Source organism: Aquarana catesbeiana, linkage group LG04 (genome assembly GCF_042186555.1).
Source record: "Aquarana catesbeiana isolate 2022-GZ linkage group LG04, ASM4218655v1, whole genome shotgun sequence".
Classification (NCBI taxonomy): domain Eukaryota; kingdom Metazoa; phylum Chordata; class Amphibia; order Anura; family Ranidae; genus Aquarana; species Aquarana catesbeiana.
The window spans coordinates 3,076,016-3,220,194 of record NC_133327.1 but is presented as its reverse complement, the minus strand read 5'-3'; the positions used below and the strand labels follow the sequence as shown (position 1 = coordinate 3,220,194).

Genomic DNA, 144,179 nt, shown 5'->3' with positions numbered 1-144,179 from the left:
TACTTTAAAAAGGAGCAGACATTTATTAAAGTATATCTATATCTACAGCTTTGTTCTTTCATTGCAATATAGTCTATAAGCAGGCACACAAAATAGACTGTGTAGGTCTACATTTTATGAAACTACATTGTGATAATGTTTATAATTAACCACCTGCCGACCGCCGCACGCCGATATACGTCGGCAGAATGGCAGCGGTGGACATACCTGTACAATGGCCGTACCTGTACATCCCCTATAAGAGTCGGGGATAGCAGGTGTGCGCGCACGTGCCCCCCAGTACAGCATGACCGTGCCCGCAGGACCGGTGGACTCGATGTCAGTCTCCCGGCGATTGTGTCACGGAGCCTCAGAACGGGGAAGTGCCTATGTAAACAAGGCATTTCCCCGTTCTGTCTTGTGATATGACAGAGATCATTGCTCGGTGTCATCGGGAGTGTTGATCACTGTCATGTGACTAGTAGCCCATCCCCCCCACACTTAGAATCACTCCCTAGGACACACTTAGCCCCTTCATCGCCCCCCAGTGGTTAACCCCTTCCCTTCCAGTGGTCATTTACACAGTAAGCAGTGCATTTTTATAGCACCAATCGCTGTATAAATGACAATGCTCCCAAAATAGTGTCAAAAGTGTCCGATGTGTCCACTAAAATGTTGCAGCCCCGATAAAAAAAGCAGATGGCCGCCATTACTAATAAAAAAAAATTAAAAATAAAAATGCCATAAAACTATCCCCTATTTTGTATACGCTATAACTTTTGCGCAAATCAATATATGCTTATTGCGATTTTTTTTACCAAAAATATGTAGAAGAATACATATCGGCCTAAACTGAGGAAAAAAACAGTTATATTATATATTTTTGGGGGATATTTATTATAGCAAAAAGTAAAAAATAATGTGTTTTTTTTTCAAAATTGTCACTCTTCTTTTGTTTACAGCGCAAAAAATAAAAACCGCAAAAGGTGATCAAATACCACCAAAAGAAAGCTCTATTTGTGGGAAAAAAGGACATCAATTTTGTTTGGGTGCAAAGTCGCACGACCGCGCAATTGTCATTTAAAGCGACGCAGTGGCGAATCGCAAAAATTGCTCTGGTCAGGAAGGGGGTAAAATCTTCCGGGGCTGAAGTGGTTAAAAAGAAATCAAATTACATTACACGGTCACTTGCACAGTCTGTTCAGTGTGAAGAGGTTAAGAAAATGTGCATTACTATGTCCCTACTTATCTAGAAGAAGACAATAAACCTGATAACATTAATCAGTGTTATTATCAATGATGAAACAATGCCTAGATCAATGAGCGAAAGAAAGCTTCACATTTTTATATGACACAGTTTTCTGCTTCAATAAAACTTTCTAAATTTAAGATTAAAACTTATATGTCCTTTACAGGGGCCATACAGTAAATAGAATGCCATTACAGTTTATTTAACCACTTCCCGCCCGCCCACATCATATGACGTCCTGGGCTTTGGGCGGGTATATCTGAATGATGCCTGTAGTTACAGACATCATTCAGATATTGCCGGTATCAGCCGGCGAATCTCTACACCATAGGAATGATCATAGCGGCCGTTCCGCCGCTTGATCGTTCCTATGGGAGGCGAGAGGGGACGTCCCCCCCTCCCGCCGCCCTCCGGTGCTTGCTCCGACTCACCGTTACGATCGGTGAGGCGGAGAGCGGATCCGCCGGCGGCGGATGTAGATCATAGAGATTTCCGGCGGACCAGATGGTCGCCGGAGTCTCTATGATCGTCGGTGGCCGGGCGCGATGTTATGACGTCACGCCCGGCCTCTCCATTCAAAAAAACGACGCCGCTTCGGCTGGGAAGCGGCGATCGTTTTATTTTTTTTTTTTATTTCAGGCTTCCCAGCCTAGTGGTGAGATATGGGATCTTATTGACCCCATATCTCACTATTAAGAGCACCTGACATGTCATATTGCTATTACAAGGGATGTTCACATTCCTTGTAATAGGAATAAAAGTGATCATTTTTTTTTTTTTCAAAAAAGTGTCAAAATAAAAAAAATAAAATATAATTAACAATAAAAAAAATAAATACATTTTAAAGCGCCGCTGTCCCCGTGTGCTCGCATGCAGAAGCGAACGCATACGTAAGTCCCGCCCTCATATGAAAACGGTGTTCAAACCATACATGTGAGGTATCGCCGCGAACGTTGGAGCGAGAGCAATCATTTTGGCCCTAGACCTCCTCTGTAACTCAAAACATGTAACCAGTAAAAAAATTCCAAGCGTCGCCTATGGGGATTTTTAAGTACCGAACATTGGCGCCATTCCACGAGCGTGTGCAATTTTGAAGCGTGACATGTTAGGTATCTATTTACTCGGCGTAACTTCATCTTTCACAAAATGCAAAAACATTAGGCTAACTTTACTGTTTTGTTTTTTTTTTTAAACACAAAACTGTTTTTTTCCCCAAAAAAAGCGTTCGAAAAATTCCTGCGCAAATACTGTGTGAGATAAAAAGTTGCAACAACCGCCATTGTATTCTCTAGGGTCTTTGCTAAAAAAAACATATATCATATTTGGGGGTTCTATGTAAATTTCTAGCAAAAAAATGATGATTTTTACATGCAGGAGAGAAATGTCAGAATTGGCCTGGTAGGGAAGTGGTTAATTACATTTGACACATTAGCACATTGCTAATAGCTAATTTTTTCCCACATCAATAAATGTAAGACTTATAAATGGTGACCAAAAACAAGCCATATATCTGGGATAAGGCTAACCCAATATTTAATAAAGTAACAAAACCATAGATTGATCCCGCACTACATATATACACATACTCCTTGTACAATAAAGTATTATACTTAACTGATTGGTTGCAGATTTACATTGCTTGCTATTACTGTGTATGATCCCCAAAAATCCCAATTTGAATATAATGTTATTCAGGAGAGCCCCTCCTAAAATATGTCTCATGTATATTGCACCCATAGCTTCCAGGTCTTTCAAAATGTTATTAGTTAACTAGAGTTTCCTTAAGAATAATTACATACACATTTTATTGTTAATTAGATCCTATTAATGCAGAGTGACCCTAATCCAAAAACTAACTTTGCCACCTGTAGTAGCATAACTAGGAACTTGAATAATAAAAAATCAAAAGCAGTGAAATTTTACAAAGTATAACTTTACATATGAAAACGTGCTGGCTGCTCCAGGAATAAAGAAACACATTATTACTTTAGTCTACCTAATAACTTGCCTGATGATTACTAAATATTGTAATGAGGCAGGACAAAATAAGTTATAGCCAATACCAATAAGGGACTTTGCTCACCAGAGCTTACAAGCTAATATTAAAAATGAAGACTCTAATTATCTAACTCACCCCCCCTGTATGTGCTACATATAGTACATATAATAGGATGGTAGCACTGTTTTTACCATGCATCACTCTTCACTATTCTTTTTAGAGAATAAGAAACAAATATAAATTTGGAGTTCCCTTTTACCAAATAAATAAACCCCATTGCTATCTTTGTTAATACTACTAAGTAGGCAAATATACAAAGATGACAGTATACATAATTCTGTAAAATAAGAAAGGGACATGACAAAATAAACAACAAAAGGGAGAATAAGCACCCACCCTACAAGAGTGATACACTAAATATAAAATGCACCTTTCACTACTACAGTCCATAATATAAAAGACAGAATACCTATTATAATCTATAATTTATATTCTAATAAAATGGAGACCTGTTCCCATGATAGACGTTTTCCTTTTTAGAAGTATAAAAAATAAAAATTAACAAATGTTTAAGAATAAGAAAGTATTTTGAGATTTTCTGCTCAGCTCATCAAGTTTCTGTCTAAATTCACCAGACATAACTCCCTAAACATGCCCCTTACAGAGTACTAAGATGAACTGTCACAAAAGTGATTTAATGTTGTTTTTGCACATACGTGCAGACAGCTATTTCTAAAATGGTGGCTATACCTTCTACTCTCCTACACACATACTGAAAGAAATACATTATCTTGTCTAACATGTAAAACTTACAACTTTAAAAATCTTTTTTAAGCATACAATTAATTACATTAGCAGCATTGAATTTATCTACAGATTCAAGCTATGCTGGGACTTGTGGTTCCACAACAGATAGTACTCAGAGAGCAGATACAACAATGAGATATATACACAAATTGTATCTAAGCATCCATTCAGGGGAGAGATCATTACAGTCATCTGCACTATCAAAATGTCTAATATTATTATGACTATAAACTTCAGTATTATTTATGTCACATTGAACCCTGTGCCTATTGCAGTATTTCAGTAAGAAAAAGGGGCTAATGACAATAAAACAAAACAAACCCTCTTTTCAGTTTAAGATGCTATGATTACCTACATACATTTCCTTCCAGAAGCAGTATGCTAGATACAGAATAAAATATGGGTGAACTTTGTGTCGTAAATTACCTAAAACGAACAACTTTCTTTTTTTTTACACTTTAACCGCTTCCCGACCAATCGCCGCAGTTATACTGCAGCAGGTTGGCTCCCCTGCGCGAGCCATCATAGATATACGTCGGCTCGCGGGGCCGGGATAGCAGGCACGCGCGCCACTGGAGGTTTATTAACAGCTGGGAACATACAGGTTTATGTTCAATGTATTACAAGATCCAGGTCTAATTTATACAGTTTCTTACAATGCAAGCATATTAGGTACAACATGATTGGTTGCTAAGATCTACGTCGATGTAACTAACCATAAATCTGACACTTGTCATACAAGACAAACTTTTTCATTCCCAGAATTGTTACATGTTTATTAAAATTTTTTATAACTGTTTTTGTCTATGGCTTTACCCATTAAAATACTTGTATAGAGACAATATGGCACCCACTCATGTTAAATCAAGCCCTCCTTGTCCTGTTAAGACTTCACCAACTCAAGGATAACAGATTTACGACTTTGGGAAAATAAACTTGCAATAACAACACCTTATGTGTTATATGTGTTTTTAACTATACAATCCTATATGTATGTATTCATATATTGGTTTCACAAAAAGGTACTACCGTATATACTCGAGTATAAGTCGAGATTTTCAGCCCTTTTTTTTAGTCTGAAAGTGCCCCCCTCGACTTATACTCAAGTCACCGCCGTCTGCCTACATGATCAGCGTGTCATGCAGACAGACGGCGCCAGCGTGTGAAACATTACATTCGGCGGCCATTCCACTATTCAAAAGCCGCGCCTCCTCCTCATCTGTGATAGGCAGAACACTTAATTTCCCAGCAGTCAGTGTACAGCCTATCACGGACATTCTCTCATCCTCGTCCATGGCATTGGGACGAGAGAATGTTCGTGATAGGCTGACCGCTGACTGCTGGGAAATGGAGTCTTCAGCCTATCACAGACGAGGAGGAGGCGCGGCTTTTGAATAGTAGAATGGCTGCCGAATGTTATTTTTGACACGCTGATCAGTGGATGCAGAGCGGCACATGGAGGATGGATATCGCCATACGGAGGCTGCAGATCGGCACATGGAGGCATGCACAGGACACAGGGACACATGCACAGGGACACATGCACAGGACACAGGGACACATGCACAGGGCACAGGTAGGCTGCACAGGACACATGCACAGGACACAGGGACACATGCACAGGACACAGTTAGGCTGCACAGGACACATGCACAGGACACAGGGACACATGCACAGGACACAGGTAGGCTGTACAGGACACATGCACAGGACACAGGGACACATGCACAGGATACAGGTAGGCTGCACAGGATACATGCACAGGACACATGCAGGCTACACAGGACACAGGGAAGCATGCACAGGACACAGAGAGGCATGCAGCTGCAGATGGGCATTGTTGACCCTCTTTTTCCACTTACAGTATCTGCTGCATTTCTCACCCTCGGCTTATACTCGGGTCAATACGTTTTTCCCAGTTTTTTGTGGTAAATTAGGGGCCTTGGCTTATATTCGGAACGACCTATACTCGAGTATATACTGTATATTATTTACAAATTATATTACATATATATATATATACACATATCTACACATACAAAGCTAACTGCTTTATTCAATATTGTCTAATTATTAATATATACATACATACAAACACATCAGTGTTCTCTTATTCAATTGTATTGTATATGTATTTTAACAGTTTTAATGAGGACACAAGCAGACCTTTTTGACCCTGTCAAACTAAATTAATATACATAACTTTCCCATATTCCACAAAATTACTTTTTAAACCACCAGTATAATAAGTTTTATCACTTATTCTTGACGATGTTTATTTTTTACCTTTTAAGGAATGTTATCTTATCAGACTATAGTTCAACTGCTGTCAAAGTGTTTCTCTTCTAAGCAGCTGACTTAAAAACTTACAATGAACTATTCTATATTATAAATATTATTGTATTAACTCCTATAAATTAATAATTTTTCTTAATATTGAACTAATAATAATATTGATGATATTTCCACTACTACTACACTAATAATAATTTGAATAATAATCATATGAATAATAATAATATTATCAATAAAACATATGTAAATTAACATGAATAATATGTAATACATTGGCTAATATAAAATTCTACTACAGCATCCTTAAAATAAGTCATCTGGCTCCAATGGACCCTGTGGGCATGCGCCCACGTGTGCGTGCATTCCTGCGCATATGCACGTGCCTGGATACCATTTAATGGGCAATACCATGCTCACATCTGTGGTGCCAGACGTGTCACAGCAGCTTCCTGACACACATCCCTGAAACTAAAAGTGCCCATGCCAACGCACATTGCTCAGGTATGGTCCACTGTTGTCCCAATCGGGAATTCATTCAAGAGCAATGATGTGTATGTAAACAGAAAGTAGCAGAAACAGGCTGGAGGAGATCAGTAGTACTGAGCTAGAAGAAAAGGATGAAAGAAGGATTTTATTGACAAAATGTAAATTTTGTATGATACCCAGAGCACAGAGTAAATTCAGTTTTATTCAGTTAGAGTATGGATCTACATTAAAGCCAAATATTCATGCAGGGCAGTTTTAAGAAATTGGCGGGCTCAGGGCAAACATCTCATGGTTATCGTTCCCCTTACAGACAAAGTGTGATTTTAATATCTAGTATTAGGTATTCAGATACTTCTATATATTCCATGACCTTAATAAAAATAGAACTCTCACAGGCAAATGATAATATTAAATATATATATAGCCCAGAGAATGGGCGAGGCCCCCTGATTGCGGGCCATCGATGATGTACGTACCGGGGTCATTGACCATGGCATCAACTGGTAGACCACCAGAGGAAAACCAGCAAGCGATTTGCTTTTGAAGATAGGTAGTGAACTGAAAAACTATGTATCTTTCCCCCCCTAAGGCCAATGAGATAATGAGCAGTGTCTAACATTGCAGATGTAAAGGGGTGATAAACACTTGGTACTGCCAAAGATGGGATTAGACCATGGGGAGGAAGTAGATGAGATGTCTACTGACAATATTCATTCTGAATATTCACAGATCTGTCACAAGAGTTACTAAATGCTTTATTTTATGTTCCTCAAGATCTCACTACCATTATGAATGTACTGGACAATGGACATGCAGCCTCAAATAGACATTTAGCTTTTGGCTTCATGCACAGAAGAGTTAAAAAACACCCCTGTTGCAAAGTCCCGGGGCCCCTGAAGCCCAATGGTGACCTCCAGAGTTAAGGACAGCTGACATCCTTCTATGTAGAGTGGGTTGCAAGGCATGGCGGGTGTAATGCAAGATGAAAGGGTGGACGCCATACACTTTTAGAATGCAAAAAGAGATTTATTGTCTCTTGAACAAAACTGTGGGAGAAAGGGTTAGGGCCAGGACACCCTTAGGTAGATGTAATGTTAATTAGCAGACCCCAAGACTTCTATAGGCAGACAGCTATACAGGTGAAGGCCTCCAGCCGGACACCACTTCTGTATAGGTAGGACGCTGTTTCTCCAAGACAACTATCGCCTGGCAACTAAATTTAATAGAAGCCCTGCCTAAAAATCAGGGTGCTACATCCTCCCCCGCCTAGAAAAAAAACATCTTGGAGCTTGCAGAAAAAAGTTTGAGCTCACAAGCCTGAGAGCGAATTTCCTGGCAAAAACTGGGATGTGTGGGGGAACAGGAAAGGAATAATAATAACAATAATAATGCATGTGGAGTACCACATGAAGTAGATATGCACAACATATACATATACATGAGCAGGTGGCAGTTCACACAGGGCAGATAATCAGTAGACATTATATACAATTTTATGTGTGGCATACCACTCAAATAGTTAAGGGAAAATATAAACAGTAGCCTTATATCCTAACTATCTACCTAATAAATACAATAATGAGAACATAAAAGGTCAGCATTATTATCCATGTCGGGTCACTGTCACTTCTTGTCCAAGGAAGATGCAATGGGTGCAGGAACACCTGAAAGAAAAAAGCAGACAGCAAAGAAATGCATCCTATGATAACAGTGCAATATGTACATAAGTGAATTTTGAGTAAATATTGACTTCCCTCAGCAGAGAGCAGCAAAGCAGTGTAATTGCACCCTATAATATACCTGAACTTCAATAATCTCTATCTCTAAACATACATATAAGTGAAATTGAGCCCCATCCTCATCCGAGAATGCCACCCCTTTCCACAGCTATTTTACAGAAACTTTCTTAACATTTCCTATCAAATAGTGCATAATGTGAACAAGGGCTCATTCAGGTTGACACGACTCACGGCACCTGGTGGCCAGCATATGAAAAGACAATCCTGGTACACTTAAAGGGGTTGTAAAGGTTTGTGTTTTTTCACCTTAATGCATCCTATATATTAAGGTGAAAAAACACCTGGCAGTGACCGACCCCCCAGCCCCCCCCCCCCCCCCGTTTTACTTACCTGAGCCCTAGAACTTGACCCACGGGGCACGCTGTCTCTTTGCCCGGGGTTCTTGGCTCCTGATTGGATAGATTGATAGCAGCGCAGCCATTGGCTCCCGCTGCTGATGTGGGGAGGAGCTGCAAGAGCTGCCGAGGGACCCCAGAAGAGCAGGTTTGGGGCCACTCTGTGAAAAATGAGCTCCACAGTGGAGGTAAGTATGATATGTTTATTTTATTTTATTCAAAACGAACCCTTACAATCACTTTAATAGTCCATCAGTCAATCTGTAAGGTGAGAACTTGCCCCTTTGCCACAGCTTATTCTACCTAACTAGCTGAACACCCCAGTGTCCTTAAAGCCCCAAAGACCATCAGGTTACTGGGCCATACGTAACGATAATAACCCTTTCAATGAACACTTTAGGCGACACTGCATTGACAACTCTGTTAGCAGTAACAATACTTTTCTTCTCTTAACATTAAGGGGGGATAAACAGTATTATTCTGACATTTTGCTATTCAGTACGTCCAACAGCTTTATGCAACAGTCACTCTACTCACCCCCTGCATCTTCTACTCCCCCTTGGCTTACCTGCTTCAGACACCACAGGGGCTGAACACGTGATCGGCCACTCTTCTTTGTACAAGATGAATGGACGCACTGAGCCAGACGAGTGAGAATCGGAGCAGAGGCAGCTCTCTAATTAGGCAAATTAGGCGGTCGCCTAAGGCCTTGCACTCACAGGGGCCTCGCGGCTGCCTAATTTGCCTGTTCTCAATCACTGAAGTTGATGCCGGCGGCTCCGCCTACCCCCACTGGGACTCTGTGGCTTAGGAGCTGACGGGCAAATCAGATACTGCCCGCAGCCTGAGGAATCACGGAGCGTCCCAGTCCGTGGAGCCTCATGTGTAAGTTTTGCCTAAGGCCTCACAAAGCCTAGAGCCGCCTCTGAATCGGAGTGCTACAATCCTCAGCAGTGGTGACTCCCAGGGGGCAGCTGAGACAGACACTTGAATATCCTTCAGAGGAAAGCAAGGTGCTGGTACCACTTGCTCCAGACTAGCAGTTGCTGCAGAAACCTCAGAGCGAAATGGTGGCAGCGGGAACTGACACTTCCACTGCGGTCTCTGTAGGATCACCAGACAGATAAGTTCCGATAGAGAAGAATCTGCCTAGGCAGGGATAGGCCTACCAGAGTCAGCAGCAGCAGTGCTGGAAGTGGGTCCTTCCACGGTGGTGTACCCGCGGCCCCAATCCGCCTTCATCACCTGCGATGGTAGTGGCGGTCTAGCAGCAACCAGTAGCAGTTCTCCACAGGGGTGACACGCGCTTCAAGGGTGCAAGAATGCAGCAAAACCAGAAAACATCGTCGGCAAACAATCCCCATGGCTGCAGAGCTTTGAGAGATATACAAGACTATCTCTAATCTAGGCACCATCCGAATACCCATATCAGTAATCGTCTCTCCAGAGGCAAAGAAACTGGCAATTTCCCATGGGTCAAATCCAGCCGGTACAGGATGAGGGGCCTCAAACCTAGGAGCTCCCAGATGCGCCATATTTCTCTTGAGGCCACAAGGTTTCAACATAAGGACTCAAGATGGCGACACAAGCAGCAATGAATCCTCCTCTGCAGAGCAGGTGCTCCTCCCCCTGCCAATGGATTGGTGCAGATACTTTCTGGAAACCTCAGCGCCCACTTTTTTTCTTTTGTGGTGTGCCAAAACTTTAAAAGAGTCCATTTTAACCCCTGCAGCACTGGTGTAAAGTGTCAAAAGACCAGGCTGACACCTTCCCATGGGCTATGAGACATGCTGGTTCTTCCCCACATTGCTGGAATGCACAAAAACACAGTCTATATAAAGTAAAGATGTTACTTGCCACTTTCCCACAGAGCCAGACGAAATCCCGATGTAGCTGTAGCCGGTTGCTATGGGCGACTGCTGAAGGAATAATGCCTTTGCCCCATGTTGGGCACCAAATATAGCAAAGTCCCGGGGCCCCTGAAGCCCAATGGTGACCTCCAGAGTTAGGGACAGCTGACATCCTTCTATGTAGAGTGGGTTGCAAGACATGTTGGGTGGAATGCGAGATGAAAGGGTGGGCGCCCGACACTTTTAGAATGCAAACAGAGATTTATTGTCTCTTGAACAGAACTGTGGGAGAAAAGGTTAGGGCCAGGACACCCTTAGGTAGATGCAATGTTAATTGGCAGACTCCGAGACTTCTATAGGCAGACAACTATACAGGTGAAGGCCCCCAGCTGGACACCACTTCTGTATAGGTAGAACGCTGTCTCCTATGGCAACAGTCTTATAAAAGTTAATAACTGTAATTGTTTTCAACTATTTGCAACTTGAACAGTTCTCTGCTTACCCCACTTGCTGAAGTTTTCCCACTTCTTCACTGTCCCCGGCTGGTGAGAAGTCTGCTCTGGTACTGGCCTCAGCTTACTCACAGTAGTCTCTGGTAACAAGGTGTATGGTCCCTTAGTGGTGACAACTTGCCCTCTACCTCCGACCACAACTGGTTCCCCGGCCGGCGGAACCGTTAATTCTGGTTGGACTACAAGCCCGCAATCCCAACCCTACGCTGCTCTCCTGATTCTGGATAGGCCTCTGACAGCCTAGCAGCCAGATGTCCCTGGGATTGGCCTAAGGCTTACGGCCTAGCAGCCCGGGGCAAGATAACACATGTCCACCCAGACAGCCGTCCAGGTGGCACAGAACCCTGTTCACCTGACTCCTCCCAAATAAATAAGCGCTCCCAGCAGCCCAAGGGACCCAAGAAAATCCCTGTCCATTGGCTAAGATACCCCATTCATTCATAATCTGTCCTTGCTATGCCCTTGTCTTATCCAATGTCACCAGCTACCAGGCCTTCTAGTGACAGAAGAGAGACATGCAGCAATTCCAGAATAAGGGGGAAATCAATTGATCTCCTAATAATTGGCCAAGGCAACTATCGCCTGGCAACTAAATTTAATAGCAGCCCTGCCTAAACATCAGGGTGCTACACCCCTTACAAAGCATTTGATGTTTTTTTTCTACCTCTATACTCCCCTTTTATGTCAGCCTATGTGTCAATGCACACATAGGTGTTCACAGGCTTTTAGAGGCAGGAGCATTTAGAAGCAGGAAAAAAAAAATTGTGTGTTCCGAAGTGGGCTGTTTGGATAGACAAAACAGAAAACATGTATAAACACGCTAGATACGTTTAGGCGCATTTGCGTTCTTGTGTGTTCATGCATTTTGAAGCCCAGGATAGAATTCATTAATGCCAAATGTGCATAAATGCACATAAACGCTGTCAGGAAGAACATACCAGCAGACAAGATGGGTCCCTCAGGCAGATTCCTGTTCATGGCTTTTCATGCTCACCTACCAGGACAAACGCGCATGAATGTGCATGCAAAATGTGGCTTTAAGTGGGTTTTTTGAGCTGCGTTTTACTTCCCTAGAGCAAAGGCATCCAGGGGAGGAAAATAAAGCCCTGTGTGCATGAGGCCTACATAAACCTTTAGTAAAATAAAAATGAAAAAGATTAAACCCAGTTAACACTTGTTAAGCAGGTACAGAACCGATTTGTTTTCTATCAAAAAAAAAAAATTCAAGCCATATGAATAGAAACTGACCATTGTAAGCCCCGCACCACCCTTTGGCAGTTGTTAAATGGTTCCTCCCAACACCTGCAACTGTCACTTTTGTTGAACAGCTTGGCCTGTGACAGGAAGTGGAAAAACAGGCAGAATCAACTGTTAGGCAGCACTGATGGGCATTGATAGGCGCACTGATAGGTGACATTGATGAGGAGGCACAGATTGGCACTGATGAGGCAGCACTGGTGGGCACTGATGAGGAGGCACAGATGAGGTGGCACTAATAGGTGGCAGTGATGGACACTGATAGGCAGCACTGAAAGGTGACATTGATGAGGAGGCACTGATGGGCACAGATTGGCCTCACTGGTGGGCACTGTTGGGACTGCACTGATAATCAGGACACTGATAATCAGTGCCCTGATTATCATTGCCAATGTCCCTTTAACAGAAGCTGGTTATAGGCTCTCTTCTTCTCCCTCACGCTGTCAGGAAAGGAAAGCCAATAACCCGCTTACGTTTACAACTCTGATCAGCTGTCATTGGACACAGCTGATCACGTAGTAAAGGGCCGCTGTGATTGGCCCTTTTCCTCGACCTATGATCAGCGATCAAAGAGCGTGCCGCCAGCGCCGCAGGGGCACATGGGCAGCGCAATCACGAGAGGATATTCATGTATACCCTTCCAGCAAAGTAAGCACATGCTGTAGCCATCTTTTGGCTATAGCGCGGGCAGGAAGTGTTGGGTCCATCTGCCTGCACTGTTCTCTTTACAGCTAAAAATAGCTCCCAAAATACCTAGCTGTGACCTGGAGCATTCCCCGAACAGGCTCCAATTCCCCTCTATGCCCGGTCAGATGTACCAGCTAAGGGACCAGATGTGTGATAGACAGACCTGCTGTTTGGTGGCTCAGGTAGAGGCAGTCAATGTCTTGCGTGACATCATTGACCATATATGGTCATGCAAAGCACCGTAATATCAACTGGTGTGGAAAATGCTGGTCCAAGCTTCTTCAGTGTCATTATGTAACTAGAAACCTAGGTCTTCAGTCACATGATCCATATTGCAGGGTAGGGCTGAGCACTGATTCTTCCCTTTAACTATGATCATATGAGCAAGTTTCTAGGCATTTGGTCACCACACGGGGCCCAGAAGAGAGCAGATTAAAAATATTTTGATGCTCTTTGGTTACTTCATATCTGCACCAGTAAGATTGTTAAAGCTGAATTAAAGTAAAAAACAGGCTTTGGGTCAATTTGCCCGCACTGCAATTCTTACATCTAAAAAAAACTGCCAAATAACTTACCTGTGACCTGCAATGGTGGCTGGATAGGCTCCAGTAATGTACCCAATATGTGATAGACAGACATACTGCTTGGTGGCTCAGGCAGAGGCAATCAATAAATGGTTCTCATATTTCCCATCCATTGGCCATGTCATTAGGTGGGAAGCAAAAGGAATATTTGGCCAGTCTGGCCAAGAAGTGAATCCTTAAAGGCCAAGTGAGTATTTTTAGCTCTTAAAAATCAGCTCACCTGAAGCAGTTTTCTAACTTTAGACATTAATGTATGTTAATATTCAGGAGCTGAGAAGACAATTACAATAATTCCTGCTGCTGCCAAAGACCCTGATACAAGAAAACCAAGAAAGGAAGAAATTACACAAGCATAAATATATAATGGCACATTTTGTTTCTTGGCTTGGGGAAAGAAATGTATTATGAAAAGAGCAAAACACATTGATATATTGGACCATTGTTCACATGTCCTCAAACTTAAAAAGCCTATTGTTAAATTTAGAACAATGCCTAAGAAATAAATAACTTGTGTCAGGTCCTCGTGCCCAATCCTCTCCAGGAACATAAGAGAAAACATACTCCTCCAGAAGTCAATATGAAGGCCACAGTAGCCACTTTCACTATTCTCCTGGGGATGGTCCTACTTTCAGATGTGAATGAAGTGTCCAACAATGTAAACCCTCTTAAATCACAATAACCCACCATCCACGATGACCCCCCATGATAACTCCTGTCACTAAATGACAGATCCCTGGCTGCTGGAATGTAAACAGACAGCAGGGGATGCTGTGTGACATCATTGACCATATATAGTCTTGCAAAGCACTATAATATCAGCAGGTATGAAAATTAGTGGCTCAAGATCCCTTCGTTATAGCTCCCAAAATGCTTACCTGTGACTTGGAGTGGACCTTGGACAAGCCTAATTTCCCTGTTAGTTCCCCTCTAATGCCCAACAAAGGACAACAAATGTACTGCCTGGTGGCTCAGACAGAGACAGCCAATATATGGCTCCTACATTTCCCATCCCTTGGCCATGACACTAGGTAGGAAGCAAGAGGGGAACTGTGGCCAGTCTGGCTGAGAGGTAGCATCTTGTAGGTCACAGGTCAGTCTCTTAAGCTTTTATATATACTGTAAACTAATATGAAATCATTTTCTGACTTTAGACATTCATATATGTAGCGCACCCCCGCAGGAGCCGCTGGCTTTGAATGGTCCCATTTCCCCAGTGCACACAAAGCCCGGCACACAGGATTTTCTGCTCTCTCACCAGCTCAATAAACAGTCTGAGGGTATCTTTTGTATTTTTTCAATTGCAGAGTATAACTTGGATAGGTGTGGCAGAGGCAAGGAACTGAAGTAACTGAGGACTTATCTCTCCTTACTTTCTTGGTAAGGAACTTTCACAGAGTTACCACTTGCTAGAAAAATGCTAAAGATGTGCTTCTTTATAGAACAAAATATCTGTATACAGCCTCTAAGGCACAGGGCGTTGGTCAGTACTCACAAGGTCTTAAGATCATCAACTGCCACCTTGTGATCCCCTGAGTGCTTCTTAGTGATGGATATGCAAACTCACAATACCACCAGCCACTGGACCCTTTTCTATCCAGTCTCTACATGGTATCCTGCAGAGTGCTTCTCCAGATCAGAAAAAAGAAACCCCAGACTTTAATAGGCTCCCCAGCCTAAACTATGGCTAGGACCTCAGTGACCTCCAAGCAACATCTCCAGCAGACTGCCCAGAGGGGAAGAGGCCCTCAGACAGGGGACTCCTCTGATAGGGCTCACTCAGGATTCAAATAGATCCCTTGCTCTAGGTTCCAGGCTATTTATGGGAGAAACCACCTTCTGGGCTCACCCCTCAAGGGATTGACTGGGTTCCCAAAAATATTCAAATTGCTCTCCCATCCTTCCTCCCATTGTAATTCTAGAATATTTTAGAATGCAGGAGAAGGCAATCAGACCAGTTGCCTCTGTAACAGGTTAGAACAATCAACTCTGCTCCACTGATTAAAGAGGAACTACACTAAAGATACCTAGGAGGGTGCTACACTTACCCCCTGCTAAATGGGCCGAGGTACAAAAATAGCTTTTGAACCAAAAGCAAGGGTATCTCATGATAGTAAGGTGGGAGGAAAAGGTAATGAACAGAGTAACAAAACGTGACATTCCACATGGTAAGCGGAAACAGTATAAATTTGGATAGAACTTTGAATGAAATTTTAACCACTTCAGCCCCGGAGGATTTTACCCCCTTCCTGACCAGAGCACTTTTTGTGATTTGGCACTGCGCTGCTTTAATTGACAATTGCATGGTCGTGCGATGTTGTACCCAAACAAAATTGACGTCCTTTTTTCCCACAAATAGAGCTTTCTTTTGGTGGTATTTGATCGCCTCTGCGGTTTTTATTTTTTGCGCTGGTAAAAAATCACAATAAGCGTATATTGATTGGTTTGCACAAAATGTATAGCGTCTTCAAAATAGGGGATAGTTTTATGGCATTTTTGTTTTTAATTTTTTTTTTTGGTAGTAATGGCAGCGATCTGCGATTTTTATCGGGACTGCGACATTATGGCGGACACATCGGACATTTTTTACACTATTTTGGGACCATTATCATTTATACAGCAATCAATGCTATACAAATGCACTGATTACTGTGTAAATGACACTGGCAATGAAGGGGTTAACCACTAGGGGGCAGTGAAGGGGTTAAGTGTGTCCTAGGGAGTGAGTCTAACTGTTAGGGGCTGGGCTTTAACACACAGGACAGTGATCACTGCTCGATGACAGAGAGCTGTGATCACTGTCCTGTCACTAGGCAGAATGGGGAAATGCTTTGTTTACAAAAGCATCTCCCCGTTCTTCCTCTCCGTGACATGATCGCGGGCACCCGGCGGACATCGAGTCTGGGGAACCCGCAGTCACGGTCATGGAGACGTACCTGTATGCCCTTTTGCCTACCAGCGCCATTCTGCTGACATAAATCGGCGTGCGCTGGTCGGCAAGCGGTTAAACCCTAAGGTGAATAACTGGCACCAAGTCATATCAGGACTTGCCCAGACATCTGGAGTATCGTAACATATTTACACAAATCCTAACAAAATAAAAATCCATTTGCTAACTATATACAAGTGGTTAGTGCATTATAAATGTCACAGTACAAATCTTCAGGTGGTTCTCATGAAAGGAAACAGAGTTACGGTAATAGCATTTTGGCAATAAATTATAAGGTTGGAGCATCATCTCCGCAAAGACAATCCTCCCAGGAACTCAGTAGTTTGACGCATTTTCTTTTCAAATACCTCAAGCATAATGCTCTAGAAATTATAAACCTAATGCTTACAATTGTATGACCATCTAGTGGCCAGGTTACTAAGATGTCCAAATGGTACTGCAAGATCTAATTAGACAAACTGTATAGATGCAACTGATTTTAACACGTCGTCATTTTCTAGGTCCCTGAAACAAATCAGAAAGAAGCTTCCTAACTACTCTTCAAACTATATACAATATTAACAAATCCTTCACAACAGTAATACAAAGTTGGAATGGGTGTTGGCTCTGCATAACAGAATGTTAAGAATAACACTTTTTTTCCTGGGATAACAAGTTCGGTCACGCTCACCCTCCCAACTTTATCACCAATTCAACTTCTTCTAACCAGTGGCTGAGCAAAAAAACAAAAATGTAAAAAAAAAAAAAAATTGAAACAAATTATAAAGAAAAGTATAAAAAGGTATAAAAAATTAAAAAAAAATAAAAGACTGTAAAAATAATTATCTGGCCCTGATATCAGACCAGCAGTCTATGTAATATTAAGCAGGCTAGAACCATTAACCCCTGCTCCACTAATTACAAAGGAGCTACACTAAATTTACCTAGAAACCTTTACTAGCTAGGAGGGTGCTACATATACTCACCGACCACTTTATTAGGTACACCTTGCTAGTAGCAGGTTGGACCCCCTTTTGCCTTCAGAACTGCCTTAATTCTTTGTGGCATAGATTCAACAAGGTGTTGGAAACATTCCATATTGACATGATAGAATCATGCAGTTCCACCACATTCCAAAGATGCTCTAATGGATGAGATCTGGTGACCGTGGAGGCCATTGGAGTACAGTGACCTCATTGTCATGTTCAAGAAACCAGTGGTGAGAGGATTTGAGCTTTGTGACATGGTGCATTATCCTGCTGGAAGGAGCCATCAGAAGATGGGTATACTGTAGTGAAAAAGGGATGGACGTGGTCAGCAATAATATTCAGGTAGCCCATGGCATTTAAACAATGCTCAATTGGTACTAAGAGGCCCAAAGTGTGCCAAAAAATTATCTTCCACACCATTACACCACCACCACCAGCCTAAACCGTTGATACAAGGCAGGATGGATCCATGCTTTCATGTTGTTTATGCCAAATTCTGACCCTACCATCTGAATGTCTCAGCTAAAATTGAGACTCCTCAGACCAGGCAACATTTTTTCAATCTCCTATTGTCCAATTTTGATGCGCCTGTGCAAATTGTAGCCTCAGTTTCCTGTTCTTAGCTGACGGGAGTGGCACCTGGTGTGGTCTTCTGCTGCTGTAACCCATCTGCTTCAAGGTTCGATGTGTTGTGCATTCAGAAATGGTACTTTGCATACCTTGGTTTTAACGAGTGGTTATTTGAGTTACTGTTGCCTTTCTATCATCTGGAACCAGTCTACCCATTCTCCTCTGACCTCTGACATCAAAAAGGCATTTTCCCCCACACAACTGCAGCTCACTGGATATTTTCTCTTTTTCGGACCATTCTCTGTAAACCCGAGAGATGGTTGTGTGTGAAAATCCCAGTAGATCAACAGTTTTTGAAATACTCAGACCAGCCCATCTGGCACCAACAACCATGCCATGTTCAAAGTCACTTAAATCCTCTTTCCTCCCCATTCTGATGCTTGATTTGAACTTCAGCGAGTCGTCTTCACCACTTCTAGATGCCTAAGTGCATTGAGTTGCTGCCATGTGATTGGCTGATTAGCAATTAGTGTTACCAAGCAATTGAACAGGTTTACCTAATAAAGTGGCCAGTGAGTGTATATGGTAACTTTTGAGAGCTAAGAGACAGACACAGAATTCTTACCTACAGAGACCCTCACAGATATAAGAACGGCAAAAATAATTATATTTAAGCACAAAAAAAAATTATATACTGTATATATATATATATATATATATATATATATATATATATATATACAGTATCTCAAAAAAGTGAGTACACCCCTCACATTTTTGTAAATGTAAGGAGTTAGAGTACTGCTTTAAGACATTGTAATATGATATATATATATATATATATATATATATATATATATATATATATATATATATATATATATAAAGAATGTAGGCTGCAAAGATTATTTGCAAGGATTCAAGGATGTGAGCTGATACAGGAAGTACATGTGGTTAGTTCGACATTTAATATTAGACAAAGTTATAACAAGTTAGAAGTTGGGTGTCTGAAACATTGGCAAATTGCCTAATATACGCAGCTTCATATATATTTATATTTAAACATAGCCTGAGAGATGTCTCCAGGCAGAATATGCAGTTTGTGACGTTTATGCTTACTTTTTTTATAATGTTTATGCTTCAATCTTATTGGCTGATACGAGGGAGGGAAGTTTTTCTCTCTACATGTGTATAATAATTATGCAAATCCAATAAACCATCGTAATCTTGATTCACCATCCCTGTGTGTATGGAGTCTTGATTACCCTAACGATCAGAGAGTTCTATCCATACACCCATAAGTCCAACCCGGGTTACCAGGAAAAGAAGCGACCCTACAGTAAATATTTTATTATATCTTTTCATGTGACAACACTGAAGAAATGACACTTTGCTACAATGTAAAGTAGTGAGTGTACAGCTTGTATAACAGTGTAAATGTGCTGTCCCCTCAAAATAACGCAACACACAGCCATTCATTTCTAAACCACTGGCAACAAAAGGGAGTACACCGCTAGGTGAAAATGTCCAAATTGGGCCCAATTAGTAATTTTTCCTCCCTGGTGTCATGTAACTCGTTAGTGTTACAAGGTCTCGGGTGTGAATGGGGAGCAGGTGTGTTAAATTTGGTGTTATCGCTCTCACTCTCTAATACTGGTCACTGGAAGTTCAACATGGCACCTCATGGCAAAGAACTCTCTGAGGATCTGAAATAAAAGAATTGTTGCTCTACATAAAGATGGCCTAGGCTATAAGAATATTGGCAAGACCCTGAAACTGAGCTGCAGCACGGTGGTCAAGACCATACAGTGGTTTGACAGGACAGGTTCCACTCAGAACAGATCTCACCATGGTGGTTCAAAGAAGTTGAGTGCACATGCTCAGCGTCCTATCCAGAGGTTGTCTTTGGGAAATAGACGTATGAGTCCTGCCAGCATTGCTGCAGAGGTTGAAGGGGTGGGCGGTCAGCCTGTCAGTGCTCTGACTATACGCCGCACTCTGCATCAAATTGGTCTGCATGGCTGTCATCCCAGAAGGATGCCTCTTCTAAAGATGATGCACAAGAAAGCCTGCAAACAGTTTGCTGAAGACTAAAGACATGGATTACTGGAACCATGTCCTGTGGTCTGATGAGACCAAGATAAACTTAATTGGTTCAGATGGTGTCAAGCATGTGTGGCGGCAACCAGGCGAGGAGTACAAAGACAAGTGTGTTTTGTGGGAGTGTCATGGTCTGGGGCTGCATGAGTGCTGCTGGCACTGGGGAGCTACAGTTCATTGAGGGAACCATGAATGCCAACATGTACTGTGACATACTGAAGCAGAGCATGATACCCTTCCTTCGGAGACTGGGCTGCAGGACAGTATTCCAACATGATAACGACCCCAAACACACCTCCAAGTCGACCACTGCCTTGCTAAAGAAGCTGAGGGTAAATGTGATGGACTGGCCATGCATGTCTCCAGACCTAAACCCTATTGAGCATCTGTGGGGCACCCGCAAACGGAAGGTGGAGGAGCGCAAGGTCTCCAACATCCACCAGCTCCGTGATGTTGTAATGGAGGAGTGGAAGAGGACTCCAGTGACCCAGTGGCAACCTATGAAGCTCTGGTGAACTCCATGCCCAAGAGGGTTACGGCAGTGCTGGAAAATAATGGTGGCCATACAAAATAGACACTTTGGGCCCAATTTGGACATTTTCACTTAGGGGTGTACTCACTTTTGTTGCCAGGGGTTTAGACATTAATGGCTGTGTGTTGAGTTATTTTGAGGGGACAGCAAATTTACACTGTTATACAAGCTGTACACTCACTACTTTACATTGTAGCAAAGTGTCATTTCTTCAGTGCTGTCACATGAAAAGATATAATAAAATATTTACAAAAATGTGAGCGGTGTATTCACTTTGTGAGATATTGTATATATATATATATATATATATATATATATATATATATATATATATATATATATATGTAGCAATAACTCACAGTGGAGCTGCTGGTTTAAGCGGGTCTGTTACCTTCACTCTGCTTCCCTCTGTTTCACCGGCACCGGGTCTAGGGTTCCATTGAGTTTACTGATGGACGATACACGCACCAACACTGGAGTACGTTTTCAATGCTTTATTATACAAACGACTTAGGAAATAGCAGGAAAGAGACGGAAAGGAGACTTGCAGAAGAAACTCAAATATTGTCTGGTAGGGTTCTCTTGACAAATGTCCTGGTAGAATTCAAATACTATTTGTAATGCGCTCCTCTCGTGGGACACACTCCTTGCTCGTCTGGATAGGCCTCTCTCACCGGTCTAGCAGCCAGCACGCAGCACGAATCAAAGTCTCTGCCACAGACTTGTTTGGGAACAGAATCCGTACGATCCTCTGCCACAGGATGTATAGATTTTCTGTAGTGAAATGTCAGTCACAGTGCTTGAACCTTTAAGCCGAACCGGCAACACTATGCTGTATAGTTACTTTCGGATACATCCTCCAACGAGTCACCAGGCCCCTCTATAGACCAGCACGCTGCGTGATCTCTCCAAGACGGGTCCTCCCCTGGGATCTCCTCGGTTGTCCAGCTTTGTCACACAGGACCGACAGCTCAGGACCATTCCTCGGCTGCGGTGGTAGGCCCCAGACAAGCCTTCGGACCCACCCCTGTGCCGCAGCATCGTGCAGGACCACGAGGTAGCTCCTTAATGCATACCTGTCGGTCAGGAGGGCCAGCAGGTGGCTGTAAAACGAACCCCAAAATATGGCATCTGTCCCATAAATACCCTCGCCCAGAATGCAACTCGGAGGACCACCTACACCTAGCTTGCCTAGGGGACAGAGGAGCATCCATACGCTTTAACACGTTGCCTTTCCAACCCCGACCAGTGGCAACAGCGACACCCACCGGTCAGCACGGAAACACATACCATGGCAGCCAAGCTGGAACAGAGGCAAACTTAACCTTCCTAACGCACAAATTACTAAATTTACCTAACATGCGGTAGATTGCAAATCTACCAGCGCTAGATATATATATATATATATATATATATATATATATATATATATGTGTGTATATATATATATATATATATATATATATATATATACTGTGTATATATATATATATATATATATATATATATATATATATATATATATATATATATATATATATATATATACACACACACACACACAATGCCTTGAAGTATTCATACCCCTTGAGATTTTCCACATTTTGTCATGTTACAACCAGAAACATTTTATTGGGATTTTATGTGATAGACCAACACAAAATGGCACATAATTGTGAAGTGGAAGGAAAATGATAAATTAAAAACATTTTTTACAGATAAATATGTGAAAAGTGTGGCGTGCATTTGCATTCAGCCCCTGAGTCAATACTTTGTAGAACCTCCTTTCGCTGCAATTACAGCTGTAAGTCTTTTTGGGGATGTCTCTACCAGCTTTGCACATCTAGAGAGCGTAATTTTTCCTATTGTTCTTTGAAAAATAGCTCAAGCTCTGTCCGATTGGATGGAGAGCATCTGTAAACAGCAATTTTCAAGTCTTGTCACAGATTCTCTATTGGATTTAGGTCTGAACTTTCACTGGTCCATTCTAACACATGAATACGCTTTGATCTAAACCATTCCATTGTAGCTCTAGCTGTATGTTTAGGGTCGTCCTGCTGGAAGGTAAACCTCTGCCCCAGTCTCAAGTCTTTTGCAGACTCTAATGCCGCGTACACACCATCGGACTTTCCGACAACAAAACCATGGAATTTTGATCGAAGGGTGTTAGCTACAACTTGTCTTGCATACACACAGTCATACAAATGTTGGCCAACAATTACGAACATGGTGACGTACAAGACGTACGGCGAGCCGATAAAAAGGAAGTTCAATAGTCGTACACCACCCTTTGGGCTCCTTCTGCTAATCTCGTGTTTAGTAGAAGTTTGGTGAGTGACGATTCGCACTTTTCAGCCTCGTGCTTTTAAGTTAGTTTCTACTTTTCAGGTTGTGCTTGTCGGTTGGTATCTGTTTTTCAGTGCGTGCTTGTCAGGTCGTTGCTATTTTTCAGTGTGTTCTATTTATAGTTCGCTTCTGATTTTCAGTGCGTGCTTGTCCGATCGTTTCTGATTTTCAGGTCGTGCTAGTCAGGTCCTTTCTGATTTTCAGTGCGTTCCACCAGCTTGTTCTGAGCAGCTGTTTGTTTACTAGCCATGTTGCGTTCTCGTCGGAGAGATCGTGCTGTTGTTGGGCTTGGTGTTATTGCTTTGACCCAAGTCCAGTCCATGAACAGCGAGAGGAGGAGTTCTTGGACCAAGAATTGGTTGCTTAATCGTGACCAATTCTGTCATACGCCTTTGCTGCGGGAGCTCCAGGAGAATAATCCTGATGATTTCAGGAATTATCTCCGGATGACGGACCCCGTCATTCACTATCTATTGGCTTTGCTGTCCCCCTATATTGCGAACCAGGACACCTCCATGCGGCAAGCCATCTCTCCGGAGCAAAGGCTCGTTGCCACCTTGTGGTACTTGGCGATGGGGAGAAGTCTCCAGGACTTGAAGTTCATGACTGGGATCTCCCCCCAGGTTCTGGGAATCATTATTCCAGAGACTTGTTCTGCCATAATTCAAGTCCTGCAAAAGGACTATATTAGGGTAAGTTTTATCCTTTAAAATCACATTCTATGTATTTAATGTTTGCTAATGTATTGTATTCATTTCTTCATTCCATAATTACCATGATTGTAATATGCTGTGAATGTCCTCTTTGTCCTCATGCATGCTGTAAGCTTTTAATGCTCCTTTTTTGTCCTTCATGCATATTTGCCTTCACTAACCTCCCCAGCATGCTACCCTGGGCCCATATACACCTAGCCTACTAACTTAACAATGTATTTTTTTAAATCTTTATTTAAGGTATGCAGGTTACACAAAGTGGCATAATATCACACACATCGACCATCCACATCAAATGATCGGCCACGATAGCAGCCCGTCAAATTAAAAAAAAAAAAAAATGCAAAGTACATTAATGGTATTACAGTCAAGGTTCCAGTACAGTTTCATGATAATTCAGAAAACTGTGTTCTATATGCTCCACAACATATATAACCTATGCATTAATCTGGGTGGGAACCACCTAACTGTAGAGAGGGTCAATGCTATTAAATGTGTATACCATTGAATAAGAACAAAAAGGAGTGGGAAAGACGCCCTGAGGGGCATAACACCCGTATACCTGGCTAACAGGTACTATGCCATTGTACTCCAGGGGACTAAAACTAAGCATTGTACCTGATATAGAGTGTAACCCTTACTCCTGGATTTGCAGAAGCAACACTAGTGGAACACTAGGAGAGAGTTTCCTCTTTTTTAAGGAAGGGAAGTGGATGACACCAGAGGTGTCAATGGGGGGAAGAAAGATAAGTAAGGCTAGAAGAAGGAACAGTAAGGGAGGGTAAGAGTTTTAACGATGTATTTTGTCAGCTCCATTGTAGTGCTTACCCTAAACACCTCCTAAAATGTGTCCAAATGTTATTGTTGTCCTTAAATGCAGGCAGAATGCAAGAGGCTTTTATTGGGGGGCCCAAACTCATTTGGAACCCTCCCTCCCCCCCAACCGCTAAGTCAACCAATACCAATACTCTATCTGCTGACTTTGCCAAACCCATACACACTATACCTACCTCTTTTGTGGTCATATTTATGGATGAATTCACTAAAGCATGTAGTGCAAGTGCCTGCCTGAATACTTTCAAATGGTACAGTTTAAAGTTTTGTTCTATTATCTTGATAGGTAATTGCAGAATGTAAAAATGTGCTTCAATTTGGACAGTGTGTATTCATATTTTTTGGACTATGACACTTCTTACCTGTCCAGTGGGCTGCCAATAGTGTAAAAAAGGAGGGGTTGGCCAAAGTAACACACATTATTTATGCATTCAGCTCTCAATGAAGTGAAGAGGGTTACCTGTCCAAAACATCTACCCCCCACCATCAAATTTTTTCAATGGGCCACCAATGGGCCACCAGAGGGGGTGAGGAATCTGATAAGTTGACCTTATACTTTTGTATTTAAATAATCATTTCAATAAATGTTATACTTATGTTGGCCAAGAATGTTTGTGTCTAATCTGCTTGCAATGTTATATGCAAAAGTACTAATTATTTTTTTTCTTGTTTGACTCTACAGTTTCCTTCCAACCCACAGGAATAGCAGACTGTGGCTTCCCAGTTTCTCCACCAGTGGTACTTTCCCAATTGTGGTGGTGCTATCGATGGGAAGCACTTCAGGATCGTCCCACCACCCAACTCGGGTCGTACTACTATAATTATAAGGGGTTTAGTAGTATAGTGATGTTGGCGGTGGTGACGGCCAACTATGAATTCATCTACCTGGACGTTGGGAAGAACGGCCGTAACTCTGATGGAGGAGTGATTGCCCAGACGGAGTTTTCACCGGCGTCTACAAAATGGCACCTTGGGGTTGCCACTTCCGGAGGAGAATGTTGAGGGCCTCAATTTCGTGTTTGTGGCGGATGAAGCCTTTACTCTGGGGGAACATCTGATGAGGCCGTTGCCCATGAGGAACATGAACACAGAGCAGAGGGTTTTTAATTACCAGCTGGCACGTGCCAACAGAGTGGTTGAGAATGCCTTTGGCATAATGGCCAGCCCGGTCAGGCTCTTCCTTACGTCCATCAACCTGGCCGAATACAAACTTAATCATGTTGTGTTGAGCTGCTGCTTTCTGCACAACTTCCTTCGAAAGAATGCAGCCAGCTATCTGGCCTCAGTTGCGACTGAGGTAGACTTTTCAGCAGAACCTGCAGCAATGAAGGCGCTCAAAAGTGGGCGTCCTGGCTTGCCCCCCCAAAGCGCCCGTGAAGTCAGGCAAAGCTATATAGATTCCATCCTGGGTAGGCGGGCAACTGATTAGGTATAGTCCAGATGTGTAAACAGCTGCTGAGTGTCCTCCCCTCACACTGAATAAAGTTGTCATTTCATTATAGTTTCAAACACATCTAGACAACAATGTAATAAGCTTATTTTAATCCAAATAGGCCTGAAAAAATGTAGTTAACCTGCATCTGCCAAAAACGACGTATTAGTGGTCGAACAAACAATGTTTAATACGAACGATTCCTGTGTCCACGAACCTCAAACTCAAACTGTACAACAGTAAAGAAAAGCACATGGACCAGCACGAAAGTAATAATAATAATAGGAACACACGACAAATATTTACTTTTTTGCAGCACTTTCCTGATTTTTCTATACTGATCTTGCTCCCTCAATTTCAGGTCTGACCAGCGTTTCCTCAATTAATCCTTGGATTGTCATACCCAAAAATTCCTGCGCAGACTTCTGACAACTTTAGCCATGATTTTGGCCTTTCTCACATTAGGGTTTCTGTACGGGCCATGATTCCCATCATAGTCTGTCCTCTTTAAGATGTCCACCATCTCCACCATCTCTTCAAAGGACACATTTGAGGCCTTATATCTCCTCCTGGATCTGGAACTGCTTTGCTCTGGGCTTTCGTCGTTGTTGCTAACAGCACACACCTGCTGTGTCTCCGCCATGTGCTCTCCCACTGCCTGGAAAGAGAAGAGGCGGGGAATACACTAGAAAGAAGGACAGGGGCGAAGTTTTACGCATGCGCAGTGTATATAACGCATAACACGCAGGAGATGTAATGGGCGTACATACGATCTGTGAGTGGAGGACGGAGGAACGTTATCGCCAATCGTTCAAACGAAGGTACAATTATAACTTGGGCATCAATGGTTAGTGGCCTATACTGCTTGTAGATTGAGGCCTATATTGACAAGATTATGAGAGTTTAGCCTGACATTAAGGTTTGTCTTGTGTTGTGTCTTGCAGATAAAATGGTTAATAAATTTACAGCCCCTGAATTCCTGCCAGACTTTATTGAAAAATACAGGGAGCTGCCATGTCTCTGGCAAGTACAATGCAGGAACTATTCCAAAAGCTAAAGAGGAAGGCAGCGATGGAGAAACTGTTGGAATTAGTGAAGCCTGTGTATCCCACAGCAGACATCACCTATTTGAAGGCCAAAATTGGTAGCCTGAGGAGCACATATAATAGGGAGCGCAAGAAAGTCCAGGATTCCCTGAGATCCGGAGCATCAGCAGATGACGTATATGTCCCCAGGCTGTGGTACTACCACAGCCTGCATTTTTTGTCCGACCAGACGGAACCCAGGTCATCGCTCTCAACGCTTCCTTCAACATCAGCTGAGGCTGCTGAGGTCCAACCTGGGCCTTCCACCCAGGAGGAAGATGTGGAGGAGCCCAGCTTGACCCAGGAATAGCATTGTTGAACATATTTCTTGTCAAAAATTTTATGATGTTAACTAGATGTTATTGATCACAAATTTCTGATTTAACAAAGTGGTTTACATATCAATAGATAGTAGAAGCCAAAAATGTTTGGGACAAGAATGAAAAATGCTGGGGTCAGAATGAAAGTCTTTTCTATTTGTTAATGTTCAATTTGCAACAGTCATGAGCTCAAAATTGTGTGTGATTGATGACTAAAAACCTAAAACTATGTACCATTTTCATACACAGGAAACTCTCAGCCAGGAGGAGGCCGTGGCAAGCAGTCTCACCGAATCGCAGGTTCCTCCCCTCTGCCCTCCAACCAAAAGGACCAGGAAGGCAAGGAACCTGGAGGAGGCCACGGCAGCTTTCCTTCAACATGCTACTGTGGCAATTAGTACGGCCCCTGATGGCCAGGAGGCATTTAAATGCGTCACAGCAAATAAATTAAAACAGATGGAGGAGGCCCAGCGCACTATATGCGAGGAGATAATTCTGCAGGCCCTAAACAAGGGGAGGAGGGGCGAACTCACCCGTCAAACACACCTCTGTGAGTTGGACCATGCTCCTCCACCACCTATACCAACAACACAGCCACCCCACCCACCACAGCAGCATGGAAGGAAGTCTTGAAGAAAGTTTTGAGAGTGATGGCCTGGGTTTGGTGTGGTCTGGCAAAAAACGCAGGCTGTTGTAAGACCACAGCCTCGGACATATATGTCATCTGCTGCTGCTCCCGATCTCTCAGAGTCCTGGACTATATTGTGCTCCCTATTAAATGGACTCCTCAGGTTACCAATTTGGACAGTCAAATAATTGATGTCTGCCCTGGGGTAAAGCAAAAAAGAAGCTCTGGACAGCCGCACTCCAGAATATAGCCTTTATTGTAAAAAAATCCAAGAAATACAAGCCACAGCAGAAAATGGGACAAACCACTGACGCATTTCACACTTAACAGTGCTTAGTCATAGCTACCCTACCACCAAAAACGATGTAATATATATTAGGGCTGGGAAAATTAAAGATTAATTCCTCAATTAATCGTTAATTTTTTGATTGATCAAAATTTTTTTGATCAATCAAAATTCTTTTGATTGGTACTCACCTCTCCGCCGGCTTCCAGGTCTTCAGGGAGTTCCGTCGGAGATCTGGTGACGTCACGGACATCGACGTCACCAGTCTCCTCCCCCCTTTCCCACATGCCTCCGTCTGCTAACGAAGGGAAGGGGGGAGGAGTCCGGTGACGTCGATGTCCGTGAAATCATAAATTGAGGAAGGCAGATCCTAACGATTTGATTGATCTCACTGGTCAAAGTATTCAGATAAACATCTATGTACATCCTGGACTTGGCTATGAAAATCAACATATCTGAGGGCTTTCCTGGCTGTAAATCAGTTTGACGATGAACTGACATTGATTGGTTATCCAGCAATCAAGAAACATTTATGATGAGGGCACTTTTTTTCCAAAGAGCTGACACTTTGCTGTCTCAGCAGGTGATGGATGTCTCTGGCTCTCCATCAGTCCCCCTGATGCACAACGGTGCTATTTAAATAGACTGTAGGGTGGCGCCGTAGCCCAGCCCCGCTGAGGAAGTTCTGAGGAAGTTCTGATTAAACGTAACGCGTACGGGGGAGGTGCTACGCATGACGTCAGCTAAAAGTAGTTGGATCTGTATGTGCGTTATAATTAATCAAAATTAGGGTAAATGGAAAATTGATCCTCTTACGGACTTTAAAGGGGACACCTACTCATGAGTAATAAGGAGTATAAATAGTATAGGTTTGTTGCAATGAATTTAGGTATTTATTAGGGTGTAAATCTGGATAGGTCTAAGGTACAGAGGGTACACGTACATAGGATACAGGATGCATAATACAAACTCAAAAATTGTATAGCAATACAGTATGCAGAGATCCACAATCATAGAACTCCGGTACATATGGAACACACATACGGGGAGTACCCGACGCGTTTCAAGATAAACTCTTCCTCAGGGTTGTCTGATTGGAATCAGCAAACAAAAAGGTATGTCTATAAATCAAAAAGACAGTTATAAACCAATTGTACGGTAATATATATTCAAAATCAGTATAAACATCATAAACATCAAAAGAGGTATAGCTCTTGTGGTACAGATATATAGTATGCATATATGATCAAACTAGAAAAAACAGTGGGGTACTGACCATATAGTATTGCTTGAGGGACATGTATTTGGGAACTGCATCCAATAAAATCATTCGAAAGGAGGGGGGTGGAGGGGATAAAACACCACTGAACTTCAGTATATAGCTCGCTTACAATCCACGTCTAGCAGACCTAGTGTGCCCAGACCCAGCGCGGCGACCAGGGGGGTATTCCCCAACAGAGGGCGTCAGAGAGCCACCAGTAGAGTGGAGTTATCCAAGGTGAGCTCCAATCTGTAAAGGAGCAAAGAGGTAGGGAAAGGGGTGTTAGAGCAAAGCAAGGGGTATGCCTCAAGGGGGGTAGGTTGTGTGAAGGCCTCTGATATGGAACAAGACATGTATGTACATGATGTGTAAAGGGAGTATAGGATGAAATACCTGGATGGTGGCCGTATAGGCCTGTACAGGCAGGAGGCATTAGGTCTGTAAGGAGGATCTAGCCAGACGAACAAGTGCAGTGATCCTGTGTAGCAGAGTATAGTGCCCCGGCTAGGTGACACCCAGTCTCCAAAAAATCTCTCTGGTGCCACAAGAGGGAAGGTGGATAGAAGATTAATTAATCAAAATTAGTCGATTAATCGATTTTAAAAAAAATTGATTAATCGAACACGAAAATTTTAATCAGTAACAGCCCTAATATATATACTAAAATACTTTAGACATTTCAATCCATTTTTATTCATTTGTCTCATTTTATACACAGACTTCACACATTCATTCATTTCCATGCCGTCCAGTACCATGTTTACACGGACGACACCCAGGTTTACCTGAAGATTCCTAGGAACCAGACGGCTGATGCCACCCTTGCCAGTTGTTTGGAGGCCATCAATACATGGATGTCTGCCAACTTCCTGAAACTTAATGGGGGCAAAACTGAGGTGATCATCTTCAGCGATCTGGCCACCCCCCCCAGATATTCCACCTTGTCCTCCCTCATTTGGTCCTGCTCCAGAGGCAGCCCCCCAGGTCTGTGATCTGGGATTTGTCCTAGAATCAGGTTTAACTCTGGCTCCTCAGGTAAAAAAGGTCATCGGTGCATGTCACTGGCAGCTAAAACTCCTGAGGGGGTTGTTTAAATATCTGGATTAGGGATGAGCTTCGAGTTCGAGTCGAACATTGGCCGAACAGCGAACAATTTGGGGTGTTCGCGGCAAATTCGAATGCCGCGGAACACCCTTTAAAAGTCTATGGGAGAAATCAAAAGTGCTAATTTTAAAGGCTAATATGCAAGTTATTGTCATAAAAAGTGTTTGGGGACCCAGGTCCTGCCCCAGGGGACATGGATCAATGCAAAAAAAAAGAGGCGGGAGCCTCCCTCCATACCAGCATGGGTGAGGAGCGGCCCGGAGAAGAAAATGAAGAAGAGAAGAAGAGAAGAAGAGAAGAAGATGAAGAAGAAGAGAAGAGCGGGAGCCTCCCCCCATGCCATGGGTGCGGAGCGGCCCGAGGAGAAGAAGATAGAAGACGCTGCGGAGGAGATGCTGGACGAGAACGCCGGAGGAAGAACCAGAAGAGCCAGAAGAACCAGAAGAACCAGAAGATGAAGGAAGATAGAAGAAAGAAGAAGTATTTAAATAAAGGAATTGTCAAAAACTGTCTCTTGTAATTTTTAACATATTTGACAGTTTTTTAGTGAAATGGTAGGGTACCCCCTTACCATTTCACACAGGGGGGGGGCCGGGATCTGGGGGTCCCCTTGTTAAAGGGGGCTTCCAGATTCCGATAAGCCCCCCGCCCGCAGACCCCCACAACCACCGGCCAGGGTTGTGGGGATGAGGCCCTTGTCCTCATCAACATGGGGACAAGGTGTTTTGGGGGGCTACCCCAAAGCACCCTCCCAATGTTGAGGGCATGTGGCCTGGTACGGTTCAGGAGGGGGGGGCGCACTCTCGCCCCCCCCTCTTTTCCTGCGGCCTGCCAGGTTGCGTGCTCGGATAAGGGTCTGGTATGGATTTTTGGGGGGACCCCACGCCGTTTTTTTTTTTTTTTTTGGCGCGGGGTTCCCCTTAAAATCCATACCAGACCTGAAGGGTCTGGTATGGAATTTAGGGGGAACCCCACGTCATTTTTTTTTTTTTAATTTTGGCCGGGGTTCCCCTTAATATCCATACCAGACCTGAAGGGCCTGGTATGGAATTTAGGGGGACTCCCACGTCATTTTTTTTTTTTAATTTTGGTTCGGGGTTCCCCTTTGGGGAATTCCCATGCCGTTTTTATCAATGAACTTCTATGTGTATTGTCGGCAATGCAAAAGCCGCGGGTAGTTTTAAATGAGTTTTTTCCTTCAAAATGTCATTTTGCTGTCAGACTGTTCTAAACACAGGAAACATGCGCCCCTTTACAGGCATACTATAGACACCCCCCAGGTACGAAATTTAAAGGGATATTACACTTTTATTGTTTGACTTTAAGCATTATTAAAATCACTGCTCCTGAAAAAACGGCCGTTTTTAAAACTTTTTTTTGCATTGATCCATGTCCCCTGGGGCAGGACCCGGGTCCCCAAACACTTTTTATGACAATAACTTGCATATTAGCCTTTAAAATTAGCACTTTTGATTATTCATGTTCGTGTCCCATAGACTTTAACGGTGTTCGCGTGTTCGAACGAACTTTTTTCCTGTTCGCATGTTCTGGTGCGAACCGAACAGGGGGGTGTTCGGCTCATCCCTAATCTGGATATCTCGGACAGAAAAATTGTCATCTGTGCCACGATAGGTAGCTGCCTAGACTACTGCAACTCTCTTTATTTGGGATTGCCAAAGATGCTAGTGCAGAAGCATCAACTTATTCAAAATGCTGCAGCTAGGCTGCTCATGGATGTCCCGTTGAGGGATCATATCACCCCTGTCCTCCGTGCCTTGCATTGGCTGCCGGTCCACTATCGCACCTTATTTGAGGTAGCATGTATTATGTTTAAGATTATGAGAGGCCTGGCCCCAAGCTATCTCTGCTCTCGTTTTCATAAACGAGCTCTTGTCAGATCACTCAGATCTACCGGCAGAGATCTCCTCTACATCTCGGTGCCCAAGAAGATCCGGCGTGGTGGTCGGGCCTTCTTTCACCAGGGTGCCGTACTATGGAATAGCCTCCCTGTCGAGCTCCAGGAGGCCCCCTCTATTCCGGTCTTCCGCGGGTTACTGAAGACTTGGCTTTTCACGCAGGCGTTTCCTGCGTAGTCTTTCTCTTCTACCCTTCTGCCGCTCTGTGCTGCTTCTGGTCCCTGGGCCCTCTCTTTCTAGGTTCTTTGCTATGCGTGTTGGGACCCTTCGGGGTAAGACCGCGCTATATTAAGGTTCCTGTCAAGTCAACTCAACTCATGTGCACTCCCCTAAATCACACATGTTGATCACGTTTGCCAATTAAGTTTTTCTAATTGAGTATCTAATTGGGTAATTGGACTCAATTAATCACACATGGACTCACATGTCTAAAGTATTTTAGTATATATATTACATCGTTTTTGGTGGTAGGGTAGCTATGACTAAGCACTGTTAAGTGTGAAACGCGTCAGCTCGTTTGTCCCATTTTCTTCTGTGGCTTGTATTTCTTGGATTTTTTACAATAAAGACTATATTCCAGAGTGCGGCTGTCCAGAACTTCTGTTTTGCTTTATTTGCTATATGCTTAGCCTGCACCTGGTGTTCCAGTTCTGAGGAGAGTCTTGTATCCACATATCCATCTGGAGCGGTGATCCTTTTCCCTTCCCCTTCTGCCCTGGGGTACAAAGGCTTCACTAATTCCAACTGTTTCTCCATCGTTGCCTTCCTCTTTATTTTGATATGACCGTGTGCTCCATATTAAATCATACATTTTTGTTTTGACAAATACTTGGCTATGTGTTTTACTTCAAAAAGGACAGTTTGTTTGTGAGTAGGCAGGTACATTTCAAAAATACAATGTCAAATTAAGAAGGGACACCAACGTAGTTGTATCTTTGAGGTTAAAAAATACAAGATAAAATTGGTGTTGTGGTAATTTGACACACAAAACTAAAAAAAAAATTATTCTGGAGATCACTAGAAAAAAAAACACCAAAAAAAAAATTATTCTGGAGATCACTAGAAAAAAACACAAAACAAAAATATTATTCTGGAGATCACTAGAAAAAAAAAACACAAAAAAAAATTATTCTGCAGCTCACTAGAAAAAAAACACACAAAAAAAAAAATATTATTCTGGAGATCACTAAAAAAAAAAGAAATACGTTTGTCAGAACTCTGTGAATATAAGCAGCAAAGCAGCTTCATTATTATACTATTATAAAGACGAAGAAAATGCGCTGCATTGAGAGATTTCATAATTTGCGGCGTCACAAATGTGATATCTCTATTATGAATGCTAGTTTTACAAGGCCGAGCGCTTCCGGCTCATCCTTGATTCCGAGCATGCGTGTTTGTACTTTGGACTTTTGTCCGACTGACTTGTGTACACACGATCGGAAAGTCAGACAACAAACATTTGTTAGCGGAAAATTTGAGAACATGCTAGCTAATATTTGTTGGTGGAAAGTTCGACAACAAATGTCCAATGGAGTATACACAAGGTCGGACTTACTGCCAACAAGCTCACATCCAACATTTCCCGTTGGAAAATCCGATCTTGTGTACGCGGCATAACAGGTTTTCTTCTAGAATTGCCCTGCATTTGGCTCCATCCATTTTCCCATAACTCTGACCAGCTTCCCTGTCCCCTGCTGAAGAAAAGCATCCCCATAACATGTTGCTGCCACCACCATGTTTTGCAGTGGGGATGGTGTGTTCAGAGTGATGTCCAGTGTTAATTTTTCACCACACATTGCGTTTTGCTTTTAGGCCAAAAAGTTCCATTTTGTTCCATTCTGACCAGAGCACCTTCTTCCACATGTTTGCTGTGTCCCCCACATGGCTTCTCACAAACTGCAAACAGGACTTCTTATGGCTTTCTTTCAACAATGGCTTTCTTCTTGCCACCCTTTCATAAAGGCCAGATTTGTGGAGTGCAAGACTAATGCCGCAAACACACGATCTGATTTTCCGCCGGAAAATGTTGGATGTGAGCTTGTTGGCGCTAAGTCTGACCGTGTGTATGCTCTATCGGACATTTATTATCCGACTTTCCCCAACAAATGTTGGCTAGTATGTTCTCAAATTTTCTGCCAACAAATGTGTGTTGTCGGACTTTCCGATCCTGTGTACACAAGTCCGTCGGACAAAAGTCCAAAGTACAAATACGCATGCACGGAATCAAAGACGAGCCGGAAGCGCTCGGTCTTGTAAAACTAGCGTTCGTGATGGAGATATCACATCGGCTCGCCATACGTCTTGTATGTTACTATGTTCATAATTGTTGGCCAATATTTGTGTGACCGTGTGTATGCAAGACAAGTTGGAGCCAATACCATTTGAACAAAATTCCACGGTTTTGTAGTTGGAAAGTCCGATCGTGTGTACAGGGCATAATAGTTGTCCTCTGGACAGATTCTCCCACCTGAGCTGTGGATCTCTGCACCTCCTCCAGAGTTATCATGGGCCTCTTGGCTGCTTCTCTGATTAATGCTTTCCTTGCCCCGGCTGTCAGTTTAGGTGGACATCCATGTCTTGGTTAGGGATGAGCCGAACACCCCCTGGTTCGCTTTGCAGCAGAACATGCGAACAGGCAAAAAATTAGTTTGAACGTGCAAATACCGTTAACCATCATACTGCAGCAGGTCGGCACGTTCCCACGAGCCATCGTAGCTGTACGTTTTAAGCAAGGATAGCAGGCGCGCATGCCCGCTGCACTGCGGGGGTGCCAATGCGCGTAGACGGAGGTCTTGATGACTGCTGGCCAAACGCGATCGCGGGAACGAGAGCCAGAACAAGGTGGTGTGTGTGTAAACAACAATCTGTCATCTCCTCTAGTCAGTCCCATCCCCCTACAGTTAGAACACACACGAGGGAACACAGCTAACCCCTTGATCGCCCCTAGTGTTAACCCCTTCCCTGCCAGTGACATTTACGCAGTAATCGGTGCATTTTTATAGCATTGATCGCTGTGTCAGTGGTCCCAAAAATGTGTCAAAAGTGTCCGATCTGTCCACCATAATGTTGCAGTCCTGATAAAAATCGCTGATCACCGCCATTACTAGTAAAATAAAAAATAATAATAAAAATGCCCTAAATCTTTCCCATATTTTGTAGACGCTATAACTTTTGCGCAAACCAATTAATATATGCTTATTGCGATTTTTATTACCAAAAATATGTAGAAGAATACATATCGGCCTAAACTGAGGAAAAAGTTTGGTTTTTGCATATTTATTATAGCAAAAAATACAAGATATTGTGTTTTTTTCTAAATTCTCGCTCTTTTTTTGTTTATAGCGCAAAAAATTAAAACCGCAGAGATGATCAAATACCACCAAAAGAAAGCTCTGTTTGTGGAAAAAAAGGTCGTAAATTTTGTTTGGGTACAGTGTCGCACGACCATGCAATTGTCAGGTAAAGCGACGCAGTGCCGTATCGCAAAGAATGGCCTGGTCATTGAGCAGCCAAATCTTCTGGGGCTGAAGTGGTTAAAGTCTATGGGACACGAATGTGAAAAATCAAACGTCCTAATTTTAAAGGCTGATATGCAAGTTAGTGCCATAAAAAGTGTTTGGGGACCTGGGTCCTGCCCCAGGGAACATGTATCAATGTAAAAAAAAGTTTTAAAAACGCCCTTTTTTTTGGGAGCAGTGATTTTAATAATGCTTAAAGTGAAACAATAAAAAAGAAATATTCCTTTAAATATCGTGCCTTTAGTATGCCTGTAAAGTGGCGCATCTTTCCCATGTTTATAACAGTGCCACAGAAAAATGACATTTCTAAAGGAAAAAACGTCATTTAAAACTGCTCGCGGCTGTAATGTATTGTCAGATCCCAGCAATATAGATAAAAATACCAAAAATACAAAAAAAATGCTGTGGATGTCAACCCTAAAATCCATACCAGGCCCTTCAGGTCTGGTATGCATATTAATCCCTTGCCGACCGGCTTACACCGATATACGTTGGCAGAATGGCACGTACAGGCATATTAATGTACATGTACGTTGCCCTTTAAGACGCGGCATTGTGGGCTCGCGCGCACCCGCCACAAGCTCCGTGAGTATGATCGCGGGTCCCGCGGGGATACCCGCGATCGTTTCACGGAGAGGAAGAACAGGGAACTGCTGATGTAAACAAGCATTTCTCCATTCTTCCTAGTGACAGAACACTGATCACAGCTCTCTGTGATCGGGAGCGGTGATCAGTGTCGTGTCACATGTAGCCCATCCCCCTACAGTTAGAACACATCCCTAGGACACACTTAACCCCTGCAGCGCCCCCTACTGGTTAACCCCTTCACTGCCAGTCACATTTACACAGTAATCAGTGCATTTTTAATCGCACTGATCACTGTATAAATGTGAATGGTCCCAAAATAGCGCCAAAAGTGTCCAATCTGTCCGCCATAATGTTGCAATCACGATAAAAATCGCAGATTGCTGCCATTACTAGTAAAAAAAAAATATTAATAAAAATGCCATAAAACTATCCCCTATTTTGTAGGCGCTATAACTTTTGCGCAAACCAAACAATAGACGCTTATTGCGATTTTTTTAACCAAAAATATGTAGAAGAATACATATGGGCCTAAACTGAGAAAAAAAAGTGTTTTCTTTTATATATTTTTGGGGGATATTTATTATAGCAAAAAGTAAAAAATAATGCGTTTTTTTCAAATTGTCGCTCTTTTTTTGTTTATAGCGCAAAAAATAAAAACTGTAGAGGTGATCAAATACTACCAAAAGAAAGCTTTATTTGTGGGGAAAAAAGCGACGCAGTGCCAAATCGCGAAAAATGCTCTGGTCTTTGGCCAGACAAATGGTCCAGGGCTGAAGTGGTTAAGGGAAACTTCGCACCCAATTTTAAAAAAAAATGGCGTGAGGGTTCTCCAGGCCCCCAGGCACTATATACTATGAACAGCAGTATATATACTATATGGCTGCCCTACATACTCTGCAGAAAATTATGCCTTAGGTGTTGGTGGTACCACAACACTGTGACCCCTCACAGTTACTCTTGTTGGGCACAGGAACGGGCCCTGCTGTGAAATATTAGATCAAAAATTGTAATTACATGCCCCTGTTAAACGGGGCAGAAAAATTGGGCCTTGGGTGGTGGTGGTGCCACAACACTGTAACCCCTCACAGATACTCTTGTGGGGCGCAGGTATGAGCCCTGCTGTGAAATATTAGATCAAATATTGTATTTACATGCCCCTGTTAAACAGGGGCAGAAAAATTGGGCCTTGGGTGGTGGTGGTGGTGCCCTAAACCAAAAATATTGTTGGAAGCTAGCATTATCAAGATTGAAGAGGAATAAGATAGTCATAGGCAGTCATCAAGTGATCCCACATCCATAGCAAATTCAATCAGTTACATCAGCATCATTGATAGCTGCTGATCCAAGACTGATTCATTTTTATGAATGTGAGCCTATCAACAGAGTCTGTGGACAGGTGCACTCTTTGATCCATTACAAACCCTCCAGCATGTGCGTTCAGAAAGCACGCTGGATGCAGGACAGTCCAGTAGCTTAAATGCATATTGAGCAAGTTCTGGCCAGTGGTCCATCCTCAGAACCCAGTAACCCAGTGGATGCTCTGTTGGAAAGGTCTCCAAGTCTGCACTTGCCCCTAGATATTCCTGCACCATGTAATGCAGACACTGGCGATGGTTGCTTGAACCGATCAGACCTTGGTGCTGAGGACTGAAAAATTGTTTAAAGGCATCGGTCAGCCTGCCACCTTCTCCACCGATCTTCCTCTGACTGAACGATGCCTCAGCAACACATTGTCCAGCACCAGGAAATTGTAACCTCCCAGGGTCTGGAAATGCGTTGCACAAGCATTTCTTCAAGGCCTCCTGAAGATATTTCATCCTGTGCTCCCTCTGCGAAGGCAGGATGCGTTCTGCAACCTAACCCCTGTAATGTGGATCAAGAAGGTTTGCCAGCTAGTAATGATCCCTCTCCTTGATACCACAAATCCTAGGGTTCTTTCGCAGGCTTTGCAGAATCAGGGAGGCCATGCAGCATAAGTTTGCACAGGCATTCGATTTTGAGTCTTCTGGCTCACTAAGGATCACATGATCCGCAACTACCTCCTCCCAGCCACGTACAACTCTTTGGGTTTCGGGGGACTGAAAACCATCCCTTGAAGACTGCTGCTGAGTGTTATCCTCTACATCCAGGCTGACACAATCCTCCTCCTCCTCTTCTTCTTCCTGTGCGTTTGGCAGGCCTGCAGGAATGCTATCTGGATAAAGGGAACCTTGAGAGCAAAGGAAGTCCTCCTCTTCCTCTAGCTCAGGGATATGCAATTAGCGGACTTCCAGCTGTTGCAAAACTACAAGTCCCATCATGCTCTGCCTCTGGGTGTCATGCTTGTGGCTGTCAGAGGCTTGCTATGCCTCATGGGACTTGTAGTTCTGCAACAGCTGGAGGTCCGCTAATTGCATATCCCTGCTCTAGCTGTTCTGCCTCAAGTGCCCTGTCTATGATTCCAGGAAGCGTGTGCTCCAGCAGGAAGACTAGAGGGACAATGTAATTGATGCATGCATTGTCGCTGCTCACCATCCTTGTGGCCTCCTCAAATGGTGACAGGACAGTGCTTGCATCCTTGATCAGTAGCCACTGGTGTGGCGAACAGAAGCCAAGCTCCCCTGACCCTGTCCTGGTGCCATACTTGCACAGGTACTCATTGATGGCCCTCTGCTGTGTGTGTGCAGCTGCTGCAGCATTGCCAACGTTGAGTTCCACCTGGTGGGCATGTCACAAATGAGGCAGTTGGTGGGCAGGTTGCATTCCCTTTGAATGTCAGCCAGCTGAGCACTGGCATTGTATGACCGGAAGAAATCACCACAGACTTTTCTGGCTTGCCTCAGGAGATTCTGTAAGCCTGGGTACCTGCTCAAAAACCACTGCACCACCAAATTCAGGACATGTGTCAAACATCGAACATGGGTCAAGTGTTCCTGTCGGAGGGGGGAGAGAAGTTTGGTGCCATTGTCGCATACAACCATTCCTGGCTAAAGTTGGCGTGGTACCAACCACCTCTGAACCTATAAAAGTGGATTGCGCTAACTTCTGTGTATGATACCACTGCTGAAATATGCAAAAATAGGATATCTATCCTATGTAGTGTGCTTTTCTGTATCAATTAATATTGTGTCAAAAATATACTGTCCACTTAGTGTTTACTAGTGACAAAATAATATTCTAAAAAAAACTGTTTAAAGTGCTAGTGCTAAAAAATATAAAATATGACAAATATTAAAAAATGTGCAATGTGCCAATATTACTTAGTGACCATCAAATATCACATATCAACATGCATATATACTACATGCTGCAAAAAATGTCCTCAGCAGGTGCAAAAACACTACAGCCCACTAGATGTCCTCAGTGGGTAATTACTTCTGTGCACTAATGTTAGGTTCTACCAAAGCTATTTTAAAAATTATTAATACTAAACAATGTGCCAATATTACTAACAAAATATCACATATCAACATGCATATGTACTGCATAGTGCAAACAAATATAAATATATGTCCTTGACATTTGCAGAAACACCACAGTACACTGGATGTCTTCAGTGAGTGATCGCTTCTGTGCAATGACGTTCCTTTTCAGTATATTGTGCTCCTAATTCACCACTTATCGTGACTTCACCACCACCTCATGCAATGGCCACTCACCAGATGTAATAAGAATAAACGCCTTTGGTTCATTAAGGATAACCAATCCGTTTGTGATGGGTCCAATAGCAGCCTTTCCAAGCAATGTATTAGTATCTCTTGCCCTGTTCAGTGCTCATAAAGACATATGGATAGCCATCATGGTATAGTATGTAATTTCATTTTTTTTAAAAAGTTAAAAACATGGTTAAACTCACATGTTATGGTGCCCTTAAGCCGGCACCAAGCAAATCCAGCAGTGTATATGGAGAGCGGTTTCTCAGTTTGTTTCCCCTCTGTTACTGTGTCTCCTCACAGCGGCATGCGTTCCAGGCCTTACTCTTGTTCAACCGGAAGTGGCGAGAAAGTTCCCAGCAGCCTCTACGCGTTTCACAATGTAATTTGCGTCATCAGGAAGCTTCCTGATGACGCAAATTACATGTAGCATGTACATGTAGCCATATGGACTACCAGCAGAAAGCACCGTACCTTTCAATGTTTCTAGACATCACTTGTCCTTTTGGTAATCAGTGTAACCAGTGACCTCATGTTTGCGTGCCCAACAAAGTGAAAATATAGGACGTATAGTTCTCCCTCAGATAGTTACTTTGCACCCATGTATCCTAAGACTACACATCCCATGGATCTTTGCTGTAACATGAAGATTTCTGGGAGTAGCTATAAAAGGAGTGAAAAGCCCACGCAGACAGGGGCGGATTAATGCACAGGCTGGTCTAGGCTTCAGCCTAGGGCCCCACGTGTGCAAGGGCCCCCGATTGGCCATGATATTCTTATTAATTGATATATATTTATGTATATTTTGAATAAAAATCATGCCTGTGTGTTATACCAATACGCCGATAAATGTTTTTTTACCAACAGGGGGCGGGGATCGGGCGGTCCGCCCCGGGTGCCACCCATTGGGAGGGTGTCAGGCCAGCTGTACCGCCTCTCCTGGCCCTGGGACAGCACTGCCAGCATACTTTATAGTTGAGAAAACATTACTGCCAGCCCTTTCTCATGCACAGCTCCTCGTGTGTCACTCTCAATGTAAATGGAAGTCTCTTAATACCTCAATTAAAGCCGCTCTGTCTGGTCGCTCTCCTCCTCCCGCTCCACCTCCTTCCCGAGTGTAGCCTTTGATTGCAGGAGGAGAGCGGTCATGTGACCATCAATGAAACAGCAGGGGAGAGCAGTCACATGACCGGGTCACGAAGAACGGCGTTAATTGAGGTATTTAGAAGCTTTGATTTACAATGAGTGACACAGGAGGAGCAGTGTATGAGAAAGGGCTGGCAGTGATGTTTTCTCAACTTTAGAGTATTCTTTCCCAGGAGACTGGGGGTCTCCTGGAAGTGCAGGGGGGCTTTATAATGAAAGAGGCCTGTGTGATATGCAGGCAAATGGGTCTGTGTACTATGCAGATGTCTGTGTACTGTGCAGGGAAAGGGGTCTGTGTACTGTGCAGGGAAAGGGGGCTGTGTTATGTGCAGGGGGTCTGTGTACTGTGCAGAGGATTGTGTACTGTGCAGGGAAAGGGGTCTGTGTACTGTGCAGGGGGGATGTGTACTGTGCAGGGGGTCTGTGTACTGTGCAGAGGGTTGTGTACTGTGCAAGGAAAGGGGTCTGTGTACTGTGCAGGGGGGCTGTGTACTGTGCAGGGGGTCTGTGTACTATGCAGGGAAAGGGGGCTGTGTTATGTGCAGGGGGTCTGCGTACTGTGCAGACGGTTGTGTACTGTGCAGGGAAAGGGGTCTGTTTACTGCGCAGGGGGTCTGTGTACTGTGCAGGGGGTCTGTGTACTGTGCAGAGGGTTGTGTACTGTGCAGTGAAAGGGGTCTGTGTACTGTGCAGGGGGGCTGTGTACTGTGCAGGGGGTCTGTGTACTGTGCAGGGAAAGGGGGCTGTATTATGTGCAGGGGGTCTGCGTACTGTGCAGAGGGTTGTGTACTGTGCAGAGAAAGGGGTCTGTGTACTGTGCAGGGGGTCTGTGTACTGTGCAGTGAAAGGGGTCTGTGTACTGTGCAGGGGGGCTGTGTACTGTGCAGGGGGGCTGTGTACTGTGCAAGGAAAGGGGTCTGTGTACTGTGCAGGGGGGCTGTGTACTGTGCAGGGGGTCTGTGTACTGTGCAAGGAAAGGGGTCTGTGTACTGTGCAGGGGGGCTGTGTACTGTGCAGGGGGACTGTGTACTGTGCAGGGGGCTGTGGGAAGTTTTTTTCCTGAAACTTCCCTCTTAATTTTAGGGTGCGTGTTATATGCACTCTGAACATGAAACAAAGGCGCCACTCTACACAAAGGTACAAGTGAACAAGCATGTTGGCAAAAGCTGCCGGATATCCTGGGAGTGAGTCTGGTCCGTTTCCTGGATTGCAGTGGTGTCCGATGGACAGGCTGCGCCGATGGATGCTGGCACTTCCTGCCGTTGGAATGTATGATTGTTCTGCTGTTGATTATTGCTTGCTTTTATGTGCCGCTGCTGCTGCTGTTTATGGTATTTGTATGGCTTTTATTTTATTGGAATATTACACAGCATTTCGATTGGTCTCTGTCAGGATGTTGTGATTTTGCCTCAGTTAAACAGGAGCTGCTGCAGACGTTTTTGGCCTAACTGTTGGTTTAGAAAGGTAAAATCTGTTACCAGCTTGCAGGTGTATTTTGAATGCTTTTTTTCTGTGGCATTGCTGTTTATAGTAGGCTTATGTCTGAATGTGTTTGGGCTGTAGACCTGAGAGTTGCACTTGAGGCGTGTAATATAGGTCTACCCTTTTAAACATGGCACTAAATAATTTATTTTCGGGTAAAGCATGCTTAGGAGGGGGCCACACAAAAAGTAGCCTAGGGGCCCATGACCACCTTAATCCTCCACTGCACGCAGAGTCTCCTCCTCCTGGGCCTGACGCAAGGCGGACCTCTCTGTGCAACAGGGAAAGAGGTCACGACCTACCACGCGGAGTCTTACTTCCAATCCAAGGCCTAAGGGGCCTAGCTCTGTTATTCGCCCATCGGACATCCTGTCGCCAACATCGCTCGGTTTGCCTGCCTGTCGGTGTGGGTGCGTGTGGCAAGCTTCAATTCGGAAGATCGAGACAGCGGAACCACTGCATGAGTGCAGCTACATGAGTTCTTGTTCAGAAGACATTGAAGCAATTTGGTCCTTGGTGAGAGAGCAAATTGCTCGATCTTTATCTAGTCATTGCCACTATTACAGAGACACTTTGCACAGACATCTTTACCCCAAGAACATATTACTGCATTGCTTGAACACTGTTCTCAGAAGCCTTTAGATCTTCACCACTAGGAATCTATTGCTTTCATTATACCCAAATGGATTACAGTTAACTGTAGCGATATATTATTATATTAATGTAGTGATATAGTATTATATATTGGGTAGATAATTAATTAGTAGTTATTATAATGATGATGTAAGTACTCTTCCGCAGCAACCCAATTCTTCCAGAGACATGCACTTTATTGACTTCCAACACAGAACAAAGTCCAAAGTCCACAGATGACAAAAATCTGACAGAGTAAATATAATTTAGAGTCCCATTTTTCCTAGATCTACACCTTCATAGTCACACAGACAAGACTGACTGCCAGCTTGAATAGTCCCCCCTGAAATACTAGTAACATAGGAGGGAGTTTCTGCTAGGTCAACCCAAAATACTCTTTGATCTAATTGTTACCCCCTCAAGTCTAATTACCACCAATAAATACTTCTTCTATGGTCCTTTAAACAATGTACCCTTTGAAATGTTCAAGTAGGTTAACAGGCCATACCTCACACACCTAGGTAGACTTGCATAAGATGAACACATCAAAGGGTCTTCAGCTGTCCCCTTGATATGTTAAAATTCAGTTGGCTTGGACAACTCAACTGAATTTCTGGTCAACATGGCACTCCAATACAACATTATACATAAATCGGATTTACAACATTAACAAGCTCCAACTAGCCGGGAAAGAACATCAGATCTGCAACGTGGAACTCTTTTGCCATTACTTATAGGAAGGCTCCTATATTACTCTTTGTAGACCCGTTCCCTTCATTAGGATAGCATAGGCTGGCTAGATCACATCTTTCTCAGTGTGGCAGCATAAGTAGTTAACTGAAACACCCACTAGGGGGTGACCTCTGATCAAAGGGAGTGCACATATACAGTATCTCACAAAAGTGAGTACACCCCTCACATTTTTGTAAATATTTTATCAAATCTTTTCATGTGACAACACTGAAGAAATTACACTTTGCTACAATGTAAAGTAGTGATTGTACAGCTTGTATAACAGTGTAAATTTGCTGTCCCCTCAAAATAACTCAACACACAGCCATTAATGTATAAACCGCTGGCAACAAAAGTGAGTACACCCCTAAATGAAAATGTCCAAATAGGGCCCAAAGTGTCAATATTTTGTGTGGCCACCATTATTTTCCAGCACTGCCCTAACCCTCTTGGGCATGGAGTTCACCAGAGCTTCACAGGTTGCCACTGGTGTCCTCTTCCACTCCTCCATGATGACATCATGGAGCTGGTGGATGTTAGAGACCTTGTGCTCCCCCACCTTCCATTTGAGGCTGCCCCACAGATGCTCAATAGGGTTTAGGTCTGGAGATATGCTTGGCCAATCCATCACCTTTACCCTCAGCTTCTTTAGCAAGGCAGTGGTCGTCATGGAGGTGTGTTTAGGGTCATCATCATGTTGGAATACTGCCCTGCAGCCCAGTCTCTGTAGGGAGTGAATCATGCTCTGCTTCAGTATGTCACAGTACACGTTGGCATAAATGGTTCCCTCAATGAACTGTAGCTCCCCAGTGCCGGCAGCACTCATGTGGCCCCAGACGATGATACTCCCACCACCTTGCTTGATTGTAGGCAAGACACATTTGTCTTTGTACTCCTCACCTGGTTGACGCCACACACGCTTGACACCATCTGAACCAAATAAGCTCATCTTGGTCTCATCAGATCACAGGACATGGTTCCAGTAATCCATGTCCTTAGTCTGCTTGTCTTCAGCAAACTGTTTGTGGGCTTTCTTGTGCATCATCTTTAGAAGAGGCTTCCTTCTGGGATGACAGAAATGCAGACCAATTTGATGCAGTGTGCAGTGTATGGTCTGAGCACTGACAGGCTGATTCCCCCCCCCCCCTTCAACCCCTGCATTAATGCTGGCAGCACTCATACATCTATTTCCCAAAGACAACCTCTGGATATGACGCTGAGCATGTGCACTCAACTCAACTGGTCGACCATGGCAAGGCCTGTTCTGAGTGGAACCTGTCCTGTTAAACCGCTGTATGGTCTTGGCCACCATGCTGCAGCTCAGTTTCAGGGTCTTGGCAATCTTCTTATAGCCTAGGCCAGTGATGGGCGAACCTTGGCACCCCAGATGTTTTGGAACTACATTTCCCATGATGCTCATGCACTCTGCAGTGTAGTTGAGCATCATGGGAAATGTAGTTTCAAAACATGTGGGGTGCAAAGGTTCGCCATCACTGGCCTAGGCCATCTTCATGTAGGGCAACAATTCTTTTTTTCAGATCCCCAGAGAGTTCTTTGGCATGAGGTGCCATGTTGAACTTCCAGTGACCAGTATGACAGAGTGAGAGCGATAACACCAAATTTAACACACCTGCCTCCCATTCACACCTGAGACCTTTTAACACTAATGAGTCACATAACACCGGGGAGGGAAAATGGCTAATTGGGCCCAATTTGTACATTTTCACTTAGGGGTGTACTCACTTTTGTTGCCAGTGGTTTAGACATTAATGGCTGTGTGTTGAGTTATTTTGAGAGGACAGCAAATTTACACTGTTATACAAGCTGTACACTCTCTACTTTACATTGTAACAAAGTGTAATTTTTTCAGTGTTGTCACATAAAAAGATATAATAAAATATTTACAAAAATGTAAGGGGTGTACTCACTTTTGTGAGATACTGTATGTATATAATATTGTTGTTGCTGAACCATTGTCTTGTGTCTTTGGGAGGAATTTGTTTGCTGAGTTGGCGTTGTTATCTCGGCTCAGCAGATTTATTACCTCTCTTGAAAATAACTTTCCCTTATTTGGTTCAAGTAAAATATTTCAGAACCTAATTATACTGAGTTGTTTTATTATTGCCACACAGTGCTACAAGGATGTCTGAACCCAGAGTGTCAGGTTGGTTCGAAGGTTCACTTGGTCATGGCCATGCAGATGAGCAGGTAATTCTCAGCAGTCCCATAGGGGGCCGTGCTACACCAATTATTATCAGAAATTTATTCGTAACTTCTCGTCTCTGGTCAAACCGATGACTGATATGACCAGAAAGGACGGTAACCCACAGAATTGTTTTCCAGACTCCATTAATGCCTTTGAGAGTGCTTCTGCTCCTGTGTTGGTACATCCTGATCCTACGGTACCTTTCATCCTTGAGGTTGATGCTTCTGAGACTGGAGTTGGTGCCCTGCTGTCTCATCGTCCTACCTCTGAGAGCTCTATGCATCCTTGTGGCTACTTTTCCAAGAAATTATCTCCTGCAGAATGCAATTATGAGATTGGGGACAGAGAGTTGTTAGCGATCATTTTAGCCCTTTAAATATTGAGGCATCTCCTCGAAGGTACTAATGTGCCGGTTCTTATTCAACTGACCATAAGAATCTCACATTCTTGTCTGAGGCTAAATGCCTCTCTCCCGGAAGGGCGCAGTGGGCTCTTTTCTTGTCAAGTCTCATTCTTACCTGGTACAAAGAATGTAAGGATTGATGCTTCTTTGTGACAGTTTTCCTCCACTTCCAAGATGGAGTCGGTTCCTGTTCCTGTGATTCCTCCCGATCGTATTATGACTACGGTTCGCAACAGTCTCACTTCTCCTTTGGGTGACAAAATTCTTGCCGCTCAGATCCATTCTCCTCCTGAGAAACCTTGTGACTGTTGCTTTGTCCCTGAGAGTCTCTGTACTGCCGTGCTCCAGACTTACTATTCTCACAAGGCTGCTGGTCACCCAGGGAAGAATCAACTCTTTTGGGTCATGTCCCAACAATTCTGGTGGCCTAGTCTACGTGCTGATGTAGCCGCCTTCGTAGCTGCTTGTTCCGTGTGTGCTCAGAGTAAGACACCACGACACCTTCCAGTGGACCTCCTACAACCTGTACCCAATGGAGAGAGGCCTTGGACCCACCTGTCAATGGATTTCATTGTGGAGTTACCCAACTCTCAGGGCAACACAGTTATCCTTATGGTGGTTGACCGATTCTTGAAAATGTCTCATTGTATTCCACTTAAGAAGTTGCCTACATCTAAAGAACTGGCTTCTATTTTTGCTCGGGAGATCTTTTGCTTACATGGGCTGCCCAATGTGATCATCTCGGACAGGAGTAGCCAGTTTGTGTCCAGGTTTTGGTAAGCCTTTTGTGCACAGTTGGGAATTCAGCTTTCTTTCTCCTCTGCGTATCACCCGCAGTCCAATGGGGCCACAGGACGAGCCAACCAGTTCCTGGAACGTTTTTTACGTTACTACATTTCTGATGCCAGGGTTCCTACAGTTGGCTCAGATCCAACTGCTGGTTCTTGTCCATCCCCACCTTCAAGGACCTGGGACTCCCCGGTCTCCCATTCCTCTTCAGAATATTCACTAGGGGATGGCAACTCCGCCAACCTCTCAAGAGACCCAAACTCGGCCTGCACTCTGGGGAACCCCAGTTAATGACTCGGCCCTCACCTTCCCTGTCCAGCTCACCTGAAGGCGCACCTTCCTTTGGTAATGGGTCCCTCCGGACTGTGATAGCAAGGGGCTTGGAATTGGCCGGCTCTTCAGGGGTTGCATCTGGCTCCTGCACAGCAGTTTCTACAGTTGCCAGGTCCGTGGCCAGGCCACAGGTCTCTTCTCCGCTGATGTCCTCGGTTTTCGCTGGGGAGTCGCCAGGCCACAACTCTGCTCCGCCTTTAGGGGTGATATTAGGCCCTCTCCAGCCTTCTGGTACCTCCGCAGCTGCAGACTAGAAAGTACTGAAAGCAGATCGATGCTTGTAGTACTTCCGCTCCTGCTGGATAGGCCCTAGTCGGGTAAGTGACTGCACCGGGCCCAAGCAGTGACCACCGTGGTCAGAACCCGGCACTCTGGACAGAGCAGGCACAGTTGCTCTGCTCCGCTCCATCGATCATCCCAAGGGCGAATCCCCCACGAGGCTCCAGTCAGACACCGGTGGGTGTCCACCAGTGTCCTTTCCTGCATTTTAGGCAACCATGTTAAGGTGGGTAGCGGTTGGTTACCTTCTGCCATCTTCTGCTGCCTCGTGGTGTCTGCTGCTAGCAGGAAACTTTCAGTCTCCTCCAGGGCGTGACACTGCCCCCTCGCTTCCAGACGGGCTGTCTCCTGTGGAACTAAAGGCAGACTCCTCCCTGGGCACGCTGCAATAACCGCTTTGTTAGATGAACTGAAGTTTGCAGGCATACTGGTGCTAGCAGGACTTGTCCAGGCATGTCACTCGGCACCGACTGTGCCCGAGCAACTGGCAATTGATGGCCACTGACTTTTCTGGTGGTTGCTGGTAGCAACAATAAAGTTTGTAACCAATGAAGGGTACTATCTCAGCACAGTCCCGCCCGCAGGCACCTGCAGGTTGATCACCCCACGCAACAATAGACACTTCCAGGCACACTTTACCGAATAATGCAGGAGTTTGGAGCAAAAGTTCAGAATACCCAGCATTTGCAGAGCGCTGGGCATATTTGTAATCCAGTGTGAGATGTCCAGCATTTGTAGAGTGCTGGGTATATTTGTAATCCATGGACACGAACGACCGCCGTGGTTTCCACGGGTGACAGCACATGGTAGAATGTCACTGAATTGCAGGATTGGTATAAATGTCTGTCCCAGCATTGGTTGGGGCAACTGGGTAGGAAGGCAGAAGTATTTAATGGCTCCCGCGGGTTGCTTTGGGCAACGGCATTTATTACTATGGTATTGAATAGCAGACAGAGCACATGCGTCCTTTCCCTGGGTTCAAGTCCTCAATGGTGGTGGAACAAAGCACAGTTCCCCTTCTCGATCAACCTTGGTTGCTAGTGGCAATGGCTGGCAGGTTAAACCGTGAACAGGTGGTCCTGAAACAAGCCCCCAAATGTAGTGGTATCCCCCTAGGGGCTGCTGGAAATTGTGGTCCACCTATCATCCCGCACAGCCTGGCATTCACTTCCCAGTCACTCTTGAGACAATGAACAGTCCGTATGTTTGTTTTGTATTTTATTGAGGGATTTTGAACTTGGATAGGGTAAGGGAAATTATGGGATGCCCAGAATCAATAAGGGAATCAAAAGATGATCAGTTGGAACCTCTATTTACACTTCTAGAGTTCCAGTATCCTTCAGCACAATGCTTATTTGTAGACTGTTCCTCTCTCTCCTGTACAATACTTGGTTCATGGTACAGCTAGCACATGGTAGGCCCAATTTTGACTCTGTCAAGCCTTAGCAACTGCCCATTTCAGGCAGGGACTGTGGGTCCCTTTAGTGTAGCAACAAAAATAGGAAAGTCTTTAGTGCTAGCTGACCTTTGGTAGACTACTGCTCCCAGTCAGTCCTCTTCAGGCCCTGCCAGCCCTCCTGGCTGCAGCTGCCTGACTCCACTGCCCATAACATCACAGTCTCTCCTGCTGGCTCTACATCCATCTCAGACTGCACTCTCCCAGTCCACTTCGGCATGCCTCCCTTGCTCTCCCAACTGTGCCTGTCACTCACCAGCCCTCCAGGCTGCCCTCTGGTGGATCCCTCCTGGAGACTTGCCTGGCAACACTAGCTCTCGTTGTCTTTCTCGGTTCCTCTCTGTGCCTCCTGTCCAGATCCTTCTTTGTTTCTCAGCAAGGCTCCAACTTGCACCTGAACCCCTCAGGCCCAAGGTCACCTTCCTTCCCAGACTGGGGAGTGCCTTAAAGGCCCGACAACCTAGTGCTCTATCTCCAGCTTCTTCCACCTGACAACTCCTCCCCAGCTGGGCTGACCCTGGGTATATCAAGGAGGCCTTCCCCCTGCCAATCCTAGTTGGGGATTGGTCAGGGCTTCTTGATACACCCCAGACAGCGCCACCTCTGTTCCCTTCCTTCCTTATAGAATCCTAGATGATGCTATCTGTGAGTCACCAGCCTACTCTGAGCCACTCCCAGCCAACACAGATGAAAACAAACAGGTAAGCTAGGCCTGATTAAATGTACCTTCATTTACAAAAACCTACTTCTAGCACCTACCTAAAGTAAAGGGTGCTACACATGTTTATAGCGAACGGAGAAAGCTGTGTTATGTTTTTTCTGGATTTGGTAGATCTTGGATCAAGGTCGGGGTCTTGAAGGTTCCAGAGAGTAATGGGCAGGATAGAATCTTCAATCCGCTGAAGCCAGGAGGGAGGAGCACCGGGAGGGCTGTGTGCTCCTTTCTAGAGACCAAGGCAAGCTACTTGAGACAGCACTCTGTGTGGGAGAGGTTCCAGGCCATTGGACCGAGAGAGTTGGGCCAGCTGAGAGAGTCTGGGAGACTGCCTGAGTCTGGGTGACTAGAGCTGAGGCAACAAAGAACAATGGGGTAGCATCAAAAAGTCACACACCTAGATGTTCTGAAGTGGTGAGTAGTGTGGCAACCTCAGCCTGGACTCCAACCAGGCCACGCCCCCAATGTGTTTCACTCCACCCCCAAAGCTTAGTTATGACTAAGCTCCGGGGGGCAGAGTGAAATGCGTTCGGGGCGTGTCCTGTTTGTTGTCCAGGCTGAGGTTGCCACTCTACTCACCACTTCAGAACATTTAGATGTGCGACTTTTAGGGGCCACCCCATTGTTCTTTGAAGCCTCACAGGAACCAGGACAGGTTCCATCCCGTCTGCAATCTAACAGCAGCTGCGGAAGCAGCGATTACATACCCTTTTACCACCGAAGCTGAGCAGCACTCATGCATTTCCTAGGTCACATTCTAGAGTTGAGGCAACTGGGAGAAAGTCCACGGGGTCAAGAGAACTCTGTGAGTCTCGGAGGAGTAAAAGATACTGGTTTTTGGAGAGCCTCTACCTAGTGTGGAGGAATGTAATGTACATAAATGATAATCAGAAAATGTCTATTTGCTTATGTGTATACATGTTTCTATGCAACTCCTTACTCATTATATAGTAAACAGATTGGCTTTGCTTCGGGACTAAAATGGTGGCTAGCCCCTGCTTCCCCAGATTAGAAGAATGCGTAAGTGAAGAGAGAACCAGCTTTAACCAAGCCTCAGCAAGTTTCTCCATTTCTCTTCTATTTTAACCAATGAGACGTACCTATTAGGCTGACATAGTAATGACATATAATCTATCATGCTTTGTGTGTATAAAACAGTGATCATACTGAACACACGTGTCAGTGTCTGCTTCCAGCATGCATGCACATTGACACTTTTTATTGAAAAAAGCAGCAGCAGATAACCTTGAACTTCGATTGAAGTTATTAACCATTACAGCTGGTGTAGACAACACGGGGCTCCAGGCTTCAGTCGAAGGGAGACCGCGAGAGGGATCGAGTGGCTGACCGAGACAGAACAAAGGGGGTTTGCGCAGTCCTAACAGTACGGTAAGCATATTTATTCTTACCACTGTATGGCTGGTTCCTGTCTGGGCTGGCTGCTTGATCTTATTGGCTCTCTAAGACTGTTCAAAGGCAGGTAGTTTTAACGAACCTGCCATTGGGTCTCTGCTGACTGTGTATTATTTGTTCAGTGTCTGTCATCCTGAAGGATTGTGACTCAGCAGACCGAAAGTGCAGTTGCAGGTGTGTGTGTGTCCTGACCCCCCCAGATGAGCTGTCTGCCTCTGGGGGAGATGGAACCCTGCAGCAAACGTCTATGGACGGATTTTTCAGGTGAGCTGTTGGCCCCTGAGGGTTATCTCAGCTGCTAAGGCTTCATGGTGCAAAGGATAACAGGTGTAATGTTGTAATGTCCTGTCCTAAATGTGTATGTGGATTAATGTTTGGTATTCATGAGGGTGGCTGGAGCTTACGAAACAGCCAGGAGCGTGCAAGGGACAGGGAGAGCAGCTTGCTCGATTTTTCCCTCACAGCGCTACGAGCCCCCACCTATGGAATTTCTTGATAAGCAAACAGTGAAGAGGGATATTAACCCCTCAAGCCGTCAGCTGTCAGCCGAGAAACAGAATAAAGAGAGAGAGAAAGCAATGCTAGAATATGATATTGTGAAGAGGAGAGAAGATGTTGAAATAGTTAACAAAGTTGTACAAAGTAGCGAAGGTTACGTTGCTAAAGAAACAAGGGAGGAGAGGGACAACCCTGCCCTCCGCCTAATGCCCACTCCCTTCGCACCACCCCAGCCCAGTGCACTTCCTGCCGATGACCATCTTGGTACATCCGGAAGGCTCAAACATGACCTATACCCAGTTCTCCCTGTTCTAAACCAGGATGTTTCCTACCACACACCTGTCTTCCCCAATACGGAAGCACTATCTTCACAGATCGGATATGTTAATGATGAATAAGCGTACGAGTGGGAAGACCAACAACAGGCAACAAGGCCACCCGCTGATTTAACCCCCAATCCGGCTACGGACTCACAGTTCCGAGAGGATCTCAAACATATGCTGGCAACCGTAAGGAACAGTGCCCCTTCCCAGCCCCTGCCCCAACACCAGTCTCGGTTACCAGAAGGGGCACCGGTGATGTATGTCGCTTTTACCCCATCACAAGCAGCGCCCTTAGTGACAAGTCTGCATGACCCAGAGAAACAGCCAATGCCCTTCTACTGCAGGATAGTGCAGATACAAGAAACTTACTCAGCTGCCTGGAGAGATTTGATCAGCCTATGCCAAATCAAAGCAGGACATGTCTTTTGGCCGGTCATGCAGGCGGCCTTCAATGATGCCTGCCTGACAAGTGCCACTTCCTATACCTCAGGCGTGGAGTTCTGTGCCCAACTCCACAACTGGGCAAAGGAGAAATTGGTAGATCAGACCACCACAACCCAAGATATTACCCAAGATAGAGGGGAGTCTGTATAGCAGTATCATGCTAGACTCATACAGGGCTTTGATGATCTGGGCTTCTCCGACTATGAAAAGACACACACACACACACACACGTTATCAACCGTTTTTGTCTCAGGGCTCAGGGAGGATACACAGGAAGTACTTGACAGAATCCCTGAGTGCCTATGACATTGGTCACTTAAAGGTGCCACCTGTTTCAGTCAAGCTCGAAGAGGGCACATCATTGCCCCGGAAATCACAATACCCACTTAAGTGAGTCCAATCTGTAGCTATTTCGAAGCATGTCAAGGCCCTCAAATGTCAAATGGAGCCCTGATACCCTGTGCGTCTCCATGCAACATACCTTAACAGTTATGCCACAAGGGGCACAGAATTCTCCAAGCTAGTTTGCAAAAGCTATGGCTATCATCCTTGACACATAACAAGAGGAACACCCGGAAGTGATTCTCCTCCAATATGTTCATGACCTTCTCCTCTGTGCAGATGACTTACCCACTGTTGAAGTCACTTCAAAAAGCCTGTTGTGCTATCTTGCCAACCAGGGTTGCAAAGCCTCAAAACCCAAATTGCAGTGGTGCTCAACATCTATCATTCTCCTTGGACCCTGTTTGTCCCATGGGACAAGACACCTTACTGAAGACAGGGTGAAAGCAATCTCTGACATCCCACTGCCACAAGGTTAGAAGGCCCTTCATGCCTTCCTTGGACTAATATCCTATTGCAGAGCATGGATTCCAGAAACCTCCCTACTGATGCAACCTTTGTATGATGCTCTGAAATCAGACCCCTTCCAGATGTCTCCTGAAGCAATATCCAACTTTGAGGCCCTCAAGCGCGCCATCTCTGGCGCTAGGGCTCCCAGACTACGACAAAACGTTCAAGCCCTTTGTATCCGAACATCTGGGACATGCTGCAAGTGTACTCACCCAATCGCATGGCATCCGCCTACGCCCCATAGGATATTATTCCTGTCGGCTGGATGCGGTAGCAAGAGGAGGCCCATCGTGTCTGTGAGCTGTCTTTGCTGCACAAACCTTGCTTAACAAAACTTCAGACTTGGTCCTCGGGCATTGCTTCGTTCTGCTTGCTCCCCATGACATTGCTGCCATATTCAACCAAGATCCAACCGAAACACCTGTCCACTGCCAGACACTTGAGACTTCTGTGTTCCCTCCTTCTACTGGACAGCATTACTCTATTCCATTATCAAACACTGAACCCTACCACCCTTCTTCCACTTCTCGAGGGGGGAAAGGAGGAGGTGTCGAGTCTTGACTTGTCACCCCATGACTGCTTCGAACTAATGCGGCTGGAAACCACGCATCTCCCCACCGTGAGTGAAATACTCCTGCAGAATCCAGGTCACCATTGAAAACACGGTTCTACAAGCTGAAGGTTTACCACCGGTGATGTCTGCACAGGAGGCAGAGCTGCAAGCTCTTACTACAGCATGTAAATTAGCAGAGGGAAAAAGAGCCAACATTCATACAGACTCAAGAGATGCTTTCAGCGTTGCCCATGATTTTGGTGTTATCTGGGAGGACAGAGGGTTCCTGACAGCTGCAGGAACACCTGTGAAACACAGTTCAGCTATCAAAGACTTGATGGACGCCTTGCTTCTTCCAACCCAAGTGACTATTCTGAAAGTAAAAGCACACGTCAAACTGAACTCGAAGGAACTCGAGGCAATCATCTAGCCAATTCAGCTGCCACACATTCAGCCAGTGGTCCATGGGAAGTGGACAGCAGGGTGGTAGAAGAAAACCACCCAGTGCTTACCCCACAGACTCTCCCAGTGGACAGAGTTTATCTGAAAGAATTACAGGAAAAAGCAAGTCCGAATGAGAAGGAAAGCTGGAAACGGAGAGGAGCAACTCTCAGAGATGGACTATTCAAGTGCAATAAGAAGCCTTGTCTACCCGGGAGTATGTACCCAGTCGTGGTGCAATGGGCACAAGGAGCTGCCCACTTGACAAAGACTCTTATGAACTCTCTTATCAACAAGTACTATGTAGCACCAGGAGTTACTCCATTGACCAACAACTTCTGCAGATCATGCACTATCTGCTCCAAATGTAACCCAGGACGCACAGAAAAGGAACATAAGAAGCACCTGGCAAAAGCCCTATACCCCTTCCAGATGATACAAATTGATCACTCTTAAATGCCAAGGAGTGGCAGATTCGAATACGCCCTAGTGGAGGTGGGGTCCCAAGGGGGGTCCCTGATGAATTCAAAGTCAGGAATCAGGTAAAAGCTGGTTTCCAGTCTTTGATCCCCATAATAACTGTCAACAAGAATGTAGATTGGATCAACTACATATACTACAACCAACAAAGATTTGTGAATTACACTAAAGATGCCCTCCAGGGAATTGCTGACCAGTTAGCCCCCACTTCCTACATGACATTCCAGAACCGGATGGCCTTAGACATGGTGTTAGCTGAGAAAGGAGGTGTCTGTAAAATGATAGAAAAAACGGGAACCTGCTGCACCTACATTCCTGTTAATACTGGCCCAAATGGTAAGGTTACTCTACCTATAAAGAAATTAGAAGATCTGTCATTGGAGTTGAAGACCCTTGGGATCAATATTTTCGCTGGATGAGTGGGTGGCAAAAGGTGCTCGCCCAGATAGGGGTAACAGTATTAATAATCCTGATTCAGCACACCTACATTTCTCCACCAAGAAGAGGAGGACTCCCTTATGATGGAAGATGACAAACCCTTCACTCCTCTACAGTCACTCCCTGTCCAAAATCTCACAATCCTATAGGGTCATATTGCACTTCTACAGCTGTATCGAGGGGGGTAGTGCACTAGTTGCTGCCTAACTCTATATACAGCCTAAAAGAGTGGCTGAGGAGAATGGGCCAGGTGAGTAAGACCTTTAGATGAGGGACAGAAGAAAATAGCCATTTTAGGGGGGACTGTGGAGGAATGTAATGTACATAAATGATAATCACAAAATGTCTATTTGCTTATGTGTATACATGTTTCTATGCAACTCCTTACTCATTATATAGTAAACAGATTAGCTTTGCTTCGGGACTAAAATGGGGGCTACCTCCTGCTTCCCCCAGATTAGAAGAATGCATAAGTGAAGAGAGAACCAGCTTCAACCAAGGCTCAGCATCAAGTTTCTCCATTTCTCTTCTATTTTAACCAATGAGATGTACCTATTAGACTGACATAGTAATGACATATAATCTATTATGCTTTGTGTGTATAAAACATTAGTACCGCCCTACAAATAAACAGTGATAAGGAAGTGATCATACTAAACACACCTGTTAGTGTCTTCTTCCAGCATACATGCACATTCACACTTTATAATTAGAAACAGCAGCAGATAACCTTGAACTTCGATTGAAGTTCTTAACCAATACACTAGGAGCTAAAAGTGGGCTTGTTCAGCAAGGTACTACAATGAAAACTGAGTGAGCTTCAGAGCCAGGTGGCTCTGCATTTTTTTCATTTTGTGTGAAGCTGAGACCTCCCTCGTTGGAAACCCTGTGTCATAAAGAGAGTCCTGGAGCCATACAGCAGAGCTATAGGTGCAGGGACGGCATGACAGTGCCGGACAGCACAGTTGCTGTTTTAAGGTAGTTTCCCCTTTTAGAAAAGGGGAGGGGGAGTTAGCCTTGTGGAGGAAAAAGTAGGAGAGAGGGGAAGTGACATCAGTCACAGAACAGTGGAGGAAGAGATTACGCAGCACCCTCACTGCTCTGCATCTCCTTCTTATAGATAGCTAATGGCGGCGATGGATGGATTTCTCCAGCAGTTGAGAGCGGCGATTGACGCTCAGGGCGCGGACTGGCTGCATGAACAGCTAGCGGCGATAGTGGCAGACGGCGGAACGGACCCCAGCGGGGGGGGGGTTGGCGACGACACCACGTGCACGGCTGTCCCGGCCACCAGAGAGATTCAGCCCAGAAGCAGGCCCCAGCGGATCGCAGAAGAAGCGACAGCCAGCAGGAGGGGACGAACAGCGGCCCTCTGGATCGCAGGGGAGCAGGATGGGAGAGGTGAGGGGAACCAGAGGCAATGTCCATGGGGGAAGAGAGCCCAGCATAACCCACGGCTCTTCCCCCCCTGCACGTCGCAGATGTACTGAGAGGACTGAGGGGTCTGCGGGAGAGGAGCGGAGTGGACAAGGGACACAGGAACGGGTGAGACGGCGAGGTCAACAGGGTCGGCCAGCAACGCCAGACAGTCCAGGAGATGTAGCGGGAGGAGTGCTGGGTCAAGGGCGAGTGCAGGAGACAGCCAGCGGGTCAGCACACGACAAAGTCACAGATGCAGAAGCCCGTCACGAGAGGCACCGAGCGGGTCTGGCGGGACTGCGGTGAGAGAAGGTCGAGCACAACACCGCAGACCCACAACACCCAAGTCTAACACCTCTGGGGTACCAACGGCTGTTGTCAGCAACGAGATCGACAGCGATAGATCGGAGGGGGAGCTGTCCGGATCAGACGGAAGTGTGGATTGTGAAAACCCGGCGTCGGTGGTTCCAGGAGTGGCGGCTGATGGGCCCAGTCCTGGGCAGCCCGGTGAGTGTGACTCTTCCTTATCTATTTCCACCTTATTGCAGAATTTATTGTGACAGACTAGGCAGAGCGGGCAGGCGGGTCATAGGGGGACACCTGGGGTGGTGAGTTCAGGGGCCAACCCAGCACCGCCCCCAGAGGCCCCCTAGGCTGGGAACGGGGGGTTCAGGGAACTACTTTCAGGCCTAAAAGAGTTAATACAATGGGTGGCGGCTGGGAATACAGCTGGTCCGGAGCGTGCTTGGGTGCCGGCCCAGAACAATCCGCCAGCAGTGGACCCCACAAGTGCCACGGGCACGTCGCCGTTGCCATTGCGGATGCGACTAGGGCTGTCGGCGAGTCTTCCAGCCCAGAAACTAGCGTGGCGGCTCCTGCGGAACAAGAGAAAGTGGGTGATAAAAAGGTGGAGTCGGTTAGGTTGGCTGATTCCGCAAAAAACGAAGTGTACATATGCTTTGAGGGTCCCTTGGGGGCTCATCTTAAAGCAGAAGTCAGGGAAAAAATTTGGAAAGGGGAATACGTGGAGATATTCACGTTATTGCCGTTGGAAAAGTTCAGTCTGGACAGATTGAAGCCGGTTGAGGGCAAGAAGGAGAAGAGGAGATACCGCTTAATCCCGCCTACCTTTCAAAATTGGCTGCAGGCCTTTGCGATTTTAGCGAGCGTGGTAGGAGAAAAGGCCCTTGAACACTGCTCGGCGCTGTTCGTTTACCTGGAAGCCATTAGTGAGGCACATAGGACTTATGGAGGGATAGCCTGGCTACGGTATGATGAGCAATTCAGACAACGGATGGCTGTACGACCGACACTACGCTGGGACCATAAGGATATAAGTCTCTGGATGAAGCTGATGACCGTGGCGCGGGCCCCGAATCAGTTTTTTCAGGCAGGGGTCGGAGGTTCAGCAGCCCCAGGACAACCGACCGAAAAAAAATGGGGGTTCTGCTGGCAGTTCAACGAGGGCACATGAAAATATGGGGTTAACAGTCTTTTCAAGCATTCGTGTTCCGGCTGCGGGGGATCACATGCGCTGTCCAAGTGCTTTAAAAAAGGAAAGAGCCGTGCCGGAGATCCTGCAAACAAGAGGGAGGACACCGGTGCGGCTGGAAAGGATGCTACCTTTCCTCAGTAGATACCCCGACCGGGTGGCGGCAAACATCTTGCAGGCAGGTTTTACCAATGGTTTTAGAATACCTTGTTCGTTGGCGACTGTTTCACCGGAGGCTAAGAATTTAAGGTCAGCACTGCTGCACCCAGCAGTGGTCTCCGAAAAGTTGGGGAAGGAGGTTATGCTGGGGCGCATGGCGGGCCCCTTTCCAGAGGTGCCAATCTCAGGTTTGGTGGTCTCTCCATTGGGTGTAGTTCCCAAAAAAGAGCCTAAAAAGTTTAGACTTATCCACCACCTTTCATTTCCGAAAGGAGGGTCGGTTAACGACGCTATTGCACCGGAGGAGTGTGCGGTAACGTACACCTCTTTTGATGCGGCGGTTTCCTGGATGAGGAGATACGGTCAGGGGTCTTTGATTGCCAAGTCAGATATTGAGGTGGCTTTCCGGTTGCTGCTGGTGCATCCGGACAGTTTTCGGCTGCTCGGTTGTACATGGAATGGGGCATATATTATATTGACCGTTGCTTGCCGATGGGATGCTCGATATCATGTGCCCTATTTGAAATGTTCAGCTCATTCTTTGAATGGGCACTTCGGGATGTGTCAGGTATCAATTCAGTCATTCATTATTTGGATGATTTTTTATGTGTAGGCCCGGCTGGGTCCAATATCTGTGCAGTCCTGTAAGGGACGTTAGAACACCTGGCGGATGTCAGGCCCCATCAGTAATTGTGACCTGGAATTGTTTACAGATGCGGCGGGTTCAACAGGATTTGGGGCTTTCTGTAAAGGACAGTGGTGTGCAGCCAGATGGCCGTTAGCATGGCGGGAGGCCGGGTTCTTGCAGAACCTGGTGCTGTTGGAACTGTTTCCAATCGTTGTGGCCATGGAAATTTGGGGTGAAGCCTTTCGCAACTTGAAGGTCCGTTTTAATTGCGACAATCTGGGTGTGGTGCAAGTGGTTAATCGGCTGACAGCGGCATCCGTGCCGGTAGTCAGGCTTTTGAGACATTTGGTCCTCCGCTGCTTGCAAGTGAATGCATTCATATATGCTGTGCATTTACCGGGAATTGACAACACTTTGGCTGATGCTTGGTCTCGTTTTCAGTGGGACAGGTTCCGGAAGTTGGCGCCGGAGGCGGAACAACACGGGGTCGCCTGTCCCGACTGGATGTGGACCATTGCCATGGGACCGCAGCAAAGTGGATCAAGCAATCAGTGAGTACGGCTACGTGGAATGCCTACTTAAAGGTATGGAGGGACTGGTTTGCTTTTTTAATTGAGCTAGGGATACCCTCAGGGGGGCCGGAAATAGCTCAGGCTGTACTCTTTTTTCTTACGCAAGGTTTGGAAAGGGGAATCTCGGCAGCTGCCATCGATCGCGTATTGGCAGGTTTGGCCTTTCTTTTTAAATGGCAAGGGCAAAGGGATTACACAAAAGACTTTTGGGTACGACAGGCAGTAAAAGGATACAGGAAGGCACATAAGAGTAGGGATAGCAGGCGCCCAGTCTCATTCAAGATGTTGCAAGTTTTAACTGGGAGTTTGGAAAAGGTCTGCGGTTCCTGCTACGAATTTGTCTTATTTCGGTCAGCCTTTGCCCTGGCTTTCTTCGCAGCATTACAGATAAGCGAGTTGATCAGTCCTTCTAAAAAGGTGGAAGGGGGGTTATTATATCGGGATGTAGAGCATGTACAGGATACTATCAGAATTTGGATCAGGCGATCTAAGACTGATCAAGCTGGAAGGGGCAGGCAGTTGGAGTTACACAAGATTGAGGAGTCCAGCATTTGCCCTGTTTGGGCGGTGTTGTCATTTCTGGAAGTGCGACCGGTAGTTGGTGGGGCGTTTCTCGTTCACGAGGACGGTTCATTTTTATCGAAGTTTCAGTTTAAAAAATGCGTGGCACGAGGGGGATATGACCCAGACAGTTTTTCTTCCCATTCTTTTCGCATAGGGGCGGCCACGGAGGCAGCCCGGGCGGGCCTTAGTCAGGAGGCCATTAAGCGCATAGGTTGGTGGGACTCGGACAGATTTAGATTGTACATTCGCCCACACATATTAATAGTATAAGGGGCAGCTATGTTGGGTTGGTTTATATGGCACGGTTATGGGTGTTTATTTTTTTTTGTGTTGTTATTTTGTTCGCAGGTCAAGAAGTAGGCCTAGTTTGGATTCTCGGACACTCCTACGTTTATTGGGAGGCTAAGAGAGTGGATGTTCGGCAAAATGGCAGGAGGCGAAAATCAGGTGGATTGGTGTCCAGGGCATGTGATGGAATAGGGTATTGGGGGAAGTACATAGGTTCTCCCGTCTTGATAGGGCCCCCGATGTCCTGCTTTTACACGTGGGGGGCAATGATATGGGAGCCAGATCAATGAGAGATCTAATTCGGGACATAAAATGCGATTTTTTATGTCTTCGAGCGGCTTATCCGGGCATGATAATTATATGGTCAGATATGGTGGGTAGATTATCATGGAGATGGGCATGGTCGGCGAAAAAGGTTGATAGGGCTAGGAAAAAAGTTAACAAAGAGGTCAGTAGGTTTTTTATTAAAAATGGGGGTTTAGCCATTCGCCACAGGGAACTGGAAGTAGATACCTAGAGGTATTTGCAGAGCGACGGGGTACATCTCAATGAGGTAGGGACGGATTTATGGTCATTGGGCCTACAGGATGGGATACAGCGAGGGCTTAGGGTGTGGAGGTGCTCACAAGGGTAAGGGTTTAACCCTTGTGAGCTGTTGCTGTGTTTGTGTCGCTGGAATTTGAGCGACAACGGTTACATGTCTGGAACATGTTGTACCCATCCATGGGATGGGAGTTATTTATGGTACCCATTCAATTGATGGGAGTTATTTGTACCCATCCATGGAAGGATGGGAGGTTGAATTCAGGTTTTTCAAGTTATGATGGGGTAACCTGGAAGGGGTTAAAGGTTAGGTCACTGGGAACGTTTTGGGTAATGTCTCCTAGTCAGGGGGTTGCCGACTGGAGGCCAACAGGGGAAGAGGTTGTTTACAGTGACCAAGGGTAGGATTGTTTTTCTATATTACCCCTTAAAAAGGTTTACTAAAATTTATGGTTATTTATTGTTATTTATGTTAATTTATAGTTGTTAATAAATAGGCCATAAAGGCCATTTATTCCAAGAACCGGGTCGTGTCATTTATAAGGTAAAGCTTAAGGGTAGAATTGGGGTAATAGGCACCCAGCCGACTGGGCTTAAGTCCTACAAATGTCAAGACTTTTTTTGTTTCCTTTTTATTAAAAGTGGGCTAGCAGGCCCTTAACTATAGTCCCTGTCTGCCATGGACTCACTGTACAAAACACATCTACCACGAGAGCTAAACATTCCCCATATCACAATATATATATATATATTTATATTTTAATTTTCACATTTTGTTCTTGGCTTGAGGGAAGGGAGGTTTTGGGTAAAGAACAAAAAACATATATTGGACCATTGTTCAGATGACCTCAGACCTAAAAAGCCTATTGTTAAACTTGAACAATGCCTAATAAATAAATAACCCGTGTCAGATCCCCCCTGCCCAATCCTCTCCAGAAATCAGGATATAAATTCCAGCTGTAGACCCAGGAGCAATCATATTCCTCCAAACAGCAACATGAAGGACACAGTGATCGCTTTCACCATTCTCCTGGGGATGGTCCTACTTCAAGATTTGACCAATGCAGCCATGCCTCCTCCTCCTGGTAAAGCTCCAATTACTTTTCACTTACCTCTCTTCTCCTTCCCTCTTTTCTTAGTTACTATAGGTATTAATACAGATCTGACAATTTACACAGAACTCTACATAGTGTACATTCGCATGACTCCCTGTCCTCGAGGCTGTTACAGTCTATGGTCCCTAGCTCACATACACACACATACAATGGGGAAAATAATTATTTGATACCCTGCAGATTTTTGTAAGTTTGCCCACTTACAAAGAAATGAAGGGTCTATCATTTTTATCATAGGTGTATTTCAAATGATAGACACAGAATATCAACCAAAAATAAAATAAAGCAAATGCTATAAATTAAGTTGCAGTTCAGTGAGTAAAATAAGTATTTGATCCCCAAGAAAAACATGACTTAGTACTTGGTAGAGAAACCCTTGTTGGCAAGCACAGAGGTAAGACGTTTCTTGTAGGTTTGTTCACATCTCAGGAGTGATTTTGGTCCTCTCTTCTTTACAGATCTTCTCTAAATCCTTAAGGTTTCTTGGCTCTCTTGGTAACTCAAAGTTTTAGCTTCCTCCGTAAATTTTCTGTAGGATAAAGTTCTGGAGACTGGCTGGGCCACTTCATAACCTTGCTGATCACACAGTCCCCAGAATCCTTTTCTCCTGCCCCCTGTTCACACAGTCCCCGGCATCCTCTCCTCCTGTCCCTGATCACACAGTCCCCGGAATCCTCTCCTCCTGTCTCTGATCACACAGTCCCCGGCATCCTCTCCTCCTGTCCCTGATCACACAGTCCCCGGCATCCTCTCCTCCTGCCCCCTGTTCACACAGTCCCCGGCATCCTCTCCTCCTGTCCCTGATCACACAGTCCCCGGCATCCTCTCCTCCTGTCCCTGATCACACAGTCCCCGGCATCCTCTCCTCCTGTCCCTGATCACACAGTCCCCAGTATCCTCTCCTCCTGTCCCTGATCACACAGTCCCTTTGCATCCTCTCCTCCTGTCCCTGATCACACAGTCCCCGGTATCCTCTCCTCCTGTCCCTGATCACACAGTCCCCGGTATCCTCTCCTCCTGATCCCTGATCACACAGTCCCCGGCAGCCTCTCCTCCTGTCCCTGATCACACAGTCCCCGGCATCCTCTCCTCCTGATCCCTGATCACACAGTCCCCGGCAGCCTCTCCTCCTGTCCCTGATCACACAGTCCCCGGCATCCTCTCCTCCTGTCCCTGATCACACAGTCCCCAGTATCCTCTCCTCCTGTCCCTGATCACACAGTCCCTTTGCATCCTCTCCTCCTGTCCCTGATCACACAGTCCCCGGTATCCTCTCCTCCTGTCCCTGATCACACAGTCCCAGCATCCTCTCCTCCTGATCCCTGATCACACAGTCCCCGGGATCCTCTCCTCCTGTCCCTGATCACACAGTCCCCGGAATCCTCTCCTCCTGTCCCTGATCACACAGTCCCCGGGATCCTCTCCTCCTGTCCCTCATTACACAGTCCACTGTATCCTCTCCTCCTGTCCCTGATCACACAGTCCCAGCATCCTCTCCTCCTGTCCCTGATCACACAGTCCCCGGAATCCTCTCCTCCTGTCCCTGATCACATAGTCCCCGGAATCCTCTCCTCCTGTCCCTGAGCACACAGTCCCCGGTATCCTCTCCTCCTGTCCCTGAGCACACAGTCCCCGGTATCCTCTCCTCCTGTCCCTGATCACACAGTCTACTGTATCCTCTCCTCCAGTCCCTGATCACACAGTCCCCGGAATCCTCTCCTCCTGCTCCCTAATCACACAGTCCCCGCTATCCTCTCCTCCTGTCCCTGATCACACAGTCCCCGGTATCCTCTCCTCCTGTCCCTGATCACACAGTCTACTGTATCCTCTCCTCCTGTCCCTGATCACATAGTCCCCGGAATCCTCTCCTCCTGTCCCTGAGCACACAGTCCCCGGTATCCTCTCCTCCTGTCCCTGATCACACAGTCCCCGGCATCCTCTTCTCCTGTCCCTGATCACACAGTCCCCGGCATCCTCTTCTCCTGTCCCTGATCACACAGTCCCCGGAATCCTCTCCTCCTGTCCCTAATCACACAGTCCCCGGAATCCTCTCCTCCTGTCCCTAATCACACAGTCCCTTTGCATCCTCTCCTCCTGTCCCTGATCACACAGTCCCCGGGATCCTCTCCTCCTGTCCCTAATCACACAGTCCCTTTGCATCCTCTCCTCCTGATCCCTGATCACACAGTCCCCGGAATCCTCTCCTCCTGTCCCTAATCACACAGTCCCCGGAATCCTCTCCTCCTGTCCCTGATCACACAGTCCCTTTGCATCCTCTCCTCCTGATCCCTGATCACACAGTCCCCTGAATCCTCTCCTCCTGATCCCTGATCACACAGTCCCCTGAATCCTCTCCTCCTGTCCCTGATCACACAGTCCCTTTGCATCCTCTCCTCCTGATCCCTGATCACACAGTCCCCTGAATCCTCTCCTCCTGTCCCTGATCACACAGTCCCCTGAATCCTCTCCTCCTGTCCCTAATCACACAGTCCCCGGCAGCCTCTCCTCCTGTCCCTGATCACACAGTCCCCGGCATCCTCTCCTCCTGTCCCTGATCACACAGTCCCCAGCATCCTCTCCTCCTGTCCCTGATCACACAGTCCCCGGGATCCTCTCCTCCTGTCCCTAATCACACAATCCCTTTGCATCCTCTCCTCCTGATCCCTGATCACACAGTCCCCGAAATCCTCTCCTCCTGTCCCTGATCACACAGTCCCTGTCATCTTTTCCTCCTGATTCCTGCTCCTCTCCCCCTGCTCCTACTTGCTGACCACACAGCACCTGGCTTCTGGTTATCCTCTTTTTGTCACACGGTCCTTTGTGTTGTGTGTACTCTCTTCCTGATTACACTTACTAATCACACAGCACTACTCTCAGCCCTCACTGCTCACAATGCTCCCAGTTATTCACAGTATTTCCCAGCTGTCAGTCCTCACAATGCTCCCAGTTACTCAGTCCTCAGTCCTCACAATGCTCCCAGTTACTCAGTCCTCAGTCCTCACAATGCTCCCAGTTACTCAGTCCTCAGTCCTCACAATGCTCCCAGTTACCCTGTCCTCCCAATACTCCCAGTTACCCAGTCCTCACAATGAAAATAAAGGGATAGAATAGAAAAGAATATAATATAAAGTAAAAAATAGAATGTAATATAATAAAACAGAACAGAATACAAAGTAAAAGAATAGAAAAAAATTGAATAGAAAATAAAGGGATAGAAAATAAAATAAAAGAATAGAGTAAAAAAGAACAAGTTAGAATAGAAAATAAAAGAACAGAATAAAATAGAATAGAAAATAAAGGGATTGAATATAATAAAAAATAGAAATCAATAGAATAAAATAGAATGAATATAACCGTCCTCCCAAATTAGAATTTCAAATAGAATAAATTAACATTTGAATAGAATAGAAAAGAAGAGAATAGAAAATAAAAGAATAGAGAAGAATTAAAAAAGCAATAGAATGGAATAGAAAGAATAGAAAGAATATAACTGTTTCCCAAAACTTATATATAATAAATTTGAATAGAATATAAATGAATAGATTTGACAGGAAAAGAAAATGGAATTGACTAGAATAGAAAAAAATAGAATAGAATAGAATAAAACAATAGAATACAAATAATATAAGCATCTTCCAAAATTCGAATTTCTAATAGAATAAATTAGAACTCGAATAGAATAGAAAAGAATAGAATACAAAAGAACAGAAAATAAAATAAAATAGAAAAAAATAGAATAAACAATAGAAAAGAACAGAATAGAATAACAATATAACCGTTTTCTGAAATTTAAATAGAATAAATTTGAATAGAATAGAAAAGAATAGAATATAGTAGAAAAAGAATAGAATAGAAAAAACAATAGAATAGAACGGAATGGAAAGAATATAACCATCTTCCAAAATTCAAATTTCAAATGGAATTCGATTCAAATGTGGTTCAAATAGAATTCAAATGGAATTAGATGTGAATTTGAATGCAATTCAAATGAAATCCGAATCAATTCAAATTTTCCGAATATAGTCAAAGTGAGTTCAATTCGACCGAATTCTGAAAATTTGAATCTACTCAAATTCGAATAAACAAAACAAATTCCGAAAATAAATTAAATGAATTAAACTAGTTTAAACAAATTTATGCGAATAACAAATCGAAACAAAACTAATTTTTTCGTTCTGCTCATGTCTATTTATATTTTCCGTGTAATGTGGCTTCAATTTTTATATTTGATTTATTTATTTATTTTTGTGGAGAAATACATTTTAAATAACAATAATGCACATAAGACACTCAAACCTAAAGAACTCTTTTCAATGCAACATGGGAAGATTTTCTTTTTTCTTTTTCAAAATGCTTAATTTGAGGCTAAATTTGACTACATTTTGGAAAAGGAATTGCAATTTTGCTGCAAAAATCCATTGGGTTTAACCACTTGACCTCTGGAAGATTTACCCCCCTTCATGACCAGGACATTTTTTGCGATACTACACTGCAATAATTTAACTAACAATTTTGTGGTCATGCAATGCTGCATACAAATGTAGTGTATATTTTTTTTTCCCATAGAGAACTTTAGAATAGAGCTTTCTTTTGGTGGTATTTGATCACCTCTGCTTTTTTTATTTTTTGTGTTATAAACAAAAAAACGACTGACAATTTAAAAAAAAGAAAAAGATCATTTTTTACTTTCTGCTATAAAACATACCATATCTACTTTCTTTATAAATTTAGGCCAATATGTATTATGCTACATAATTTTTTAGTAAACAAATTCCCAATTAGGTATATTGATTGGTTTGCGCAAAAGTTATTGCGTCTACAAATGATGGTATATATACTGGTAACTATAATAATAATAATATTATATTATAATAATTATAATTGTTATTGTAATAATAATTATTTTTATACTAGTAATGGCGGTGATCAGAGACCTATAGCAAGACTGCGAATAGTATGGCGGGAAATCTGACACTAACTGACACTTTGTGGGAAGTAACCAGTGACACTAATACATTGATCAGTGCTAATAATATGCTGTACTAATGACACTGGCTGGGAAGGGGTTAACATCTAGGGTGATCAAAAGGATTAACTGTGTGCCTAACAGTGCTTGGTGTTTACACTGGGAGGTGCTTTCACTAAGGGATGTGCTGGATTGTATTCCCTGCTTGGCAGGCAAACAATAACCGGTGTTCTGTCGATTACTGCGGCGTGACGTCAACACTGCGCATGGGCAGAGGCGGCTCATTAATTAGGCAAATTAGGCGGCCGCCTAATTTGCCGGTGATCGGGGGTGTGGTCTCAGCATGGCGGCTTGGGGACCCTTAGTCTCAGAGGTGGCTCTAGGCTTTGTGAGGCCTTAGGCAAAACCTAGACATGAGGCCCCACTCACTCCCATAATGGGGAAAATAATTCAAGTGATAAATAGGGCTGCAGAAAGATGCACGGACCTAGCACACAGGTGATTGGCACCACTTCCAGGGCACCCTTCTCACCCCTCAGCTATATGCATACAATACAACATCTGGGACCCAGCAAGGTGACAACCAGTGGCGGCCTGTCCATTTGGGGCACACAGGCACCGCCCCCCCATCCATGCATCTGGCCCCCTAATCTACATGCAGGGAGCCAGAGGCATGGATTCCAATGGGGGGGGGGGGTTGAAGCACGTGATTAGAGCCAGAGGCTCTAATACAGTGGTGGATGGTGCTCAAAGTTTTTTGGGGGGTCGCAACAAACTGAAAAATTCTGAAAAAAAACCATCAATTGCAGCCTCTCTGTGCCCATCAATTGCAGCCACTGTGCCCATTAATTGCAGCCTCACTGTGCCCAGCAATTGTAGCCTCACTATGCCCAGCAATTGCAGCCACTGTGCCCATCAATTGTAGCCCCACTGTGCCCATCAATTGTGCCTCACTGTGCCCATCAATTGCAGCCACTGTGTCCATGAATTACTACCACTGGGCCCATCAAATGCAGCCTTACTGTGCACATCAAATGCAGCCTCACTGTGCCTGGAAAATGCAGCCTCACTGTGCACATCATATTCAGCCTCACTGTGCCCATCAACTACAGCCTCACTGTGCCCATCAATTGCAGCCTCACTGAGCCCATCAATTGCAGCCTCACTGTGCCCATCAATAACAGCCTCACTGTGCCCATAAATAACAGCCTCACTGTGCCCATAAATAACAGCCTCACTGTGCCCATAAATAACAGCCTCACAGTGCCCATCAAATGCAGCCTCACTGTGCCCATCAATCAGCAACACTGTGCCCATCAGAAAGCAGCCTGACTGTGCCCATCAATATCACTGTGCCCATCAATCAGCATCACTGTGCCCATAAATCAGTGTCACTGTGCCCATCAGAAAGCAGTCTCACTGTGCCCATCAATCAGCATCACTGTGCCCATCAATCAGCGTCACTGTGCCCATCAGAAAGCAGCCTCACTGTGCCCATCAATCAGCGTCACTGTGCCCATCAAGAGAGGAAGGAGGGGGAGGGAGAGGAAGGGAGAAAGAGAAATCCCTAGCCCTGTCCCTTGCCCCCATGTCCCAGTCTGCATAATTTATGTGCAGAATCTGAACTAAATGGAAGCTCCAGTCATTGTGGTGAGGTGGTGCTGTAGCAGTGTGTTTGGTGCCTGCTGCTCATCTATGTGTGAAGGGCTGAGGCTGGGGAGGGAAACATGCCTCAGACTGAGTATGTCCTCCAATGTCACTGGACACTGACAGATCTTGGAAAACGCCGCCGGCTGTTGCAGCTTCAGGAAGCGTTCCATGCTGCAACCAGTGTGGGCAGATCAGCGGTCCGGTTCCCTGGGCATCCGAGGTACCAGCAGCAATGTGTGCAAGCTGCAAGGGAGCCTTGCACTCACAGGGGCCTCGCGGCCACCTAATTTACCTGTGATCGGGGGCGTGGTCTGGGCATGGCAGCTTGGGACCCTTAGACTCAGGACTCCTGGCCAGTGGATCCCCTGCAGCTTGCCACACATTGCTGCTGGTACCTCGGATGCCCAGGAAACCGGACCGCTGATTTGCCCACACTGGTTGCAGCATGGAACGCTTCCTGAAGCCACAACAGCTGGCGGTGTTTTCCAAAATGGTGCTGCACCGGCGCCATGCGGCTGTTAACACAGAGGGAGAGAGTGAGGCTGCAATAGATGGGCACAGTGAGGCACAATTGATGGGCACAGTGGCTGCAATTGATGGACACAGTGGGGCTAAAATTACATAGTTACATAGTTACATAGTAGGTGAGGTTGAAAAAAGACACAAGTCCATCAAGTCCAACCTATGTGTGTGATTATATGTCAGTATTACATTGTATATCCCTGTATGTTGCGGTCGTTTAGGTGCTTATCTAATAGTTTCTTGAAGCTATCAATGCTCCCCGCTGAGACCACCGCCTGTGGAAGGGAGTTCCACATCCTTGCCGCTCTTACAGTAAAGAACCCTCTACGTAGTTTAAGGTTAAACCTCTTTTCTTCTAATTTTAATGAGTGGCCACGAGTCTTGTTAAACTCCCTTCCACAAAAAAGTTTTATCCCTATTGTGGGGTCACCAGTACGGTATTTATAAATTGAAATCATATCCCCTCTCAAGCGTCTCTTCTCCAGAGAGAATAAGTTCAGTGCTCACAACCCTTCCTCTTAACCAATATCCTCCAGACCCTTTATTAGCTTTGTTGCCCTTCTTTGTACTCGCTCCATTTCCAGTACATCCCTCCTGAGGACTGGTGCCCAGAACTGGACAGTATACTCCAGGTGCGGCCGGACCAGAGTCTTGTAGAGCGGGAGAATTATCGTTTTACCTCTGGAGTTGATCCCCTTTTTAATACATGCCAATATTCTGTTTGCTTTGTTAGCAGCAGCTTGGCATTGCATGCCATTGCTGAGTCTATCATCTACTAGGACCCCCAAGTCCTTTTCCATCCTAGATTCCCCCGGAGGTTCTCCCCCCAGTGTATAGATTGTATTCATATTTTTGCCACCCAAATGCATTATTTTACATTTTTCTACATTGAACCTCATCTGCCATGTAGTTGCCCACCCCATTAATTTGTTCAGATCTTTTTGCAAGGTTTCCACATCCTGCGGAGAAGTTATTGCCCTGCTTAGCTTAGTATCGTCTGCAAATACAGAGATTGAACTGTTTATCCCATCCTCCAGGTTGTTTATGAACAAATTAAATAGGATTGGTCCCAGCACAGAACCCTGGGGAACCCCACTACCCACCCCTGACCATTCTGAGTACTCCCCATTTATCACCACCCTCTGAACTCACCCTTGTAGCCAGGGCTGTCTTTAAGGCAGGGCAAAAGGGGCACCTGCCCTGGGCCCTGTCATTGTTTTGGGGCCCAAAGCAGCTGCCTCATACTTGCCAACTATCCCAGTTGAAATTCCCTTGTCCCTTGAAGTTTTAGTCCCGTGCTGTGTCCAAATATCTCTGTGAAAATCTGTTTCTAATGCTGCCCAGCTCTGTCCTATTGTTGTGTACAGATGACTCACTGCAGACCTGTGTTTACGTATAAATAACCGGCATTGATATGTAAATAGCAGCACCATTAATATGTTAATAGTGTTGGACCATCTGCATTGATATGAAAATAGAGGCGGCATTCATATGTATATCATGCCTGAGTACAGTCTAGCAGCATCAGTGAGCATTACTAAAGTGCAGTAACCTCTAGCAACCAATCAGTGAGCAGTATTGATATACAGTAATCTTTAGCAACCAATTAACAAGCAGAACTCACGTGCTGTCAGCTCTAGCTGCCAATGAGATGTAATGACATGCTGTAACCTCTGGCAACCAATCGCAATCACTGCCTGATCTGATTTAGTAAACTGATTTTGAGTCTAGCTGCTATTTATTGTATGTCTCAGAGCAGGTGGAATTGCATGGCGGGGGCCCAAGAAAATGTCTGCCCAGGGTCCAATCAATAGTAAAGACGCCTCTGCTTGTAGCCAGTTTTCAATCCATGTACTCACTCTATGGTCCATGCCAACGGACCTTATTTTGTACAGTAATTGTTTTTGGGGAACTGTGTCAAATGCTCTTGAAAATCCAGATACACCACGTCTACGGGCCTTCCTTTATCTAGATGGCAACTCACCTCCTCATAGAAGGTTAATAGATTGGTTTGGTAAGAACGTATCTTCATGAATCCATGCTGATTACTGCTAATGATACCGTTCTCATTACTAAAATCTTGTATATAGTCCCTTATCATGTAATAGTTTACATACTATTGATGTTAGGCCAACTGGTCTGTAATTCCCAGGGATATATTTTGGGCCCTTTTTAAATGTTGGTGCTACATTGGCTTTTCTCCAATCAGCTGGTACCATTCCAGTCAGTAAACTGTCAGTAAAAATTAGGAACAATGGTCTGGCAATTACTTGACTGAGTTCCCTAAGTATTCTTGGATGCAAGCCATCTGGTCCCGGTGATTTATTAATGTTAAGTTTCCCAAGTCTAATTTAAATTCTGTCCTCTGTTAACCATGGAGGTGCTTGATGGGCACAGTGAGGCTACAACTGATGGGCACAGTGAGGCTGCAATTGATGGACACAGTGGTGCTGCAATTGATGGGCACAGTGAGGCTGCAATTGATGTTTTTTTTCAGAATTTTTCAGTTTGTTGCGACCCCCCAAAAAACTTTGAGCACCAGCCACCACTGTATTAGAGCCCCTGGCTCTAATCACGTGCTTCAAAACCCCCCATTGGAATCCATACGTCTGGCGCCCTGCATGTAGATTAGGGGGCCGGACCCATGGATGGGGGGGCAGTGCCCGTGTGACCAAAATGGACGAGCCGCCACTGGTTGTCACCTTGCTGGGTCCTAGATGTTGTATTGTATGCACATAGCTGAGGGGTGAGAAGGGTGCCCTGGAAGTGGTGCTGATCCCCTGTGTGCTAGATCCGTGCATCTTTCTGCAGCCCTATTTATCGCTTGAATTATTTTTCCCATTATGGGAGTGAGTTGGGCCTCATGTCTAGGTTTTGCCTAAGGCCTCACAAAGCCTAGAGCCACCTCTGCGCATGCGCAGATCGTTGGAGGCATTATGCGACGATCAGTGGAGCATGGAGGCAGAATCTGATCGCGAGACTTCACCAATGATGTCACAGGTGAAAGACACCCAAAATCCACCGACCGCCCTCGAAAATCCACAGTTTTCCCACCTGTGACGTCATCGGTGAAGTCTTGTGCATGTGCAGAGAGAATGAGGCAGAATCTGACGATTACCTTCTTCCACATGTTTGCTGTGTCCCCCACATGGCTTCTCACAAACTGCAAACGGGACTTCTTATGGCTTTCTACCAACAATAGGCACTTTCTAATAAAAAGCCAGATTTGTGGAGTGCACGATTAATAGTTGTCCTGTGGACAGATTCACCCACCTGAGCTGTGGATCTCTGCAGATCCTCCAGAGTTACCATGGGCCTCTTGGCTGCTTTTCTGATTAATGCTCTCCTTGCCCGGTCTGTCAGTTTAGGTGGACGGCCATGTCTTGGTAGGTTTGCACTTGTGCCATACTCTCTCCATTTTCGGGTTGATGGATTGAACAGTGCTCCGTGAGATGTTCAAAGCTTAGGATGTTTTTTTATAACCTAACCCTGCTTTAAACTTCTCCACAACTTTATCCCTGACCTGTCTGATGTGTTCGTTGGCCTTCATGATTCTGTTTGTTCAGTAAGGTTCCCTAACAAACCTCTGAGGGCTTCACAGAACAGCTGTATTTATATTGAGATTCAATTACACACAGGTGGACTCTATTTACGAATTAGGTGACTTCTGAAGGCAATTGGTTCCACTAAATTATAGTTAGGGGTATCAGAGTAAAGGGTACTGAATACAAATGCACATCACACTTTTCACATATTTATTTAAAATAATTAAAAAAACATTTATCATTTTCCTTCCACTTCACAATTATGTGTCACTTTGTGTTGGTCTATCACATAAAATCCCAATAAAATACATTTACGTTTTTGGTTGTAACCTGACAAAATGTTGAAAGAAGGGGATGTGGTATACAAATTGATGCAAAATTATTTATTTCTTGATCGGCACACCATCACAAGATTGGCATAAAAGCAACTGTACAGTTTCAAGCAATCATGCTCTTCCTCAACCCACGATCAAGAAGTCATTTTTCATCAATTTGGATACCCCATCTCCTTCTTCATACATACTGTATGTGTGTGTGTGTGTGTATATATATATATATATATATATATATATATGCACAGTATCTCACAAAAGTGAGTACACCCCTCACATTTTTGTAAATATTTTATTCTATCTTTTCATGTGACAACACTGAAGAAATGACACTTTGCTACAATGTAAAGTAGTGAGTGTACAGCTTGTATAACAGTGTAAATTTGCTGTCCCCTCAAAATAACTCAACATAAAATAACTCAACATACAGCCATTAATGTCTAAACCGCTGGCAACAAAAGTGCGTACACCCCTAAGTGAAAAAGTCCAAATTGGATCCAATTAGCGATTTTCCCTCCCCAGTGTTAACTGACTCGTTAGTGTTACAAGGTCTCAGGTGTGAATGGGGAGCAGGTGTGTTAAATTTGGTGTTATCGCTCTCACTCTCTCATACTGGTGACTGGAAGTTCAACATGGCACCTCATGGCAAAGAACTCTCTGAGGAGCTGAAAAAAAGGAATTGTTGCTCTACATAAAGATGGAAAAGGCTATAAGAAGATTGCCAAGACCCTGAAACCGAGCTGCAGCATGGTGGCCAAGACAATACAGCGGTTTACCAGGACAGGTTCCACTCAGAACAGGCCTCGCCATGGTCAACCAAAGGAGTTAAGTGTACTTGCTCAGCGTCATATCCAGAGGTTGTCTTTGGGAAATAGACGTATGAGTGTCAATGGTCAGACCATACGCCGCCCACTGCATCAAATTGGCCTGCATGGCTATCGTCCCAAAAGGAAGCCTCATCTAAAGATGATGCACAAGAAAGCCCTCAAACAGTTTGCTTAAGTCAAACAGACTAAGGACATGTATTACTGGAACCGTGTCCTGTGGCCTGATGAGATCAAGATAAACTTATTTGATTCATATGGTGTCAAGCGTGTGTCGCGGCAACCAGGTGAGGAGTACAAAGACAAGTGTGTCTTGCCTAAAGTCAAGCATGATGGTGGGAGTGTCATGGTCTGGTGCTGCATGAATGCCGCCGGCACTGGGGAGCTACAGTTCATTGAGGGAACCATGAATGCCAACATGTACTGTGACATACTGAAGCAGAGCATGATACCCTCCCTTCAGAGACTGGGCCACAGGGCAGTATTCCAACATGATAATGACCCCAAACACACGTCCAAGATGACCACTGCCTTGCTAAAGAAGCTGAGGGTAAAGATGATGGACTGGCATGTCTCCAGACCTAAACCCTATTTAGCATCTGTGGGGCATCCTCAAACGGAAGGTGGAGGAGTGCAAGGTCTCTAACATCCACCAGCTCCGTGATGTTGTCATGGAGGAATGGAAGAGGACTCCAGTGGCAACCTGTGAAGCTCTGGTGAACTCCATGCTCCAGAGGGTTAAGGCAGTGCTGGAAAATAATGGTGGCCACATAAAATATTGACACCTTGGGCCCAATTTGAACATTTTCACTTAGGGGTGTACTCACTTTTGTTGCCAAAAAAAAAGTTTAGACATTAATGGCTTTGTGTTGCGTTATTTTGAGGGGTCAGCAAATTTACACTGTTATACAAGCTGTACACTCACTACTTTACATTGTAGAAAAGTGTCATTTATTCAGTGTTGTCACATGAAAAGATAGAATAAAAAGGTTACAAAAATGTGAGGGGTGTACTCACTTTTGTGAGATACTGTATATGTAAAGCATAATATAAAGTATTTACAGTATATTATAAAGTATTGAAGACGTTACCATTTTTCTAGGTAAATGTATTTGTAAAGGTGCTTTTGACATGACATTTTCACCAGATGTCAGTAACAAACCATGCAATCCATACATACAAAGAAACCAAAACAAACAAGTTCAGAACTGAAGTTATGTGTAATAAAATGGAATGACAGGGCAAAAGTATTAAACACATGAAGGAAGGGAAGTGCAAAAAGGCATGAAAAACCAAGACACCAGCTGAATTATATCAATAATTAGAAAGCAATCCTGCCCCTTGTCAGTGCAAATTAATATCAGCTGGTTCCGTTTTAACTGATGGCCAATAAAAGGGTGTCTCATTACCAAGGTGTCACACAAGAAACATCTCATTATGGGTAAAAGCAAAGAGCTCTCTCAAGACCTTCACAACATTATTGTTGCAAAGCATACCGATAGAATTGGTCATAGAAGGATTTCTAAATTTCTGAATGTTCCAGTGAGCACTGCTGGGGCCAAAATCCGGAAGTGGAAAGAACATAATTTCACCATAAACTGGCCATCACCAGGTGCTCCGCGCAAGATTTCTGACAGAGGAGTGAAAAGAATTATCAGAAGAGTTGTCCAAAAGCCAAGGACAACTTGTGGAGAGCTTCAGAAAGACAGGTACAATTGCTTCAAAGAAAACAATAATAGGATTTTTGTAAAAGCTTACCTGTAAAATCCTTTTCTTGGAGTACATCACGAGACACAGAGCGCCATAGTAATAACTATATGGGTATATAGGCCACCTTTAGGTGATGGACACTGGCACACCCTAAGACAGGAAGTTCACTCCCTATATAATCCCTCCCATTACCGGGAGCACCTCAGTTTTTGTAGCAAAGCAATATACGTGTATCCAAAGAGGGGAGGGACATCTGTGTCCCGTGATATACTCAAAGAAAAGGATATTACAGGTAAGCTGTTATAAAAATCCTATTTTCTTTATCGTACATCACGGGACACAGAGCGCCATAGTAATAACTATGTGGGATGTCCCAGAGCAATGCTATCTGAGGGGTGGGAGACACAAACAAAACAGGGTGCCATCAGACTTGAGGACCTATACTGCAGCCTGCAGCACACTGCGCCCAAAGGCGATATCCTCATGCCTTTTTACATCCACCTGATAGAATCTACTGAATGTATGGACTAAAGACCAAGTTGCGTTCTTGCAGATTTGAGCCATAGTGGCTTGGTGATGCACTGCCCACGAAGCACTAATAGCCCTGGTGGAGTGCGCTTTGATTTGAAAAGGTGGAATCTTTCTCCTCAAACCATAAGCTTGAACAATTACTTGCCGAATCCATTTAGAAATGGTAGATTTCGCTACTGCCTGTCCCTTCCTAGGACCCTCAGGCAGCACAAACAAAACATCCGTTGTTTTAATCTGAGCAGTCGCTTTCAAGTAGACTTTCACTACATCCAGCGAATGTAGCGATTTTTCCTCCGTAGAACAAGGTTCAGGAAAAAAAGAAGGTAGAACAATATCCTGGTTTAGATGTAAACCTGACACCACCTTTGGTAGAAAGTTAGGATGAGGACGCAATACTACCCTATCCTTGTGAAAAATGTAATATGGCTCTTTACAAGAAAGAGCCACCAACTCTGATACCCTTCTTGCAGAAGATATGGCTACCAGAAAAACAAATTTCCTTGTCAAAAGGACCAAGGGAATATGTTGTATTGGCTCAAAAGGCTGTTTCTGTAACACCGACAGAACTAAATTCAAGTCCCAAGGATTCAGGGGTGACCTAACCGGTGGATTAAGCCACGTTGCCCCCTGTATAAAACTATGGACCAGGTAATGCGAAGCAAGAGGTTGTTGAAACAATACCGATAAGGCCGAGACCTGGCCTTTGATAAAACTCAAGGCCAGCTTCATCTCTAACCCTATTTGCAGAAAAGCAAGGATTCTACCTATGACATACTTTCTAGGATACCAACCCCTGGATTCACACCAGGAAACATATACTTTCCAGGCTTTATAATATATGACTCTGGAAGCTGGCTTCCTTGCATTAACCAAGGTAGATACAACTGGCTTAAAGGGACCATTCCTCTGGGAACAACTGCTGGCAACTCAAGTAGTCCGCCTGACAATTTTCTATTCCTGGAATGAAGACGGCCGATAGGCAAGGTACATGGTTGTCTGCCCAAGTTAGGATATGGTTCACCTCTCTCTGGGCCGCGTGACTTCTTGTGCCCCCCTGGTGATTGATATAGGCCACTGCCGTGGCATTTTCGGATTGGATCCTGACAGGACAATTCTGCAATCTGAATGTCCAGGCCCTCAGGGCCAAGTGTGCTGCCCGAATCCCTAGAATATTGATGGGCAAGGTCCTTTTGATTCTGGACCATTTCCCCTGGACAGTCGCCTCTTCCAGGACTGCTCCCCAACCCAAAAGGCTGGCATCTGTTGTTACCACTTTCCATGTAACTGGTATGAAGGATTTCCCCTTCTACAGATTCTTGGTTAACCACCACCAACTGAGGCTCTGGCGCACCCTTGGAAATGGATGCATTGGGAGGTCTAAGGCTTGGACCTTTTTGTTCCAAGCAGATAGGATACTGTTTTGCAGCAGTCTCGAATGAAACTGAGCATAGGGAACAGCTTCGAACGAAGCCACCATCTTCCCTAACAACCTTATGCAAAGGGGAATAGGAGGGTCCTTCTTTGCTATGACGACCTGGACCAGCTCCTTTATGGTGCTGATCTTTGCTTGGGGCAAAAATACTCTTGTCTGGTCTGTATCTATGATCCGACCTAGGTATTCCAGGTAGTTGACTGTGGTGACCACGCTTTTGTCTAAGCGGGCTACTGACCAGTCTATCAAGAGCAGGTTGTCTAGGTATGCAATTACTGTTATACCATGAGCCCTTAGTCTGGCCAGAGGAGAGGCCAGAACTATTGTAAACACCCGGGGTGCAGTGGCTAGACCGAAAGGCAAAGCTACAAACTGAAAATGGAGCTTTTCTACCTCGAAACATAGATATTTCTGGTGAGCGGAGAAAATAGGCACATGCAGGTATGCATCCTTGATGTCGATTGATGCCAGAAGTTCTCCTCCTTGCAGGATGGAGACTACTGATCTGATTGATTCCATGCGAAACGAGCAGAAATTTAGGTATCGATTCAGATCCTTAAGATCCAGAATGGGTCTGCCATCTCCATTTGGTTTTGGCACCATGAAGAGCTTTGAATAAAACCCCAACCCCTGCTCTTCCATGGGGACCTCCATGAACACTCTTTGAGACAAAAGCAGGTCTAATGCTTGAAAGAGAGACTTCTTTTTCTCTGGATCTTTGGGGACGTTTGATTTCAGAAAACGAGGAGATGGGAACTCCCGGAACTCTAATTTGTAACCCAGAGCTACTGTGGAGACCACCCATCTGTCCCGAAACTCTTCCTGCCAGACCCTTGAGAACTGCAGAAGTCTTCCCCCCCACTCTGGGAGTGGGGGCGCCCCTTCATAAAGAGGCCTTAGCATTCTGCTTTGTAGGTTTCCTTTCCCAGGACTTCTTCTGTCCTGAGGTTTACCTCTTGAACCTGACCGTGGAGGCCGTTGCGACTGCCTAGAGGCTGATGCCCCTGACCCTGGAGAAGGAGCTCGTTTAAATGAAGGACGTTTATTCCTTTTCTTAATTGGCAAAAGGGTACTTTTCCCATTTGACATTTTCTGGATGTATTTATCCAAATCATCTCCAAACAGCCGTTCACCGTGAAAAGGAAAACCAGCCAGGAGTTTTTTGCATGGCGCTTCGGCTGACCAATTTTTCAACCATAAGATCCTACGAATATGCACAAGTACAAGCGTAAGGTGTGAAGCCTGAAGAATAGAATCTCTAACAGCGTCAATAGCAAAACATATTACCCCTGGCAGCTCGGCTAAATCCCGTGCCTGCTGATCAGGGATGACCTTGAGTACTTGTCTCAACTGGTCCTTCAGGGATTGACGTACACCTATTGCCGTCACTGCAGGTTGAGTTACTGTTCCTGCCAAAGAAAACAAGCTTTTTAACAGGAATTCCAATATTTTATCGGTTGGATCCCTAAGCATTTGAGCATTGTCTACCGGACAAGTTAAATTTTTATTCACAGAGGAAATAGCAGCATCAATATCCGGTATATTCCACTTTTTGTGATTTTTTCCTCCATAAAGTGTTGAGAACTTTTTAGGAGGGAGAAAATGCTTATCTGGGTGATCCCACTCAGAATACATAAGCTGTTCCAGCAATGGATGGACAGGAAAAGCATACGTAGCTTGGGAAGGCTTTAGGGAACCCAAAGAAGAAGGTTTTTCAGCTGACTCATTTAAGGGTAGCTTAAATGTAGAGCAAACCATTTCTGTAAACGATTGTACCAGCAATTTTTCAGATTGTGAAGCTGAAAAAGGTTCTTCCACAATTGATTCCTTGGAAGAGGAGTCAGCCTCCTCACGGTCCCCTGAGAAGACCTCATCCTCCCCCGCCCACCGATCCTCTGCTTGAGGGTCTTGGGCGGTAGAAGGGGACCTATCACGTTTTCTCCCTTGCTGGGAAGATGCGATTAGAGCAGTCAATCTTTCCTCCAACCCCACCAAGGCTGAGGAGAAAACATCCTCAGCAATGTAGACAGGGGCCGAAGTGTTGGAAACAGTTGCAACACTTGACAAACCCGATGGCTCACCCTGATCAGCTACCTCTTCAGGGGGGATGGCATTGCTGAGGTGAGACTAGGGTCCTCACAGCCTGAGGGTGATACCTTTGGTCCCCTTTTTGAGGAATTTATACGTCCCCTTCTGGAATGCATAGTCCTAAGCACAAATGCAGAGGTACTGCCAAAGAAAAATGCACCCACTGCCGAGCAATAGTCTAGTAATTGTTACTGCTATTAAAGCTCAGCCTGATGCAGAGTAAATGTGCCTTGGGGAATGCCTGTGTCCCACACTCACATGCCCAGGTCTGCTTCTGTGTCCCTCCGTTAGCCAAAATGAGTCTGGCAATGGAGGTTTTATAAACTATGCCAACTATGCATTTCCTCACTAAGCCCCTCCTTTTTAAAAAAAAAAAGTGATTCCCACTTACGCGCGGGCATCCGATCGGATCGGTGTGTGGGGGAGGGTGGAGGAGGAGAGCACTAGGGAAGAGGAGAACCGCCGCTGCTAAGGGCAATGGAAGGGGGAGCGGAGCGGCAAACCGTCGGACCCAAAAACATCCCTCTGCTTGCTCCTGGAGAGAGGAAAGGAAAACACTGCCCAAGTGGGGGTAATTCCAACAAAATCCCCCCTCCAAACATCTTACCGGTGGCTAGGAACGGATAGCAGGAGGAGCCTGCAGCTTCTGCTGACACAGAGCAAGATCTGAAAGCATGGAACAGGTACATGCTCTTTATAGCCCCCAGTGGCGACTTTAGGCATGACAACATTTACTGCAAGGAGAAATCCAAAGAAAGTTTTTAAATTCCTTAAGAATCTCCACTTACCTTATCCTGCCGCAGGATTCTGTGGTACAACCAAACAGACCCAATCTTCACCTATCACGGCGGGCTCCGTTAAAAAACCTTTAAGGACTGGGGTCCCTTTTTATCGGAATTCCACTGCCTTGGACCTGTATAGCACCTGCCAGAAAGCTTTATGGTATTATAGCATGACCAAAGCACTGGATCCCAGGGTCCAGCTCTCAAAGAGAAGTGTTACAGACAAAACCTCGTTTCTTCCGCCACGAGGCCCGGGTACCATCCACCTTGGCCTCAATGGCACTTTGGATGGATCTGGTTACATAGCTTGCTCCAGCAAGGATTATTCCAGTGGAGCCTCTGCATAGCACATCTTTACTCGTGACCAACACCTAAGACACTGGCGAAAAAACTGAGGTGCTCCCGGTAATGGGAGGGGTTATATAGGGAGTGAACTTCCTGTCTTAGGGTGTGCCAGTGTCCATCACCTAAAGGTGGCCTATATACCCACATAGTTATTACTATGGTGCTCTGTGTCCTGTGATGTACGATAAAGAAAAGTAATGCACTCATGCATGTATGCATGCTCACCGCGCAAGACTCCATTGCTGAAAAAAAAGCATGTTGAAGCTCCCTCAAAGTTTGCTGCACAACATTTAGACAAGCCTGTAAAATACTGGGAGAATATAGTCTGGTTAGATGACACCAAAATTGAACTCTTTGAATGCCATAACACACACCATGTTTAGAGGTCAAATGGCATTGCACATCACCCCAAAAACACCCCCATACCAATGGTGAAGTTTTGAGGTGAAAACATCATGGTGTGGGGATGTTTTTCAGCATAAGGTACTGGCAAACTTCATATCATTGAAGGAAGGATGATTGGAAAAATATACCAATGTACCAAGGCATTCTTGATAAAAATCTACTGCCATCTACCAGGATGATGAAGATGAAACGAGGGGGGACATTTTAGCAAGACAATGATCCCAAAACACAAAGACAGGGAAGCTCTCAATTGGTTTCAAAGAAAGAAAATAAAGCTGCAAGAACGACCCAACCAATCACCTGACTTGAATCCAATAGAAAATCTATGAAAAGAACTAAAGATCAGAGTTCATAGGAGAGGTCCACGGAAATGTTAAGATTTGAAGACTGTGTGGAAGAATGGGCCAAAATCACAACTGAGCAATGCATGCGACTAGTTACTCCATATGGGAGGCGTCTTGAAGCTGTCATTACCAACAAAGGATTGTGTATCAAGTATTAAATAAATTCCAGTTAGCATGTTCAATACTTTTTCCCTGTGTCATTCTATTTTTTTACACATAACTTCATTTCTGAACTTACTTGTTGTGGTGTCTTTGTATGTATGGATTGCATGAGTTGTTACAGACATGTGGTGAAAATTTCATGTCAATAGCGCCTTTAGCAATATATTTACCTAGAAAAATGGTGACGTGTTCAATACTTATTTTACCCGCTGTATATATGTATACAGTATATATATATATATATATATATATATATATATATATATATATATATATATATACAGTGGGGACGGAAAGTATTCAGACCCCCTTAAATTTTTCACTCTTTGTTATATTGCAGCCATTTGCTAAAATCATTTAAGTTCATTTTTTTTCCTCATTAATGTACACACAGCACCCCATATTGACAGAAAAACACAGAATTGTTGACATTTTTGCAGATTTATTAAAAAAGAAAAACTGAAATATCACATGATCCTAAGTATTCAGACCCTTTGCTGTGACACTCATATATTTAACTCAGATGCTGTCCATTTCTTCTGATCATCCTTGAGATGGTTCTACACCTTCATTTGAGTCCAGCTGTGTTTGATTATACTGATTGGACTTGATTGGGAAAACCAAACACCTGTCTATATAAGACCTTACAGCTCACAGTGCATGTTAGAGCAAATGAGAATCATGAGGTCAAAGGAACTGCTTGAAGAGCTCAGAGACAGAATTGTGGCAAGGCACAGATCTGGCCAAGGTTACAAAAAAATTTCTGCTGCACTTAAGGTTCCTAAGAGCACAGTGGCCTCCATAATCCTTAAATGGAAGACGTTTGGGATGACCAGAACCTTTCCTAGAGCTGGCCGTCTGGCCAAACTGAGCTATCGGGGGTGGAGAGCCTTGGTGAGCGAGGTAAAGAAGAACCCAAAGATCACTGTGGCTGAGCTCCAGAGATGCAGTCGGGAGATGGGAGAAAGTTGTAGAAAGTCAACCATTACTGCAGCCCTCCACCAATTGGGGCTTTATGGCAGAGTGGCCCGACGGAAGCCTCTGCTCAGTGCAAGACACATGAAAGCCCGCATGGAGTTTGCTAAAAAAAAACACCTGAAGGACTCCAAGATGGTGAGAAATAAGATTCTTTGGTCTAATGAGACCAAGATAGAACTTTTTGGCCTTAATTCTAAGCGGTATGTCTGGAGAAAACCAGGCACTGCTCATCACCTGTCCAATACAGTCCCAACAGTAAAGTATGGTGGTGGCAGCATCATACTGTGGGGGTGTTTTTCAGCTGCAGGGACAGGACGACTGGTTGCAATCGAGGGAAAGATGAATGCGGCCAAGTACAGGGATATCCTGGATGAAAACCTTCTCCAGAGTGCTCAGGAACTCAGACTGGGCCGAAGGTTTACCTTCCAACAAGACAATGACCCTAAGCACACAGCTAAAATAACGAAGAAGTGGCTTCACAACAACTCTTGAATGGCCCAGCCAGAGCTCTGACTTAAACCCAATTGAGCATCTCTGGAGAGACCTAAAAATGGCTTTCCACCAACGTTTACCATCCAACCTGACAGAACTAGAGAGGATCTGCAAGGAGGAATGGCAGAGGATCCCCAAATCCAGGTGTGAAAAACTTGTTGTATCTTTCCCAAAAAGACTCATGGCTGTATTAGATCAAAAGGGTGCTTCTACTAAATACCGAGCAAAGGGTCTGAATACTTAGGACCATGTGATATTTCAGTTTTTCTTTTTTAATAAATCTGCAAAAATGTCAACAATTCTGTGTTTTTCTGTCAATATGGGGTACTGTGTGTACATTAATGAGGAAAAAAATAAAATTTAATGATTTTAGGAAATGGCTGCAATATAACCAAGAGTGAAAAATTTAAGGGGGTCTGAATACTTTCCGTCCCCACTGTATGTATATATATGTATATATATATATATATATATATATATATATATATATATATATATATATATATATATATTGTAGCAGAGCATCCCAGAGAGAGCCAGGAACAGTCCTGTTCGGGGTTTATACATCTCCCAGGCTCCTCTCATACAGGTTCAGGGATCTCTGATCCATGGTCCAGTTCAGGTCTTGGTCCTCTCCCCCAGGCTAATTTAAGCTCACCTGAGCAGACAGCCTTTGCTCTTGACCTGGGATACTCAGACAACTTCTGTGTAGGAGAGCAAAAAGGTATGTGGAAGCTGACAAGCTGTAGGCTTGCTGAGCCTGGTAGTTAGGATCTGTAAATATTGTTTAGTTAGTGCCGAGACACGGCTAGGTTTTGTTTTGGCTATTTTTGTTCCTATTTGTTTTTTTGGAACACTGTACAGCACCTGTATATAGACTTGTATATATGACAAATAAACACCGTACTGTTTGTCACTATTTCACTGGATTTGGTATCTGTGCCTGAAAGACTGCTCATCCCAGGGAGCTTTGTACCTGCTACCTGTCCCCCAGGTTACATATGGTGGAGACTGCGACCATGACTAAACATGGAGGAAATCCTAAAACAATTGGTGATATCCAATCGGGGCCGGATTTGCCACAAGGCCACCGAGGCCAGGCCTCGGGGCGGCAGTGGTGTAGGGGCGGCGCCGCTCCTGCAGCGACTTCACGGCTGCCCCCCCTTTCGTGCTGCACATTACAGTCTGTTATGGGCACCAGTGCCCATAGAAAAGATGGCCACGCCCGCGAGCCGACCACGCAACTGCGCATGCGCCGTTCCGAAGCCGGCCGGGCTCGGGAAAGCTCGTAAGTGCTCGGCCGGGCGGCGCATGCGCAGTAGCGTGATTGCGCCGCCCGGCGCCATTTTTAAAAAAATCGAGGGTGGCTAGCAATGTCAGCGGTGCGGCGGCGGGGGAGAGAGATGACATCTCTCATTGCCCGCACCGCTGTTCCGCCCTCCTCCTTCTGATGGCAGGCAGCATGGCAAGGGACATCCCAATCTGGTGGCAAGTGACATCCCCATCTGGTGGCAGGCATAGTGGCAAGTGACATCCCCATCTGGTGGCAGGCAGCGTGGCAAGTGACATCCCCATCTGGTGGCAGGCATGGTGGCAAGTGACATCCCCATCTGGTGGCAGGCATTGTGGCAAGTGACATCTCCATCTGGTGGCAGGCAGCGTGGCAAGTGACATCCCCATCTGGTGGCAGGCAGCGTGGCAAGTGACATCCCCATCTGGTGGCAGGCATGGTGGCAAGTGACATCCCCATCTGGTGGCAGGCATGGTGGCAAGTGACATCTCCATCTGGTGGCAGGCATAGTGGCAAGTGACATCCCCATCTGGTGGCAGGCATAGTGGCAAGTGACATCCCCATCTGGTGGCAGGCATGGTGGCAAGTGACATCCCCATCTGGTGGCAGGCATGGTGGCAAGTGACATCTCCATCTGGTGGCAGGCATAGTGGCAAGTGACATCCCCATCTGGTGGCAGGCAGCGTGGCAAGTGACATCCCCATCTGGTGGCAGGCAGCGTGGCAAGTGACATCCCCATCTGGTGGCAGGCATAGTGGCAAGTGACATCTCCATCTGGTGGCAGGCAGCGTGGCAAGTGACATCCCCATCTGGTGGCAGGCATAGTGGCAAGTGACATCCCCATCTGGTGGCAGGCATGGTGGCAAGTGACACCCCCATCTGGTGGCAGGCAGCATGGCAAGTGACATCCCCATCTGGTGGCAGGCATGATGGCAAGTGACATCCCCATCTGGTGGCAGGCAGCATGGCAAGGGACATCCCCATCTGGTGGCAGGCAGCGTGGCAAGTGACATCCCCATCTGGTGGCAGGCAGCGTGGCAAGTGACATCCCCATCTGGTGGCAGGCAGCGTGGCAAGTGACATCCCCATCTGGTGGCAGGCAGCGTGGCAAGTGACATCCCCATCTGGTGGCAGGCAGCGTGGCAAGTGACATCTCCATCTGGTGGCAGGCATAGTGACAAGTGACATCTCCATCTGGTGGCAGGCATAGTGGCAAGTGACATCCCCATCTGGCAGTGACAAGAGATGGTGGCAAGTGACACGCTCAGGGCTCCCAATGATTCTGCATTATGGTGAGTTGAACTATTTCAGTTTATATTACAATGTAATGATAGAAATAATGTGTTTCAATTATCCTGACACCATAACAACCATGGTGCCGGGGATGATTGAAGCACTAACACCAGCCATTGCCTTGAAAATTTGCCTGCGAAAAATCCTTACCCCTCGCGCGCTTACCCTGAAGTATTTTTAGTCTACAATTAAAGCCAGTTATTTTCAGTGTTCTCGTGTATGGAGATATGTTTTTAATTGATCTATTGTAGAAGTCATTGATAAAGGACGTGGTGTGTGTGTGTGTGGGGGGGGGGGCAGCATTGAAGGACCCGGCCTTGGGGCGGCAAAGGGAGTAAATCCGGGCCTGTATCCAATGCTGCACAGCAACAATCCAATGCTGCACAGCAACAAGCAAACGCTGCACTGCATCAAGCAAACGCTACACAGCAGCAAACGCTATGGCACAGGAGCAAACCAAGGCGCTGTGCCAACAGATTGGTGCTGTACAGGAGCTATCACAGAGGTTGTTTGAACAGCTAGCCACTGATGCAAAAGAGGATAGGAAAACGATGGCTGCGGTTGTGGAGATGCTAGCACAGTGGTCACCTGCTAAAGTTAATGTTGTTGGAGACAAGCCCTCAGCCATCCATGTGGGTTGCTTTCTTTCTAAGATGACTGCAGATGATGATCCAGAGGCCTTTCTCTTAACGTTTGAACGGACCGCTGAGAGAGAAGGTTGGCCCAAACCCAGTGGGCAGGACTGGTCGCCCCCTTGCTGTCTGGAAAATCGCAGAAGGCCTACTATGATTTGGAGTCAGCAGAAGCAGGAGACTATGAAAAGGTCAAGCGGGAAATCCTGGCGCGACTTGGTGTCACCTTGGCAGTTCGAGCACAGTGGGTCCACAGCTGGTTCTTCCAAGACGAAAGGCCCCCAAGATCGCAGATGTTCGACCTAATTCACTTGGTGAGAAAATGGCTACAGCCGGAGTCCCTGTCTGGGCCACAAATAGTGGAGCTTGTGGTCATGGACCGGTTCCTGAGGTCACTACCAGTTCCCCTGCAGAAGTGGGTAAGTCAAGGAGACCCCAACTCGGCGGACAACCTCGTGGAACTTGTTGAAAGGTACTTTGCTGCAGAGAACCTGGTCACCACCCCTACAGCCGCACGGACTTTCCGCCCAAAGCCATGGTCTCCCCAGGCAACCGGTAAGACTGTTCCAGGGGAAGTGGGTGGTAAGCATGGCAAGGAAATAGGATTTTTGGTGCCAGGACTGAAGTTTGGCGTCCCAAACAAGGGAAGCTACTGCCTGTCAGCAAACCAAACTGGGGAAACATCAGGTGTTTTCGTTGCCAAGAACTGGGACATGTTGCAGCAAACTGTCCATTGACAGATGAACCAATGCAGTGTGATCTATCTATTAGAAGGCAGTCTATGTTTGCTGCTGTTTTATGCACTGCAGCACCAAGTATGGGAAAACACATGTGTCAAATGACTGTTAATAATAAGCCTATTACGGCCTTGCTGGACTCTGGAAGTCTAGTAACTGGTTACAGCTGAGATGGTTGAAACTGAATTTGCATGCTAAAAAAGTTGCTGTGATCTGTGTACATGGGGATACCCGCGAGTATCCTATAGCCACTGTTCAGTTTAAAACTGGCTTAGGTACGGTGACCCATCCGGTCGGACTTGTGCCCCACTTGGTGCACGAGGCCATCATTGGTAGGGACTTCCCTAAGTTTTGGGAACTGTGGGATCGTCCCGACCCGGTCGCAGTAGCTGACTCAGTGACAGAGCCAGAACTCCTGGCTGCTACTGACAATGTGGGTTCAGGGGACTCTTCTCAGGGCTCCCTGGGTTTTCCTTTCTCAGTTATGGCAGGAGAGCTGGAGGAGCCTGAGGAGGTCCCCACAACCAGTGGAGCTGGACAGCCATCTGCTGAATCTGAGCCTACGTTGGAGTTTGCTGACCTTAATGTACACAAGGGAAATTTTGGTACTGAGCAGAGAAAAGACCCAACCCTTGTCAGGGCCTGGGAAAGTGTAATGATGATTAATGATGTACCTGTCGAATCAGGGGACAGGCTCTGTTTTTCTTATTTTAGCAGCAATGAGGTTTTCTTGTATCGTGTATGTAAAAAAAAAAATGATGAAGTGGTTGAACAGTTGGTGGTCCCTAAGTCATACAGACGGGAGGTGTTGGAACTTGCCCATGGGCACTTGCTAGGAGGTCATTTAGGGGTTGAGAAAACTACTGAAAGGGTGTTGCGCAGGTTTTATTGGCCCGGGATACAGAAGGATATTGAGAATTATTGTCAATCCTGTCCTGTGTGTCAGATGTCAGCCCCACTACAACACTTCCGAAGTCCTTTAGTGCCCTTGCCCATTATTGAAGTGCCCTTTGAGAGGATTGCCATGGACCTTGTGGGTCCACTCCCCAAGTCTGCCCGAGGTCATCAGCATATCCTTGTAATCATGGATTATGCTACCCGTTACCCCGAGGCCATTCCCTTACGCACCGCGTCTGCTAAAAACATTGCCAAAGAGCTGTTTATGGTGTTCAGTCGTGTTGGAATCCCTAAAGAAGTCCTTACAGACCAGTGCACCCCATTTATGTCACGAATAACTAGAGAGCTGTGCAAGTTATTTAAGGTGTCGCAATTGCGAACCTCGGTGTACCATCCTCAAATGGATGGCTTGGTGGAACGCTTCAATAAGACTTTAAAGAGCATGTTAAAAAAGGTTGTTGACAAGGATGGGAAAAACTGGGACTTCCTGATACCATACTTGATGTTTGCCATCAGGGAGGTTCCCCAGTCCTCCACGGGGTACTCTCCATTTGAGTTGCTTTATGGGAGACACCCTCGGGGACTCTTGGACATAGCCAAAGAAACTTGGGAGGGGGAGCAGACACCCCATAAAAGTGTCATTGAGAATATCGCTCAAATGCAGGACAGGATTGCAGCAATCATGCCGATGGTAAAAGAACACTTACTGCAGGCCCAAACAGCTCAACAGAGGATATACAACAGGGGGGCCCAACTCCGTGTTTTCTCACCTGGTGATAGGGTCCTGGTGTTAGTTCCCACTGTTGAGAGCAAGTTCCTGGCTAAGTGGCAGGGTCCCTTTGAAGTAATTGAAAGTGTTGGGGAGGTCAATTACAAAATATATCAACCAGGAAAAAGGAAGCCCGAACAGATTTACCACATAAACCTGTTAAAGCCCTGGAAGGATAAACTGGCGCTAACTGCAAGGTCCCTCCCGGTAATGCCTAAGGGTACTGAGTCCCCTCTGATCCCTGAGGTCACGATTCCAGACACCCTGTCATATTCCCAAAAGCAGGAAACTAGAGAATTCCTGATAAGAAATAGAGAGAAATTTTCAGAGTTACCTGGCACGACTTCAGCAGTTCAGCATGATATTGTTACTGAACCTGGGGTCCGTGTCAAGCTCAAACCATACCGAATTCCTGAAGCGAGGAGAAAGGACATCAGCGAGGAAGTTAGAATGTTGGAGCTAGATGTCATTGAGAAATCCAATAGTGACTGGTCTAGCCCCATCGTGTTAGTCCCAAAACCGGATGGCACTTGGAGGTTCTGTAATGACTTCAGGAAGCTTAATGCAGTGACAAAGTTTGACACGTACCCAATGCCCAGAGTGGACGAACTTGTAGACCGACTTGGCAAGGCTCGCTATCTGACCACTTTGGACTTGACAAAAGGTTATTGGCAAATACCCCTGACTGGTAGCGCCAAAGAGAAGACTGCATTTGTGACCCCGGAGGGTTCCTTTCAATATAAAAAAATGCCTTTTGGGTTGCAAAATGCCCCCGCGACATTTCAGAGGGCCATGGACAGGACTCTAAGACCCCACCGACAATATGCAGCAGCATATCTAGATGACATAGTGGTACATAGCACTGACTGGGAGTCTCACTTGGCCCGTGTCCAGGCTGTCCTTGATTCCCTCTTCAAAGAAGGTTTTACAGCAAATCAAAAAAAATGTGCCATTGGTCTAGAGGAAGCCAAGTATTTGGGCTACACTATTGGGCGTGGTGTCATAAAACCTCAAGTGAATAAAATAGAAGCCATCCAGGAGTGGCCACGTCCTGCAAACAAGAAGCAGGTCAGGGCCTTTCTTGGCATTGCGGGGTATTATAGAAGATTTATCCCAAATTTTACAACTATAGCTGCCCCACTGACAGACCTTACGAAAGGGAAAGACTCTGTAATGGTGAAATGGTCCTCAGTAGCAGAGCAATCTTTCCAAGTCCTGAAGAAGGCTCTTTGTGCACAACCAGTACTGTACTTCCCCAATTTCTCCAAAGATTTTTTTGGTTCAGACGGATGCGTCTGATGTTGGTATCGGGGCAGTAGTATCACAGGTACACAATGGGGAAGAACACCCTGTGGTGTACCTAAGCAGAAAGCTCAATGACCATGAGCAAAGGTATGCAGTCATTGAAAAGGAGTGTTTAGCCATAAAGTGGGCCATGGACGCACTCAGGTACTATTTGTTAGGACGCCAGTTTGAGTTAATAACTGACCATGTTCCTCTGAAATGGATGGCCCAAAAGAAGGAGACTAATAGAAGGGTGAACTGGTGGTTTTTGGCTCTACAGGATTACTCATTCACTGTAAAACACAGGCCAGGTGTTGAGATGGGGAATGTAGATCTCCTGTCCCGTGTTCACTCCTGTTGGGCTACAGGTGTTCCAACCCTGGGGTTGAAACAAGAGGGAGGATATGTAGCAGAGCGTCCCAGAGAGAGCCAGGAAAAGTCCTGTTCGGGGTTTATACATCTCCCAGGCTCCTCTCATACAGGTTCAGGGATCTCTGATCCATGGTCCAGTTCAGGTCTTGGTCCTCTCCCCCAGGCTAATTTAAGCTCACCTGAGCAGACAGCCTTTGCTCTTGGCCTGGGATACTCAGACAACTTCTGTGTAGGAGAGCAAAAAGGTATGTGGAAGCTGACAAGCTGTAGGCTTGCTGAGCCTGGTAGTTAGGATCTGTAAATATTGTTTAGTTAGTGCCGAGACACGGCTAGGTTTTGTTATGGCTATTTTGTTCCTATTTGTTTTTTTGGAACACTGTACAGCACCTGTATATAGACTTGTATATATCACAAATAAACACCGCACTGTTTGTCACTATTTCACTGGATTTGGTATCTGTGCCTGAAATACTGCTCATCCCAGGGAGCTTTGTACCTGCTACCTGTCCCCCAGGTTAATATATATATATATATATATATATATATATATATATATATATATATATATATATTTATATTCCTTTACAATCTCAGAATGCAGCGTGTTTTTCCAAATCTAGAAATCAATAACTTTTTGGTTGTTCTTGCTCCCAACACAGACACGTGTCCCGGATCCCCAGCGTACCCCAATCCAGCCCCCCCAGGGTGTGATAAAGAGGGCGAGAATAAATGCACCAAGGATTCAGATTGTGGTGTAAATCAAAAGTGCTGTGCAACCTACTGTGAAATGAGGTGCACAAAACCCGGACGTAAGTAAACCTTAGAGTATGTGAATCCCAAATGTGATAGGATGGGTAACAAAACCTCTGCAACTAACTTAGGTTACAGCTGATTCACAGGACTGTTATTTCTCCAACTCATTGGTGACATAGATACTGGGGAGTGAGGTGTGTGTACTGGAGTGCAGATCTAACTGGTGACATGGCTACTGGAAATGAGGGGTGTGTGCTAAAGTACCAAACTCCCTGATGACATGAATACTGAAATGTGAGCTTTGTGTACTGGAGTACAGTTTTCACTGGTGACACTGGAGAATGAGCTGTGTGTACTGGGGTGCAGATCCTACTGGTGACATAGGTACTGGGGAGTGAGCCGTGTGCACTAGAATGCAGCTCTCATTGGTGACATGGATACTGGAGAGTGAACCGCGTGTTCTGGAGTGCAGATCTCACTGGTGACATGGATACTGGGGAGTGAGCTGTTTGTACTGGAGTGCATATCTCACTGGTAACATGGATACTGGGGAGGGAGGTATGCGTTTCCGGAGTACAGATCTCCCTGGTGACATGGATAATGGGGTGTGAGGTGTGTGTACTTGAGTGTAGATCCCACTGGTGACATGGATATTGGGGTTGAGGTGCGTGTACTGGAGTGCAGATCTCCCTGATGACATGCACACTGGGAAATTAGCTGTGTGTACTTGAGTGTAGATCTCCCTGGTGACATGGATACTGGGGAGTGAGGTGTGTGTACTCGAGTGAAGATCTCCCTGGTGACATGCACACTGGGAGGTGAGGTGTGTGTACTCGAGTGTAGATCTCCCTGGTGACATGGATACTGGGGGAGAGAGGTGTGTCCTGCCCTTAGGGGAGATGGGGTCCCTGTCCCCAGGGGAGAAGGAGTCTCTGTCTCCAGGTGAGAAGGGGTCCCTGTTCCAAGATGAGAAGGGGTCCCTGTTTGCAGGGGTGACTGGGGGCCCTAATAGGGTCCCCCATTTCAGTGTCCTCTGTACCCCCATAGCAGTGTCCTTTTACATCACTCCCATAGTTTCCTGTGCCCCCCTCCCCCCATAGCAGTGTCATCTATCCCCTGCACCCCCCCCCCCTTTGTAGTGTCCTCTGTAGCCCCATAGTGTCCTCTGCCCCCCTGCACCCCACCCCATACAAACACACACTGTGTAGGTAGAAGTCTCCTACCTTACACAGGTGTAAACCAGAGCAGAGATTGGCCTGTATCACAGGGCTGGGTGGGGGCATTAACTGCTGAAGTTAACTTTTCACATTAACAGGCTGGTGATTGGTTGCTAGGATAACCCAGCAATCAATCAGCTACTGTTTAATGTGAAAAGTTAACTCCAGCAGTTCCCGCCCCCGTCCAGCCCTGTGATACCGGCCGCTGTCCAATAAAGAGAAGAGCAGCGAAAATGTTTGTGGTCCGGGTGCCCGTGAATTCATCACGGGCACTGACGGGCCGGACATTTAGTGGTGGAGGGCCGGGTGCGGCCCGCGGGCCATAGGTTGCCGACCCCTGGTTTAGGAGATATTCCAGTGAGCAACAGCCAGTTGCATCACCGGCACATGTGCTCTGAAGGAATGGCATACCCGTTGTTAACAGAAAATAACTAAAGATAAACTTTTTTTTTTTTTTTTTTTTTTGCAGCAATAAAACCAGGAAAATGCCCTGTAAACCCAAAACCTTGTTTACGCAACATGCAACATCAATGCCACTTCGACTCAGAATGTCCTGGCAAAGAAAAATGCTGCGAACGCCATTGTGAACTTAAATGTATCAAAGTTAAACATTAAGGTGAGTGATTGTGATTGGACAACATGCATACAGGCCAAAGAAAATTAAACTCATTGACCACAATACAAGCTGGCTCAGTTTGTATTGTCTGTTGTAAACAGGCACGTACTTGCTTCCCTTTCTCATCATTGTATGGATTCCTTGATTGTTAGCTCTGGGGCATCATAGAAGGAGGCAGTAACACACACAGACAGTGTGCTCATTGGGGATCTCCATCTCCCGAGAAACAAGAGGAGAGCTTTAGCTTTCCATCTGGTTCTGATCCTTCCCTCACAGAGTTGGTATAATAATTGCACAAAGAAAAATTACACCCCATTTTTATCCTCAGTTCCCTATTTTGTATTTCGATTATATGCCTCTGTTTTATATACTGTGATCACCATTACTTGAACCTAAAGTGGTACCCCAAGCAAGAAAGTTTGAAAGAGTCAGAACCTCTATAATGGTCTTATTGGTTGGTTTCCCCACTTCTTCTGCCAGTGATAGGCAGGGCTGCTATTAGAAATCATGATACCCTGTACAATCCACCTAACAGAGCCCACCCCCCAGTAGCTGAGTAGATACATACCCCCCCCATGTGCTTCCCAGGTATACTGCCACACCACATCTGCCTTTAGAGCAGGAGACCAACCATTACTTACCAATTCGCTCAGCTAAGAGAACCGCTTGATGGGACCCTGACATTGAATAGACACCAATGATTGAAATAAAACAGTACTGTACCAGAAATTAGATAATATCAGATCTCCAGAAGTAAATATTGTTAAGCTCTGAGCTTAGTGGAATTTAATCCAACCTTGAATAAATAAAAGTGATGCGGAGACTGCACCCACTTATGCCTAAATACTGTACAAGGTAATCTGATGAAAAAAAAATCTGTGTTGCACTTTCCCTTTGAATTTTCAACCCAAGACAAACAACTTGTGCTCTCAAATAAACACCACCACAATCAATGCTCAAGACCATAAAATATATTTATAATCATGTGAGAATAAGCAAAGTCCAATAAGCATGTGTCCAGAGAAAACATTTCATGAAAAGCCAATAAGCACGTGTCAAGCGAAAAATTGCATGTGCAAACCAATACTCCAAATGTGCCAACCCCAGTCCACCACCGAGAGACAAAAGCATCTTACCAGAAATACATGATCCCTACCAACCAAGATGATGTGCTCCTACATGTACTGAAAGTGTCCATAGGATGGAGATGACCAGCTTGGCACGGATGACAACTCAGATTTCGATTAGCTCAGCAATGAAATAATGGAAGCAGGAGACATGAGGAGAGAAACAAAGCAGATCAGATAGTCTGAAAACCACTACACTTATTCAGTACAGAGGGTGTACAATAAATGAAACAAGCTCAAAGTTCTTGCACAAGCGCCAGCAGATGTGATGAAGTCAGCAGCTTAGGCTGTAGGCAGGTGCAGTCTACTTTCCCCACTGCAGGTGGTGCTCATCCACATTGCCATTAAAAAGTGAGAGGAAGTCAAGAGTCACATGGTTCCTCTATGATTTACTGGGTCACTGGGGGGGCTATCTGATTGGATGCTGCCACCCCACATGACTCTGGTGGCCATCTTGGGTCAGGCAGAGTCTATGTAATGTGATTCAAGAAATGCTCTTCTGCATTTGAGTACTAAGCTTTAAGGTGTATAGTGTCAACTCTTCGTCTGTGCCTTGCTGCCTTGTAGGACAATGGGTATCCTTATATGCACTGCAAAAAAACAACAAGAGAAGGGTGCACCGACCTAGCGCATTACCATAGTACATTTTATTGAAAGATAAAAAGCAACAAGTGTTATAATCACAAACACATGACATAGATATGCATGTCATAACAAGTAAAGGAGATCGCCTGCAGGTCCGCTGCAATCAACCGTTATTATGGGAAGACCAGACAGCGTCCGTAACGGCTAACACATTTCAAGGGAGAACCCTATACATCATAGCCAATCCTATTTAAGGCCCTGTCCCGAGCTTGGCGTGCATGTGGGTAGTGTAGAAACAGGTCACCAGTCTGTCAGGAACAGTAAATAGCAGTGGGAAGAATTTCCAGATGAGTAGGGAAAGGATAGGGACATGCCATCCTTCCTGAAAGCCTCCCCATTTGGGTACGGACCAGCCAGGCCTAACCCTAGAGATAGGTGCTGCCAGCCCCTCTAAGACCTGCTTTGCTACACATCGCTCTTACATCCTGTGAGTGTTTCCGGTCGGGTGCCATCCCCCTGGGGTTCTTGTGAATTGTTGAACTTTGACTTTAATACAAGTTCTGTTTCCAGCAACTGGACCTCCCCACATGGTTATCATAACTATCCGGAGGGGGGGGCTTGTAGATCAAGCTGACAGTACTCGATGCCCTATGAGATCTTAGGCCCGAGGTGAAATGTGTCCATTCCCCCTCCTCAACAGATGTTCCCCTCTGGAAAATGGCCCATACAAGCCTTTTTTTAACCTTTTTACCCCAGAAGTACTGCTTGATATCATTTGCAGGGAATCTTTGCTAAAACCAATACTTTGGTGGTCAATGGGGAAAAAATGCTCCCTGTACAGTGGTGGACAAAATGCACCCCTTACAGTTAATTCAATTGCTGGTGTCATGCAGATGGCTCTACCTAATGGTGTTAGAGCTGGAACTATGCAGGCACCATAAAATAAAAGGTGAGCTTGAGGAACCTCTGGCAACTGTTGGAGGAATGAACCCATATGCGTGGCCATTGTAGCGGGTGATTCAATTGTTCTCTGTCATCTATCAATCAGCTCCTAGTATGATATAGAGCCTGGTTACCACTGTGAGTCGGTAAGCGCAATCTACAGCCACAGTGGTGGGGTTTTTACCCCCCGTTTTTTCTTGTGTGCTCACCAGGGTGTTGGTATGTCTGTATGTCCATGTTAACATCTGACTATACTACACTATGGCCAGTCTTTTGTGTTATTTTTTCTCCTGTATACATTGAGGGAATTACATCTTGAAACCGGACGGAGCAGATTGGTCTCCACCCCAAAGCCCTGGCTGGGTTTAAGCCATCCATCCATTTTAATTGATGTTCTGGTAAGGGCAATTTAATCTTATAATCCTTGGACTGGTATCTACACAAGTTGAAACATTTTGACGATTTGGTGATTGATCCCATCTCAGGAGATATCTGGACTTTTCTTTTATTCATTAGCATTTTGATTTTTTTGTCTTTTAAAAATTTTTCAGTTATATTTTTGTGTGTGGCAGTGAAAATTTTCACCATATCAATCATTTACATTATTTTATTACTTAGCGTGGTTTAATATTTTTTATTTTCCATTTAGTGTTGTCGCACTGTTTACTGCTGCTTATGTTTTATATTTTGTTCTAGCGTGGAATTTTTTATTATAAACTGTTGGAGGAACCCTAGAGTTCCATGAAGCCCTGGTTGAAATGGCTGGCCTATATGGAGGGAGAGAAAGCAAAAACGATCATTTTAGATATGTTGACTCACCTTTCATGCTTTTTACTCCAGAGGAACCCACTGAAATAATTCAGATCTTGAGGAACCCTTGCTAAAATCAACACATCGGTCGTCAATGGGAAAAATGATCCCTGTACAGTGGTTATCAGAATGCACCCCTAAAGACAGCTAATTCAATAACTGCTATCAGGCGAATGGCTTTTCCTAATGGCTTTGGAGCTGAAACTATGCAGGCACCATAGAAAAAAAAGGTCAGTTAGCCACAGCTTGGGGAACCACTGATAACTCCGGAGGAACCCTAGATATCCATAGAACCCCGGTTGAGAATGGCTGGCCTATACGAAGGGAGAGAACGCAAAAATGATCATTTCAGATATGTGGACTCCCTTACAGATGAATATAGGGAACCCATTTAGACTCCAAGAAGACCCCCAACATTTTGAGAGGTCTGGACCTTTTCTTTAGATTGGAGTCAAAGCCCAGAAGAACATGTATAAAGAAGAGGGGGTTACCAAGGAGGTCCCAAAAAAAAGTTTTAAATTGTGAATGTATTTTTAACTTGAACGGAACAGTTCTAACTAATGCTGAAATGTCCGCATTGTATAAAGGTTTGACATAAGTCCTGTCTTGGGATCTGAAGATATTTCAGACATTTATGGATGTCCAGAATGTTGTTCGCAAATTAAGTATCAAAAGGCATTTTTTTTTAATCAATCCTATTGTGAAGTAACGTTCTAGCATCAGAAAGGTTTATTTATACAGGTTTCTGTAATGCATCCCCCCCAGAAATATGTGTCAGTTTTTTCGGGGTCTAGAGCTGAAAGGTTTGGACATGGCTAAAGTCGGGAATAATTTTGATGTTAACATTCAAGAAAGCATCACTTTATGATGTTATTGCAAAGAACTAGTAATCCACTCCGCCGACAAGGGAGAAATCAGGTTATTGCATAAAAAAAAGTTATTTATCAGAGATGGAGAGAGGATCCTATCTGATAGGGATATATATGAGATATTAGGCAAGGATCTGATGCAGCAATGCAAGAAAAAAATAGATAATTAAATATAGACAGGCTTCCAGGAAGGCATTCTAGACAGAAAGGAGTTAGCACATTTAGTACCACCATCCCCTAGGGCAGTGATGGCGGACCTTGGCACCCCAGATGTTTTGGTACTACATTTCCCATGATGCTCTGGCACTCTGCAGTGTAGTGGAGCATCATGGGAAATGTAGTTCCAAAACATCTGGGGTGCCAAGGTTTGCCATCACTGCCCTAGGGTGTCTTGTGTATTTTGGGCAAATAATACATTATAGAGTCTTGAGCATCCACCAGGTCGTTCTCCTGCCATTAGGATACAACAATACTACCCAAATTCCTGGAAGTCTTTTTTTTTTTTTTTTTTTTTTTTTTTTTTTTTTTTTTTTTTTTTTTTTTATATTGTCTCTCGTAAATGTTACCTTTTTACATGTACTCACCGGCCACTTTATTAGGTACTACCTTGCTAGTTGGACCCCTTTTGCCTTCAGAACTGCCTTCATTCAAGGTGTTGGAAAAATTGCTCAGAGATTTTGGTCCAAATTGACATGATAGCATCACACAGTTGCTGCAGATTTTTTCAGCTGCACATCTATGATGCTAATCTCTCATTCCACAACATCCCAAAAGGTGCTCTATTGGACTGAGATCTGGTAACCGTGGAGGCCATTGGAGTACAGTGACCTTATTGTCCAGTGGTGAAATGATTGAAGCTTTGTGACATGGTACATTAACCTGCTGGAAGTAGCCATCAGAAGATGGGTATCAGGCCCGGACTGGGACAAAAAAAATAGGCCCGGGCATTCTAAGCTGAGCAGCCCATTTTTTTTAAAAAACAAATTACAAAAAATGGCAACCCTGCTTCACTCACTGTAACTTGTCAATCATTTGGAATTATGTAAATATATGATAATAAATGCTTTTAACCCCTTGATAACCCCTTCTTTGGGGTTAAAAGCGCCCTTCTTTGGGGTTAAAAGCGCCCCGCTACCACACGCAAAGTGGCGCTAAAGCGCCACTAAAACGAGCGGCGCTTTAACGCTACCACGGGGCGGTCTGGGTGTGAGGGCCGGTTCACACTGGTGCACTGTGCGAGATCGCATGTGATTCACACCACACTGCGGTGCAAATCAAATGCGATGCCCGTGCAGTGTGATTTCAGCCATAGGGCCGGTTCACACTACTGCGATGCGGGAACCCTGCGAATCCACTAGGGGCTCCCGCAACGCACCCGAATCGCACGGCAGTTCACACTGCCATATGCGAACTGCTGGGGAGTGTCATACAATGTTAACGACACCCCCATTTCAGCTCGCATATCGCACTGCCAACTGACAGTTCGGACATGAATCGGATTGCATAGGTGTGAAAACCCATGCGATCCAATTCTGATTCATGTCCAAACTGTCAGTTCGCAGTGCGATATGCGAGATGAAATGGGGGCGTCATTAACATTGTATGACACTCCCCAGCAGTTCACATATGGCAGTGTGTGCGGGTCGGTGCGATGTGGGAACCAACAGTGGATTCGCAGGGTTCCCGCATCGCAGCAGTGTGAACCGGCCCTGAAAGGGGTCCTTCAACCTTTGTTCAGCATCAATTACAGACCCCTTTCATACTGAGGCGCTTTACAGGCATTTCTGCGCTAAAAATATCGCTTTTAGAGCGGTGCGCTTGCAGGACGGGAAAAACGTCCTGCAAGCAGCATGTTTGGGGCGGTGTGAGAGCAGTGTATACATCGCTCCTCCACCGGCCCAGCCAATTCAAATAATTGGGTACAGCTTTCAAAGCGCCTTGGAAGCGCTTTGAAAGCAGCACTAAGCGGGCTCTTTTAACCCCTCCTAGGGCGTTAAAAGCGCCTGCTAGCTGCGCCAAAGTGCTGCTATAACAGTGGTAAAGCGCCACCAAAACTAGTGGCGCTATACCGTTAACGCCCTCACTGCCCCGTGTGAAAGGGGTCTTTAAGAGACTGACCACAGCATGCTTTTATTATGAATAGTTTAAAACATTGGCAGGCAGCAGGATAAAAAAAAAAAAACATTGGCAGGCAAGATACATAAAAAAAAAAAAAAACAAAACATTGGCAGGCAAGATACATAAAAAAAAAAAAAAAAAAAAACATTGGCAGCCAAGATCCATAAAAAAAGAAAAAAAAACATTGGCAGGTAAGATACATAAAAGAGTAAGAAAACATTGGCAGGCAAGATGCATTTAAAAAAAAAAAAAAAAACATTGGCAGGCAAGATACATAAAAAATAAAATAAACCACATTGGCAGGCTGGCATAGTGTCACTAACCTTTCTAGCAGTCTTGGGTCCTTTCACGACATCATGCAGAGGCCAGAGCTCCTCCCCCTTCACGGTCACAAGACCTGTCCTCCTGACCTCTTCATTTACTCCTAAGCCAAACAGAAGGCTGGCCGGAAAGCTGCTGAGGCGGCCCAGCTGCTTTGAGAGTGGGGACCCGGGACTCTGCCAGAAAGAAATGCGTCCGTCTCCGCGGAGTCGGCCGCAGAGCCGGCCGCAGAGCTGGCGGCAGAGAGACGCAGCGGCAGATGAGAGTGGGGAGAAGTGACATGCGGCCCGGCAGCCCCCGGCCCATCGGGCACATGCCCGGTGTGCCCTATGGCCAGTCTGGGCCTGATGGGTACACTGTAGTCAGAAAGAGATAGACATGGTCAGCAACAATGCTCAGGTAAGCCGTGGCATTTAAACGATGCCCATTTTCTGTAAACCGTAGAGATGGTTGTGCGTGAAAATCCCAGTAGATCAGCAGTTTTTGAAATACTCAGACCAGCCCGTCTGCCACCAACAACTATGCCACGTTCAAAGTCACTTAAATTCCCTTTTCTTCACCATTCTGATGCTCAGTTTGAACTTCAGCAAGTCATCTTCACCACGTCTAGATGCCTAAATGCATTGAGTTGTTGCCATGTGATTGGCTGATTAGCAATTTGTGCTACCATGAGTATAGATTCCAATGGCATAATTGACACCAGTGCAGTATGTTCCAGTGCAGGCAGCAAAAGTAGAACATGCAGCATTATTTTGTATGGAACATGGCAAAACTGGAATGCATTTTTGCTGTGATTTCTGTTGTTTTTGGTAGGAGCGGGTAGCTGCCGGTTTCCTAACAATGATGAGTCATCCCAGTCAGTCAGTATGTGAAAAAAATGTCTGGCATTAAAAATAAAAACATTGCGGGGGTCCCCTCAATCCATACTAGGCCCTTTGGGATTTTTAAGGGGGCCCATGGCAAAAAAAAACACAAAAGAAAGCATGGAGTCCTCCCCAAAATCCATACCAGGCCCTTAAGATTGAGATGGATTTTAAGGGGACACCAATGCCAAAAAAAACTGGCATTAGGTCCCCCCAAACTCCACACAAGACCCCTATCAAAGAATGCAGCCCGGCAGGCCAGAAAAATGGGCAACTGAGCAACTGCCAGCCCCCCCCAATCAAACCATACCAGGCCAAATGCCCTCAACATGGAGTGGGCATGTTAATGAGGACAAGGGCCTCTTCCCCACAGCCCAGTGTTTGTGAAGAGGCAGGGGGTAGATTATCAGAATCTGCAAGACCCCTCTAACAAGGCGGCCCACAGATCCTGCCCCCCCCCCATGTGAATAAGTATGGGGTACATAGTACCCCTACTCATTCACCAAAAAAACTTAAAAAGCAAATAAAATCTCAAACTTGTAAAAAAAAAAAACATGTCACCCAAAGTGAATCCATCGTCAGTCATGATAGACACCAGCCGCTGACCCACACAAAAAAAACATGACGAACACGACCGCTTCCATTGTTTGACACTCGCCAAATGACATCGCTGTTTCCCCTGCCGCTAAGTATAGAAAGGGGCGCGGTAACCTGGTGACGCCACCACGCGACCCCGACCCCATGATGCCATAAGGGGTGGAGTCACCTACATGTAACGTGTGATGGGCTTATGTTTGGGCAATGACGTCAGGCAGTAGATCTCAGGTGACAGCAGTGGCAAAATAGGGTCATGACCCTATTTGGTCACTGAGGTCACCTGGGATCTCTCAGCCGTCAACCAGGTTCTCCCAACAGGGTTGATATATACATGAAATAAGCCAGCAGGCAGGGCAGAAAGTAATGATACCACCACTAAATGAGCCACTTCAGAGTGTCGTAGCAGCCAGTGGTTCAGATGATGAAACAAGCCAAATCTGGCTATTCAGTGACTTTAAACAACTAGAGTTCAAGTCAAACACTGTTGACCCAAACTCGATGCTCATTTCTAATGACAACATAAGAACGATTTCCAACTGGGATATCTAGTGTTGGGCTTTAGGTTAGGCTGTGGTTTAAGTTTTTATATTTAGGGTAAATATTTAGTTATGTTTTAGGGTCAAAGTAAGGGTGAGGGGTTAATTGTCAGTGATGTTTTTTGGGTTTAAATTGAGGGTGGTAGTCTAAGTATCGGGCTAAAGTTAGGGGTTTAGGGAGTGTAGGGGGACGTTTTTCTTTAGAGCAAAAATGTCAGGACTAACAGTGGGGTGGCAATACCAACATCCATTAATGTTCTCCCTGTCTTCCCATCCACAGCATGAAGTTGTGTCAAGAAAGTACACAAGATGCTTGAGCCTACAAGATGTGTTGATGAGATACAACGGTGAAATCATCTTTGTGATTGGGGAGAGGTCACCCTATATATGACATTATCATGAATAACAAAGGATAATTAAATTCTGCTCCATGATGAATTGTGTGTGTATCTATGTGTTTTTTTTAATACTAAACTCCCCAAAACAATTTTGCTCAAAATCAAAGTGCATCTTACATATGATCAAATAATTCTTTCCAAGTTCTCTGAAACCTTAGGATTTAAGATTTTAGCTGATGACTCAGTTGAGTTGAGCATGCTTAGTAACTGTTGCATTCTCTGTATCCCCGCTGTGCCGGGATCTGCACCTCACATTGGGCTCCATTCGCAAAGCAGTATCTTACCGCATCCGAGTATGCAGTAAGATACCGCACAACATTTTTCAAAAAGTTAAATAGCTGGTTGTTAAGGAGTGGGTGGCCACCTGCGTCCTTAAACAGTAACTGTCATGTTCGTTAAGGAGCGGGCGGCAGCCACATCCTTAACAACCAATGAGTAATCAGCTGTCAGTGGAGTACCCTGCTGACAGCTGAATATAAGAAAAAATAATTGCCAGCAATGAAAAATTAAGAAAAAAATGTTGTGGTGCCCCCCCCCCCAATCCCAAAGGGCCTGGTATGGACTTTGAGGTGAACCCCCCACATCATAATTTTTTTTTATGGCGTGGAGTCCCCCCAAAATCAATTCCAGACTTTTATCCGAGAATGCAGCCTGGCAGGTCAGGAAAGGGGGGGGGGGGGAACGAGCGAGTGCTCCCCTCCTTCTGAACCATACCAGGCCACATGCCCTCAACGTGGGGGGTGCTTTGGGGCAGGGGGGCTCTGCCCCCTTGTTGATGAGAACAAGGGCCTCTTGCCCACAACCCTGGCTGGTGGTTGTGGGGGTCTGTGGGCAGGGGGTTTATTGGAAACTGGAAGCACCCTTTAACACCAAGATCCTGCCCCCCCCATGTGAATGAGTATGGGGTAGAAGACTGGAGGCAGTTTTTAAATTCTCTCGTAAAAAAAAATGTCCCCCAGTGTAGATCCATCGTCAATCACAATGCCCGCAGACACCGTTGACCCCCCCCCCCCAAAAAAAAAAATGAGTTGCAGATTCAGGCTTCATCTGTCTGACAGCTCTGCCGCTTCCCAAAACTAAATAAAGTAAGGGGCAATGCAACCGGGTGACGTCACCAGGTGGCCTTGCGCCCTTCTGATGTCACAGACCCAGCATGACCCTGGTCAGTGAAGTCACACAGAGCGGGGTCGCCTGGTGACATCACCGGATGGCACCTCCCCTTAGTTTATTTAGCAGCCAGCCCCCCCTACCCCAAAGCACCCCCCCCCATGTTGAGGGCATGTGGCTTGGTATGGTTCAATAGGGGGGGTGCTCACCTGTCCCTCCCACCTTTCTTGACCTGCCGGGCTGCATGCTCAGATAAGGGTCTGGTATGGATTTTGGGGGAAACCCCACACCATTTTTTTCATTTCCCCTTAAAATACATACCAGACCCATAGCATAGGTCACAACATGGAATTACAGCTTCAACATCAGTCACACAGGGATGGCATCTGGATAATTTGTCTGAGCCAAGCTGGCTCAAAATATGTGTGTGTTGGGGGGGCACATGGGGGTACCTCTCCTCTTGTCCCCATCAATTTACAGAACTGCATTGATGTGAAAGTCAACATTAAGGAGGAACCCCGGCTTAGAGATAAGCCATACACTGTGTGCAGTTGGGTAACATACAGAGTTCTTCTGTGAAGCATACCGTCCCATGTTACTACACACATGTGCCTGATGAATGTTGCAATAGGAAGGACACTGCTGTTCATGGTTACCCGTCCCAACTATTCTCCTACTTCATCTCTTCTGCTAACCTTCCTCTTGTACCCTGTGTGTGCTTTACAGGCCCTGTTCTTCTGATTCGCCATGTAGAACCATGCACGCCTTTGCATAACTTCAGACAAGACTCAAGTACAGTTAACAAAGCTTTACTTGTAGGCTGCAGTGGTACAGTTCACAAACCTTTGCGTTCCTAACTAATTCTCAGCTTCCCAGGCATACCTTTACATAGAAGTCCATAATGGCAGAGTCTTTCACAGATAGATTCCCTTAGTGTGGTGTTAATGGAAGGTTGCTCTGGGTTAAATCCCCGTCTGGCCTGAACCCTCTTCCATTTCCCATGTGGTCCCGCTCGCCCTGAGCCCAGCCTTGCCCTGATTTATATGCTGGACAGAGTGGAGAGCAGAACTCAGAAAGCTTGGGAAATTGTCAGACTCAAAGTTAACCATATGGTAACATACCTACCTACATGTGTTTGATTCAGTCCTGGAGTTCTTATTTAAAGGGGAATTTTAGCTGACACCATGTTGCCTTCAAAAAAGAGTTTAGACCTCTAAAGTACTACATATTGGTGGACTGCTCATTTCAAACCCCATTAATATCCAGTTGTTTCACTTTGTGACTATAACAGCCTCCACTCTTCTGAGAAGGCTTTCCAGAAGACTTTTGAGTGTATCTGTGGGAATTTGTTTCCATTTTCAAGTACTGATATTAAAACAAGAAATGTAAGTCAGGTCTTTTCATCCATCCTCAGTACCTGGCTTCTCAAATTGACACTCCAAAATTTTGTGGAAAGACTTCCAAGAAGAGTGGTGGATGTTAAAATATAACATTGTATAAAACAATACCATATGATACAAGAAGCATTGTAATGCCTGCCCCCTTCTTTGAAACCAAAATAAAGAGTGTGGGGTCTGGACAAAGGTGGTGGAGATTAAAATGTGCCGTGACATCTTCAGATGTAAGAATAAGTACATAGGACAGAATACAATTCAGAAGTGGTCATTGGATGGGCTCCACCTGTAGAGATTCTGGTAGGAAGCAAGGCAGTTCAACGTAAGCTGTTCCACACAAACAGGTGTCAACCTGGTCTTCCCAAAAGGGAGAGAAAGGCCCAGCCAGTCGCACCACTCAACAGATCCAATTCCAGAAATATCATGAGTCCGAACATTCAGTTTTAATATTAACTGTTTAGAGAACATACAATATGGCCTATTGGTTCAAATGGGAAGATCTGTACAACAAGTGAATGCTGGAGGCCACTATGCATAGCACTACCCATAAAAACAAATCAATGCACAGAATGAAGAGGAGCCAGTTGGTTCTATGCCGGAAGTAAGATCATGGCTGAAGGTAAGTATAAGCCGGGACTGCCTGCACTTGACAGCTTGATTAAAAGACAATCATGCCAAAGCACCTATTAAACAAAAAAAACTCTTTCAGATGAACAATAAAGTGGTTTAAACCATTCATGCGACCCCAGCCTGAGTGGAATTTGTGTATTAATGGATTGCAAGTGACAACATGAACACAATAATGAACATACTCTACATGTACATCTAGTGTACATTTTCCATCATCCTTTTTCTCAGTTTCCTATCTGCCCAAATCTGATGCATAATTGCATGGAATTTCTGCCCAGCAGAATTCATGCTGATAGACCACTCTAAACTCACTCTGTACAGATAGAAGAGCCACGACCATTGCACCACATTAGATGTTCTGCCAGATGCCTAAATGTCCTTCAATCCAACTGTATTAGTGTGAGAAGAGACTAAAAAGGACATTGCCTGCATGCATGTACATTGCTGGTGGGAAAAGACTTAAAACCAATTTGGCCAACCAGGACTTTTGCTTTATAACCCAGATACAGCCTAAATATAGAGCCATTTATCCAACTGTCTATCCAGAACTGCTGGTTTATAGACCAGATACATCCTAAATATAAAGCCATTTAACTAACTGTCTATCCAGAGCTGCTGGTTTATAGACCAGATACTGTCATCCTAAATATAGAGCCATTTATCCAACTGTAGCCTCTGGAGCCTCTGGTTTACAGACGAGATATATCCTAAATATAGAGCCATTCATCAAACAGTCCATCTAGAGCCTCTAGTTTTTTAGACCAAATACATCCTAAATATAGAGCCATTTATCCAACTGTCTACACAGGGTTACTGGTTTATATACCAAATACATCCTAAATATAGAACCATTTATCCAGCTGAAAATCCAAAGCCTCTGGTTTATAGACCAGATACATCCTAAATATAGAATCATTTACCCAACTGTCTATCCAGAGTCACTGGTTTATAGACCAGATACATCCTAAATAATCAACCTTTTATCCAACTGAAAATCCAGAGCATCTGTTTTATAGACCAGATAACACTTAAATGTAGAGAAATGCATCCAACTGTACATCAGATGTTGCTGGTTTATAGACCAGAAACATCCTAAATATGCAGTAGATCCATTTATCCAACTGTACCTCCAGGGTCAGAAACCATGGTTCAGAAACTATGTTTTTATGAATGGTCTGAATGGCAAAAAGCTTTTGAAGACTAAGGTACTTATAGTGGTGGATAAAAAAGTGGTGAGACACACTGTATTTAATTAAGTCTTTTTCCACATTTCTCTTATGCTCCCCAAATCAAACTCGAAAAGGTCTGATGGTCATCTCAACATAAAAAATTCCTAATGGGCATGTCAACACATATACAACAAATTTGGTGGAAAACTTTAGGGATTCATTGATAGGCCTTTTTTAGTCAGTAAGGGAAATTTGACCATGATGGACATGTGCACACGCAAGACATTTTCTCTTTTTACATTCCTATGACAGACAGGAATGAGGGAATGGTACTAATTGAGGTCTCTGCACATTTTGCTTGGAGAAACTGCATTTTTGATGTTTCTAGCTTTATGGAACACTACTCTGGGTGTATCAGGAATTTCTGGCCCTAATTTTGGCTCATTCAGTAGCATTCCCCAATTTTTCTGAATATTTTTTGTATAGTCAGATGACAGTCATTGAACTGGGTAATGAAAAAGGATCCCTTTGCATCTTTCTGAGATCTATCCACCCGGGGGTCCAGATATAAGAGAAATTTGGAAACGACTTGATCTGTGGATGAAGAGTCATGGCTCTTTTCCAGAAACTTTTTCTTTAAGATGTTACTCTGTAATAGGTAGATTTCCAAAGTGCTTAAATTTCTCCTCAAGTGACAACATTGTCTATATGGAATATTTATTTTCCAGCAAGGGTGGTGGCAGCTATCCCAATGGAGGTAGGAATTCCCTGTGGTAGGCTTGAAATGTGTCTTGGATTTTATTCTGTACTCTGTATCATGATAGAGTTCCAGGTGTAGACCAATGAGTCCTTGTCTACAACCATAGTGAATTGAATGCCAAAAGAATTGCTGTTGCGGTATCTACAAAGATCTCAATGATGGCATTCCCCACTTGCCATGTTATAATAACATCATCATTGTTGGGGTAAAATGGGGGTCCTGTTGGGGTCTCCAAATATTTGTTAAATAAAAAAACCCTCCCCACTTTGTGTACTCCACATGCTGTATGTAAAAATCAAAGCTGGCCTGGAAAATCAGAAACTACTTTCTATTCATGTATCTAACCACCAAAGCCTGCTTAGTCTGGGACAGCCACTATGAAGGTGGAGCGAGGAGTATTGGGCATTGGCACATGGCTCAGGTAAAAATGTGATCGGTGAGCACAGAAAGCAGAACCTGCAAAGATTTGTTGGTCATTGAAGAAGCAAGTGATTGTGTGTTGTGAATGGCATTAGTTCTACAGAGAGATTGGCTTTCAATGCTATTCTTAGCAGTACTCTATAATCCCCTGCCTGGAGCTTTTTTTTGCTCTCATTGTTACCGGCGAGTCAATCATCTGAAATCAGTCTGACACAAATCTTTTGATTCCAACAAAAAATTGACAAACATAAATATGCAATATTGAATTGTAATTTGTGGCCCTTTTGAGGGGTGTTAATGAGTCGTTGATACCCAAATGGCATGGGAAGCCACCAAAGCTTGTTTGTTTGTTTTCTCCCAGATCCACCTCCTCACTCAATGACTCTCATCTGTCCTGGCACAGTACCTTGATCTTAGTTGCCCCACTTCACTCTGCCCCAGCACCATTCTCCTCACATTTAACCACATCAAACCACATCATGCCACATTTGGCATGTCATTTTTTTTGGGGGGGGAGCAGGTACCCTGTTTTTACAGGCACCCAGCTCCCACTTCCTCCCTTGGTGCCGTGGCACCAGAAGGAAGATCACCTCTCCCCCTCCCTCCCTGCAATCTTCTGGGACACGTCACAGGTCCCAGAAGATTGCCCTGCCATTCACAGAGTGCAGCGGGGCTCGCACATGTGCAGTGCACGCCCAGCTGTGAAGCAACAGCCGGGTGCCCACAGTTAGAATGCCGGCACTGCCGAGAGGAGGGGGAGAGGAGCGGGGCTTCATGTGCCCACATCGCTGGACCATGGGACAGGTGAGTGTCTGATTATGAAAAGTCAACAGCTACACTTCTTGTAGCTGCTGACTTTTAAATGGGTGGAACTCCGCTTTAAGGGGTAACTTGTACATGGCTATAATGACCAGAGCTTTTTTTCTCAGAAAATAGGTAAGGTACTCCTCTCTTCTAAGTCACCCCTTGTCTCCGCCCCCTACCCATCTCCAAGTTCCGTGCTGTCCCACCCCCTACCCACCTCCCAGTACCATCCCTTTTAGAGAAAACAGTATCAAGATTGGAAAAGAGAAGCTGCACTGTGCGAAGTTTCGATCCAACAATGGCTTGTAGGTATCAAGATATGGATGAGTAACAGTTCAATTGCATCCAAACAAACACCCAAGTGAGACTGATCCACAAATAAGTGCCACCACCGTATAAAAAACTTGCTTACCAGATGGCAAGCAAAACCCAGCAGACGGCTATAGCCCAGCCAAGGCCTTTACTTGTATGGAAAGATCGTCTGGACAGGTATGGATATGGATTGGTTGCCTATATAGTCCACACGCCCCGATACTGTGAAACTCCGATAGATCTCAGTATCTCAGCGGGGAATACGGAAAAAACCAACCATAGCATGATATTGCTTCCACATATTTAATAAAAAATAGTATTGCACTTACATTTAAAATGAAAGTAAAATTGCACTAATACAGAGCCAGCCGGCTGCAAATCAAATCCCGTCCATCTAGTGAAACAGAGTGGTGACGTCAGCACGTATCCTCCTCCTTCTCTATCAAGATTCACTTTGTGGTGTTAAGTAATTTGAATGGAATTTGTTAATGATAATAAGAAATGCAGTAAAATAGATGCCCAGCAACACGCAATAATAGTCCCCCTCAACCAACAATAGATTCCCCCAGCAATAACAGATCCCTCAAGCAACAAAATACCCCCTAGCAACAACAAATACACCCCAGGAACAATAGACACCCACCAGCCAGCATTGGCTGCTGGGAGACCTATTGTTGGCCAACCCCTACCAGCCAGTCAACTGTAGATCTTCCAGAAACCAGCATTAATAGACCCCCCAGCAGCCAGCAACAATAGACCCCTCCCTCAACAATAGATCCCTCCCAGCAACAACTGACCCCCTAGAAACATAAAACAATAGACCCCCCAGCAGCCAGCATCAATGGACCCTTCAGCATACCACAGCACCATAGTTGCCAACATTGCAAAAAAAATATGTGGGACACTTTTTTGGCTGTAGGTGGAGCCGTACAATAATTAGGGGGTGGGGCATTCATTTGTAGGCGTGGCTTAGCAAAAATGTATAAGTGCGTCGCGCAAAGCGCGCCGCGACGAAAAATGGGCATGGCTTACGGGAAAAGTGGGTGTGGCTTATGTGGAAAGTGGGCGTGGCTCAAAAGGGTGTGGTTAGAGTCTGAGATGAATGAGGGATGGAGAGAGAAAGGGGAGAAGGAAAGGGGGAGAGGGAAATGACAGGACAGCAGCCCCAGATCCTACACAATAGAAATGTGTGTATTCTAGAAAGTTTAACAATCAGCAGATAAAGATACTCCAAACGCCTGGTGTTAACGCTTCAATCATCCCGGCACCATGGTTGTTATGGTGTCAGGATGATTGAAGCGCATTATTTCTATTATTACATTGTAATATAAAATTAAATCATTCAACTTTACCATTCAACTCACCATAATGCCGAATCAGTGGAATCCCTGAGCGTGTCACTAGCCACATCGCCTGCCACCAGCAGAGTCTGTCCTTGCATCAGGTGCCACCAGCAGAGTCCGTCCTTGCATCAGGTGCCCCCGGCAGAGTCTGTCCTTGCATCAGGTGCCCCCGGCAGAGTCTGTCCTTGCATCAGGTGCCCCCGGCAGAGTCTGTCCTTGCATCAGGTGCCCCCGGCAGTGTCTGTCCTTGCATCAGGTGCCACCGGCAGAGTCTGTCCTTGCATCAGGTGCCCCCGGCAGAGTCTGTCCTTGCATCAGGTGCCCCCGCCAGAGTCTGTATAGACCCCCTCAGTGCAGACCCCCTCCATCAGTGCAGATCCCCTCCATCAGTGCGGACCCCCCCTCTATTAGTGCAGACCCCCCTCAGTTCAGCACCCCCTCTATTAGTGCAGCCCCCCCTCAGTGCAGCCCCCCCTCTTTTAGTGCAGCCCCCCCTCAGTGCAGCCCCCCCTCTATTAGTGCAGACCCTCCTCAGTGCAGCCCCCCCCTCTATTAGTGCAGACCCCCCTCAGTGCAGCCCCCCCTCAGTGCAGCCCCCCTCTATTAGTGCAGCCCCCCCTCAGTGCAGCCCCCCTCTATTAGTGCAGACCCCCCTCAGTGAAGCCCCCCTCTATTAGTGCAGCCCCCCACAGTGCAGCCCCCCCTCTATTAGTGCAGCCCCCTCCTCAATTAGTGCAGCCCCCCCTCATTAGTGCAGCCCCCCCATTAGTGCAGACCCCCCCCCTCAGTGCAGCCCCCCTCAATGCAGTCCCCGCTCAGTGCAGGAGCGGCCAGTGTTCTGCCGAGAAAGTTCCCCTCGGCAATGAAGGACCCCCTGTACTGCGCAGGCGCAGCTCTTGCGCAGTACGGGGCTGTGGAACTTTCGGCAAGACACGGCGACGGCGACGTGTCTTCTGCTTGCTTCAGTGGAGAGGGGAGCTAAAGAAGCCGTTTTATTGGCTGCACGGATCGAGCCCCCTTCCTCTCTCCACTCAACACTAGGGGGAAGATAGAGCGGCGGCGGCGGCCGCCATTTTGCTGGAGCCCGCAGCTCAAAAAACTAAAAACCACATTCCCGATTTTCCTTATGCAAAATCCCGATTCGGGACAGCCTCCAATCGGGGAGAAGGTCCCAAAATTGGGATTGTCCCGGGAAAATCGGGACTGTTGGCAACTATGCAGCAAACATTGCCATTAAGTACATTCAGTGCTGGACGTGGAGGAATTGTGTTCCCCTACATTCCCCTGTGTTCCCTCTTAAAAAAAAAAAGCCCTGTAACGGATCATCATCATCTAATTTTGCAAACTACAGTTATTTGCTATTTACTTATACAAATATTAAATTGTTACATTAGGACCTACAGTAAGTTTAAATTATGTAAGAAGTCCAGAAAAGGTCACCTGTACTACAAGGGCAGATTGCACCATTGCAGACTGTGCAACTGTACAAGGGCCCTCTAGGACTTAGGAGCCCATTTCTGTGGGTGGGTGCTAGAGACCCCTTCCACTGACCAGGACATTGCCCATCTCTAGGTCAGATGAGAAGCAGGGGCCATTCTCCAATCATCATTCTAGCTAATTTGAGAAAGGGGTCAAAATGCTCTCACACAGGGGCTCTTTGCTGACTATTTCCACTACTTCCTGTACCAATTCCTTGTACAAGAACTCTTCATTCTTCATCATTTATCGTGATTCTCCAATCATTCCCTTTAGTTGACAAAAATGCAACTGCACAAAGGCTCTCTGGGTTTTAGGGATGTGTGTAAGGCAAATGCTGGGATCCACTTCCATAGACCTGGGCAATGATCCCTTCTAGAACAGGTGGCAGGTGAGAAGAGGGGGCATTTCTCATGATTCTCCAACCATCACTCTAGCTGACTGAGGTAAGGGGTCAAAAAATGTTCTCACACAGAGGACCCCACAGATGGCTTTGTGCAGCGTCACCTGCTAGGATGCAGAAGAGACAGTTGGCTCCTGGTGACATCAGCAAAGAAGATGGCAGCACGGGAAACACAGCGTGCAGGCAGCTTTCAGCTGATTACTGCATGACAAATGTGTTATTTTCTAAACTCCAAATGAACTCTGCGCTAATGTCAAACCCCCACAAAAATTGTTATTATGGTGCTTGCAACAAAAAAATAAAAAAACAGTTGCCCACCTAAACATCCACAAACATAAACATCCACAAATGGGTGGCTTCACAGTGATTTGCTGCTCTTTGGCGCAATGTACCCACAGTTTCCGTGCGGTTTTTCCCATGGACTTATATTATGTCAAGTGGTTTTTTTGTGCTTAAAGGACTTTTGGTGCACTTTCAGAAAATCCACCAAAACTGCAGGTACACTGCACATGCACCTGTGTTGTGGCCGAAGAGCAGTGGAACAATGTGAAGCCGCCCTAGATTTTTCAGCAGCATTCATTATAGACTATAGAGGAGATAGTCTGTGTAGAGGTAGGCCAACAAAAAGGAGTTGCAGTAGACTAGGAGAGAGTTAACAAGGGAGTGAATTACATTGTAGAAGCTTTGTGGTGTCATATGTTAGAAAAGGGCAAATTTTGGAAATGTTGCAAAGTTGAAGGCTGCAAGAATTGAAAAGTGATTGGATGTGAGGCCATAAAGGACTGGCCAGAGTTCAGGATTACACTTAGGACCCTTGCCTATAGTGATTGATTGTAATGCAGTTGATCTCGAGAGTGAAGTTGGGGAAGGGGACATCAACCAGGTGACTGTATAGGGTGCTCTAACATTTGCACCTGCAAAGTTACATGCAACCATGCCATATTTTATATCATGGGTCTTGGGTGAGAAAAAGCTCAGGGCTGATGAGTTCTTGCCTTGTCTGCAAAAGCAAATCACTTTCTGGTTTTCCCTTTGTGGTCTACTAATGAAATCCTACATCATTGCCACCCTTCAGTTAGGGGCTTTAACCATTCTCCTTGCTTTGACCATAGTCTTTTTTGCAAAGATTCTTCAAGAGATTATATCCATAATCCAGGATATGTTGGCCCTGACCAGGACACTCAGATTGCACGTATGTGTATCCTACACATCAAAATGACTGCTGTTAGCCTTGCAAACATGCCACACCCTACCCTCATGTTGTTGATCTGCATACCTTGCTACAAACGCAGAACAAGAGTATATTTGGAGGCTTCCATAGGTAGCTATGTTCACATTTTGTTAAGCTACAATCTGTGCCCAACTCAGCCAAGTTTTTTTTATAATTCCAAACCAAATGTTTGGCACTTCTTTTCACAAGAACACCCCAAACCCAATAGGGTCGATTTTCTAAAGCCAAAGAGTGCAAAATCTGGTGCAGCTCTGCATGGTAGTCAATCAGCTTCTAACTTCAGCTTGTCCAATTAAGCTTTGACAAGGAAACCTGGAAACTGATTGGTTTCTATGCAGAGTGGCACCAGAATTTGCACGCTCCAGTTTTAGTAAATCAACCCCAATGTGTCATCCACCACTGCCAGAAACAGCCCAGTACCACTATCAGCTGATGTTCAACCACCAGGTAGAATAGTCCAAACTGTGCAGACAAAGTACAGCGTATTATAGCATATTATATTCAGTTTGAGTGTACCTGAGGGCCGCAACCTGTGAGCCATCTTGCAGCAAAGCCCATCAGTTCTTGTGGGGTAGGTAAGAGAATACCAGATGGCTCATTAGACTTTGCTCCATAGGTCTTGGGCAAATTTGCCACTGGCACCACATTTTCCATACAATAAGCACAGGTCTAAAAAACAGTGCTGTGTTCACCATTGCCAGTGTTTCTCCCACATTCAGAATTCAGAAGATTTGAGGCTCATTTGCCATCGGAGGGGATGCTGCCACTATCAGGAAATGTGGCATAGATGTTCCTACACAGCGCATTCTCAAAGTTCTGCATTTTGGGCTCCCTCTGGGATGGTGGAATTAGATTAGCCATGGTCTCTCTTTTTGATGACCCAAATCCTGGAGTCCTTGCACAGACATTTAATCATAATTTTCTTCTTCTGGCCATCAGCGCTCCAACCCTCTTCCTCATGTTCCTCCTCAGACTCCTGCTGCCTTCTGCCTCACAGAGACAAGGTCGTAAGCTGGGGTTACTGTGATTGACAGGCAGCTGATGTTGGCATTGGATTCCTGCCAGGTTAGCCACCTAAAGTGATCATAAACCCTTTTGACCTAATAAAGGACCTCCTGAAAGCCAGAGTACTTCAGATGAACTGCTGCACCACCAGGGTGAGGATATGTGTCCGTAAAGGAACATGTGTAATTTATCCCAGTCTTCACACATGAACTTGCTTGGCTGAAGATGGCATGGGGTCAGCTACCTCTCAACAGAGGCCTGGAGAGCTGCCATCAGCCCTGGCCCAGTGGGGCTCCTGTCTCCCAAGCAAGGTGAAATACAGCATGGCAGAATTTAGCCTGGGATGTTGCATATGCTTTAGGGTGGGGGGTAACTGCTGGTTCCAAGGAGTCAGAGGAAGAGGCCATTAAAGAGAAGGGGGTATGCTTCCCAGCCACCTAAATATTGAGCCAGTGTGCTGTGAAGGATACAAAGCATCCCTACCCACAGGACCATCTTTAATATTGATTGGACCCTGGCCAAACATTTTCTTGGACCCCCTCCCTTCCATGCAATTTCATTCTCCACCTGCTCTGAGACATACAAAAAATAGCAGTTTACTGAATCAGATCAGGCAGCGATTGTGATTGGTTGCCAGAGGTTACAGTGTATAATTGTTGCTCACTGACTGGCTGCTAGAGGTTACAGCACACATTATAGCTCACTGATTATTTTCTAGAGGTTACAGCACATGACTTCTGCTTGTTGTTGCTAGAGATTACTGTACATCAATACTGCTCACTGATTGGTTGCTATAGGTTACTGGACATCCTTACCACTCACTAATTGGTTGCTAGAGGTTACTGAACATTATTACTGCTCACAGATTGGTTGCTAGAGGTTACTACCTATCCTTACCACTCAATAATTGGTTGAAAGAGGTTAGTGCACATCATTACTGGTCACTGATTGGTTGCTAAAGGTTACAGCACATCATCTCCTCACTGTCTGCACACCATGGACTTGGGAGGTGAGGGGACCCATTAATAGACAGAAAACTCCTAGGGATCCTAGGACTCCTGGGATCAGTGGCAACGCTGGGGGGGGGGGGGTGACCAGTGGCAATGCTGGGGGGGTTGATGAGATCAGTGGCAGTGGTGGGGGGATGGGATTAGTTAGAAGGCAGTACACTGGCAAATTCTGAATCATATAGAGCAAAGTTGGAAATCTTTGGCAAGTATATAGTGGTGGATTACCCAATGATTCATCAATGTAACAGGGAATTTACAATGACTGCCAATGTAAGGGGGGATTTGCACTGACCACCAATGTGAGGGGGGATTTGCACTGACCACCAATGTGAGGGGGGAGTTTACGCAACCCACCAATATAAAGAGGGATTTCTACACTGACACCAATGTAATAGGATAATTTACACCAACCACCAGTGTAAGGGGGAATATCCAATGACCTCAATGTAAGGGGGAAATTTACACTTACTAACAATGTAAGGGCAATTCTGCACTTACTAAAAATGTAAAGGAAATGTACACTGCTTAGCAATGCAAATAAGAATTTACACTGACAACCAATGTAATGGGGGATTTTACATCATCAACCAATAAAGTGTGTTTTCTACACTGGCCACCAATTTAAGAGGAGATTTACACTCATCACCAATTTAAAGGGGGCTTCTACATGGACCACCAATGTAAGGAAGGATTTGAAACTAAACACAAATGCAAGTTTTTGTTTTTTTACCGATTACCAATATAAAGAGGAGTTTCTACACTGGCCATCAATGTAAATGGGATTTACACTGACCACCAATGTAATAGGAGCATTCACAGTAATCACCAATTTAAGGAGGGGTTTACACTGACCACCAATGTAAGGGGGACCTTCACACTGGCCACAAGTGTGAACGAAAGGATTGTACACCAAGCCCCAATGTAATGAGAAGATTTACACTGGCCACAGACATTTAGCCTGCATTCACATTTGTGTTTGTTGGGAACGCATGCAAAATCGCTTTCCTGACACCACAGAAACATGCTGCTCTTTAGCAGATACACAGCAGTGCCATTATTTGTTAATGACCCCCTCAGGCATCTGCTGAGATGTGCGTATTCACATGCACCAAAATTCAGGGTGCTGTAGATGTCCCCTTTTACTCTAGCCATTTACTGACTCTCTCCTCGCCTCCTGTGACAGCATGAGGAAAGGAATGTCGATAACCGGCAAGTTTACATTGTGATCAGTGATGATTGGACTCAGCTGATCACGTGGTAAAGAGCCTCTGTGATTGGCTTTTAACCCCAATTTGTGATCAGCTGTTCTGAAGGACACAGTGATCAGAATGCGCTGGGTGTGTGGAGCACCTGGATGACTGTGGCCATCATTCGGCTTTAGTACGCTCACCTGGGGGGTGGCACCACTCCAGGCAAATGCCTTGTTTGCCTCGCAGCAGATATGCCCCTGCCAGTGGCAGTACATTAACTCCCTCCATGCTGCCTATTACAAATAGCATTGTAAATTAAATAACCTCAACTTCCCCCCGAACAGTTAAAATGGTTATAAAAGCTGTAGGTTTTTTACTTGCATGCACTCCGCACTCCTCTCATGTACATACTACCCATTACCGAAAACTACACACTCCTCTCATGTCATACTACCCACCTTCATAGACTCCACACCCCTCTCATGTCATACTACCCACCTCCATAGACTCTGCACCCCTCTCCTTTACATACTACCCACCTCCATACACTCTGCATCCCTCTCCTGTACATACTACCCACCTCTATAGACTCTGCACCCTTCTCATGTACATACTACCCACCTCCATAGACTCTGCATCCCTCTCCTGTACATACTACCCACCTTCATAGACTCCACACCCCTCTCCTGTACATACTACCCACCTCCATAGACTCTGCAACCCTCTCCTGTACATACTACCCACCTCCATACACTCTGCATCCCTCTCCTGTACATACTACCCACCTCCATAGACTCCGCACTCCTCTCCTGTACATACTACCCACCTCCATAGACTCCGCACTCCTCTCCTGTACATACTACCCACCTTCATAGACTCCACACCCCTCTCCTGTACATACTACCCACCTCGATAGACTCCGCACTCCTCTCTTGTACATACTACCCACCTCCATAGACTCCGCACCCCTCTCCTGTACATACTACCCACCTCCATAGACTCCACACTCCTCTCCTGTACATACTACCCACCTCCATAGACTCCGCACCCCTCTCCTGTACATACTACCCACCTCCATAGACTCCACACCCCTCTCCTGTACATACTACCCACCTCCATAGACTCCGCACTCCTCTCCTGTACATACTACCCACCTCCATAGACTCCGCACTCCTCTCCTGTACATACTACCCACCTCCATAGACTCCGCACCCCTCTCCTGTACATACTACCCACCTCCATAGACTCCGCACCCCTCTCCTGTACATACTACCCACCTCCATAGACTCCGCACCCCTCTCCTGTACATACTACCCACCTTCATAGACTCTGCATCCCTCTCCTGTACATACTACCCACCTCCATACACTATGCACCCCTCTCCTGTACATACTATCCACCTCCATACACTATGCATCCCTCTCCTGTACATACTATCCACCTCCATACACTCTGCACTCCTCTCCTGTACATACTACCCACCTCCATAGACACCGCACTCCTCTCCTGTACATACTACCCACCTCCATAGACTCCGCACCCCTCTCCTGTACATACTACCCACCTATATAGACTCCGCACTCCTCTCATGTACATACTACCCACCTCCATAGACTCCGCACTCCTCTCATGTACATACTACTTGCCTCCATAGACTCTGCACCCCTCTCATGTACATACTACCCACCTCCATAGACACCGCACTCCTCTCCTGTACATACTACCCACCTCCATAGACTCCGCACCCCTCTCCTGTACATACTACCCACCTCCATAGACTCCGCACTCCTCTCATGTACATACTACCCACCTCCATAGACTCCGCACTCCTCTCATGTACATACTACTTGCCTCCATAGACTCCGCACCCCTCTCATGTACATACTACCCACCTCCATAGACACCGCACTCCTCTCCTGTACATACTACCCACCTCCATAGACTCCGCACTCCTCTCATGTACATACTACTTGCCTCCATAGACTCCGCACCCCTCTCCTGTACATACTACCCACCATCATACCCTCCACTTTCCTACTCAGGTTTACCGCCATTGTAGAATGCCATCATAATAGCATATTGGGCAAAGGAATGCACTGGGGCCCCTACTAGGGAGATGGTGACCTGTGGCATACACAATGCACTGCAGAAAAAACAGTGAGTGTGGCTAAATTATGCTACATATTGGGCATGGCTTTTTCGTTTGATTAGAAATTTAAATCTGATTTTTTTACAGTTTTATTTTTTTATTTTTTACAATTTTTTTTAATGTTTTATGTTTTTCGGTTTCTTTGGTGCGATATCAGGGTTCTAAATAGCCCCCTGATAGGACCCCTGAAGTCTCACTTTTGAGACCGAGAAAGGGACTGAGGAAACACATTCCCCAGTCCTTCTCTGTAGCCTCAGCTGTACTGCAGTTCAATGAACAGCAGACAGAGACTCATGTTAATTCATAAACCAAAACATAGTTAACAGTTTACTATGCTTCAATTATGAATGAACACAGTGAGCGATCAGTACCGATCACTTACCTTGCTCATTTAGAAAAGGAACCAGCCCCTTTTCCCCAGTCTCCATCCTGAAGAGGCGCACACAGTTATTTTTTATTACTTGAATTATTTTTCCTATTATGGGAGTGAGTAGGGCCTCATGTCTACGTTTTGCCTAAGGCCTCACAAAGCCTAGAGCCGCCTCTGCAGAGAGACATGAGCGTGTCCCTCCATAAAAGGCAGGTAGGCATCAAGCCGCTAATGTCCTCGCAGAGTGAACACATCCCCCCAGAGGAACGTCTTTGCGCGTTGCACAGGGGCCCTTCGCTGGAGGACATATCTCCACTCTGCGAACACTTTTCCACATCTACAGGAAGCTTTTCATTACCAATGGGTCTTATCTGGTGTCAGTCTGCCCCAGCCCGCTTTTTGGAGGGGGCCGCAGCAGAACTAACACTGGGAAACACTGTGACAACACATATTAAATACATCTTAAAGCGGGGTTCCACCCAAATTTTGAACAATATCTGTATGTATTCTCTTCCTTGCCTAAATGCTGACATGCTGTTTAAAAAAATTTAAATCGCCATAATTACCTTTTATTTTTCTACTCTTCTTTGCACTTCCTGGTTCTCCTCCCGTGGGAGTAGGCGTGTTTCTAGCCTCTCCCAGACTCCTGGGAGCTAGTCTCAGGCTTCCCAGGATGCCACTGAGCATGTGCGGGAACGAGCAGTGAATGCTGGGAGCACAGCATTCACCACATCCAGGAAATAAATGCTTGTGGGCTTCAAATGCCCACAATGAAGATGGAAACCGCCTGCAGTGAATAATATAAGTTATTCTTTCCGACGAAATCTGACACAGGCGGACATATTACACACAATATGTGAGTATGTAATGCTGAGAAGAAAAGTTTGTGAATGAACTCAAAAAAAAAAAAAACGATAGATAGGTGGACCCCCGCTTTAATAAAATTTCCACAACAAAACTCAATAAGTCCACAAATGTGATGAATGTAGAATAAAAAGCATAGAGTCCACAGATAGCAACTAATGCCCTGTACACACGACCGGTTTTGCCGTCGAATAAACTCCGAAGGTTTTTCCAAAGGAGTTCCGACAAAATTCCGTTCAAGCTGTCTTGTATACACACGTCACACCAAATTCCGACCATCCAGAACACGGTGAAGTACAACACATACGACAGGACTAGAAAACGGAAGTTCAATAGCCAGTAGCCAATAGCTTCCGCCTCGTACTTGCTTCAGAGCATGCGTCGTTTTTGGTGCGTTGGGACAGCATACAGACGAGCGTTTTTTTCCGATAGTAATTTGTTCCATCGGAAAAATATAGAACATGTTCTCTATCTAAGTCCGTCTGAATTTTCAATGGAAAAAGTCCGATGGGACATACACACGGTCGGAATATGTGATGAAAAGCTCCCATCGGACTCTTTCTGCGGGAAATTCCGCTCGTGTGTACACGGCATAAGTGTTTAAATTAATCCAGGTAGATATATAACGTCCTTATGACATCAATGGGAAGACAGGTGAAAAAAAAGTAGGTATGGGAGATAGCCACTGCCAGCAATAAAAAGGCTTACCGGAATTATCGGACTCAAAAGGGCATATGCCTGAAAAGTGGTTAAGGCTTGTGGTGAAAACACAGCAGTAGATTGGAACATCCACGTCTGCAGCCTCTGGCACGAGTGAGGGATGATCACACCGTCCTTCAGATGGTTCACAGTGGATATGTAATCTCAGAGGGGAGTGGACCAAATCTTTCCCATAGACGCACACAATGTGACTAAGTGAGGACAATGGCAACTGCATCATTCAGAACGCTCTCTCCAAACAGTAAGGTGTACAGATCAGTATCCACATTCAGCTCATGGAATATAGCCAACGCCGTCATTACCACGATCCTGCACTGTCAGGTTCCCGCACGTCACTCCACCGGAGATGCTGCTTGAGTTTTTCACTTTATTTTATTCATGTTTTGACACATGTGTCATTATATGTGTATTCAACTCATGTAACATCACCCATACGGTCATTATTTAGAGTGACAGCGCGGGATTTGTTCCTTTTTTCCCCTCCCCACTTATTTTATGGTGGGATGTCCTTACTCCTGGGCCCAGGAGCTATTTTTCTAAATTCCCCCAGTCAAGAGACTGACTGGATTTTGGTGTGTGTGTGTGTGCAGGGGGGTGAGTGTAGCACCCTCTAGCTAGGTAGGTGCTAAAGTGAAGATTTTTTCTGAGAGTAGGAAAATTTAGGCAGGCCTAGTTGGTTGCTAGGCCTGTTTGTTTTGATTCCAGGCTGGGAGTGGCTCAGGGTAGCAGCTGGTGACTCACAGACAGCATCACTTCCGGGTCACCTCCCTCTTCCTTCTTGAAAGTCCTAGAAGGAGAGGAGGGGAAGAGAGAAGGAGCTGTCTGGGGTATCTTAACCACTTCAATACCGGGCATTTTCACCCCCTTCCTGCCCAGGCCAATTTTCAGTTTTCAGCGCTGTGGCACTTTGAACGACAATCGCGCGGTCATGTAATATTGTACCCACATGAAATTTTTATCATTTTTTTCCCCACAAATAGAGCTTTCTTTTGGTGGTATTTGATCACCTCTGCGGTTTTTATTTCTTGCGCTATAAACAAAAGAATAGTGACAAAAAACACAATATTTTTTACTTTTTGCTATAATAAATATCTCGATTTTTTTAAAAAAACAAACAAATTTTTTCCTCGGTCTAGGCCAATATGTATTCTTCTACATATTTTTGGTAAAAAAAAAATCGCAATAAGCGTATATTGATTGGTTTGCGCAAAAGTTATAGAGTCTACAAAATAGGGGATACATTTATGGCATTTTTATTATTTTTTTTTTTACTAGTAATGGCAGCGATCTGCGATTTTTATCGTGACTGCGACATTGCGGCGGGCACATACTTTTTACACTATTTTGGGACCATTCACATTTATACAGCGATCAGTGCTATAAAAATGCACTGATTACTGTAGAAATGTCACTGGCAGGGAAAGGGTTAACACTAGGGGGCTATCAAGGGGTTAAATATGTTACCTAGGGAGTGATTCTAACTGTAGGGGGAGGGGACTCATAAGGGGAGGAGACCGATCGGTGTTCCTCTGTACTGGGAACACACCATCAGTCTCCTCTCACCTGACAGGACATGGATCTGTGTGTTTACACACACAGATCCACGGTCCTGCTCTGTTATCAGGCAATCACGGGTGCCCGGTGGACATGGCATCCACCGGGCACGCACATCGTTTCCCCCCAGGGTCATATGACGCCCGCCCAGAATGGGAGATCCTTCCTGCGGACGTCATTTCACTATGACGTGGTTAAGGAGCCCTGACCAATTCCCAACCTGGATTGGCAGGGGGAAGGCCTCCCTAAATACCTGGGGTTAGCCCAGCTGGGGAGGAGTTGTTGGGTGGAAGAGCTAGAGTGAGAGAGGTGTGGAGTAGGGTTGCCACATTTTCTTCAAGCCAAACCCGAACACTTTAGCGGCCTGGGACACCTTTGGGTGCCCCAAGGAGAGCAGTAAAGTGATGCGTATAGCGTGCCTCAGCAAATGGTGGGTGTGGCCAGATTACTTTTCCCGACATCATCACCCTGCCCTCCAGTGATGCCAAACCTGCCGCCAGATGGCCGCTGCAGCTCTTGGACGGCAACAGATTTGTGTGTGACTTGGGGAGCAACAGCCTGGTCTGAATTCAATAATGTGTCCGGGTTTCAGTCCACTTGAAATCTGGACACAATATTCAAAACCTGAACTGTCCGGGTGAATTCCGAACAGGTGGCAACCCTAGTGTGGAGGCTGTCGGGGCCCACGGGGAGCTTGCCAGTCTAGGTGACCCTGGGCTGGTGCTCGGGTGCATCCAAGAGGAGTGACAAGATCCTGGAAGGAGAGGCACACGAGAGAGCAAGTAGAGGACAGTGGCAGAGAACACTTCTAAGAGTCTCCAGGGAGGACTACTGATCGCAGCCAAGAGGGCTGGTCAGTGAGCACAGTCGGGAGGACTGGGGAGGCACGCCTGAGAGAACTGGGAGATTGCAATTAAGATGGGTGGCGACAGGGTACTGTGAATGTCGCGCTGGCTCGCTCATCGGGAAAAGAAAACTTTGTTTTCCTTCCGCGATGAGTGACAGGCAGTGCTTACAGCTGTCTAGTATGAATCCTGAGGCGGGAACACCGCGCCAAATTTTAAATGAAAAAACCGGCGTGGGTTCCCCCCTCGGGGGCATGCCAGGCCCTTAGGTCTGGCATGGATTGTAAGGGCCAAATTCCCACCAGTAGTAAATTTGCGCTTACTCCAAATAATCAGAAAATAATAAGCTGCTAACACTGCAACTAGAATAATTTCCCAACAAATTAATATAAACAAAAAAGTGTAGCGCTAAGTCAACAGAGCACCTTTAAACTAATAGGTTAAGAAACCTATGCCTTATACGTAATATAGCTAAACACACATAAATGTTTCACATTGAGAAAACTCAAATGGAAGCAAAAATGATTAAAATGAACAGTCAGTGAGTTAAAAACTAAATGGGTCACCACCCAAAGGTGAAGTAAGGAGCACCTTCACCAGCATACAACATAAAGTCTTTAGAGATGATGGTGTGCAGTCAATCAAAAAAAGTCCCACATAACTAAATTAAATAGTGCATATATGGACCAGCTTCAAATATTACACCACAGTGTCTTCACAAACATGCAGTACACTCAGATGGTACAGATGGGGGCTTACCGGAGGGTTTGAACCCAAAACAGTGTATACTGTGAGGGTCAAACCGGCTTTTATTGCTGCCTGGCAATACTGAGAAGACCTTGGTAACCTGAAGACATCAAGGGGGGTTCTTCTGAAGACGTATCTTCTCCAAATATAATAATGAATCTCCCCGCGTATGGTTCATAAAGGGTACAGAAAGGACCACATAGTGTAATACCGTAAAAACCGTATTTATTAAAAATTAAAGAAATACACTTACATGATGTAGATGATAAAAAAGCGCTTGTACATAAAAAGGGGCGGCAGTGGAGTCCTCCCGACGCGTTTCGTCTGAGTAGACTTCGTCCTGGGGTACCCTCCACTGCAGCCCGACTCCCTAATATAGGAACTGTGTTCATCCTGATGTGACTCCAGCCCGTTCAATTCCAAGAATTAGCACTTCCGGGTTGTCCAAAATGGCGGACCCGCGTGCGTTCCAGGCCTCATTTTGGTGGGTGTGTTGTGCGTTCCACCCATCAAAACTAAGGCCAAATGTTCCCCATGTGCCTAATGTTAAATGCCATTATCGTGCCATTATCATGTTAAAAGAGAGTATAGAAAGTAATATTGAGCTTAAAATAAAATATTTGCTTGTGTATATAATTTGTAAGCATTAGTTCGTCACCACCAATGTGTGGCGACGGGTCTTAGCTGATCTCGCGATGTGACGCTGTGACGTCACGGCGCGGAAGCGGAAATACTCATGTAGATCTCACCGCTTGCGTTCCACTGGTGGTTAGCCGGAAGCTCCCGGAGAAACAACAAGTTGGAGGTGGCTTCAGTAAGGATGGCTTGCGTTCCAGTTCCTAAATGAAGAACCGGAAGCATGCGTTTCATCCCGTATCATGCACCCGATGAGGGCAACATAATAGTTATGTGAGCGCCCTGATCTAGCCAGGTCATATGTAAAATTTGCATGAATAGAGGGGTGCGAAAGTTGCATGTGTGTAAACCCATGTGTTATAATCGATGAAACGAATTCAATGGGCTGGATTCACATGAGTCTACACACTTTACATCCGTAACCTCCATAATTCATAACCTTCAAAAGGCAATACAGATCTTACCCATATATAAGCAAATCCGAGATTGCAAAATTGAACAACATAAAAATATTAACATATCAGAATATACATTGTGTCCCTTACGATTCATCCAGGAAAGCATTAACGTCTATCTCTACATTGAGCCCTAAAGGGGCAAAAGTCTGCAACTCATATGCCCAGAACATTTCGAGGCGGGATACTCCCCTTGTTTTAGCACCCCCTCTCCAGGGTGGTGTATATTTGTCGATAATGACAAACTGCGATCCCTCTGGATTCCCACCGTGGAATTCCTTGTAATGTCTCGGGACCGTGTGTTTGGGGTCTCTGCTTTTAATTAGGGCGATGTGCTCCCCCACCCTAATCGAAAATGTCCTAGTAGTGCGACCTATATATTGTTTAAGACAGGGGCAAGTAATGAGATACACTACATATCTCGTGCCGCATGTGCAGAATGGTCTTATGGTGTATCTCTTTCCTGTCACTGTGGAGGTAAACTCGGTCACTTTGCGTGTTCTAACAGCATTATGCTGGCATACCGTACATTTCCTACATGGAAAAAAGCCAGTCCAATCATGAAAGAAAGAAGGGCGGGTGGGGGGGGTTTATAATGTTAGGGGCTATCCGTCCTTTTAAGGATGGTACACCCCTAAAGATAACATTAGCTTCTTCTGGGATAAGTGGACCCAGAATGCTGTCTTGCTTTAGGACGCCCCAATGTTTCCTCATGATGTTTTTAATTTGTCTGTGCTGTGTTGAAAAAGTAGTTAACATGGCCCACCTGAACTTCCCGTCAGGTTCTCTCTTGGGTTTGACTTCAAGCAGGGATTTCCTATCTATGTTGATAGCTCTTTGGATTTCCTGGTCTAGGCCATCCGTGTCGTAACCCTTGTCCACGAACCTAGATTTTAAAATCTTGGCCTGTTCAAGAAATACCTCCATTTCAGTGCAATTCCGTCGGAGTCTCAAAAACTGGCTCCGAGGGACCGCATTTAGCCACGAGACATGATGACAACTATCCACAGGAATGAACCCGTTGCGGTCTGTGGGTTTGAAATAGGTGCTGAATCTGAATTCCTTATTGACAATCTCTATCTGTAGGTCTAAAAAGTGGATTTTGGTTTTGCTGGCTTCATAAGACAAGGATATACCTCTGTCATTAGCGTTCAAACTCATGAAGAACTCGTCAAGTGTCTCCATGGTGCCATTCCATAGGAGAAGGATGTCGTCTATGTACCTGGTCCACAAAACCAGAGAACTGGTTTCATGGACATAGACGACATCCTCCTCCCACTTGGCCATGAACAGGTTCGCGAGACTAGGCGCGAACTTCGCCCCCATGGCCACTCCCCGTTGTTGGAGATAAAAGTTATGGTTAAACCAAAAGTAATTGTGTTTTGCCGCGAACTCTAGTAACTCAACAAGATAATCGCATTGAAAAGCAGCCAAAGAGTGTTCCTGAGACAGAAAGTGTTTGACGGCATCAATGCCCTTATCGTGTGGTATGCACGTGTACAATGATGCCACGTCAGCCGTGGCCATGATATAGCCCTCCTGTAAAGTGACGTTTTCAAGGAGTCTAATTGTAGAGCTGGTGTCTTTCAGATATGAAGGTGTTTTCTTTACTAGAGGCTGTAGGAAAAAATCTATATATTTGCCTACTCTGGCAGTAATGGAATTTATACCACTTACAATTGGCCTACCGGGGGGGCAAACTGGATCCTTATGGACTTTCGGCAGATAGTAGATAGTGGGGATTCGAGGTGCTGTGGGAATCAAAAAGTCCCTCTCTCTTTTGTTCAGGATCCTCGATTCATAGCCTTTTAAAACAAGCTGATGTAATTTTTGTTTATATTTGTGTGTAGGATTATTAGGTAGCATTTGATAAGTCCCTGGTTCGTTCAGAATGCGATGCATTTCTGTTTCATATTGGCTCTTGTCCAAAATCACTATTCCCCCCCCTTTGTCTGCTGGGCGGACCACCAAATCTTTACGTGCGCATAAAGATTCCAAACCTCCTTTTAACAGTAGAGGATGGTGAGTACGTTTAATTGGTAATTTGGCTAAATCACGTAAGACAAGGTCCCTAAAAATTTTTACAGCAGGCGCTGTGGGGACTGGGGGGGAAAAAAGGGAGGGATTGGATAAACCGGAATGAACGGTTCCTGATGTGGCTGCCGGGTAGTCAGTACGGACCGGATTAGATACCAAATACTTCTGTATATTAACCTTACGGATGTATTTGTGAACATCCATGAACGTGTGGAACTTATCGAGTTTTTTAGGGGGGGCGTATTTGAGACCCTTGTCTAATAAAGATAGTTCTGCTTCCGTGAGGGTTTGAGAGCTTAAGTTATAGACACCTTGGCCTTTTATAGTCTTTGTCTCTTTTCTTCTTTGTACTCTCCTCCCCCCTCTACACCCTCTCTTTGATCTGGGCCTCGTTTTCTCGAGTGTGGAGCCTCGCGAAAAAACTGATTCCCATGTGTGTAGGGATTATGTATATATGGAGATTGATCATAGTCATCTCTTCTACGTTCAGGGCTATAGATCTCCCTGAGGGGTGAAAACCTATTATGAGTGCGTATAGGGGAGGAGTAATGGTGATAGGATTCATCTCTCCGCTGAAAATCCTGACCTGGTCTGTATTGTCTGGGGGAAGGATGGTATGAAACATGTTGAGAGTGGGTGTCTGGATGTTGTATCCTGTTATGGGTATTACCCCTACCTCCCCTCCTCCCTCTCAAGTTGTTTCTACCCCTGTGGGAAGTTTGAGGGCTATAGTGTTGTACCCGTGACTGGGATACATGAGATACCCCACCACGCTTGGTTACACTTCTCTGGGGACCACGACCATGAGAGTGGGCACCCGTGGGCTGAGATTGTGCAGTGGTGGCGTTCAGAGTTGAAAAACCCCCTGTTGGAGTTGTGCCATCGGTGGTGTTAGAGGAAACCTCCATAGGTGGGGTAACCTGAAGGAGTTTTTGCCAACCGAAAACTGCATGGTTCTTGTAGTCTCCTGCGTCCCTGGAGTATTTCTTTTGTTTCTTTATCTTTTGATCACGTTCTTCTTTCTCTAAATGTCCCAAAAGATTAGAGGAAAGGGAATTATACTCCTGAGAATTTTTATAGATTGAAAGTTTGTCCCTCAGATCCTTAATTTCTCTGTCAATGGCCTGAAGTCTATTACTTTTCTTGGATATAAGTAACTGTAAAAAATTGATGCCTGCATCATTAAAGTATTTAAACCATGAGTCAAAATCTGTTTCCCCCTGTTGGGGTTGGACTTCCCAACGGAGGCTTCTAGGGACCATTTGTTCTGTAATGTATTGCTGTAAGAAAACCAAATCCCATTGCAGGTGAAGTTCGGTTGTCATAACATTTTTAAGTCTGAGGAACAGTCCTCCAATCTCTGTGTCACTATTTGTTGTTATAAATACCCCCTCGGGGTTAACCTTACGTGAGGCTCGGTAGTCAAATACATCCATAGTGGGAATAATTCCACAGAGCAGCAGTAAAAATTATAGTTCTAAATGTATTCACCAAATTCCCACCAGTAGTAAATTTGCGCTTACTCCAAATAATCAGAAAATAATAAGCTGCTAACACTGCAACTAGAATAATTGCCCAACAAATTAATATAAACAAAAAAGTGTAGCGCTAAGTCAACAGGGCACCTTTAAACTAATAGGTTAAGAAACCTATGCCTTATACGTAATATAGCTAAACACACATAAATGTTTCACATTGAGAAAACTCAAATGGAAGCAAAAATGATTAAAATGAACAGTCAGTGAGTTAAAAACTAAATGGGTCACCACCCAAAGGTGAAGTAAGGAGCACCTTCACCAGCATACAACATAAAGTCTTTAGAGATGATGGTGTGCAGTCAATCAAAAAAAGTCCCACATAACTAAATTAAATAGTGCATATATGGACCAGCTTCAAATATTACACCACAGTGTCTTCACAAACATGCAGTACACTCAGATGGTACAGATGGGGGCTTACCGGAGGGTTTGAACCCAAAACAGTGTATACTGTGAGGGTCAAACCGGCTTTTATTGCTCCCTGGCAATACTGAGAAGACCTTGGTAACCTGAAGACATCAAGGGGGGTTCTTCTGAAGACGTATCTTCTCCAAATATAATAATGAATCTCCCCGCGTATGGTTCATAAAGGGTACAGAAAGGACCACATAGTGTAATACCGTAAAAACCGTATTTATTAAAAATTAAAGAAATACACTTACATGATGTAGATGATAAAAAAGCGCTTGTACATAAAAAGGGGCGGCAGTGAAGTCCTCCCGACGCGTTTCGTCTGAGTAGACTTCGTCCTGGGGTACCCTCCACTGCAGCCCGACTCCCTAATATAGGAACTGTGTTCATCCTGATGTGACTCCAGCCCGTTCAATTCCAAGAATTAGCACTTCCGGGTCGTCCAAAATGGCGGACCCGCGTGCGTTCCAGGCCTCATTTTGGTGGGTGTGTTGTGCGTTCCACCCATCAAAACTAAGGCCAAATGTTCCCCATGTGTCTAATGTTAAATGCCATTATCGTGCCATTATCATGTTAAAAGAGAGTATAGAAAGTAATATTGAGCTTAAAATAAAATATTTGCTTGTGTATATAATTTGTAAGCATTAGTTCGTCACCACCAATGTGTGGCGACGGGTCTTAGCTGATCTCGCGATGTGACGCTGTGACGTCACGGCGCGGAAGCGGAAATACTCATGTAGATCTCACCGCTTGCGTTCCACTGGTGGTTAGCCGGAAGCTCCCGGAGAAACAACAAGTTGGAGGTGGCTTCAGTAAGGATGGCTTGCGTTCCAGTTCCTAAATGAAGAACCGGAAGCATGCGTTTCATCCCGTATCATGCACCCGATGAGGGCAACATAATAGTTATGTGAGCGCCCTGATCTAGCCAGGTCATATGTAAAATTTGCATGAATAGAGGGGTGCGAAAGTTGCATGTGTGTAAACCCATGTGTTATAATCGATGAAACGAATTCAATGGGCTGGATTCACATGAGTCTACACACTTTACATCTGTAACCTCCATAATTCATAACCTTCAAAAGGCAATACAGATCTTACCCATATATAAGCAAATCCGAGATTGCAAAATTGTACAACATAAAAATATTAACATATCAGAATATACATTGTGTCCCTTACAATTCATCCAGGAAAGCATTAACGTCTATCTCTACATTGAGCCCTAAAGGGGCAAAAGTCTGCAACTCATATGCCCAGAACATTTCGAGGCGGGATACTCCCCTTTGTTTTAGCACCCCCTCTCCAGGGTGGTGTATATTTGTCGATAATGACAAACTGCGATCCCTCTGGATTCCCACTGTGGAATTCCTTGTAATGTCTTGGGACCGTGTGTTTGGGGTCTCTGCTTTTAATTAGGGCGATGTGCTCCCCCACCCTAATCGAAAATGTCCTAGTAGTGCGACCTATATATTGTTTAAGACAGGGGCAAGTAATGAGATACACTACATATCTCGTGCCGCATGTGCAGAATGGTCTTATGGTGTATCTCTTTCCTGTCACTGTGGAGGCAAACTCGGTCACTTTGCGTGTTCTAACAGCATTATGCTGGCATACCGTACATTTCCTACATGGAAAAAAGCCAGTCCAATCATGAAAGAAAGAAGGGCGGGTGGGGGGGTTTATAATGTTAGGGGCTATCCGTCCTTTTAAGGATGGTACACCCCTAAAGATAACATTAGCTTCTTCTGGGATAAGTGGACCCAGAATGCTGTCTTGCTTTAGGACGCCCCAATGTTTCCTCATGATGTTTTTAATTTGTCTGTGCTGTGTTGAAAAAGTAGTTAACATGGCCCACCTGAACTTCCCATCAGGTTCTCTCTTGGGTTTGACTTCAAGCAGGGATTTCCTATCTATGTTGATAGCTCTTTGGATTTCCTGGTCTAGGCCATCCGTGTCGTAACCCTTGTCCACGAACCTAGATTTTAAAATCTTGGCCTGTTCAAGAAATACCTCCATTTCAGTGCAATTCCGTCGGAGTCTCAAAAACTGGCTCCGAGGGACCGCATTTAGCCACGAGACATGATGACAACTATCCACAGGAATGAACCCGTTGCGGTCTGTGGGTTTGAAATAGGTGCTGAATCTGAATTCATTTCTTATTGACAATCTCTATCTGTAGGTCTAAAAAGTGGATTTTGGTTTCGCTGGCTTCATAAGACAAGGATATACCTCTGTCATTAGCGTTCAAACTCATGAAGAACTCGTCAAGTGTCTCCATGGTGCCATTCCATAGGAGAAGGATGTCGTCTATGTACCTGGTCCACAAAACCAGAGAACTGGTTTCATGGACATAGACGACATCCTCCTCCCACTTGGCCATGAACAGGTTCGCGAGACTAGGCGCGAACTTCGCCCCCATGGCCACTCCCCGTTGTTGGAGATAAAAGTTATGGTTAAACCAAAAGTAATTGTGTTTTGCCGCGAACTCTAGTAACTCAACAAGATAATCGCATTGAAAAGCAGCCAAAGAGTGTTCCTGAGACAGAAAGTGTTTGACGGCATCAATGCCCTTATCGTGTGGTATGCACGTGTACAATGATGCCACGTCAGCCGTGGCCATGATATAGCCCTCCTGTAAAGTGACGTTTTCAAGGAGTCTAATTGTAGAGCTGGTGTCTTTCAGATATGAAGGTGTTTTCTTTACTAGAGGCTGTAGGAAAAAATCTATATATTTGCCTACTCTGGCAGTAATGGAATTTATACCACTTACAATTGGCCTACCGGGGGGGGCAAACTGGATCCTTATGGACTTTCGGCAGATAGTAGATAGTGGGGATTCGAGGTGCTGTGGGAATCAAAAAGTCCCTCTCTCTTTTGTTCAGGATCCTTGATTCATAGCCTTTTAAAACAAGCTGATGTAATTTTTGTTTATATTTGTGTGTAGGATTATTAGGTAGCATTTGATAAGTCCCTGGTTCGTTCAGAATGCGATGCATTTCTGTTTCATATTGGCTCTTGAAAAGATAAAGAAACAAATGAAATACTCCAGGGACGCAGGAGACTACAAGAACCATGCAGTTTTCGGTTGGCAAAAACTCCTTCAGGTTACCCCACCTATGGAGGTTTCCTCTAACACCACAGATGGCACAACTCCAACAGGGTGTTTTTCAACTCTGAACGCCACCACTGCACAATCTCAGCCCACGGGTGACCACTCTCATGGTCGTGGTCCCCAGAGAAGTGTAACCAAGCGTGGTGGGGTATCTCATGTATCCCAGTCACGGGTACAACACTATAGCCCTCAAACTTCCCACAGGGGTAGAAACAACTTGAGAGGGAGGAGGGGAGGTAGGGGTAATACCCATTGTAAGTGGTATAAATTCCATTACTGCCAGAGTAGGCAAATATATAGATTTTTTCCTACAGCCTCTAGTAAAGAAAACACCTTCATATCTGAAAGACACCAGCTCTACAATTAGACTCCTTGAAAACGTCACTTTACAGGAGGGCTATATCATGGCCACGGCTGACGTGGCATCATTGTACACGTGCATACCACACGATAAGGGCATTGATGCCGTCAAACACTTTCTGTCTCAGGAACACTCTTTGGCTGCTTTTCAATGCGATTATCTTGTTGAGTTACTAGAGTTCGCGGCAAAACACAATTACTTTTGGTTTAACCATAACTTTTATCTCCAACAACGGGGAGTGGCCATGGGGGCGAAGTTCGCGCCTAGTCTCGCGAACCTGTTCATGGCCAAGTGGGAGGAGGATGTCGTCTATGTCCATGAAACCAGTTCTCTGGTTTTGTGGACCAGGTACATAGACGACATCCTTCTCCTATGGAATGGCACCATGGAGACACTTGACGAGTTCTTCATGAGTTTGAACGCTAATGACAGAGGTATATCCTTGTCTTATGAAGCCAGCGAAACCAAAATCCACTTTTTAGACCTACAGATAGAGATTGTCAATAAGGAATTCAGATTCAGCACCTATTTCAAACCCACAGACCGCAACGGGTTCATTCCTGTGGATAGTTGTCATCATGTCTCGTGGCTAAATGCGGTCCCTCGGAGCCAGTTTTTGAGACTCCGACGGAATTGCACTGAAATGGAGGTATTTCTTGAACAGGCCAAGATTTTAAAATCTAGGTTCGTGGACAAGGGTTACGACACGGATGGCCTAGACCAGGAAATCCAAAGAGCTATCAACATAGATAGGAAATCCCTGCTTGAAGTCAAACCCAAGAGAGAACCTGACGGGAAGTTCAGGTGGGCCATGTTAACTACTTTTTCAACACAGCACAGACAAATTAAAAACATCATGAGGAAACATTGGGGCGTCCTAAAGCAAGACAGCATTCTGGGTCCACTTATCCCAGAAGAAGCTAATGTTATCTTTAGGGGTGTACCATCCTTAAAAGGATGGATAGCCCCTAACATTATAAACCCCCCCACCCGCCCTTCTTTCTTTCATGATTGGACTGGCTTTTTTCCATGTAGGAAATGTACGGTATGCCAGCATAATGCTGTTAGAACACGCAAAGTGACCGAGTTTGCCTCCACAGTGACAGGAAAGAGATACACCATAAGACCATTCTGCACATGCGGCACGAGATATGTAGTGTATCTCATTACTTGCCCCTGTCTTAAACAATATATAGGTCGCACTACTAGGACATTTTCGATTAGGATGGGGGAGCACATCGCCCTAATTAAAAGCAGAGACCCCAAACACACGGTCCCGAGACATTACAAGGAATTCCACGGTGGGAATCCAGAGGGATCGCAGTTTGTCATTATCGACAAATATACACCACCCTGGAGAGGGGGTGCTAAAACAAAGGGAGTATCCCGCCTCGAAATGTTCTGGGCATATGAGTTGCAGACTTTTGCCCCTTTAGGGCTCAATGTAGAGATAGACGTTAATGCTTTCCTGGATGAATAGTAAAGGACACAATGTATATTCTGATATGTTAATATTTTTATGTTGTACAATTTTGCAATCTCGGATTTGCTTATATATGGGTAAGATCTGTATTGCCTTTTGAAGGTTATGAATTATGGAGGTTACGGATGTAAAGTGTGTAGACTCATGTGAATCCAGCCCATTGAATTCGTTTCATCGATTATAACACATGGGTTTACACACATGCAACTTTCGCACCCCTCTATTCATGCAAATTTTACATATGACCTGGCTAGATCAGGGCGCTCACATAACTATTATGTTGCCCTCATCGGGTGCATGATACGGGATGAAACGCATGCTTCCGGTTCTTCATTTAGGAACTGGAACGCAAGCCATCCTTACTGAAGCCACCTCCAACTTGTTGTTTCTCCGGGAGCTTCCGGCTAACCACCAGTGGAACGCAAGCGTTGAGATCTACATGAGTATTTCCGCTTCCGCGCCGTGACGTCACAGCGTCACATCGCGAGATCAGCTAAGACCCGTCGCCACACATTGGTGGTGACGAACTAATGCTTACAAATTATATACACAAGCAAATATTTTATTTTAAGCTCAATATTACTTTCTATACTCTCTTTTAACATGATAATGGCACGATAATGGCATTTAACATTAGACACATGGGGAACATTTGGCCTTAGTTTTGATGGGTGGAACGCACAACACACCCACCAAAATGAGGCCTGGAACGCACGCGGGTCCGCCATTTTGGACAACCCGGAAGTGCTAATTCTTGGAATTGAACGGGCTGGAGTCACATCAGGATGAACACAGTTCCTATATTAGGGAGTCGGGCTGCAGTGGAGGGTACCCCAGGATGAAGTCTACTCAGACGAAACGCGTCGGGAGGACTCCACTGCCGCCCCTTTTTATGTACAAGCGCTTTTTTATCATCTACATCATGTAAGTGTATTTCTTTAATTTTTAATAAATACGGTTTTTACGGTATTACACTATGTGGTCCTTTCTGTACCCTTTATGAACCATACGCGGGGAGATTCATTATTATATTTGGAGAAGATACGTCTTCAGAAGAACCCCCCTTGATGTCTTCAGGTTACCAAGGTCTTCTCAGTATTGCCAGGGAGCAATAAAAGCCGGTTTGACCCTCACAGTATACACTGTTTTGGGTTCAAACCCTCCGGTAAGCCCCCATCTGTACCATCTGAGTGTACTGCATGTTTGTGAAGACACTGTGGTGTAATATTTGAAGCTGGTCCATATATGCACTATTTAATTTAGTTATGTGGGACTTTTTTTGATTGACTGCACACCATCATCTCTAAAGACTTTATGTTGTATGCTGGTGAAGTTGCTCCTTACTTCACCTTTGGGTGGTGACCCATTTAGTTTTTAACTCACTGACTGTTCATTTTAATCATTTTTGCTTCCATTTGAGTTTTCTCAATGTGAAACATTTATGTGTGTTTAGCTATATTACGTATAAGGCATAGGTTTCTTAACCTATTAGTTTAAAGGTACCCTGTTGACTTAGTGCTACACTTTTTTGTTTATATTAATGGATTGTAAGGGGAACCCCCTATGCCGAAAAATCGGCGTGGGGGTCCCCCCCAAATCCATACCAGACCCTTATCCGAGCACGCAGCCCGGCCGGCCAGGAAAGGGGGTGGGGACGAGCGAGCGCCCCCCCCCCTCCTGAGCCGTACCAGGCCGCATGCCCTCAACATGGGGGGGTGGGTGCCTTGGGGGAGGGGGGGCGCCCTGCGAGCCCCCCCATCCCAAAGCACCTTGTCCCCATGTTGATGAGGACAAGGTCCTCTTCCCGACAACCCTGGCCGTTGGTTGTCGGGGTCTGCGGGCGGGGGGGCTTATCGGAATCTGGGAGCCCCCCTTAATAAGGGGGCCCCCAGATCCCGGCCCCCCACCCTGTGTGAATGAGTTTGGGGTACATGGTACCCCTACCCATTCACCTAGGGAAAAGTGTCAATATAAAAAAAAACAGTACACAGGTTTTAAGAGTAATTTATTAGTCAGCTCCGGGGTCTTCTTCCGACTTCGGGGGGTCTCCTTCCGACTTCTCCCGGTGTTCGGCCTCTTCTCCCGGGCCCCGCCGCTATCTTCTTCCAGCTCTATTGCCAGCGAGGGGCCCGGTCTGCCGCCGCTGTCTTGTCGCCGCTGTCTCGCCGCTTCTTCTCTTCTTTTCTTCTTCCCCGATGTTGACACGACGCTCTCTCCGGCTCGAATGCTGTGTGCGAGCTGCGGAGCCATTTATATAGGCGGTAACCCCGTCCCCTTACGACGTCATGGTCCCAGCATGCGCAGGGACTCTGGGGTCACGCCCCCTTATGACGCCAGAGTCCCTGCGCATGCTGGGACCATGACGTCGTAAGGGTGGGGGGGTGGGGGGCCGGGATCTGGGGGCTCCCTTATTAAGGGGGGCTCTCGGATTCCGATAAGCCCCCCGCCCGCAGACCCCGACAACCAACGGCCAGGGTTGTCGGGAAGAGCCCCTTGTCCTCATCAACATGGGGACAAGGTGCTTTGGGGTGGGGGGGCCCGCAGGGCGCCCCCCCTCCCCCAAGGCACCCACCCCCCCATGTTGAGGGCATGCGGCCTGGTACGGCTCAGGAGGGGGGGGGCGCTCGCTCGTCTCCACCCCCTTTCCTGGCCTGCCGGGCTGCGTGCTCGGATAAGGGTCTGGTATGGATTTGGGGGGGGACCCCCACGCCGATTTTTCGGCATAGGGGGTTCCCCTTACAATCCATGCCAGACCTAAGGGCCTGGTATGCCCCCGAGGGGGGAACCCACGCCGGTTTTTTCATTTAAAATTTGGTGCGGTGTTCCCGCCTCAGGATTCATACTAGACAGCTGTCAGCACTGCCTGTCACTCATCGCGGAAGGAAAACAAAGTTTTCCTTTCCCGATGAGTGAGCCATCTCGGCGCTGGCTCCTGCGACAGGGCTCGTAGGTGTCAAATCTCGCCGAGAAGTGCGGCGAGATTGACACAATATCGCGGTCACCTACTGTACACCACAGGGGCCCGAAGTCCCTGCCCGCAAAAGGCAGTTCATTGAAGCCTGACTGAAGTAGCGTCAGGCCTACCCATTCGGTGCTAGCTAGTCTGGAGGAGTAACAGTCTGCAGCAAGCAAAGTGCTGGAGAAGGAACGGTGTGCAGCAAGTGATTGTGCTGGATAGAAGAGTGAGGTGTATATACTGGAGTGTATGTAGGAGTCCTAAGCAAATGTGCACTGAATATTCCTGGGCATCCCATAATGGCCAAATTTCCATCCAAGTTTAATCCCCTCAAAAAAAACAAAAAAACAAACCAATGGACTGGTCTATGTCTCTGAGTGAACGAGAGATGGATGTCTGGCTGGGCAGGGTGACAGGTAAGCCACTACTTTCAGCAACCCCTATGGGGGCATGGCTACATTTGGGGGCGTCGCCCCAGATCACCTGTCACAGTTAACCTGCCAGCCATTGCCCCCATCAACCAGGATTGATCGAGCCGGGGAACTGTGTTTTGTTTTACCACCAGTGAGGAAATAAACTTGGGAAAAGGACCTATGTGCCCTGTATACTACTAGTGCTAATCCTGCAATCCAGGAACTGTTTACCATGTGCCGTTACCCGTGGCAACCACGGCGGGCGACCGCGCCCATGGATTACAAATATGTCCAGCGATCTGCTGTTGATGGACAGTCTGAACTTTTACTCCAAATTCCTGCTTAAACAGTAAAGTTATGCCTGAACTGTCTACTGTTGCCCGGGGTGATCGGGGTAAGCCTGCGGATGCCTGTGGGAAGGACTGTGCTAAAAGTGTTTCCTTCAATGAGGCATGGCCTACAAACTTTATTGTTGCTATCGGCAACCACCGGGGCATTCAATGGACATCTCCTTTAGTTGCAAGAAGTCGGTGCCAAGCGACATGCCTTAACAAGTTCTGCTAGTTACAGCATGCCTGCAAGCTTCAGCTCTGTCATCAAGGGGCTATAAGTTCGTGCTCGGGGATGGACCTGCCTATCAGTTCTTCAGATGCCAGCGTGTCTGGAAGCAAGGGGGTGGCGCCATGCCCTAGAGGAGCATTCCCTGCTAGCAGCAGACACCATGAGGCAGAGGAACAAGAGAGCGGACGCATGCTGATGCGTGCTGACATTGTTGCCTAAATTGCAAGGAACGGACGCTAGTTGACACTGGTGTCTGGTTGGAGCATCGCGTGGGATTCGCCCTGGGGATGATCGAGGAGATGGAATGGCTATGCCTGCTGTTCCCAGAGTGCCAGAGATCAACAGCAGTGGTGAGTGCCTGGATACGGTGCCGTCATTGTGACGAACCGCTCACCCAGCTTGCATCCAGCCAGCAGGATCCACAATACCACCAAGTGGACCTGCATTCAGGACTCTGCACATTGCAGCTACGGACATCCCGGAAGGCTGGAGCAGGCCTGCAGTAATCTCAGAGAGGCAGGGTCGAGTATGAGCCTGGTGACTCTCCTGCGCAGAAAAGCGGCATAGAAGGAGAAGAGTCTGCTATGGGTTGCGGCCTGGTCGGGGACTTGGTAACGGTGAGTACTGCCCTGCGGGAGCCAGTTGTCCCTGAAATGCCTGCTGTATCTATGTCCATCGCTATCCCTAACCAGAAGGAGCCAGCATAGGAAGGGAGCCTGCCTTCAGGTGAGCTGAAAAGGGAGTGCCAGATCCCCTATGTCCCAAATGTAAAACACAAGGCAATTTAATTCACATTCATTCATTCACATGCTATGGCGATGCCCAAAACTCAACTGGTATTGGACTGAGGTCATAAAGAATTTCTCCCGGTTGGCGCAGGTACTGGTGCCCTCCACCCCTCTGGTATGTCTATTGGGAGCGATCGACAAGGAGATGTACCAGAGGGGAATGTACATTATGATTACTAGACTACTATATCTAGCTAGAACGCTTATAGCTAGACACTGGATGGCACCTACTGTGCCTACAGGGAAACAATGGATTGTGTATGTAAACTCACTCCTGATTAGGGTCCAACTGGCTTATCGTCACAGGAATGCCGTGTCAAAATTTGAATTTATCTGGCAGCCATGGCTGGATGATCCTACTCTCCCCCCCCCCCCCCCCCAGCTAGTAATGGATAGGCTGTTGAGACTCTAAAAACGCGTAGAGTAAATGGAGAGGTGGGATTGAAGGAGAAGGGAATGTTTTAGTTCTGTTATGTTAAATACTTGGTTTAGCAAAATCCAATAGCAAAAAGAAAGAAAAAGATTGTATACTGATTTGACGGTTGTCCAACCAAGTGCTAAAAGTTTGATTTAACAGTTATCTATTGGTGCATTGCAACACATATGTTTATGTAGCCAAGGGTTTGCTAATACTGTATAAGGCATTACAGTTGTTATGGTTGCAAATGAGTTTGGCTCCCTCTAGTGTCCTTTTAGTGTTGTTAGGACTTTCCTTTATTTCCTGAGAAGAAGCACTGCAAAGCATTGTGGAAGATGTAGTTTGGAAGAGGAAGTGACTTTGGCCTGATCAGCCCTGAACTACAATACAGACAATGTAAAGTGTGCAACACTGCATGCTAGGAGCTGTAATAAAAGGAACAGCGCGGCCATCTTTCAGCCTCTCTGGACGCCATTCAATACCTGCAAGTAGGAGGTCTGTGTGTGTGTGTGTGACCAGGAGACTGTGGCCTATACAGCGCGGAGCAGGATTGCCAGCCTCTGAGGGACTTCAGAGTACAGCCCTGCCAGCTTAGCAAGTGGATCAGTATGCAGTGCGAGGACATCTGGAAGTTTTCCTGCCTCTCAGCAATCCAGAGGAGCAGTACAGCACGGCGGCGCCATCTTTTCATCAGACTGAGACATCAGGAGGGGAGTCTGGATGGAGCCTCACAGCCTCTGGGTCTATTGTGGTGAGAGGGCACCTGCCCATTTCAGTAAAGTGCACTGTTTGCTGAGTGAGTTATTTACAGACTGCTGTTGAGACTTGTAGTTCCACAGAAGTGATTCTACTTATTTACAGGCTACATACAGCTGAACTCTGGGGTTTGTTATTCCCTGTGCTGTAAAGTCAGTACTGTATTACACTCACACATAAGGAGGAAGTTACAAGTGCCATATTTCTTCAGTTACACAGTTATCAACGTACCATTTATTCTACAGTTTGCTTTCTCTCTCTTGCCCTGTTGGATTACAAATACTGCAGTTTAAACTACAGGCTAGCTGAAGATATCTGGAGTCAAGGAACTTTTATCATCTTTTGCAAAGCATCACGGTTCTATTTTGTAGTTTGAACACTGAATTACAACCTAGGGGGAGCCCTTGAGCACAGGTTAAATATTGCATTGTATTATTGAATGTAAGTAACATTATATTGCAATTTGGTGTGTGTATTGAGGCCTCAGTGGGAAGGTGTTTAATATAGGTTTTGGAGCATATTGAACACTTGTCCCATTGTACACCTGTCTACATATACTCCCTACTGTGATTATTGAATCCACCGTTTTCATATCTATACTGTTATCAACTGTTATCAAACCCCTATCTGCAGCAGACAGCTTTTTTGTCTGGAGACCCTCCACCACCCAGACCAGAGTGCCCACCTACAGGCAGTGGGAGAAGAGGTCCCCTGATGCCTGTGTCCTGCCCGGGAAAGGAAAGCCTAAAGAGCTGCTCAGGCTTTCCTGTTTTCAGTGGGAGGTTCAACGGAGGGTCGCTTTCGAGTGGGGTCTGGACTTCCCCTATGACCCTCCTGAAATCATGGACATTGTTGAAGACTCCCGGGGAGAATGGGAGGATGACCTGATTTGTGAGTTTCTGCATGTCCCCAAGCTGCTGCGGGTGCCAGAGTGTGAGGAGACCTGGGCCCGTTTTGTGGACATTTAAAGGGAATGACAGCTGGGGAGGTCCATTCACAGGGACAGAGTGATGGTTGCCAGGATGGGATGGCCTACAAAGAGTTACTCTGTCTCCATCAGGGAGGAAGGGGGTGGCAGGAAGAGGTTGCATGACCTGCACTTTTATGCCTGAGAGGGGCTGTTTGAGTACAGCCGCTTTAAAATGCCACATGGACTGCTAAGGAGTTGCAGAGTGAGTGTGTCCTTCCTTTTCCCTGACTTTGCAGGAACAGACCGGCCTGTCACCCTGGCCTGTCACCCTGGGTGCCCAACAGATGAGACGTTTTCCGTTGCAAGACACTAAGAGTAAGGTCTGTTCTTGAAACTAACTCTTTAAGGAATCTGTTTGCCTCTAAAAAAAAAAAATGCATACATTGCGTTTTCCCTTTTTGATGTTCTGTCAGCAGGTTATAACCCCCTTACAGGTTTAATGTACTTTAAAGATAACCTGTGTGTTGTTGCTGTTGTTATTCCTGCCAGCAGGGTTTATAACCCCCTTCGGGCAGAAATGTTGTAAAGTGTACAGGAAGTGGTAACATGGGATGTTTGTCTGTTTTGTAGGACTCTTCAGAATGGGAAGGCTATCTATCTCTGGCTGGAGCAACGGATCCCGTGGACAGAGGATTTCTCCTGAGGGGGGAGATGCTCTGGTTCAAATATGTGTGCAAATTGTTTGTAGCTGTAGGGACTTATAGTTAGGAACACAATGTAAATACTGTAAATGCCAAGAGAAGACTATCTATATTTTTGATATGTAATTTATTTGTATTCGTCCCATCCAAGTTTGTTCCTTTTTTTCCCCTCCCCACTTATTTTATGGTGGGATGTCCTTACTCCTGGGCCCAGGAGCTATTTTTCTAAATTCCCCCAGTCAAGAGACTGACTGGATTTTGGTGGGGGGGTTGTGAGTGTAGCACCCTCTAGCTAGGTAGGTGCTAAAGTGAAGATTTTTTCTGAGAGTAGGAAAATTTAGGCAGGCCTAGCTGGTTGCTAGGCCTGTTTGTTTTGATTCTGGGCTGGGAGTGGCTCAGGGTAGCAGCTGGTGACTCACAGACAGTATCACTTCCGGGTCACCTCCCTCTTCCTTCTAGAAAGTCCTAGAAGGAGAAGAGGGAAGAGAGGTGGAGCTGCCTGGGGTATCTTAAGGAGCCCTGACCAATCCCCAACCTGGACTGGCAGGGGGGAAGGCCTCCTTAAATACCTGGGGTCAGCCCAGCTGGGGAGGAGTTGTCGGGTAGCAGAGATGGAGTGAGAGAGGTTTGTAAGCTGTTGGGGCCCATGGAGCTCCCCAGTCCGGGGGGTGACCCTGGGCTGGGGCTCGGGTGCATCCACGAGGAGTGATGAGATCCTGGAAGGAGAGGCACATGAGAGAGCAAGTAGAGGACAGCAGGAGAAAACACTTCTAAGAGTCTTCAGGGAGGTTTACTGGTCACAGCCGGGAAGGCTGGTGAGTGAGCACAGTTGGGAGGACAGGGGAGGCACGCCTGAGAGAACTGGGAGATTGCAGTTAAGATGGGTGCAGAACCAGAAGAGAGGACTGTGAGAAGGGAAGTAGAGAGAGGTAATTTCAGCCAGCACCTGAAGAGAGCTATCTGGGAGTGGTAGCTGAATAGAGGACAGCTAGCGGCTGAACTATTCCTACACCACAGGGGCCCGAGGTCCCTGCTCACAAAAGGCATTTAATTGAGGCCTGACTGAAGTAGTGTCAGGCCTACCCATGCGGTGCTAGCTAGTAACAGTAACAGTCTGCAGCAAGGGAAGTGCTGGAGGAGGAACGATGTGCAGCAAGTGATTGTGCTGGAGAGAAGAGTGAGGTGTATATACTGAAGTGTATATAGGAGTTCTAATAAAAAATTGCACTGAATATTCCTGGGCATCCCATAATTCCCAAATTCCCATCCACGTTTAATCCCCTTAAATAAAAAAACAAAGCAATGGACTGGTCTATGTCTCTGAGTGACTGAGAGATGGTTGTCTGGGTGACAGGTGAACCACTACTTTCAGGAACCCCTACAGGGGCATGGCTACATAACTACAACATACAAATCCATCCACAACTCTGCCTGAAGCTACATCACCAAGCTCATCTCAAAATGTCACCCAAACCATTCTCTCTACTTCTCCAAACAACTCCTATGTTTGTCCTCTGGATTTCTCCAAAGCACCCCCCTATTTCTGATCATTGCTGAGAGGATAGACTCTTTGGTTTTAGGTTAACCCGCTAGCATAAAAAGAACACACGCAGATATATAATTCCACATTTTGTTTCTTGACTTGGAGAAAGGGAGGTTTTATGTGTAGAGCAAAAACATGAATATATTGCACCATTGTTCTTATGCCCTTGAACTTAAAAAGCTTATTGTTTAACTTAGAACAATGCCTAGAAATAAATAACACACGTCAGGTTTCTTCCCTGCTGAATCTACTTTGAAGGTTGGGATATAAAATCCAGCTGTGGACCCCAGCGCAATATATTCCTCCAAACAGCAACATGAGGGCCACAGTAATAGCTTTCATCGTTCTCCTGGGACTAGTCCTACTTGTGACTGTTACTGGTGGTAGACATGGTAAGATTCTCTTCTCTCCTCTCTTCTCTTCTCTCCCGTTCCCTTCTTTTTTCCG

The 144,179-nt window shown here is 45.4% G+C and overlaps 1 long non-coding RNA gene across 2 annotated transcripts; it reads left to right on the top strand.

Annotated features, from left to right (window-relative positions):
• The first annotated feature begins 51,866 nt into the window (after positions 1 to 51,866).
• On the top strand, positions 51,867 to 103,190 carry LOC141141320 (uncharacterized). Of its 2 annotated transcripts, none has more exons than XR_012244045.1 (4): positions 51,867 to 52,182; positions 92,058 to 92,207; positions 93,838 to 93,984; positions 103,033 to 103,190. It is a non-coding gene; the product is annotated as an uncharacterized lncRNA (long non-coding RNA). The 2 variants fall into 2 exon arrangements; XR_012244044.1 differs by lacking the exon at positions 51,867 to 52,182 and adding an exon at positions 52,209 to 52,470.
• Positions 103,191 to 144,179: the final 40,989 nt, after the last annotated feature.